The sequence below is a fragment of the Callionymus lyra genome, chromosome 15 (genome assembly GCF_982586985.1).
Source record: "Callionymus lyra chromosome 15, fCalLyr1.hap1.1, whole genome shotgun sequence".
Lineage (NCBI taxonomy): Eukaryota > Metazoa > Chordata > Actinopteri > Syngnathiformes > Callionymidae > Callionymus > Callionymus lyra.
Genome location: NC_141832.1, coordinates 10,978,257 through 11,088,080, shown reverse-complemented (window position 1 = coordinate 11,088,080; position 109,824 = coordinate 10,978,257). Strand labels below are relative to the sequence as shown.

Here is a 109,824-nt window from a genome sequence, read left to right as displayed (position 1 = left end):
AAAAAAGGGACTCTTGCGAGAGATAAATAGTCGGTATGATGTTGTTCTTATTATTGTTTTACACAGACGTCGGTATAGCTTTTATATTTATATTTATATAAAGTAAACTTGAAACGTTTATTTTTTTGGTCAGATTTAAACTTTTTTCTCTTTTATGTAAAAAAGAAAATTATTGAAAAACATGCACTTTTATAATAAAATCGACATGTCAAGATGCAAAAGTTTTAAATAAATAAAATAATTCTTGTTACTATTTATTTCTTCTACATTATTCTCATGATATTTAATCAAGGATGTGTTTTACTAAACGAATGATGGGCTGGAAAAAATATGTCTATTTCTTGTAACTACCAGTTTGTCTCAACTGTTTACTGTGTTTTCTCTAGACTAATACTTTTTTAAGTTAATAGAATTGAATGCAATATTTTTACGTACACTAGTTCAGGGTAAACAAAAAAAAAGGCTACTTAAACTTGGTTGTTACTTAAAACTAAATTCCTTTTTTTTTAACTTTTTGGTCTCTATAAATTAAAAATGTATTGAGAAAATTACAGACACAAATTGTGAATTGAGGTGCTTGTATATCCCAATTGCAATAGTCCTTTATTACTTATATCCAAATAAAATACGTGAGGAAATCCGATTTAAACTTATTTTTTAATGATCAAAGTTTCCTGAATTTAATCTCTGAATTTCATTCACGGTCTGGAGCTTTTAATCCATGCATTTGTGTCTTCTCCTTCAGTTTATTTTGGTGTCTATTCAAAAAGGATCTGTCTCGCCTGCAGTTAATACAAAACTCTGCAGCGAGAATTCTGACCTGCTCTAGTAGAAGAACTCACATTTCTCCGATCCTTAAAACTCTTCACTGGCCGCCAGTTTCTTTCAGAATCAATTTTAAGTTCTAACTTTCAGATCTATTCATGGTCAGGCTCCTCCTTACATCACTGATCTGATCCAGCCTTACACCCCAGCTCGGGCTCTGAGGTCTGTGGATCAGAATCTACTGATGGTTCCTGAACACGGTTCAGAACCAGAGGAGAGAAATCTTTTCAGGCTGTTGCTCCTAAACTTTGGAACGATCTTCCTCTCTTTGCGCTTGATGGATCTACTGACTCCTTTAAGAAACATCTTAAGACGTTTTAATTTGTGCTTTTTCTTAATCTTCTGAGACTCCTGTGTTTGTTTTATGTTGTCTTGGCCTTTTAGAGTTTTTACATTTGTAGGTATTTTTTAACTGTGTATTGCTTTTGATTGTTCAAGCGTTTTTTTTTTACCCTGGTCTAGAAAGGGGCTTTACAAATAATTATTACTTACTTAAATATATCCAAATAAAATATATGAGGAAATAACATTTAAACTTACATTTAATGATCAAAATTGTTCTTATTATTATCTTTTTTTTCCATTTCACCCTTGAGTTTAGTAACAGAACAAACCATTTTGTATGTATCACTTGTTTCAGCTAACCCTGCTATCGACTAGCTAGGCTAGCAAGGTAAACATTTATTTAAAAATGACCGCTTGTAAAAATGTTCCAAAACTCAAATAAAATACCTAGATTAAACTAGCAGCAGATCAAGTCTTGAGATATTTTTGTAAATATCAATACAAAAACAAGCAGAAAAGACAAGTTTAGGTTTGATTTAAAATGCTACATGTAACCCCGGAAGGACTGCTATCCACTAGCTAGCAAGAGTAGCATTCATTTTAAAATTACCTTTAAAACCCCCCACTATTAACTGTTTATCAATCTATTACATTGCTTTTAGCCCTTTTATCATCCTAAAACTAAAATAAATAAACAAAATACCTCGATAAAACTTGCAGCAGAGACAGTCTTGAGGTATTTTTGTAAATATCAATACAAAAACAGGCAAAAAAGACAAGTTAAGGCCTTTTTTTAAAATATTTTTCCATCATATTAAAGCCAATTTTCCCATTCTTTATTTTGGCTTTTTTAGCCTCACGTATCATTAAAAATGCTAAAAATGCTAGTGATATTTTTGAATTAAATCTTCACCACCGTAAGTTATTATGAGTATCAACTGACGGATGTTTCTCATCCGTTCAAGCGTTGACCCTCTAATGATAACTGGAAATAAAATGCCAAAAATGACGTCTCAAAAAAAGGCAGAAAACAATCTACTGTACCATCCCTTTGTGTCACGCTGTAGCTGAGTGGGAGCTCGGGGGCTGCCAGGGTGAGTAAAAGTGATGTTGAGTCATCGCATTGTGTGGTGGGGAGGGAGTCGTAGGTGGTGGTGGGGGGGGCGGGGGGGGCATGTTTAATGGTCAGACTGAGGAAAGACCCCCGTATCAACTGTTCTGGTTCCGTCCATCCATCTCGCCGCCGCTGAGACGCTCGGGTGAAGAGAGTGTTTTTGAGGTAAACACAAACAAAGCGTGACCCATTTGTCATACGTTGCAGGATTTATCTGCTTCCATCCCCGAGTGGGTCCAGAAAAAGGCCAGGAGGAAAAAAAAAAAGAAAAAAAAAGGAGGAAATACAGCTCCGGGGGCTGCTGCGTGTCCTTTCAAGCATTATTAGTTCTCACTTGCTGTCCGCAGACATATATTCTTGAAGTTAGCTCGCTACTCTATTTCCCTCCTCTGTGTCACATGTCCTCCACGTCTCTCGCCCTCCATCCTCAATTATTCATCCTCCTATTGTTTGATTCCCCCCCTCGCTTGATCAGGATGGCGCTTTTTTTTTAAAAGAAAGGCCCGCGGACCTACCAGCAGCATAACAACAACAACAACAACAACAACCTACCGGTCTCTCTTCAGCGCCCCCGGGGGGTCCATGATGGGACCATTTGTATTGAACCAGGACTATCATTAAATGGATTCACAATTTCCAGGGAACGATTTGTTTCACATAACGTGCGAGCGTGAGGAACGTAAGCACAGCGAGAATAACAGGAAGGCGGAGAAAGATGATATTACGTCTTCAGATTCAGGGGGTAAGGGGTTGAGGGGGGTGTGGGGGGGGGGGGGGGGGGTATGAGATGGGCAAGTCTGTGATTGGATCTCATCACACGGAAGGTTGTTCAATTAGATCCAGAGCACTTGGAGTCGCTCCATCCCTCCAGAAGAGGGCCTATAAAAAAAGCTCCGGGTTGTTATTGATCACTGCCTTTACCGTAAAGTATAATGCTTGAGGACTATACGGCCTCCCAGAAATGATTAAGAGTAAAAAAAAAAAAAAAACGCTCTTTAAGTTACTCCTCCGAGAGGACATGAGGAGGACAGACGATCAAACATCATCATGATTTCATCAGGATTTTTTTTCTGCTTCTGGGGCTTTGATCTTGATTAAAACGCGAGTTTTGCAGGATTTTATTCATCGATTCACAACCTCCTCATTGACGGAGGAAGATGTTTCCACTCTAGAGTCCCGGTCGCTCCATGTGGTCCTGCTTACGTTTCTCCCACATTTACATTTGGAAATATTCACTTCTGCGTTCCAGCAATTGTCGAGTTGTATAAAACACATGAATAATTGATCCCGGGAATACAGATCAGAAGGAAGGTTTGAATCCAGGGTTTTATTTAGTTCATTTTAATCTTATTTACATTATTATCATGATGTGCAACATTTCATCGCGAGATGATCGTAAATGATTCTCTTTTTTTTTAATGAAATACTTTTCCTCCCTCAAATGATGATTCGTTTGCTCATGATTGATTTTATTTCTACTGATGGTTCCTGAACTCGCTTCCAGACCAGAGGAGAGAAATCCTTCCAGACTGTTGCTCCTAAGCTTTGGAACAATCTTCCTCTCACTTTGCGCTTGATGGATCTACTGACTCCTTTAAGAAACATCTTAAGACATTCTTATGTGTGCAGGATTTCCCCTGATTTTCTGGAACTCCTGCATTTGTCTTATGTGTCTTGATCTTTTAAAGTATATATTTTAACTGTGTATTGCTTTTGATTGTTTAAGCGCTTTGTGACCCTGGTCTAGAAAGGCTCTTTACAAATAACTATTACTTACTTACAAACATATATCATTTAAATTTAACTAGCAGATGTACGTTGTCAGGAATTTTTTTATAAAATACAAAACCCAGAATATATATTTTTTATTTTTCAATGCAAAGGCCATTTAATTTAGTCTGAAATACTCTATTGTCCCTTTAACGTTCTTACACCGACCTTAAAGGTGGCTAGCTTCATTTTTTTAAGGCTGATCGTGACGGATTCTGAAAAATGACGTGGAAGCTGCAAAGGACTAAAGAAGGACAGGAATGTTGAAGGAATTGGGACATTTAAAAGGCAATAACTTGTTTAATATTTGAGCATCAGAGCGATAATTTAGTTTAAAACTGTCCTTGGAATGAGACGAACTTAACGATGCTATTGTATCACTATTAATAAGTGGGAAAGTTAAAACAGTCGTTTTCTGCCTTTTTTGCCTTTGCAAACGAATTTGGCCAAAAAAAAAGGGAGACTTGGTCCAGACACAGCAGTTGAAGGTGGTTATTTTGATGAAAGTGTCCTTTATAGATATAGGTACAAACAATTTCGGTCCAAGTACTGAGCCTTGAAGAACTCCTCTGTTAAGTACTCTTTGTATGTTATATCGTCCTAGGTTATTTATTTTATGTTACACCTTATACAAAAGCTTTATATACAAAAGAGGTTTGGGATTAATTGTGTCAAATGCTGTAAAAAACATTTATTTATATACTGAATATCACACACTAAACCTTTGATGTCACCCTTTGGGACCTGAATTTAAAAGTGATTATTTAAATTAAACTACCTACTGTTACTTTTTTCGAGCACTTTTGAGTTAAGATTGCATACATTGAATACATATCTGAAGTAATCCGGAAGTGACTCTTGGGTACTGATGGAAAATATTTGATACCGGTACCAATACTGACACCTTTCACTTCGTTGAATGATGCTTTTTTTTCCATTACTAATTTATTAAGATCAATTCTAACAAAAAGAAAATAAGATTAATATATCTCCAGTTAAAATTTTTCAGCCACACACGGAACAATTAAATAATGAAATATCCAGTTCAATGAAAAACTTGATTAACACGTTAAAAATGTATCCGATGTTCACTGACTTTGTCAGTTTTTCTCACTTTATCAAGTTTTTACCACGTGGGGTACCGAACATTGCACTAAAAAAATGAATTATGATACCGCTGCCACAAAGGAACTGAAACTGGATACCCAGCCCTAGTCCTTCCTCTCTCGACTCTTTCGTGGGTTCTTGTGGGCACTTCTGGACAAGTTGTCAGACCCTCATATGGCAGATATGGACCGACAACCAACTCCCTTTAACCCACCGATTTAATAATTAAGAGTCATAAGCTCATCTCTGTAGGTTTGTTATTCAAGCCCAGCGCTGCCCTACTTTATGAACATTTATTAAAAAATGAACAAACGTCTTCTTAAGGCATGTATGTCAGCAACAGTACATGTGTTTTAATCATCTTCTCTGTCAGGTCTTATTAAAGGTCAGCTTCACCTACATGACCATGATGTAGACACATTTCAAACTGCAGCTTCAGTGCCGAGAATCAGGACGAAACGACTTTTAATGCTCCGTCATTTTAGCATCAACGAAAAACCAGGCTTTAAATATTTCACTTGTTTCATGCGTTTACGAAGAGACGCATCGTGGGAACATGTTGGAAGTCGACAGTCGTGATAAAAGATCTGACGTCAGTTTTATGAACTCATGAGCTTCTATAGTTGAGCGACTATTCTCAGCATGTCAGGATGGGTCTTTGAAGATGATCTGTTGTTATTAGACGATCGTGACTGAAGTGACGCCGCGACAAACGATAAGAAACATGTGTGAATGAGGTTTGCTTTTCTTCTACACAGACTAACAATGCCTAATTTGATTTTCAATATCAAAGCAGGATCTAAAGATTAAGAACAAAAGAGATGGATTTTTTTGGGAATATTATGAGTAATAAAAACACAATTTCTGGGGATTTTTGTGATTTGTGATTGTATATTTATCAGTTTATACACCCATACTTTTGTAGTTTAATTTAGTTTGTTTGAGTGCTTACTTGCTTTTAGAAATCACTCATAAAAGACACAACTTAAAATACTATAACGATCATAGACTATTGAATAAATGAGTCAACAGGTGTTTCAAATTCATGTTTAATGTCAATTACTTCTCCACAAACAAAGAACAAACCAACAGTGGTAAATAGTTTTTGTCGACAGGGTTTTTTTTTTGCGTTCTTTTAAGGGTGGAGTCCAGGCGCAGCGATGTTGGTTTGATCGTTGGATTAATGAATGGCTGGATGGTTGGTTGGGTTGTTGGATAGATGGTTGAATGGATGATAGATGGATGAAGGGATGATGGCTGATTCATGTATGTTGGATGGAGGGATGATGGATGGCTGGATGGTTGAGTGGATGGAGAATTGATGGAGAATGAATGGTTGGTTGTAAAGATGATTGTTGGAAGTTGGTTGGTTGATAGGATGATCGATGGAGGATTATTGGTTTGTTGAATGGATGGAGGGATGATAATTGGTTGGTTGTTTGGATTGATGATTGATAGAGGATGGTTGGTTGGATGGATGATCGATAGAGGATGGTATGTTGGTTGGTTGGATGGATGATTGATGGAGAATAGTTGGTTTGTTGGATGGATGGGGGGGGATGATAATTGGTTGGTTGGTTGTTTGGATTGATGATTGATGGTTCGCTGGATCGATGGATAATTGATAGAGAATAGTTGGTTTGTTGAATGGATGGCGGGATGATAATTGGTTGTTTGGATGGATGATCGATGGAGGATGGTTGGTTGGTTGGTTCTATGATTTATGGAGATGGTTGGTTGGATGGATGATCGATGGAGGATGGCTGTTTTGTTGGATGGATGGATGGTTGGATAGAATGATGATGGTTGGATGGATGATTGATGGATGGGTGGTTGTATGGAGAATAGTTGGTTGTTTGGATGGATGATTGATGGAGTGGGATGGTTGGTTGGATCTATGATTTATGGAGATGGTTGGTTGGATGGATGATCGATGGAGGATGGCTGTTTTGTTGGATGGATGGATGGATGGATGGATGGATGGATGGATGGATGGATGGATGGATAGACTGATGATGGTTGGATGGATGATTGATGGACGGGTGGTTGTATGGAGAATAGTTGGTTGTTTGGATGGATGATTGATGGAGTGGGATGGTTGGTTGGATCTATGATTTATGGAGATGGTTGGTTGGATGGATGATCGATGGAGGATGGCTGTTTTGTTGGATGGATGGTTGGATAGAATGATGATGGTTGGATGGATGATTGATGGATGGGTGGTTGTATGGAGAATAGTTGGTTGTTTGGATGGATGATTGATGGAGTGCGATGGTTGGTTGGATCTATGATTTATGGAGGATGGTTGGTTGGATGGATGATTGATGCAGGATGGCTGGTTTGTTGGATGGATGGAAGGATGATGGATGGATAGGCAGTTGTATGGAGGGATTGATGAATGGACGTTTGATTGGTTGGATAGATCGATGGACAGATGGATGGAAAATGAACATGGAGATAAAAAGGCAAATTGAAAGATTAATTTAAAAAAGTAGGTAAAAAACAAATCAAAATATTGGAAATAACATAAAAATACAATACTTTATATATTTATACGTCAATCAATACACTTCCAGGTTCATGAGGGCCGGATACAAGAGCCTGTGAGTCAAATAGGGGCCACACATGAACCAGAAAGGAGGTCAAGATGCGCCAAGAAGAAAATACAATTCCACGAAGGGTGGTCATGTATGAACAAATATGATACGAGAACATGTTGTTTCTTCTCAAGACCAACTTGCTACAAAATTCTTTTGACTTCAACTTTGAGAGAATTATTCACTTGAGCATCACAACACAACATCTGCTTCTACTCGCTCGCACAAGCGCCGGGAAAGTTCTCCACTTTTTTTAAAGTGAAAGTTAAAAAATAAAATCCGGAAATCGCATCTGGCGTTCACCTTGAACCACTCCTCCTCTTCTCCTTGCATGTCTCACTCCATTTCTCTCCTCCTGGGCTCCTGGAGTTGTACTCCGTCATCCGTGGTTGTGTTTAATTGGATGAAAAGATGATGCATAATGCGGGAGTGGAGCAACACAAGGGATCTAAAGTCCATGTCGCCCGCGGCAACACAAACCAGCAGCTATTTGTTGCTGACTTTTTTTTTTCTGCTCCGTTGAAACAGTGGCAGCTTCTTTTTTTTTTGCATATTTAAACATCTGTGATTGTTTTTTTTCTTCCATTTCCAATGGTAGATTGATCGGGCTTCACCTTATTTGTCAACATGATGGACACGAGCGCTGCTGGTCTTAAACTAGTGGTTTTTGAAGTATATCCGTCCATGGATGGATGGATGGATTGATGCTGGATGGAACATTGGTGTATGGATGGCTGGGTGGATGGATGGATGGATGGATGAATGGATTGATGTTTTTGGATGGATGGATGGGTGGTAGATTGGAAAGGATGGATGATTGATGGAGAATGGATGGTTGGATGCAATAGATGGTAGATTGGTAGGATGAATGATTGATAAAGAATAGATGGATGGATGGGTGGTAGATAGGTAGGATGGATGATTGATGGAGAATGGATGGTTGGATGGATGGGTGGTAGATTGGAAGGATGGATGATTGATGGAGAATGGATGGATGGATTGATGGTTGGATTGATGGATGGGTGGTAGATTGGTAGGATGGATGATTGATGGAGAATGGATGGTTGGATGGATGGATGCAATAGATGGTAGATTGGTAGGATGAATGATTGATAAAGAATAGATGGATGGATGGATGGGTGGTAGGTGGTAGGATGGATGATTGATGGAGAATGGATGGTTGGATGGATGGATGCAATAGATGGTAGATTGGTAGGATGAATAATTGATGAAGAATAGATGGTTGGATGGATGGATGGATGGGTGGTAGATTGAAAGGGTGGATGATTGATAGAGAATGGATGGTTGGATGGATGGATGCAATAGATGGTAGATTGGTAGGATGAATAATTGATGAAGAATAGATGGTTGGATGGATGGGTGGTAGATTGAAAGGGTGGATGATTGATAGAGAATGGATGGTTGGATGGATAGAAGTATTCAAGGTTGATGTTGGAGATTTAAAAAAAAGGCTAACTCATGTAAATCATTAAATACTAAGAAGAAAGAATGGAAGAATGAAAGAATGGATGGCTGGTTGATGGATGGATGATTGATGAAGAAAGGATGGTAAGTTTGTTGTATGGATGATGGAAGGAGGGATGATGGATGGAAGTTAAATATGGGGATAAAAGGCAAATACATGTTAATCATTCATACAAAATAGAAGAATGGAATAATGGATGGATCGATAGATGAATGGAGGGGTGGTGGGTGGTTGGTTAGATGGATAGATGATTGATGGAGAATGGATGGTTGGATGGATACATGGATGGAAATATGGAGATAAAAGGCATATTTGTGTAAATCATTGATACAAAAAAGAAAGATGGATGGATGGAGGGATGCTGGTTGGTTGGATGGTTTGTTGGTTGGTTGGTTGGTTTGATGGATGATCGATGGAGAACGGATAGATGGATAAATTGATGGATGATTGATGGAGAATGGATGGTTGGATAGATGAATGGATGGAGGGATGATGAATCGAAATTAAATATGGAAATAAATGGCAAATATGTGTAAATCATTGATACAAAAAATGAAAAACGGAAGAATGGATGGAGGGCTGATGGTGGTTGTCTGTTTGGATGGATGGATGATTGATGGAGAACGGATAGATGGATGAATGGATGGATGATTGATGGAAAATGGATAGTTGGTTGGTTGGATGGATGATTGATGGAGAACAGATGGTTGGATAGATAAATGGATAAAGGGATGTTGAATCGAAATTAAATATGTGTAAATAATTGATACAAAAAAAGAAAGATGGATGGTTGGATGGAGGGATGATGGATGGTTGGGTGGTTGGTTGGTTGGTTGGTTAGTTGGTTGGATGGATGATTGATGGATAATGGATGGATGATTGATGGAAAATAGATGGATGAATGGATGATTGATGGAGAACAGATGGTTGAATGGATACATGGATGGAGGGATGATGAATCGAAATTAAATATGGAGATAAAAGGCAAATTTGTGTAAATCATTGATACAAAAAAGAGAAAAATGGAAGAATGGATGGATGGATGGATGATAGATGAAGAACGGATGGATTGATGGCTGAATAAAGGATGGATGGAGAGATGATGAATGGAAAATAAATATGGAGATAAAACGCAAATTTGTGTAAATCACTGATAAAAAAAAGAGAAAAATGGAAGGATGGATGGATGGATGATGGATGAAGAACGGATGGATTGATGGCTGAATGATGGAAAATGGATGGATGTAAGGATAGATGGAGAGATGATGAATGGAAATGAAATATGGAGATAAAAGGCAAATTCATCTCAGTCATTCATTATTTTCATTAAAGGAAAAAATGTTTTGGCAGCTTTTCTTCTTTTGTATCTTCAAACATTTGTAAGTAAGACATGATTTTTCTTTTTTTCTTTCCTTCCATCCGTTGATTCTCTCCATCTTCACCGTATTCGCCGACACTTCTGCTCTTTAACCAGCGATTCCTTAAGTGCAGCAAATGAAAGCTTTGAAGTACGTCCGTCCAAAAAAGCCGCGACCATTAGTGAAGTGAAGAGACGACAACACTCTCTCATTGAAACTTTTCTTTTTTTTCTTTCCCTCCTTCCCTCCTTCCCTCCGCTTTGTGCAGCGATAACAAAAAACAACCCCGGCTTCACGATTCAAGAAGTATGTCTGAGTTGTGATCTGAAACTTCCTCAGAAGCCGCCGTCCCTTCACCGACTTCACCGAGAAGAACGTCATGAAAAAAAAAAAAAGCTCATCATACTTCTATCAGTCTTTTAAAAGCACCTCGTCCTCCCTCCATCTCTCAGCGGCGCCTTTTTTTTTTTTCCGAACGAGCCATTGTTGCAGACAATTCCTATTATTCCAGGTTTTTTCCCTCAGTCCTGCTCCGCTATCATAGTGTCGGGCGGAAGTACAACGGGGCGACCATGACGGGCGAGGAGGGGATTAAGTGTGCGACACCGATGGGATTTAACCAAAAAAAAAAAAGGAAAAAAAGAAGAGGTTTTGCATAATGAAGCAGATATAAGTGATTACAAGAGCTTATCTGTGGAGCTCACACGACACACACTCGCCTCATTATCAAGTTAAAGACTCCAAACACGCTCTGATTGTTTAATTACAAGCTTTTTAAAACCTTTTCTGCTGAAAACTGGAACAGAGACGTCGGACGCCATGTTGGGACACCTTGGATATATGTATGTGCTCAGGTTTCCTCCCACGGTCGCATGAAGAGGTTTCGTCATAAGTTGTCTGTAGGTGTTCGTGTTTCTCTTCACTCCTTTGAAGGAACATTTGAATAGTTTATTATTATTTTTTCAGAAAACTTTTATTTGCAGTTTTGTAAACACAACATGTGATTTTTTTGTGAAATCACGTATAGATTATGTAAAAATAAATATGTATATAAATATTTACCCATTTAATTTAGATTTTTATACTTTATAAATAAGTAGTTGATTGTTTATGTGTATAGTTACAGCAATTACATTTAAATGAAATTGTGTTTATTTATTTTTAATTTCTTGTCAATTTTGGAAGATTCAACGAACCTTATACTTTATTTTAACTAAAAAAGCTACATTTTAAAAAGTGTTTTCTTTTCTTCTTTTTCAACATCTTAGAAGTAAGTTCTCTGTGATACGTTTCTATTTCTATCTGGGATTTATTTCTATTTCTATCTGTGATTTAATTTCTATCTATTCTATTTCTATCTGTGATTTAATTTCTATCTATTCTATTTCTATCTGTGATTTAATTTCTATCTATTCTATTTCTATCTGTGATTTAATTTCTATATATTCTATTTCTATCTGTGATTTTATTTATATCTATTCTATTTCTATCTGTGATTTAATTTCTATCTATTTAATTTCTATCTGTGATTTAATTTATATTTATTCTATTTCTATCTGTGATTTAATTTATATCTATTCTATTTCTATCAGTGACTTAATTTCTATCTATTCTATTTCTATCTATTCTATTTCTATCTATTCTATTTCTATCTATTCTATTTCTATCTATTCTATTTCTATCTGTGATTTTATTTCTATCTATTCTATTTCTATCTGTGATTTAATTTCTATCTATTCTATTTCTATCTGTGATTTAATTTCTATCTATTCTATTTCTATCTATTCTATTTCTATCTGTGATTTTATTTCTATCTATTATATTTCTATCTGTGATTTTATTTCTACCTATTCTATTTATATCTGTGATTTAATTTCTATCTATTTTATTTCTATCTGTGATTTAATTTCTATCTATTCTATTTCTATCTGTGATTTAATTTCTATCTATTCTATTTCTATCTGTGATTTAATTTCTATCTATTCTATTTCTATCTATTCTATTTCTATCTGTGATTTTATTTATATCTATTCTATTTCTATCTATTCTATTTCTGTCTGTGATTTTATTTATATCTATTCTATTTCTATCTGTGATTTAATTTCTATCTATTCTATTTCTATCTGTGATTTAATTTCTATCTATTCTATTTCTATCTGTGATTTATTTCTATCTATTCTATTTCTATCTGTGATTTAATTTCTATCTATTATATTTCTATCTGTGATTTAATTTCTATCTATTCTATTTATATCTGTGATTTTATTTCTATCTATTATATTTCTATCTGTGATTTAATTTCTATCTATTCTATTTATATCTGTGATTTTATTTCTATCTATTCTATTTATATCGGTGATTTAATTTCTATCTATTCTATTTATATCTGTGATTTATTTCTATCTATTCTATTTCTATCTGTGATTTAATTTATATCTATTATATTTCTATCTGTGATTTAATTTCTATCTATTCTATTTCTATCTGTGATTTATTTCTATCTATTCTATTTCTATCTGTGATTTAATTTCTATCTATTATATTTCTATCTGTGATTTAATTTCTATCTATTCTATTTATATCTGTGATTTTATTTCTATCTATTATATTTCTATCTGTGATTTAATTTCTATCTATTCTATTTATATCTGTGATTTTATTTCTATCTATTCTATTTATATCTGTGATTTTATTTCTATCTATTCTATTTCTATCTGTGATTTATTTCTATCTATTCTATTTCTATCTGTGATTTAATTTCTATCTATTCTATTTCTATCTGTGATTTAATTTCTATCTATTCTATTTCTATCTGTGATTTAATTTCTATCTATTCTATTTCTATCTGTGATTTATTTCTATCTATTCTATTTCTATCTGTGATTTAATTTCTATCTATTCTATTTATATCTGTGATTTTATTTCTATCTATTATATTTCTATCTGTGATTTAATTTCTATCTATTCTATTTCTATCTGTGATTTTATTTCTATCTATTCTATTTATATCTGTGATTTTATTTCTATCTATTCTATTTCTATCTGTGATTTATTTCTATCTATTCTATTTCTATCTGTGATTTAATTTCTATCTATTCTATTTCTATCTGTGATTTAATTTCTATCTATTCTATTTCTATCTGTGATTTAATTTCTATCTATTCTATTTCTATCTGTGATTTATTTCTATCTATTCTATTTCTATCTGTGATTTAATTTCTATCTATTCTATTTATATCTGTGATTTTATTTCTATCTATTATATTTCTATCTGTGATTTAATTTCTATCTATTCTATTTCTATCTGTGATTTTATTTCTATCTATTCTATTTATATCTGTGATTTAATTTCTATCTATTCTATTTCTATCTGTGATTTGTTTCTATCTATTCTATTTCTATCTGTGATTTAATTTCTATCTATTATATTTCTATCTGTGATTTAATTTCTATCTATTCTATTTATATCTGTGATTTTATTTCTATCTATTCTATTTATATCTGTGATTTAATTTCTATCTATTCTATTTATATCTGTGATTTTATTTCTATCTATTCTATTTATATCTGTGATTTTATTTCTATCTATTCTATTTATATCTGTGATTTAATTTCTATCTATTCTATTTCTATCTGTGATTTATTTCTATCTATTCTATTTCTATCTGTGATTTATTTCTATCTATTCTATTTCTATCTGTGATTTAATTTCTACCCTCAATGAAAACCTGAGTCAAATCTTAATCTTTATTTCTTCTTCATGTCTTATGGTTATTCCACCTTGGCTGCACTCTCCTCTTCGTGGGAAGTTAAACCTTCCGAAGAAGCAACTTATACTTTCATATATATTTTATTTTTTGCTACGTAAATTTTAAAAAATGCCACTAAAAAAAAAATCATAATATGGTGTTTTGATTATTTTGTTCTTCCTGTTGTTGTATAATATATTTTGTTGGACTATTAAATATTTGTATCTGTTTATCTATCGACCGAAATTTTCGGACTCTGAGTAATTTTACATTTTTCTTCACGATAAACTTCGCCCTTGTCTATATGGCCTGGGTGTCCCGGGCGTCTCGCCCTATGTAGCTGGGACAGTAACTGCGACACATCACAGATCCCTTCAAACATAGAAGTCCATTCATTCATTTTAAGCTACTTTTCAGGAAGACAACAAAAATCAATGAAAATCAATTATAAAGAATTTCTATTAAAAAATATACATTTTTGAATGAATCCACATCACAAAACATACCCTAACAGTTTTTGCCTGGTAGAAGAAGAAGAAATGTACATTATAAAAAGATTATTAGACTTTTTTTTTGGCCTTAATAAAAGTGATTGTGAATTCTCAATTATTATTATTATTATAATATAATAATATTATTTTCCAACCAAAATATGTTTATGCCACACCGTATGTAAATAAAACTAATCACTGTACGTCTTTACACATCTTTTATGATCGATACATGGTTTGTTGCATTCCTTGACGGCACCAGTTCTAACATAAATGGTAGTAAACGTAGTATTTTCAAGTTTTATTCAAGAACACACATTACCAGAATAATTGATTAGAGAACTCACTATTTCACCGTAACTTAACTACCTGGCAGAAATCCTCAAGCACACTTTAGAAATACACAATTTAGTACATAAATAACATTAATTAAATGCTAAATTGGAAACAATGAACAAAAAAACGACATTTTCATTACGGAGAAAAAAAAAAGGTTTTGAACAAAGTTTACAGTATTTATCATTTAAAACAAATAATTTCTGTGATGTTAGTTCTTCTGGCTGATATTTGAAGAAATAGAAGAAACAAAATAATAAACTTGAATATATTCTTTCATTCCAAGATCTGAGATGCAGAGAAACTCCATCAGTGCAGCGTCAGCACATCACAGTAGCTAGTGTCTACAGACAGAACTATGTCCTGTCTGTGATATTGAATGAAGCACCAGGATGTTTGATAAATCACTGTAATACACATGCATATATAGATATATTGATATATATATATACATCTAGATTCTCCTCCAAAAGAAAAACACGCATGTGGTCCTTGATTAGATAAGAGTAGTTCGGCTCTGCAGTGCAATTATTCAGTGAAGTCAAGCATGTCTATGTGTGACAAAGCAAATTGCTTTTTCGGTTTGCTGTTCCGGATATAGATAGAGCTTTCAAAATCTGAGGGGAGGCCGCGCACCACTGCCCGCACCCCTGAAACAGACACCACTTATTTACCTTGTTGTGTACGTGTGCGTTCACACACACACACACTTCTTCTGTGTGCGACGATACATCACTTTTATTTCTTATTCCTTTCTTGATGGTGCGTTCAGTGACGGTTCTCTCTGTCTGACTAATCAGAAGTTAAGTCTTTGTCAAATCCTTCAAATCTCAAATATGTTTTGTTTTTTTCAGTGTGGTTTTTGGCAGCAGCAGCTTTTTTTTTTTGTCTCTGGTCTCCGGTCTCTGGCACAACACACTTCCTACTGCAGGAGACACCAGTTGCAACACATCCACGACTGGCTTCGGGTTCTCAATAATTCAGGAAAAAGAAACAATGGGAAAAATATTTCCGAAAAAAAGGAATTTTTCTGCCGGAAAAATACAAACCAGTTATTACGTATGTTGTAACTGAAATAATTACCTTTAGACAATCTAAACCAACAAATAAATGACTTAAAAAAAACAGATAGAATTGTCACAGGTAAAAAAAACAACAATAGCTATATGAATCACAATTGAAAAATAAAATAATGCGAATAAATGACTCAGAAAATCAGAAGCAATAATATATAATTATAACATGATAAATAGGTAAATGGAAATAATTTTTAACAAAAATGATAAATAAATGACTTAAAAAACAGAAGCGATGACCATTTAAGGTAAGGTAAGGTAAGGTAAAACTTTATTGATCCCTCAGGGGGTCTCCTTCGGGAAATTGTTTTTTACCAATAGCCAGCAATTTTTCATAAACAATAAAAAATAATACATAAAAAATAAAATAAGAAGAAGAACATAAAGAGGAAGAACAAGATGATACAATCTAAGTCTAAAGATAAAGACAAAGAACATAGATCAAAGAAAGAATTTGTAAATTATTTATAAATGTATATAATATATAAATGAAGTTGTTTGTATTCAAGTGATTTCTTCTAAACCATTAAGCTAATATGATGGAACTAAATATATATTTTAAAATTGTTATGAAGTTATTTTCGATTCATTCATATGAACTCTATATAACGATTTTTTAACAATATATAATTTGATAACAGAGATAAATAAAAAGGCGAAGAAGAGAGTGTAGGCAGGATGGACACCTCCACGTTTTTGATATTATTTATAGTATATTATATCCTTTGGGAAATTTTTTTTTTTTTTATCACCAGTCAATTGGAAACACAAATTAAAAATGTCAAGGGAGTGAAAAAAAAAGGCGAAGAAGAGAATGCAGGCAGGATGGACACCTCCACGTTTTTGATATTATTTATAGTATATTATATCCTTTGGGAGATATTTTTTCGTCACCAGCCAATTGGAAACACAAATTAAAAATGTCAAGGGAGTGAAAAAAAAAGGCGAAGAAGAGAGTGCAGACAGGATGGACATCTATACGTTTTTTGTATACTATATTATTTACAGTATATTATATCCTTTGGGAGATATTTTTTCCATCACACAAATTAAAAATTTCCAGGAAGTGATGTGCGTGAGTTTACTTTCGGCTCAAAAATGAAAATAAAATAAAATTCCTGGTTGATCTCGGAACATTTTTGACATTCCTGCTCACTTGAAACAAACTATTAAAGGTTATATTCTAATTTTTTTAAGCTTTTAAACTCTAAATGAGGACGTCCTGATTTCAAAATAAACTGATGCAAAAGACTTCCTTTCTGCCTTCAAGACAGTCAAATGCATTTTTTTGGACACAACCAAATCGATTTAGTAGCATTTTGAGGATTTCTTAATCTTAACCGAAGGAGTCACCGCTTGAAAAAAAACCACTCAATTTGAGATTCATCTTTCAGAGAAAAACATGAATCTGTGAAGATGTTTATTTCTTCTAGTGCCTCAGGGTTTTCGGTAACGATAATCATTTCCGATCAGTTCGAGAACGTCGGTGGTTTGTTGACCCGCAGAACCTGCATCCTGGTCTCGACCCGCTCCGACTTCTAAGTGAGTCGCGGCAAACACTTCAATCAACGGAGTAAAAAAACACGTGAGGTCACTCGCTGGAGGGTGACAACAGCCATATTTTCTCGGCCCCGTCAGGTCATTATCCGTTCCTTCATGTTCGCCGGAGTGAAAGAGCTGCTCACGGCCGCCGACTCCCTATTTATCTTCTCGCCGCCTCGTCCGGCGAGGTACGAATCAATATCCAGAGACTGCCAGACGTCCGGAGCCAAAGAAAGCACAAGGACGGGGGGGAAGATTTATAAGTTGCGGACGGTTTGGATTTGTGACCCCAACACGAGCTGGATCTCATCTCTGGTTCTGGTGCCTTTACTTTATATTTATTTTGGTGCTGATTTGATGAACTAATGTTTTCCTTATTGACATTTATTCTGAGATCATTTCCTGATGTCTTGACTATTATTTAACAGCTGCACAGAATATTTCAAGATAAATGCTGTGTCTCAAATCGCATACTAGCGTACTAAAAGTTAGTATTTTTAGTGCGTTAGTGCGTCTCAATTCTTAGTATGCGAAATTTAGTGCGCCATGCACACTAAATTGGCGTACTAACACGCCCACAAAACTGAGTATGGTTCGATGGACACTAAACACACTAAACAGCCGCCATCTTAGTGACGTTTTAAAGGGAAGTTACGTCATATATAAATGCATATATATTCATATACTTACAGGTGCATTTTCGTGCGTCTTCGCTGCTGATACCAGCTTAAATATCTCGCAAATATTTCGATTCTCATATTTTTTCTTTATTTCTTGTTCCAAAGTTGCAAAACGTGCTGCCAGCAGGTGGCGATAGCGTTCAAACAGCTGGTTGAAACATCGTTAAATAGTAGTAGAAGAAGAAGCTGTCATGTGATTTCCGATTACTGTGTAGCAGCAGAGTTTGATTTCAGACATACTATCTGTGGAGAATTTGCGTACTAGTTAGTACGTACACTAAACTGATGCATACTAACTTCTAGTATACTAAGAGTAGTATGCGATTTGAGACACAGCCTATGTTTTAGGATCGATTTTATAAATCATTTTTGTTTCCGTAATGAAGTGACTTTCAACCATTGAGGCTCATATATGTATAGACCGTTGCAGTGCATCTTGGGAGATTTAGTTTGATTGCTCGCACGTTTGCTTTTGACAGTAGTCCATTCAAAAGAGACATTTTTAAATGGCGTCGTGAGTGAAATGCATAGATTTAACGATAAACTAGTCACTGACTCATGTCAGGGTTGAGTCAGTACTTGGGTGACTTAGGTCAGTCTGTCAAACTGAGCCTGAGAAACCTGGGTGTTGTATTTGATAAAGACATGTCTCTTGTTCGACACTGAAGAAAACTGACCAGAAACTGTTTCCTTCAACTGAGAAAAATCTCTAAACTTAGGAAAATGTTTTCGGAACATGATCTGGAGCTTGTAATCCATGCGTTTGTTTCTTCTCGTCTGGACTATTGTAACAGTTTGTTTTCATGTCTTAACAAGAAGGATCTGTCTCGTCTGCAGTTGATTCAAAACTCTGCAGAGAGAATTCTGACCCGCTCTAGTAGAAGAACTCACATTTCCCCCGATCCTTAAAAACTCTTCACTGGCTTCCAGTTTCTTTCAGGATCAACTGTAAAATTCTGGTTCTTACTTTCAGATCTATTCATGGTCAGGCTCCTCCTTACATCACTGATCTGATCCAGCCTTACACCCCAGCTCGGTCTCTGAGGTCTGTGGATCAGAATCTACTTATGGTTCCACGCACACGGTTCAGGACCAGAGGAGAGAAATCTTTTCAGGCTGTTGCTCCTAAGCTTTGGAACGATCTTCCTCTCTCTTTGCACTTGATGATCTACTGACTCCTTTAAGAAACATCTTAAGACGTTTTTATTTGTTTTTTGTTCTTTTCCTTGATTTTCTGGAACTCCTGTGTTGTTCTCAGTATTATCTTGATCTTTAAAGTATATACTTTATTGAGTATTGTTTTGATTGTTTAAGCGCTTTGTGACCCTGGTCTGGAAAAGCGCTATATAAATAAATATTACTTACTTACTTACTCCATAGTTTCAAAACGTATCAATAGAAATTAGGTTTTTAATGCTCAATACTTGGCCGTAATATAAATCATTAAGTCTGTTGAAAAAAAAAATGACATTAAAAGTAAACTTATAATTTACACAAGTAACAACAAGTTATTTTATAAAAAAAAAAGTACTTGAAAAGGAATGAAAGATAAATAGTTAATTTTTTTTTAAATGTTAATGTAGTGATGTTTTTATATGTATTATTATGTAGCCTAATGACTTATATATGTATTAATAGCATATGTAGTAGAAGAAAGATGAAGACGGTTAAGTAGTAAACTAACAAATAATAATATAAAAAACATTGGATTTGAAAATATTTAAATATAGCAAAACTGTCAAACCTGGTATAACAAGGCGCCCAAGAAAATGTTTACTTACTAAAGATGGTGTGTGTTGAGTTTGTTATCAAATCTACTCAAGCAAACATATTAACATGTTGATCATCGCTTGTGTTTTAAAGCATTTCTTGGTTTAGGTTGGGAATGAAAGACCAGGTTATCTCAGATTAGATATCAGGGAAAACATTCGCCTTTATATGCTTCATTGAAAATTTAATTTATTTTAGTCCGTGTTTTTTCGGGTTGTGGACTTTTTCCTGGTCTCCAGGACAATCAATAACTTACGATGGAGTATAAAGATGCAACCAGAAACAGATCTTGCTTCAGAGTGACATCAGACATTCAATGAGATGGTTCTGTATGAATCTCTCCTTGTACAAGTAAAAAAGTTGTGACTTTAATCCAATTTTGATCTTTTAAATTTGTTCTCTGAGTTTTAGTTCTAAGTCAGATTCCTAACCTGACAACTTGTAATGGGAAGTATACGTTTTTATTCCTACTTTAATACACATTCTCGTTTTCCGTTGGTCTTTTAGACTTTTAGATAATGACTGACGGATCCACATTAGCAGTTGATGTCAGAGTAAATCTGGAAATGATTTTTCAAGACGTTATTTTCTTAACTGCGTCACACTGGGTTTTATTTAACAGTGGATTTACGACTCAAAGCACACATCGGTTGAGCTCCTCACAGATCACACGTTAAAGTCTGAGGTCGCATGACGGGGATTCGATAAAAGGCTGCAAAGACATTAAAGAAAAAAAAAGCGTCGCCCGGAACTCACCACTCAACAATTACAGGGAGAGTTAGAAAACTGCCACGCTCTGCACTTTTTTCCTTTTATGAAGGTTTAATGTCTCATTTTTTACCGGGTTTAAAAGCCACTGATACCTGACAGGCGGCTCCGGGATTACACTTTAAAATCACGAATAAAATCAGACATTTATAATAAGCCCTCGTATCAATTAATGAGCCTATAATCTGACAGTTACATCTTAAGTATCCAATAAAAAAAGGGTAAATTGGAGGGTACAGCACTGGCTTTTTTCTCCTTTTTTTTTAAAATCATCTATTCTCGTGTTGCAGGAAGAGCTTTTAACCCTTTCAGCGAGAAATATTGATTCTCATCGGCTGTCCCGTCACCGAGGGACCTGGGAAGAGCTACAAGTAACAAACGCCAGGCTGCCAGTGAGTCCGTTGCCATGGAGACGTGTTGTCATGCCGACAAGCCAGTCAATATGTAAAGTGAAAAAAACAACAAAAAAAAGCCCATCAGGGATGAGATATAGGTTCGTGACGTCGGTAGAGGGACTGTAAATAACACTTCTTTTAATATAATTATTTAAGTTTGCATGTTCAGGTTTGATAGACAATCACAGGTTTGTTTATATAAAATGATTCAAATCTATTTATTTACCTGAAACACCAGTGATTACTTTCAATTTATCAATGAACCTAATGAAGAGCTGGACTATCCTCCTCTTCGCTTCTTGTCTTCATGATCCAGACGCTCAAATCTTTAATTACGATTGACCTTTAAAGTCTTGCGTCGAGGGAAAACATGCTGGTTCTGTGAGGAGAGTCCTGAGTGAAAAAAATCCTGCGCTTGAATGAAAATGGAATGAAAATCAAGTTGAGCGACAAAGTTATCGGTCTCCAAATTAAAGCACTTGAAAATAAAGCCTCGGTAAATCATATTTGTTGATCATTTTTGATTTGTTGCAGGATTTAAACATCATTTTCGGTTGAAATATTAACAGTTTACAAAGAATAATTGAATTAATTTTCATTAGCGCCACGTTAGCATTTGATCATGTTCCAAAGGATTAATGAATTTACAGACTTACAATCGACTACCCTTTTTTCTAAACACACGTTTTACACACTATAAATAAAAAGTTTTTAAAAATAAATCTACATTTCGGTCCCTCATTTCCGTGCAATCACTAATAGTCTCAACATTAGCTAGCTAGCTGGAAGCTAAAGCTAATGAAAATGATGTTATGTGAGTTAGCATTAGCTGTTAAGAACTTTATTTTTTTGTCAATATGTGTCCTGGAATTGACTAGTGACCTTTCCAGGTTGTCCCCTTTCTCTCACCCAAGCTAGCTGGGACACACTACACATATGCCTTTACATACTTGCCGAGAAGAATAACTGGATTTTTTTGTTTGTTTCGCTCTTTGTCGACAAAAATAACTTGTGCAAAGTTATGACAGTAATTTACCATCTGAATCCATGAATCTTTGTGTCACTCTCTGTGGCGCAGAAGAAGCTGCTCAAGGGAGCTCGCGATCTTACTCACCGCTACTGTGTGAGTTCATCCATGCTACTGCCCCCTGCTGTCCAATTTAGCTCATCGCTATCATCAATATTTGAGTTAAAGGCACCGTAGATCGGATAAATGTCGGCATTATACTTTCTGACCAACCTTCAGATAGAAGTAGAAGTACAAATAAATAAAATAGAGTTTGTTTTTTCACTCATTTTCTCTAGTTTACAGGTTTATTTGTTTTAGTTTACACTTGTTTCAGTCAAGAGTCACAGACTAATGATACTTCAGAAAAAATACAATCGTACTTCAAAACAAAATAAATTTCAAATGGTAATAATCAATAGAAAATTAATTGTACAATTTTTTTCTTTCTTTCTTTCTTTATGTGCGTCCCGGAAACAAGTGCCTCAAGGATCGATACTGGTCCCCGGGCCAGAGATTAGGGGACCACTGTTTGTACTGCTTCATTCAATAACGGCTTGGATTTCTTCTAGCCTGTCTACACCTATGGAGTATAAAGATGCAACCGAAACAGTCATTGGTTTAAAGTACATACTAAAACAATGAAATATTTAAGGTAAGGTAAGGTAAGGTAAAACTTTATTGATCCCTCAGGAGGTCTCCTTTGGGAAATTGTTTCTATTTAACTAGAATACAAGAAGCAAAACAGTTTTGCATGAATAAAAACATCGAAATATTGACATAAACATGTGCTCTCCAAGTACTTTTCTAGGACATATATTGCTTTAAGAAACTACTTCTACTTTTGTAAAAATAATCTCATAATAAAAATATTTGTCTATATTTACGTACTTTTCATTTATACAATTTATCTACAGATTATCCTGAGTAAGTCTGTTATCTTGCTGCTTTGTTATAGCATTATTTTTTTCGCTCTCATCGAATATTTTTCTTGTCGTTTACTTCGTCTTTGAAACAGTTGTTGGTCTGCGACGGGGAGACATGGAGCAGCTTGTTTTCACTCTCATTAATCTGCTTGTTTTATAGCACTTGAGTCGCAATTTGTTAAAGATTTATCGATTCAATGATCTGCGTATTTTATCCGTGATTTTTTTTTTTTTTTCCCTGGGAATCCATGTTGCTCACAGACTCTTGGATGCTGCTGCTGCTGCTGCTCCCAACAAGCTGGTTTAAGAACCCTGCACGGGCACTTTGAAATACTAATGATTTATGCCCGCCAGGGGTGTCCAGATGTGCCTGGAATATGTGATCAGTGCCACTGATGTGCCTGCAAACAGCAGGAATGGCGGCGGGTTTTTTCATTTATATGAAAGAAAAGTGGCGCAGGGGGAGCAAATGGGAAGGCAATGAAAGGATAAAAAGAGAACACGGGATAAAGAGATAAGAGGAGAGAGTGTGGACGGCATGTGAGTTTTTAAAAAAAAAAAAAAATAAAAGGGATAAATAAATGGGACAGGCGAAGAAAAAAAAAAACGCTGACCACTCCAATTATGCTCCATTTTATTCAAACAAAAACCGCGGCCAGGAGTCGCCCCGATACACAACTTGTTCGTCATTTTCTCCCCGATTCAATTCCACTCCATCATCCTCTCCGCTGCGTAAAAAACACTTCTTCAATTATCCCTCCAGCGTTCATATCTGCATTATTTGAAGGCTCGGCCCATTCAGAGTGACTGCTCATTTCGCCTCACTCTGGTGTGACTAGAATCAATCCCGGGCTCATTCCAGGATCGGCGTAGAGGTGTGTGTGTGTGAGTGTGTGTGTGTGTGTGTGTGTATAGTTTGTTGAGTGTGATTGAAGAGATGACGCAGGGAGACATTGGGAGGCTACAGACCTGTCAGAGGGAGTGAAGAGATTTCTTTTAAAAAAATCTGAAATCTGTATGGAAAGGCGTGGCGTTAAAGCAGGAAGATTTGGTGAGAAAAAAAAGTGTGTTTTTTTTCTTGAGGCTCCTGCTCTCTGATCTCACTCCTGACGGCTTATTTGAGCTCAAATGAGGCCACAATTACACAGTAGTTGCTTCTCTCGCTCTCTCGCTCTATCGATTACAAACAACAACAAAAAAAAGAAGATTCCAGAACTGCCTTTTTTTTTCTTTTTTTCTTTACTGGCCGTGCACCTACGTCCATCACCAGCTGGTGGATTGTGGGTGAATTTTGGATTTTGGAGACCGAATAGTGACTTGTATGAAGTGAATTTGCAGGATTTAAACTCTTTTCTTGAGCAAATACTTCTGAGAGCAGAGATGTTTTGAGCTGAGACATCCTGATTAAATTACTTCTCTCTATGCAGAGCATTAGCTCTACTCTGAGTCTCTCATGGATGATCGCTCTCCTCACTTTATCTGCGAAGAAATGCTCCAGAGAAAACAAATTTCAGCCGCAATATTGTCTTTCTACTTTCTAGGGATGTAAATCAATTCAATTTCATTTTTGCCTCTTGGCTTAGCTCTTTTTTTTTAGCAGCATATATCGGTGCATCGTCTGCATAACAGTCAATGTCGACCTAATCCGCCTGTCGATAAGGACATCTTCCCTTCTTCCCTCACTTGTGAACAAGACCCCATCATACTTAAAACTCTAAATAAATAAAACTTTCTAAATCAGAAAACATGGACTCTGAATCAAACTGGAAAACTCTATCATTCTCGGGAACAGATTCCTTTTGATTGCCATTCAATTTTTGCTTTTTGTATAAATAAAAATGTATTATTATTCTCATTTTATAACAGAGCATGGACAGTTTCTCCATGTAGAGAAAGTTCCCTCATAGACTGAGGAACAGAATCAGATGTGTTATAAAAACACCACAAAAATGTGTTGTGAGGACATTAAAGAATACAATAATGAAAGGATATTATGAAATAAAATGTATGTATTCCCTTGATAGTATAATTAATACTATATTCTATTCAACTTTTGGTTGTCCTGCATTTAAAGACCGGCTACAAATGTTCTCCCTTACTTTCTAAAGTATACAAAACACTCTGTATTTTTAAATTTTGAAGATTTTGTTTCAGATTTCAAAAACTTTATTTCAAAGATGTTTATGACAGGAAAACATTGTTGTATTATTATTGTTTTCTTTATATATATATATATATATATATATATACAATGCTAATTGAAAGAAAAAAAAGTTACATTTTTTATTTAAAAATCACGATTAACGCTTGTCTTGGCATTTAAATTCCACCTCAACACAACAAAACTGTTTGTATTTTGTATATTTTGTAGATATTCTGTCAAATTAAATATCAAACCAAAAATTCCCAAAACTTTATTTCCATAAAAATATATAGTTTTAAACTAATTGAATCTCGTTTGTGCTCTTATACAAGTTTTAAATCATCAGAGTCATCTAAATAGGGAGATATGTCTGAGGTAAGAATATATTTAAGGGAAAAACTTCAACTCATTTTCATTAGTTTACCGACAAAAATGATGTTAACCAAAAAATGTAAAAAGAAAGCTAGGATGCTGCTAATGTTGCTAATGCTACGTGCCGTGATCGGTTCTTTGGCTCAAATCCCTGATGTTCTTTCATTTTTTTTGCCCCTTGCCTTCACTGGTGGTCTAAAATGGAGCCCAAACACATTTTCCACACCATATTTGTATTTCACACATGGAGCGTCAGCTCAGTGGAGCATTAGACGTCGGCCTTGTATCAGTAATATGTGGGCAGCTTCTGACGCGAGTAAACAAAAACCGCACGGATACAACCGAGCGAGAAAATCTGCTCTTTCGCTACAAAACAGTTGTTTTTTTTCACGATCTCCATCAAAGGCGACGCCGTCACTTTGACGAGGTGTTTGTTAAAAGCATGTTTTAACGTAAGAGAGGATGAGACGTGTGTCTGTTGTTGTTGTTGTTGTTGTTTATCATTCAGCGAAGACGAACACTCGCGTGTAAATACTTGAGGTTCAGACGATGACAAATAAAGAAATATACGTATCGTAACAAGACGATAACTCTGACAAAAGTAAAGGACCTAATAGGGGCTCTTGTGGAACCCCGGTTGAAAGAGTAACTTGTGCAAATACAGATCCATCTGGATTATATTTTTTTGTGTATTTAACTCAATCAGACAATGTATGGGTATTTTAAATCTGTTTTAATGTTTATTTCAATGTTTATTTGTTTTTTCACTTTTATTATGAAATTATATTTGATTGTTAAATAAATATAAACAATAATTCAAATAATGAATGGATGTTTATTAAATACATTTTATATAAATATATATATATATATATATATATATATATATATATATATTAGTTATCAGTTATATATATATATATATATATATATATATATATATATATATATAAAGTAAAGATATCAGTTTAATCATTCATGAAATTAAAAACAAAATATAGGAGATTTTAATTTTATGTAATTTTAATTGAGATGTTTCTTTTTTTAGTGGTACAACAACAACAATGATGTCACTGATGCTCAATGTATGACAAAAATAAAAATAAAAAAGTGAAATGTGAGTAACAAAATTAAAAAAACAAGTCATCAGTTTAATAATTATATAATTTTATATGATTTTTATATATAAATATATATATATATACAGTAGTATGAAAAAGTTTGGGCACCCCTGTACATTTTCATGATTTTCCTTTTTAAATCATTGGTTGTTTGAATTAGAAAAAATCCAGTTCATATATTTTATAGGAGACAAACACAGTGATATTGGAGAAGTGAAATAAAGTTTATATGATTTACAGAAGGTTTAAAAGAATTATTTAAACAAAATTAGGCATGTGCATAAATTTACCCTTATATCTTGTTGATTTTAATACCTTGTTGATTTTAATACCTTTAGCACTAATTATTGGAACTCAAAATTGGTTTGGTCACCTCAGTGACCCTTGACCTCCATACACAGGTGAGTCCAATCATGAGAAAGGGTATTTAAGGAGGCCGATTGAAAGCGTTTCTCCTCTTTGCATCTTTTCTGAAGAGTGGCATGAAAACAATGATTGTTCAACATCATGGTTTAGAGCAGGGGTCGGGAACCTTTTTGACTCAGAGAGCAATGAAAGCAAAATATTTGGAAATTTATTTCAGTGAGAGCCATATAAATAATATTCAGATGTAAGAATCTGTGCTTGACACGAATTCAAGCCCTTTTCCTTTGTTCATCAAAATCAACAAAGAATTCCGACGGGTTCATCCCTTTCCATGCCTCCATTTCAATATGTCAATCATATTTAAATGAAGCACAAGACTAACATTTCTCCATTTCTGTGATCATGAAAAAACAAATGAAAACATGAATTCAAACTAACAATTTATATTTGTTAATTTTAAACATGTCTGATATGAATCACACAAGTGGATTAATTAAATTTCAGATGAAGTTTAACGAGAATAAAACTGTTCATCAGTAACTTCACATCATCATCGCTTTGTCTGATCGTCTCTGACGTCATTAGAATGTGTGTCTCACCTGCACCTGTTTAATGTGTTTGGGTTTGAGCGTATTCTTATTACATTCGTGAGATAAAGGTAATTTACAAATAGTCATCATGTGATGTTGTATTAATGCAAGTGTGTTTTAAGGACGCGATCACAAAAGGAAAACCAGCATTTGTTGCTTTCATTGAAACCTGCAGCTTAACTTTGATGGACCTGACGTCATGTTTCTGTGACTCTCGTAGAGAAGAACCTGAAGCGATCAAACGCGCATTTTTTTGTTCGATATATTATTTTTAAAAAACAAGCTTATAATTCTATATCGTTTTTCTGAATTGCGTAAAATGACTGTCGCACGTTTTGCTCTTTTTATTCTCGATTTATATGATCTTTTCTGTGCGTTCCGTGGAAGAGGCGGGAGCTCTGATTGGCTGCTGTGCATGTCAATCAAATTGTCAACCAATCGGCGCAATAACCATTTGATTAATATGCACAGCAGCCAATCAGAGCTCTCTTTACTATTTTCTTATATCATATTTTATTAAATCACGCGATCTACTCGCAACAGCTTCTGTTCGATCGCGATCGACCGGTCGACTGGCAGACCAAGGAAAATCTCTGATAAACAGACAGACAGAGAACAGTCACAGTCGACCCACAGACCAGCGTCAAAGACCTGCAACATCAACTTGCTGCAGATGGTGTCACTGTGAAAAAGCCTTTTCTCTGCACACGCCACAAACGGGGTCGCTTGAGGTATATATCATTTTCAATTAAAGATTTCCTTTTTTAAGGCGTCAATTTCATGGTAAACTAATAACAACAACATTTAGTCACTGATGCTCAATGGCTGACAAAATTCACAATAAAAAAAGTGAAGATACCAGATTAATAATTCATAAAATTAGAAAATATATATATAGGAGATTTTAATTTTTATTTTATGTATTTTAATTTAGATGTTTCTTTTTTAGTAGTACAACAACAAAAATGTTGTCACTGATGCTCAATGGCTGAAAAAAGTCACAATAAAAAAGTAAAGATACCAGTTTAATAATTCATGAAATTAAAAAGAGTTTTTATTTTTTTTATTTAAAGATTATATTTCTTTAAGGTGGTAAATATCTTGTTTATCAACTAACAAAATAAGTTCAATCAATATTTTTGCTTAAAGAAGATGAATAATTCAAACTAACATCTCAGTTTGAGAGTAAATGGTCGTAACAAGTCATAACAAGTTATTACGTTGTAATACCGCGGCCTCACGTTGCCCTCAAAATGTTTTCCTCTCCACAGCTTTGCTGCACCAGCGGAGACATTTTTTAAAAAAAAACAGTGAAATCATTTGGATTCTCTTCCTATTCGGTGAACAAAGTCATGCGGTGCCGATTTAATTAATGTTTGCTTTGGAACGACACAGACTTCCTGTTCTGTCCACACCGCCGCCCGAGTAAACACAGATTTTCTCAGCAGCTAAAGCCTCGTCTTAAGTTTCTACTTACACGTAATTCCCACAACTTTTTTTTTTCTTCCTTTCGTCTTTTTTCCCCCCCCCTCACAAAGTCGCTTTATATTTAAATTAAACTTTCCCGTCAAGGTTGTTGGAGGCGGTGGAGTCACTTCAGAGTTTGTGTGAGTTTGATTCAAATTTCTCATCTGATGTGGCAGGTGTTTTTTTTTCTTTTTTTATATTCAGCTCAGGTCTCGGCCCGGTGGGAGTGAAGTTAGCACACAGGTAATCGCTGCGCCGCCGTGGATGCTGTCGAGAGAGAAGGGGGGGTTTTGAAGGGGGGATTGAATATGGATGTGTTTTGGGTACATCTGCGTGGGCTCATACTTTCAGTATCGGTGCATGTTTACGCGCTCGCTCTGGGGGCCGGGCTTCCGTCTCAGTCTGCCGGCTGACGGACAGGTTTTTGGTTAATGAGCAGCTGTCGTCCATCACTATGCATGAGGCCTGTCACTCACCTTCTGTCTCCCTACCTGGAACCCCGGAGTCCCTCATTAGCCCCTCGTAGCGTGTTTCGTCCCCGACAGAACCGGAACACGTGCAGGAATCTTAGGCTTTTTAAACAGCAGCCCTTTGTAGTTTAAACAGAGCTGATGCTGGTTTATTCAAGCAGCAAAGCGTTCAATCAGAACCGGGCTTTTTTTCATCCGGCGCTGAAAGAGCTCGACTAGAAACGATGTTTTTTGATGCGTCTCCTGCAAGGAGGAGAGAGAGCCGACTGGGTTTTTTTTTTTTTTACCATCGAAGACCTCGTTCAGTGCAGGATGAGAGACACGTTTTTTGGGGGTTTTTTTTAAATGTGAAGATTTTTTAATGATGGAGACTTTAAAATTTGCAAGTGGGAGCTTTTCTCCATAATAACATAATGTGATAATGCTGTTGCTAATGAAGGCTCACGCGTGTTTTTTGATTATTGTTGCGACTCGCACGAGGGTTTGGATGCAGACAAACTGTGTTTGTGACGTTTTAAAAGAAAGTAGGGTTTTCACGATACTTACGTTTTCAACTCGATATCGATAAATCATTTTGATACCCCAAAAATGCAAAAAAGACCCCCAAATTTTAAGAAAAACGCAAAATTAACAGTTATAAATTATAAAATTATAATAAAAACTGCAACTATAACACGTTTCAAGCCTGAGGAAGTAATGTAAGGTAAGGTAAGGTAAAAACTTTATTGATCTTGATCTTGAAATGGTTTTTTACCAATAGCCAGCAATTTTTCATAAACAATAAAAAATAATACATAAAAAATAAAATAAGAAGAAGAACATAAAGAGGAAGAACAAGATGACACAATCTAAGTCTAAAGACAAAGACAAAGAACAGAAGTGCAAAGAAATTAAAAATTAAATAGCATTTGTTATTGATACTATATTTTAATGTCGATACTTTTGACAACCCTATAAGAAAATGATCAAATTCAATTATTTTTTTTAAATACAAAAGAAAAGGAAATGTTTTAAAGCCGCAATAGGTACAACATCTTTAAGATACATTTTTATTTCTTTATATTTTCTGTAATGATTTCATTTTGAACAGCTGTGACTCATGTGTTGACTCATACTCTCCAGTTATTACTATTATCCATCAATCATGTGTCTGTTTCTTGGAGATTTATCGCCCCAGCTCTCCGGGGTTAAAGATAGCTAAACCTCCAGCATGAAAGGGAAAAACAGAATGAAAGCATTCCAGCTGTTGCACTTCAGTACTAGTCAGGAACACCAGCCACAATTTTCCATCTCACTTGAACACAATAACTGAGAAAGAAAGACAGACCCTTGAAACGTAGAACAATAAAAATTTCAATCATTTTAATTGTTGTGTATTTTCAATAGGATCTATATAAATTGTCAGTGAGAAAGTCAGTGAGAATAAATGAAGGAAAAATCTATATATACAATGAAAGATATGAAAAAGAAATGCAGGATAGTAAGTATAATAATTAAAATGATGAGAAAATAAGAGAATTTTGTTTAAATAAAAAGAGGAACAGAAACAGTTTTGTTAAATAAACCATTCTTTCAAAATAAAAATCAAATTTTTCAATTAAATGAGGGTTGAATAAGTACCGTTACAAAACCAAATAATTGTGAAAGCTCAAAAGAAAAGGAAAATTACAATGCATTTAAAAAATAATAGTTTTAAAGTAAAGTAATTAATTATTTGCCTTTAAAAACAACAACAAAAATGAAACACAAATGTCACAGGAACAAGGTTTGAGGTAATATATACATAACTTTATGGCTACATTATATAAAGGAATTGATGATTGAAAAGGAAAGAAGGATTATTAATTTAAACACACATTAATGAACGAATAGTAAAAGAACAAAACAAATTTTGAGCGATAATAAATACTACTGAAGACAAAGTGACATTTTGAAGAGAATCATATCTAAGATGTTTGATTTAAATCCTTGTTTTTCTCATTTTTTTAATCTTACTGATTTCATGGACGCACAAAATCTCAAGTGCACTGCACTGCAACTCCGCTTCGATGCAGTCGTTTCTCCACTAATATGTTTTCCCTGAATACAGAAATGTTGACAATCTAGCCGAGGGTCTCGCGCCGAATCATCAAAACGTCCCTTAAATGGTCATTCTCTCCATCAGTCACTGTCCCGGCGTCCACATCCATTAAAATCCTTCCTGAGATCCGTGCTTTCCACTTGTTTCCCCCATTTTCAGGCAGCGCTTTCCAGGTCATCGCTCCACGATTCTGAAAGAAGCTTCCCTCCACTTTACAATCCTCTGTAGACGTTTTCAAGAAACATTTACAGAGTTTGCTATTTCTGGCTGTTTCGGTGGCAGCTATTTATTTTATTTATGTTGACTTCATTGTTTGCTTTAATGCTCCGTTTCATTGAATGATGAGGGTTAGCTCGCCGGGTTAGCAGCTCATTAGCTCTGGAGCACTTCTTAAAAATCTATTTCAAAGGAATTTGAAAAATACATCCCTTAGTCTGGGTCGAGGGGGCAGCAGAGGAAGTCAAGATAATATAAGCCTCCTCTGGTTCCTATAGACACATTTATATCATTATTTATTTATAACATTATTTATTATTTCTCCGATCCTTAAAACTCTTCACTGGCTGCCAGTTTCTTTCAGGATCAACTTTAAAATTCTGGTTCTTACTTTCAGATCTATTCATGGTCAGACTCCTCCTTCCATCACTGATCTGATCCAGCCTTACACCCCAGCTCGGGCTCTGAGGTCTGTGGATCAGAATCTACTTATGGTTCCACGCACACGGTTCAGGACCAGAGGAGAGAAATCTTTTCAGACTGTTGCTCCTAAGCTTTGGAACGATCTTCCTCTCTCTTTGCACTTGATGGATCTACTGACTCCTTTAAGAAACATCTTAAGACGTTTCTATTTGTTCAGGCTTTTCCTTGATTTTCTGGAACTCCTGTGTTGTTCCCAGTATTATCTTGATCTTTATAGTATATACTTTTTTGAGTATTGTTTTGATTGTTAAAGCGCTTTGTGACCCTGGTCTGGAAAAGCGCTATATAAATAAATATTACTTACTTACTTACTTACTTACTTATCATTATAAGGCTTGTGGTCTGAGAAGTTGTGGGTTCAATCCCAGCTCCGAGAATGTGCCGTTATGACCCCCCGGGCAAGACACTTGGCCCCGATTGCTCTTGATGCTTGAGCTGGCGCGCCGCGTCGCAGCCTACTGCCATTTTAAATGTCTGTATAAAATGAGCCAAATTGACTTTACAAGGGTTTGTTTGTGACCCAGATGTCTCCCTATTGTTGTGCTTCCAGGTATATATGTTTGTGTCATATTGTGATGTGAGGTTAACGTTCACAATTTTTTCAGAAACGTGGGAAAAAAAAAAGTTTAACCGCGGTTTAACTGGTTACATGACTGAGATTTATGATCTCCGATACCTTTTTTTGCAGTTCCGCTACATAATCACTAGAGCAGACCTGGGCAAAGTGCGGCCCAGGGGCCACATGCGGCCCTTTGACTGTATTTATGTGGCCCTTGTAATGTCAAAGTATGATCATGTATAAATGGTTCTAATTCATTATAAAGAGATTTTTGTATTTATTATTCATTTACAACACTTATTTATCTTTTCCCTCCTTTTTGTGTATACTTTTTTGAGTATATATTAATCCCTCAAAATATTTAAAGTTAGTTGAAGATTGATGTTTTGAAAAAAAATTAAAAACAAGAATAAAATTGCAGCTTATTAAGCTTAATAAATGTAACAGCCTAATGACGCTTGTCCTTTTAGTCTTAGGGATTTTCTCGTCTTTCTTTTTCTGGACGGCCCCTAACAACATACACAGAATTTAATGTGGCCCTTGAAGACATTTAATTGCCAACCCCTGCACTAGAGGGTCAAGTCTAAATTCAAAGATCTCCAACAATAAATTCCATTACAGCAAAGCCCTCCTAGTAGTTACAAGCAATTTTGTAACCGCTGGTTAATTCTTGTAGACCCACTTCCAACAGGTACTAAATCGAGAGAACAGATAAATCCCAGAAATTTTTCGGACTATAAGGAGCAATTAAAATCGTTGTGAGACTGGCTATTTTATCCCTACTAATGATGTGTTGTTGCAAAAACAAATCCTGGCTAACTGTCGACTTTATGTAGTAATCTTAGTTGTACTTACTGACCTTGAACCAATTTTACATGGTACAAGGCGCTCAAAAAATCTGTCAAAAAGATTGTTAAACTACGAAGCTGAGCCACAAAACACTGTAGTATTACCTTGCGATTCTAGTAGTATTACTCTGTGAGTACTCTACTATCGTCCTTTACGCAGGCATGCGAAGCCATTCATAAGTATTTTAAACCTTTTTAAACAATTAACATTTTTCTATAAATTAATGTGTTGTACTTGCCGTATCTTATAACTAACAATCATTAAAATTTGTAAATCGTTGCAGGAAAATTAAAACTTTATTGAAAGCACAATCCAGAGTCTGAGTGACACATCACATGACCAACACACACACGCCTCATTGGTCGATCTACTCTGTGTCACTTAGAGGCGTGTTTGTAATTGTGATTGATTTTTCTACACGGTTATTGATATCCATGTTACCGTTTACACCTGTAGATGTTGACACTCCTAGTATGTACGTATGTTTATATCAGGCATTTACACAAAGCGTCAAACATGAGCGAAATAAGAATATGATGAAAAGAAACTAGAATTTCTCGATCCTGATCTTAAGGAAACGGAAAAATACCATTTTTATATACAAGAGGTCAAGGTCATTTCTTCACCTTGTTACCAACTGTTGTCACCGCCCACGTCCCTGTTCCCTGAAACAAACAGTGGCATCATACCCAGAGTCATCTTATTCAGGAGTTTAAGGTCTAAAGCATCTAAATCTTCATCCAGTTCAACAAAAAAAAGGTGAACTTTTCCATTTTGTCTTTAAAACAGTTGTTGTTCAATTGTGAATATTGAAAATTCATGTATTTTACATTCCCTGGATGAAAATTGCAGTTAAAAACGGAGACAGCGGTCGGAATTAAATTAGATCGAGGGCCTCAAATGGCCCCATAGGGCCTCTATTTGGAACTACCCAACGTGAACCTTCCTTTACCATTTGATGGAAACTATTCATCTGTCTAAGGGAAGATCTGGTCAATTTTGAGTTTGTGTTTTGTGTGTCGGTGTCTTTTTGTCCGATTATATTTTTGTCAGTCCGTCCATCGTGGCAGAATGTGCCGCTCTGGTTCGCCCCAACAACCTTGCGCTCCTCAATAACCCCTTGAACCAGGTGCTTCCATAATCCTAGGAATCGCTCCTGAACCCTGGATACAAATGTTTAAGCGGGAACCATGGTGTCAGACTTTGAGGTGCTTATCTTTCTATCTACGCTACGACTCGTACCAGTAAGATGTTGAATATTTCTATGGCTCTTTGGCAAGATCAAGTTCACATTCATGCTACATGCTACATGCTACATGCTACATGCTACATGCTACATGCTACATGCTACATGCTACATGCTACATGCTACATGCTACATGCTACCTTTTTATTAACATAGAAATGAATGTGATCTGGTTTGGACTTTCAAATGATTCTTTAATTCATTAGATCAAGCCAGTTACAGCGTTTTCCCTGAACTAAAAAAGGTCAACTTTTATCTAAGAAAAGAAAAATAGTTTGAATTATTGACGCCGGCGGATTGAACCATGGTGTCAGACTTTGAGGTCCTTATCTTTCTATCTACGCTGCGAGTCGTACCAGTAAGATGTTGAATATTTCTATGGCTCTTTGGCAAGATCAAGTTCACGATCATGCTACATGCTACATGCTACATGCTACATGCTAGTTGCTACATGCTACATGCTACATGCTACATGCTACATGCTACATGCTACATGCTACATGCTACCTTTTTATTAACATCGCGAAATGAATGTGATCTGGCTTTGACTTTCAAATGATTCTTTAATTCATTAGATCAACCCAGTTACAGCGTTTTCCCTGAACTAAAAAAGGTCAACTTTTATCTAAGAAAAGAAAAATCTTATCGTTTGAATTATTGACGCCGGCCGACGTCAGACCTGATTCTAATCAGAGCTGCCGAAAACATACAATTTTAATCTCAGTTTCTCCGCCTAAAAGACGATTTGGTGGTATTTTTTTCAACTATTTTTCTGTGGGATACTCCCTGCGTGTGATGGTAGAAAACAACTCTTAAAAAAAAAAACGGGTGAATCATGTCCGTCCTTCACTATACTTGCCACACACTTAACCCGTCTGCCTCTGCAGTTCACCTGCACCTTTAAAGATTCATGAAGTGCCGGCGATAAGCTTCCACCTCTGCATCTACATTATAGAATAACAGCCGTGTCAGCTCCCCCTGCGACAGAGTGGGCCGGGGATCGTCTTCTCGAAAAAAAGGCGGAACATTCACTTTCGCTTTACGTTCCGGACTTGAGCGCCAGACTGCTGGAAGGGGAAAAAAAAGTGTCGGACGCCCGATCGTACTCGCTCGGAGTCGATCTCGTCGCTTCTCTTCTTCGCCGCCTTCCCCCGTGATTTATGGGCGCAGAGGATCTCTATTGAGCGATGGGGTCAAGAAGCATCCGCTGACTAATAGACACACACTGATGTCACTTCTGAGGAGGTTTCCTCACATTCACTCCAGTCTCAGAGCATAAGCACAGTTTCTGCTACATATCCTTTTTCTGGATCCTGTGATCTCCACTTGTTTCTTAACATAACAATAACAACAACTTGAGAGCAGGATATAGGTTATCTCCCGTCGAAAATCTCAGCGAACAAGAGGTTATGAGAGCAGACTCCATTATGTTGAATTATGGCTTCACTCCTCCTTCAGCCAGCTGTAATCATGCCCTGCTTTGTTTATACAGAAGAGTCCTTTGAAAAAACAACAATTAAATAAACATATCAAAGAAAGAATATCGAAGAGTGATTTATTTTTTGCTTAAGTTTCAGTAGAATGTTGCCACCAAATTTCAAAATGGTTTCCTCACCTGTGATTGGCCAGTTTCTTTGATATGGTTAAATGTGATTGGCTCTTTTAACGATACGTTTTTCCTCTTCATATTTTCTGAAAAACATAAAACATATATATATTTTTTTCATTTTTGAATTTCATTTTCATTTTTTATGGTTTATAATTTAATAAAGTGTGTTTCAAAATGTACAATTAACATTCAAATATTTCTGTCTCAGAGCATAAGCACAGTTTCTGCTACATATCCTTTTTCTGGATCCTGTGATCTCCACTTATTTCTTACTGAAAAGTCCATTTTTACACTCGGATAGAAACTTTAGAAATGACCCAGTGAATACATTCTCAAATAATAATCCAAGTTCTTTTTCAAATGCTGATGGCTGGTCATTTCTAATCTGTTCGGTAGCTTGTCGCTAGCACCCCCGTAACACTTTTAAGGTTAGAATTGATTTCCTGTTAATCTCCTTTGAATTTATTCATATTTTTTGGACCCTAATTGATTCTGTTAATACTGTCTTTAAGATGTTTTGTTTTCTAAAAAGATAGTATTTTTTGTTAAGTAACAATAGCCTGTGACTCTTGACACATAGACGTTTGTTTGAGGCTAATTTACTCACAAAATAAACTCGTAAACACGTGAAAAATAATAAATGTATTTTTAAAGTTTAAATAGGAAGTTTGGTCTGAGAATATAATTCTGACATTTAACTGTATGACAAAGGTTTGTGATCACTGAGTTACAAGGTAGTAAAGATCATTCGGTATTTTTTTATTGAGTATTGTTTTGATTGTTTAAGCGCTTTGTGACCCTGGTCTGGAAAAGCGCTTTACAAATATAAATGACTTACTTACTTACTTACTTGTTGAGAAATGACACCTGGGTCACAATAAACATACAATAATATGTTTTCATGTGACATGCTGTATGTATTTGTCAGTATAATCAAATAATGTGTATGACTTGTCAAGTCTAGGTTTTTAAATGACAAACTACTATATTTATCCTATATGTCCACACTGATTATGTCTTTGATTGTAGTTTTGCTATGAATTAATGAAACAATGTTTTAAAAAATAACAACAACTTGAGAGCAGGATTCAATACTATTGAAAATATGTAAAGTTAAACGATAGTATTAAAGTTATCTCCAGTCGAAAATCTCAGCGAACAAGAGGTTATGAGAGCAGACTCCATTATGTTGAATTATGGCTTCACTCCTCCTTCAGCCAGCTGTAATCATGCCCTGCTTTGTTTATACAACAAGTCCTTTGGAGGTGGAGTGTACTGTATTATTACATCATAATGGACTCTGCTCTCGTAACCTCTTGTTCGCCGAGATTTTAGAGGATTGATGAGAAACCTCGATGTTTGACCAATCACAGCAGAGTGTGTGTGGTTATGGTAAACAAGATTTAATCTCCAGAAAAACAAAGTTTTTCAGTGGGCGGGATTTAAGATTATTCTTATGTAAATATTTAAAGTAAAAGAGAGTTTAGTACTAACAGACACACACTAATGACACAATAGTCAAATGTATTTAAGACACACTTAAATCAACACATTAGTTGAACTTTAAATCAACCTAAAGGGAAATTAAACAAACATTTAAAGATACAAATGTAAACTCTTCCTACTTGTAACACCAATTGTGGCGTACAGTAAAGATGTTGATGTATGTGCAACATATGGAAAATGTTACGTAAAGTTAAAAAAAAAAATGCTTCGATACGGCAGAAGTGACCTGGAAAGTGAGCTAACAAATTAGCCACATTAGCGTCTGCATCATTGTCGTCGATACCAGTAAATCCACACTTTCGAATCTCGTCTCTAAATCCGACAAAAGAATCAGGTTCGATTCCCATGACGTGTTTGTTTGTTGACTTCCCTCATTAACGGCGAAGGAAGAAAGCGATCATTCAACACCATCAAATCTCATTAGCACTTACAAGCCACGGCTATAGAGCCATTTAGCCAGAAGTCGCCACGATGGAGCAGATTACACAGATTACACAGATTAATGCGGACTTTAATCCAAACCACACTGCAGGATATAAATATATATAGATCCACTGTCCCTCCCGTTTCCCCCAAGTTTGTTCATTAACTCCAGTCAGATTTATGAGGCGCTGACTTTGTTTAAATGACTGTAGTATAGCTCAACACAAGGCTTCCCTTAATAGCCTTGGAGGATTTGTAGCCGTCTCACAATCAATCAATCAGCTTCATTGATAAAGCTATTGGATGCAGATGAGAGCGCTAGTGTGCCCGAATAAATTAACACGGACAAAGAGGGAAATAAATGGTGAACTTCTCGCCCAGTAATGTGATTATGGAGAAGATTTAAAGGAACAAACTCAACATGTGATCTGAGAGTTTTTACTAGCATGTAGCTCATCTTAAAATATCTTTACGAGACGCTACATATACAGACTTTTTCAGTGTCCACTGGTTTTATAGATGTATAAACAGTAACTTCAATTTAATTTGGTTATATTCTTGATCATACAAAGGGTATTTTTAAAGAAAATGATTCGCCCTCAGGTACCAACATTTCAGCTAACAACAAAGCTAACCCTGCTAACTGATTAGCATTTTTGCTAAAGCTACATCCTGCGTATACAAGATGAATAAATGCACTTTTTATATACATTGTTGGCATATTTTGAAGGTGGATTTCGAAGGTTGATTAGTAAGAGATAGTATTATCCTTAAGGTTTCAAAAATAGGGTCGTCAAAAACTTGCTTTGCCAATAAAAAAAACTTGTTTTGAAAATTAAAATAACAATAATTAAATAAACATATCAAATATATTTTGCGAAGAGTGATTTATTTTTTGCTGAAGTAGAATGTTGCCACCAAATTTCAAAATGGTTTCCTCACCTGTGATTGGCCAGTTTCTTTGACTTGGTTAAATTGATTGGCTCTTTTAACGATACGTTTTTCCTCTTCATATTTGCTGATATTTTTTTCTTTTTTTTGGGAAACTGAGAAGTAATACGAACATGAATATTTGAGAGTTTACATTTTGGTCACCATCTAGATACAGGATCCTTTTTTTTCACTGACTTGTATGGATTTTAACCGCCGTAGCCCTAAAAAATGAACCTTCACTTGCATCTTGTGTTTTGGTTTAAAATGGAAATGTCGATATGGTGAAATACATAGATATTTTCCACAGTACTGCATCGATATTTAAATGAATCAATAAAAAACATATATATATTTTTTCATTTTTTAAATTTCATTTTCATGTTTTATGGTATATAATTTAATAAAGTGTGTTTAAAAATGTACAATTAACATTCAAATATTTACGCCATTTTTGTGTCGCAATTACACTCCCGGCCGCTAGATGGCAGCAGTCGTTACGTCCTCCGCAGCTTAGGAAACATTAAAATCCCTGAGATGACTGAGAAATACTAAGGACGAGAGGATACAGTCGACTCCAGTACCTTTTTAAAAGCTCATATTTGGACATATTTTCGATTCAAACCAAATGAAAACGGTTACGACTTCGCATCCAGCTCTGACTCGTCCGGACACCATCGCAATAACAATGACCCATAAGAAAGAAAACATTTAATCACTTCGTAAAACGTTAAAATCCTTAAACGCTTTGAACTGACTGTCTTTGTTTTGTTTTTTTGCAAGTCATCCTTGCATCTGTTCTTACTGTTGTAACTACTTTTGTCTTTTGTCATTATCCCGTTTTCCGTGTTTGCAGTCAGTGTATCGATTAATAATTGCGACAGAGTTTTAAAAAAATCCATCCAAGATGGCGTCTCTGAGAATCCGAGAAGAAGCTAGGAATGCTATCCAGGGTTCGCATGCTAGCAACATTGCGGTTGTCTCGAGGCAGGTAAATACTAAAACAGGAAGTAAATATTAAAAACAGAAAATTATATTAATGTATTTAAATACTAGTGGCTTTATATTTATATTTATTTTTTGAAACAGTTGAGCTCAAGAAAGATTATGACCGACTTCTGTGGCTCGTAACGAAGAACCGGATTGAACCGGCCTCATTATTCTGCTGTGTTTAACAGCTGCGATCTGTGGGCTTAGTCGTGTTCCTCTGTTGAAATACTAAGGACGAGAGGATACAGTCGCGACTCCAGTACCTATTAAAAAGCTAAACTTTGGACATATTTTCAATTCGAAACAAATGAAAACGGTTACAACTTCTTGAAGAGTCATGTGGTCTGTAAATTCTATGAGTCAAGTACTTGACCATACTATTAATATACCCTTGTTACTACAGTATCGCAACATATTGTATCGTGATACTCTTGTCAATACATAGCCCTATTGTTCTCTCGATTTGATTCATAGTTTTCATCAAGTGAAATGAACTCCTCGGCTGAGGTAGCAGGAACTTTGCTCAACTGGTGAATGACGAGGTGCGTCATTTTCAACTTCCGCAATGTAGCTCACGCTTCAGGATCCAATGGCAGGTTCAGGGTCCCACATGTGGTTTTTTTTTTTTGCTGTCTGGGCCGCTGCGCATCCAGCGCTGACTCGTCCAGACACCGTCGCTTTCCGTGTCACCGGTTTCGTTCTTTTATCTCGCGTCTCGCTGAATAAAACAAAGTGTCCTCCAGAGGCTGTGTCTTGGGATAAGAACGAGCGGTTGGTTGAGTGTATTTCGCCGGAGCAAGAATGTACTGCGTTTTGAAGGATGGATGGATGGAGTCGAGGAAAAAAGTACGTGTGGTCACTCAAGCTTTCAACTCCTACCACCTATTCCGCCGTCTCTCTCTCTCTCTATAACCTCCCCCTCTTGTCCCTCAAGTCATTCTTCCCCAAACTGATTTACAAATGTTGGTTTTTCACCGATAAGTGCTTTTGATGGAAAAGGCACCTCCTGGAACCGAGACCCCCCAGACCCGTCAGCGCCGGAGATAAAGGAGCTGTGGCTGGGACCTGACAGCGGAGGCGCCGGCCTGCACGCTAATAAGAGTCTGGAAACGTTCTCGCAAAAAGGCATCAAAAGACGTGCTCGGGGAACGCCGAGATAACTCGCAGTCGTTAGCCTACGACGGACGCTACGATGGGCGCCGACCATCGTGTGACGGCGACGTCCGGGCCGAAGGGAACGCTGCAGCAGATCCTCTTCGTCGCTAATCTGTTTGATTTGTTTCGTCTCTCGCCGGCACTTTTTCCGACTGGAGATGGTCGAGCGAGGAGGCGACGAAAGAAGGGGGGAGACGAAGGAGGGAAGGAAGGGAGAAGAGAGGGAGACTCTGACAGTCCAGAACAACAAAGGAAGACAATTGCCACACCGTTAAAAGGCGCGAGGGGAGAGTTGAGCTCATAAAACGACAAATAAAAAAGGGAAGGAGATGGAGGAGAAATGTTCGTGGAATGAACCCCCGACTGTCGACTGTGTGCGTGTGATGGATTGACTTCCTGTCCAGGGTGTCCCTCGACTCCATCCCTATGAAGCTTAACAACAGAAGACATAAGCTAAAGTTATGACAAAATGGATTCATAAATAGATACAATATTCAAGTCTCAATATCCAAAAGTCCATAAAAAAGCCATATTTAATCTGATTAATCATCGTAATTAATTTGGATAAAAATGTTACATTAAATTTGTTTAAAAAAAAACACAACATATAATATATAAGTTAAAAAAAATTAAATTAACATTAATATAATCCCTTATTAAATAATTTTGTTAATGCAAAAGAATGATTCAAATGAGCGATTAATCGTGATTAATCGACAATAACCGTTTGATTAACCCTGGTTAAGAACTGAATTAGTTTGACAGCATTAGGTTATAAAAGAAACAGGAGAATGTTACGTTATGTTTTCCTGTGTGAGGAGTAAATAAACGAGTGAACTAGGAGAAGTCTGGCTCACTATTCTTTTGAACCTGCGATTAAAAATACAACAAAAACCAAGTCAGCTGATCCTACTACTGATCCAAGATGGCGACTTGAAATAGAATGAAAGGACTACGATACGTACGACTGGAGGCGAAGACGTAGACATGTTGCCCAGAGGAGTTTTTCATGGGGTAGAAAAAGGGAGAGAAAAAAAAAAGATATAAAGTAACTTTTCAATCGAATTATTCATCTGATCAAACACAATTAATCCAACTGGTCATGGTCAGTTTAGAAGCTGGTTTAAAAGTTGTTCTTGAGGTGGATAAAAATGTGGATTTATTTTGTTTTTAAAAGAATAAAGCTCATGAATATACTCCCTACTCAGGTCCTTTTGTTCAACCAAAACAAAGGCGATTAAAATAGATTAAAATGAAAGATAATTAATCCACAACAATCGTTTGATTAATTGTATTTGTTAGACAGCAGACGAAACAATACAAACACTAAATGACTTGAATGCAAAAACATAAACTACTCATCCCAGATGGCGAACTGGAGAAACGAACGAGAAACTAGTAAGATTTGTCCGAAAACGCATGTTAGCAACAGTTGTCCAGAGGTAGAGAGGGAAAAAAGACTAACGCAAATTAATTCACTTGCATGAGGCTTTTAAAAAAATTAATCTGTCAGATTTTAGGATAAAATAAGCTTGGTTGTAACCTAATAAACAATGAAATTAGTTCAGTTAGTTAGTTAGTTAGAAATGTTCATGTTTACATGAAATGTGTAATATACATATATTAAAGTGCATATACAGTATGGATATATTCCTACTCAAGTGCTTTTTTTCATGCAAAAGAATGATCAATGATCAATAATTAATTAATCGCGATTAATCCGCAATAAATGTTAGATTTATTTGTTTAAGAATAGTGTTCTTGTGACCGCGCTAGGTATAACACAAACACAGAACGACTTAAATATTAAGCTAAAATATAAACTACTCATAAGGGGTTGGACAATATGCGTAACTTAAGAAATTTGATACTGTGACGATATTTAAATTTATTATATAATTTATATAATGATGATATCAGGAGAGACAGACACAGCACACTTGCATGAAGTTCTTCTGAGCTCGTAGTTTGTTTGTGGCCAGAAAGCGTTTGCCTGTCAGTACTTTTACTTACTTACTTACTTGTATTTTCAAAAATTTGCTGTGTAAAGAATGTTAGGTTTATTTTCAGCAAAAGTTTAAAGCGAACTAAAGAAGCCAGAACGGTTATCATTGCAATGCGATCCGCAATTGACATTAGCATCGAGCTAGCTGACTTTTTTCTTTAATATTATACATTTAATGACACATATCTGTATGTTTGGCTGCAACTTGTCACACACAACAGCAGGGGTAGAATAATGTGACTGAAAAAGAAAATTTACCTTTCAAAAGGAAAACTAAATATCACTTTTTACGACTTTAAAATCCATATCCGTGGAGCGAATGTCTTTGATTTGTTTTTCATATCTTCCGTCAAACATGCATTTTTTTTTAAACTTTTGTTACTACTTTTGTATTTTGTTGTTATCCCGTTTTCCGTATTTGCGGTCAGTGTATCGATGAATCATTGCGACACAGAGCACAACACGTTTTTAAAATTAGATTTTTCTACTACTCATCCAAGATGGCGGCTCTGAGAATCCAAGAAGAAGCTAGGAATGCTATCCAGGGTTCGCATGCTAACAACATCGTGGTTGTCATTAGGTAGTAAAAAATTAAAACAGGAAGTAAGTATTAAAAACAGAAGCTTCTTAAATGTATTCAAATATAAGTGGCTTTACATTTAGATTTATTTTTGACACAGTTGAGATCAATAAGATTATGACCGACTTAAGAGGAGCTTCGACTTCTGTCGCTCGTAACGAGGAACCGGATTGAACCGGCCTCATTATTCTGCTGTATTTAACAGCTGCGATCTGAGGGCTTAGTCGTGTTCCTCTGTTTATCTACGACGGAGATTTCCAGCTCTTCGACAAGAGACAAGAGCTAGTAATGGCGCCGCTCTGATGCTATCGGACCTGGCGTGGGGGAAATATACACGAGTTCGGAAAAAAATATACCGCGATGTTCACGGCCGGAATGAAAGGGCAGAGTCCCGTGGAAATATCATATTAACAGTCGCGCAAACGTCTTTTTTTTCTGATCATTATTCCGGGCTTGTGGGAAAAAAAATATGACCTTTTCCTGGTCTTAGTGTGGTTAAAATTCAATTGACTGAAGGAGGGCAGGAAAGAGAGGAGGATAACGGGGTAACCTTTATTCCGGCGTTTTCACTAACCTTGAACAATGAGCCCCGAAGGGGATCAGTGTCGTGCTTTTTGTGTGTGTGTGTGTGTGTGTCGGAGAGAAAGTGTGTGTTTTGTCTGAGCAAATGAATCTGCATCAACAAAAACGAAAGAGCAACTATTAGGAGGTACAATCTCCAAAGTCACGGTGCTCACAGACAACGTTGTTGAAAATATTGACTAAAAAAAAACAGAATAATTGATGGAAATATAATGGTAAAGACCATAAACATGTGCAGTGAAAGTACTACTACAGATTTATATCAGCCTGTGAATGTGTCGTAATATAGATGGAAAAATAACAGCATTTTCATTTTTGTAAGTTTCCCCCTTTTCAATTATTGACCAGCTTCTGCACCTGAGGAGTTCCCAGAACAAGCCGGTCAGAAACGGTCGAAAGATTTTCCTCTGGTCAAACAAAACATTAAAAATCTTTAGGGCCTTGAGTGGCGGAATTCCTGATTTAACTCGAAAGGCTAGCTAGCAAGCATTTTTCGTGCTAGCTAGCATCCCGTTGAGAGCAAAACGATTCTCACCTACTTTTGGATCAATCCAGGGAGTGATCCGGCCCCGAAGAATGACTAAGGACAGACCGAGATTTCATTTATACATTCTATTATTAATAGCATTTCCAATAGATAATTCCCGCCATTAATTTTGTCACCATGATGTTATATGTATTGTCTCTTAATGTACTGCAACAATTCAAGTTTGAATAATCTCACTAGGTTTATTCGCGACCTTACGTCTTCTAACCAACTTCTTTTTTTTTATATATAACTTTTGACACAATTGTTTTGGTCAAGTTTACTAAAAAGAAACCATTAAAAAACATTTTAAAAAACACATTATCTTCTACGTTAACATTACGCAAGACATGTGGGAGTCAGAGATATATTTTCGTACCTACTGTGACTCGGACTTGAAATGTTGCACCCCGTAACAGAAAAGAAAACGCTCTACACAAGGAGGGGCACAAATAATTGTATTTAATTAAAAATAAATGTGATCTTGTCATTAAAATGTCCTTGATTTGATGTAATGGAATTGTAGATTCCCTGAATTGGGATGGTTTAAAGAAACAAATCCACAAAGAGTTACAGGCTTGTAAATGTGATTTAAGTAAAAAGTATATAATTCCTTCACTTTACATTTGAAAATTATGTTTAAACTTAATTGTTATTTATTATGTGTCAGAGGCAATGTTAAACTCAAAGAACTTACTTATGAACTTAGCAAATAAAGCATCAAACTTTGTGAGATCTTGCTTGAAACCTTGGCTCCTGCAAAGGTTTTAGTTATAATTAACTGGAGTCTATGATGTCGCTTAAAGAAACAATATCTTTGAAAAAGCTGGAACATGTTGACCTTTTATTAATAAAATAACATTTACTTTCTTATATAAGGAAAAGTATTTGATAAAGAAATGGTAACGAAGATAAGATGCGAATATAAAATATTTTTTAAATACTCTAGAACATCTTTGGATGTGATGCTGCACAGCAAGATTTATTTCAGCGCCTGAGGACGTTTTCCTCACTGCTGAGATTTATTTGTTTTCTGCGACCAAAACAGATGAATTAACTCCCGTTTAAAGGTGTCGACCTCCGTGAGACTCCGGCGATCAGTGAGTTCAGGTGAAGAAATACAAAAACAAGAAGAATCTCCTGAAAGAAACAACCTTTGCTGCGACGATGTCGAACCTAAAACGGTTAAAACTGGAGTCCGTTTCTGTCGCTCCAACACGACGTCACGTCCGGGTCTTATACTTTGCTTTATGGAGAGAAAAGGTCAATGCAGAGTGTAACGGGTCGTTTATTCACCGCTTCAAGTCAAACAAAGATACAAGCTTTTACGATCGATCGGAACCGCTCTTTGCCGGCAGCTTTCAGGTCGATAGCTCCGGGAAAGACGGTCCCGAACGATAGAAAGATCTCTATATTTAAGGCAAATTTCCAGGCCGGGAGGTCCTCCCTCTATCGCCCTATTGGTTCCTTCAAACTCCCTGTGTCACGATATCCTTTGGAGAGTTCTTCCTGCTTTGTTTCCTTTTCTAATCATTCAAATGTTCTTGGGTGGGAGTTCCTGTCTCCTAGCCCCCCCCTCATGGGTGTGTCCCTGTTTCGTTCTTTTGATCCACGACCCAAGGTGTGAAAAGAGCAAACAAACACGTTTAAATAACCGTTGTCGCGACTCTACGTCTGTTCCAAGCTTGCCTTGAAAACAGTGTAAATCAGTCTGAGGGAAATGTTGATTGTGAATGAGTATTCAAACGTTTAAGCTCTTAGTTTAAGCTAGTAATTTATACTCTATATTTTGATTACCTTTTTAGCATTCATTTAAGTATGGCGTATACGTATAGTGTATAATCATTTTTAATCTAACAAACCACTAACTGCAACTTTTGTTTTTTCCTTAGTGTTAAAAAAAGAGCTCGACAAATTGCGCTTCATGTGGCTCTCGTACGGTGAGAAAAACTTCTTGTACTTTTTAAAATGGTTTATTATCCGGTAACTCAAACTCTTCTTTTAAATATGTAAAAAAAAAATGCTCATTATTCTCTAGTTTGTTTTTTAAGCCACTTAAGAGATGTAAGTTCCTGCCCCTGGTTTAAAGCAAGAAGGTATAATAGAAACAAACGAACCAGGAAGTGAATCGGACTCACTTGGGAGATAAAAGTAGTCGCGTCGTTTTTTTCATTTTTATTCGCACACAAATCCCACCAGACGAAACATCAATAACTGCTGGTGAAATAACTGTACACAGATATAAAACAATTTACACGTGACGGGCAGTGTGGGATGCGACAGGAAGAAGTTAATTACCAGAACGTTTTAAACGCCCCAAAAAAAAGAAAAAACCAACAAAAACACAGCAGGAGGAGAGAGTCAAAACCACACACGCTGCATACACAGTCATTTTCGAGTGTTCACAGTTTTCGTCGGCGAAAGGAAAATCAAGCGTTAAATGGAATTTACATACAGGTTTTTTTTTTTTGTATTTCACGCTGCCACGCGGTAATTGGAAAAGAACAGCTCAATCCGACACGCGGGGACAGATTGTGTTACCAAAATAATCCGAGACCAATATTAGCGTCGCCTGGTGATGAAATCATTTGCTGGTTATTGAACGTTGAAATGTGTTGTAATAAGGATGTGAAAATAACGTGTATTTTATTTATGTAGCACCTTCTGAGCTATTAGAACTAGCTGGTCAGAGACGGTAGAAAGTTTTTCGGGCCAAAGAAAACGTAAACATGTTGAGCACCTTTGAATGGAATGTGAGTCCAAGATATGATCGAAGCTTCCTGAGTGTTTTCCTTCTGATTCTACCCTTAGCACCGAAAAAGACGCTAGCAAGCTAGCTAGGTGCTAGCTAGCTAGCTAGCATCCCGTTAAGCGACGACGACATATTCTCAACTACTTCTCGACGCCAATTTACAGACTAATCCAGGCAGTGATACGGGTCGATAAAATGAAGGTGTACATGTCAATATCATGGCCTGTGGGCCACATTTGGTCTACGGCATAATCATCAACGGCCACGAGATAAAATTGCAATATTTCTATTAATACTATTCTTACAATAAATAACTTGCGTCATTTATTTTTTAGCACCACGATGTGATTCCCCCATAACGTACTGCCACAATTAAAGTGTTGATAATTAAAAAAACGTGTATTTCTGTTCAAACAAAAACTAAAAGTAGGTTAATTCGTGACCTTACGTCGCCAGGAACCACTAACATCTTGTAATCTCGGCATTAATGCAATATTACGATGGTACAACATGACATCATCTGCATAAAAAAACAACACTTTATAATAGAATGAGTTGTGTACAAAAAAAAAAAACACAATCAATTTCAATCATGGACTTTTTCTTTGGTACATAAAAACATTGAATTATTGCTATATTTTGAGCTTGAATAACATTTTCTAATCTTTAAAAATCTGATGTAAAAACAACTCTATCTTCAACTCATATCTTTTTTTTTTAGGGGCAATAAATACTCACACAAATGTCAAAAGCGCAGGAGAACAGTCATAAAATAAAACCCCGACAGTCAATATTTAGCGACACGTAACGAATGATAGAAATAAATAGGATATAAATTTGCCGTTAAGAGACAAACAGAATCATATATTATCGTAGCAGTTCCTCAACGTTCTACCGAGACGAGCGGTAGGCGTCGGTCCGTCCGTGAAAACGCACCTGACGCCCGCGGAAGAAAAAAAAATCATTTTCTAAACGCACTCATTATTTCCCGCATCCTCCGAAAAAAAAAAGCATGATGTCATATTTCAGCGCCACTAAATCCATTCGACACGCCGCGCTGTTAATTAAGAGCTCCGTCTCGGCCATTAAGTTGAAGCGCACAAATCTTCCCGTCACATCCCACAATCCTTCCCCTGCACAAACACACACACAAAAAAAAATGTGTAGCACCTTTGGTTCAGTCCATCCAGTGAAAAAAAAAACAAAAAAACGCTGAGGTCCGTGAGTAAAAAACAAGTGGTTGAAAAAAAGCATGTTAATGAAGATCAATCCTGAAGGAGAAAAAGGACAATTTATCTCACAAATTGATGGAATTAATATGCAGAGCCGGTGGTTGTTAATGGAGGGGAAATGGGAGCATGCAAATGAGACGTTTGATTTATTCAGTTCTTCTCGGGGAAAGGTAGACAACTCTTCCTTCCCCCGTGGTGTGAAAAGTCTCACTCGATAGACTGTCCTCCATCCGTCTCACTTAGCGTCCTCGGTGGGTGGGGGGGGGGGGGATGACGACGGAGATAAAAACAAAAAAAAGAATTGAAATACATCTGATTGTGAAAATTTCCCTTTTGTCCTCTGGTGAGCTTTTTTTTTCTTCTCTGGCGAAGAGTCCGTGATGGTTCCACCACAGAGAGACGTGCTGTTGCATAATAAATATAAGCCGGTGGTCTCGGTCCAGTTGGCGCCAGTTTTTTTTTGTTTTTTTCTTCTTCGGATGCTAACCACTGAAGCAAACGTGTCCCACTTCAAATCCGAACTTCTGGTTGCTGCCGCCGAAGTCCACCGGAGCGAAGTCGACGACGGGGAGGAGCTCGGCGGAAGGCGAGTCCAGCACCAGGACTGTCTTCTCCTGACCTCGCCGGTGCTGACGGAAAGAACAAAAAAAAAAAGATTAACATCACCCAGGTCTCGTGGGACCGGGTCCCGCGTCGACTCCGCTGACCTGGCAGCCGTCGTGCTCCGAGTGGATGAAGGGACTCTTGGCTTGCGTCAGCTCCTCGTCGTTGCCGGCCCGGAAGCGGATCGCGTGCCGGTAGGACTGGGACGAGCTGTCGAACCAGCCGGCCGAGTTCTGGCAGGTGTAGGTGAAGCTCTGCTTGGCCGTCGCGCTCAGGAGCTTCAGGAAGGTGAGCTGCACCACGTGGACCGGGTTCCCCTCGACGTCTATGTAGGAGAGCTGAGACCAACATAGAGGTGCAAATAATACTGCGTTAGTTCATTTTTGTGTCGCATTAAACTTCTGGCCACTAGATGGGAGTAATCATTACGTCCTCCGCAGCTAAAGGGACAATAAAATGACGGCTGGGGACAAGAGGATACAGTCGACTCCAGCAGCTTTTAAAGCTGATGTTTGGACATATTTTGGTTTCAAAACAAAGGAAATTAGTTACGACTTCGTCAAGAGTCATGTGGTCTGTAAATTCTGCAACACCAGAGTAATGTACTCCACAATACTACAAATCTAAACTTGTTACTACAGTATCACAATACATTGTGTTGTTGCCCTTGTATCGTTATACATATCGTATTGACGGATTCTTGCTGTTACTTAAGTCAAGTCAAGTACTCGACAATACTGCAGATATATACTACAGTGTCGCAATATAGCATATTGTTGCACCGGTATTGTGATACATATCGTATCGACGGATTCTTGCCGTTACTCAAGTCAAGTAAAATACTCGACAATATCCTACAGTGTCGCAGTGTATTGTATCGTTGCACTGGTATCGTGATACATATTGTATCGAATTCTTGCTTATACACAAGTCAAGTCAAATACTCGACTATACTACCAATATATCCTTGTCTCTATAGTATCACAAGTTATCGTATCGTTGCCCTTGTATTGTGATACGTAATACTAGCCGATACACACTCTACGTGTTTCTATGTAAGTAAGTAAGTAATTTTTATTTGTATTGCGCTTTTCCAGACCAGGGTCACAAATCGCTTAAACAATCAGAACAATACTCAATAAAGTATATACTTTAAAGATCAAGATAAAACTGAGAACAACACAGGAGTTCCAGAAAATCAAGGAAAAGAAAAATGTCTTAAGATGTTTCGTAAAAGAGTCAGTAGACCCCATCAAGCTCAAAGAGAAAATGTAGTATATACAGTAGTACCGTGTGATATCACAATTTACCTTCGATGGTGTCTGGGATTGTTTATTTTGCACACGGTACTGCATATTTAAATATATTGTAGAACTCTAAAGTCACAAGGAAAGAACCTGAAAGGAGGAACTCATTAAGGCACCCACCTTACTCATGGTGCCAACACATTTTACGCCTATGCTGACGTAGCTGGGCGGCAAAGCATTATGGGAGCCAATCAGGTAACTGTCAGAGGGTTGTTAAGAGTGATGGCAACTCATTTGCAATGTTTAGTTTAAAAGTTCAAATAAATGTTGTTACTTCGAACATTCACTTTCCGAACATAATCCCCACAATAAACGAGGGACCATTGAACTAGATTTTGTGTAATATGTGGCATTAATGGATTCATTTTGATTCGGTATGTGTCACGGTCTTGGTGGTTTGGACGAGAAAATCCGAGGACATGGTTCAGTATCAAGGTCGCTGATTGGCTCTTAACATAACTCTTTGATAAGAGAAAAGAATTTTAACTATAACGAAAAAATAGAATTCAAAATGAAATTAAAAAAACTCTAAAACGAAATGTCTCTTTATTTATGTTGACCAACATAATTTACCAGGAAGTGAGGAAACATACAGGAATGGACAGGTGACAAATAATATGTTTTTTACCGTCTAGTCACAAAGAAAATTAAGTTTTTAAAATAATTGATTTTGCATTAAACGTTGTTTATACTCCTCACTTTCAGATGAATTTATCAACTCAAGTAATACTCCAACACGGTTTCCTTTACATCTGGCCCCCTCCCAGTGAACTCATTTATACATCTATTTGACAAATATTTTTTGAATAGCTCTTGTTATTCCATTTTCTACCACATGTTTAAGAGAGTAGGGGCCAGAGAGGTTGTACTCTGGGCACTCCGGTTTCCTCCCACGGTTAAAAAAAACATACATAGGTCAATTGGGCACTTGTAGATGTGAGTGGTTGTTTGTGTGTGACAGGTTGTCCTCTGCCTCTCATCCTGAGCAGCTGGGATACTGTCCAGCAACCTAAATAATTGAAATAAATATATATATAAGTATATTTTGGAGCCTATCCCAGCTACGGTGAGTGTTCTCTCAGGTGGGGGACACCCTGGAGAGGAGGCCAGGCTCGTTTCATTCTTTACCTACAAAACTGATCATTGAAACCAACAGCCTTCCTGACAAGGTTAAGGTAAATATTGAGTTATTTTCGACAAAAGCTCTTTGTATTCAGACTCATGTTTACGCTGAGGTACAAATACCACTTGTTCAGGCAGTTCGGTCTGATCTTCATCAGTCGACGCGCCTCTATAGGGAGAACGAGGAGGCAGCGAACACGACTATAGACATAAAAAGAAAACGCTGCACTTTTGTTATTGTTGCAGTTTCTGTTGAGTCAATACGGCTCCGTGCGCTTCATTGTCTCGCCAATACAAACAAAAGTTTGCTGGCTCGCTTGTTGTGTATCCATTAGTGAGATTGTGAAGATCATTGTCAGGGAAGTTGAGCAGTAATAAATGTCTATAGGGGGGGCGACGCCTGTAGCAGAGCAATAAAGTGTAACAGGAAGACTGTTTTTTTTTTTTTTTCTTTCAGGCGACAGCTCTGTGATTATCTGGGAGTGTTGCGAGCTCGAGCTCAGGTGCTCAGGTTGGCGTCTGCGGACCCGGAGTGCCAGTCAAACGACAACCGGAGCTGCCAACAGCTCGGCGTGAGTCACGCTGACTGCCAGAATCAAGCGCTGCCAACTGTTCCCTCACATGGTCCAGGAGGTTAATACCCGAATAATACACAGAGCAGAGCTCGGAATACACAAGAAGGTACATGATCTTGAAGCAGGAGGGAGGAGGTGGTGACGCTTCAGTGTGGAAGTATATCAGGCAGAGTAAGAATGGTTTAGAGTCTAGTTTAGAGTCTTTTTTTTAAGTTGAAATGTTGAATTTGTTTCTAATAATTGCATATTGCATAGTTTGATATTATTATTCAAAGTATTGCAAAATTTCAAATTCACTATAAAAAAGTTGGTGTTATGGCGCCACCAGACGATACCAAGAGTACCAGGATCGTCGACCGAACTTTCGGCCAATCATGCGACGGCCCGGCGATCATGTGACAATATCAGTACACCAACATTTTTAGATTGAATTCAAAAGGCTGCGAATGAAAAAATATTGATTTAAGTAAACATAATTTGTAATTATTGGTATTAGAATATCAAACTCTATGTGTAAAAATAAATGTATTTATTTTAAAAAACCTTTTTTATTAGATTATATCAAAATAAAACCCAGATTTCACGTTTCAACATAGAAAAGAATGATTTTGATTATTAAAATATATATATTAAATGCATAATTTTTTAAACAACCACTAAATATTCAAAGGCACTTCTATACTACGTATATAACAAGACGAGGTCGGTCTCTACCTGTTTGCCTTTCTTGAACTGACTGAACCAGCTTCCTGGTTTCTCCTTGTTCCACGCCGCTAGTTTCACCTGGACGAACAAGATGAGGGAGAAATTAAAAGTTGTTGTTTTTTTTTCCCTCTCTCTCTTAAAACTAGCCGGTCAGTCCCGCCTACCGTCTCAATCCTCTTATCAGGGAACAGGCAGGTGTCCCCGCTGGCGGTGAAGTTACAGTAGACCTTCAGGGAGTCTTTGTTCGAGCCCTGGTTCGGATCGATCCAGTAGTCGCCTGTGAAGGGGGAAAGTGCGTGAGATCGGATTCCAACACACAAATAATAATGTCGTTAAAAGAACGAAAACTGTTGAATGAAGTAAGACGACGACGAATAATTTGCATTAATAATGTGAAGTCATTAGTAAAAAGGTTCATATTATTGAATATAACTGAAAGACTTTCAAAATAAATCATAAAGAAAAACACAATTTCCCAAAGGGGACCTCCTGAGGGATCAATAAAGTTTTACCTTACCTTACCTTACAAATAAATGGAAAGTTTTCTAGGTATTAATACAAGATGAAGTCCTTTAAAGTACACGTTTATTAAGGGTTCAACTCGTATTTAATAATAAAAAGTATAATTAAAAATGTTAGTCAGTTAGTTATACTTTTATTTCATGGGGGCCCCCAATCATATTTGGCCCTGACCACACTTTTCCACCATGTATGAATTAACACTTGAGATATTTATTAAGAATTATATTATTTAAAACAAAAATTTGCACATTTTCTCAACATCTTAGTATAGTTTCTGGATAACAAAAATCAGATAATTTACATCACACTAGCGTAGGGGCCTCAATAGACTCTGTAAGAACCGAATTTCCCCTCGCGGGACTAATAAAGGTTTTCTGATTCTGATAAAGGTTTTCTGAAGATGATTTATCAGCTGTATTAGGCGTGTATATTTTGTAGTATTGCAATATACTAGTAAACACTTGTTTTATTACAGTTTGAGTGACACTAGGGAGTAAAACAGTCAATAGTTTTGAGTCAGAATTTTGGCTGAAACAACAAAAGCTTTCTTGTTGTCTTGATTTATAGTTTATTTTACTGTTTTATATCCAATAAAATGGACAAAATAAAACCAACCATGAAAAAGACCATCACAATATTTTGGAAATAGCAAATGTATTGTAAATAGACTATTTCTATCAAATTTTAACTTTTAATCTTGATCACTTTTTTTTTTACCACCACCTTACCATCTTTGTAGTCCGGCTGGACCATCATGAGCTCCTTGCAGGTCCTGGCCGGGCTCTGGAAGGTCCCGAGGGGTCTCCTCATCAGTTCCACCTCATTTTTCATTGAAGACAGGGTTGCGAAAACCTCCTCCATTCCTTCGGCGTCTTCCAGGGGCTGGTCTGCCTGGAGGTAGTCATCCGAGTCGAACTCCTCCTCGAACGACGGCGCCGCTCCGCCGGAGTTCCTTCTCTTCTTTCTCCTGCCCTCTCTTTCCCTGATGGGCAGCGGTTGCACCATTGTGGCCGGGGGTCCCTGGAGGCGGCACGGAGCAGTGAGCACATGAAAGGGAGAATAGAGGGGAAGACGGGTCTCTTTAAGAGAACACTCACAGGCGGTCCTGCGGGGCCGGCCCGGCCTGCATCACCTCTTGGACCGACACCACCCTGGACAATACAGAGAGAAAGAAAAAAACTTCTGTCAATCATCTTCACCTGGAGCCACTGTCGCACTATGTCGGCCAAATCCTGGATTTTTTTTTTTTTTTCTCCGTGGAAGAACCAGCTGCAGCTCTACAGGATTATCCAGCTGTGTGGATCAGAGCTCTGTGGTCAGGAGCTTCGCCTCTCCACACACATGCGAACTCATAACGACAATCAGCAGAAACAAATCCTGTTAGAAAAGCTCCATTGATAAATATTCTAGATGCAGAGACACGGCGTTACAGGGGCAGTAAAGCAACACTACTTAGCAACATATGTTCACAACATCTGCTCGACCAGCTCAGGTGTTTCTGGGGATTTAGAAAGAGTTTTTTTTTTTTGATGGACTCACCGACTCTCCCTTTGATCCCTTTTCTCCCTGTGTACCCTGGAAGTGAAGGAAGACAATCAATATAACATTTACAGGCTTTTTTATTTTATTTTACACACTCAAAAATGTGCAAAAACTTAACAAAACTATAACATAAAATAAAAAACCACTCATTAAACAATCGACTTAAAATCTTCTTTCTATTCATCTCATACCCTCTCAGTGAACTCATCCTTGTAGCTGTGCTTTTCATTGTTTCCACCCATCGCATCATCATACACGCTTTCGGAAATTGTTCCCATTTTTTTTTAATCTATTTTCACAGGCATGTGCAAAGTCAGGCCTGAGGGCCATTTTCGACCCTGTGAGCGGATCTTAGGCGGCTCGCAAGGTACATAAAAAAATGTATTATTCAACTAGACATCTTAATCGTGGTGTGCACGATACAGGGGCAAGGATACAAAAAATGACAACATATTGTGATGCTGTACTAACAAGGATATATTTGTAGTATTGTCGAGTACTTGACTCTGGTGTTGTGGAATGTACAGACCACATGACTCTCGATTAAGTACGACTGCTTTCATTTGTTTTTAAAACCAAAATATTTGCAAACATCATATTTAAAAGCTGCTGGTGTCGATTGTATCCTCTTGTCCCCAGTCGTAATTTTATTGTTCCTTTAGCTGCGGATGACGTAAACTTGCTTCCATCTAGTGGCCAGAAGTTTAATGCAACACAAAAATGAACTAACGCAGTATTATTTGCATGTTATTATTAGATAAGAAATATTGATACTGTATCATAAAAAATAAGTTTCATTAGTGTTGTTCACAGTCTGACACTCACTTTAAAGGAGTTGACTATATCCTCTCGTCCTCAGTCATCGATGGGATCTTACGCGATTTAGTTATTCCTTTAGCTACGGACAGCATGACTGCTGCCATCTAGCATCCAGAAGTTGAATTGCATCAATACTACAAAAAAATCCTTGTTCCTACAGTGTCGCAAAAAATCGTATAGTTGCACCTGTATCGTGATATGTATCGTATCGCCAGTACACACCCCTACTGGTCACTATGATTTTCATCAACTAAAAAACAACCTTAAGGTGTCATCACTTACAGCCAGTCCAGGAGGTCCAGGTGGGCCGGTGGGTCCAGGTATTCCCGAGGTACCCTATAATTGAGAGACAAACCTTTTCAGCACACCTTGTGTCCGTCAGTTTCGACTCTCTCGGAGCCACGGCAATCTCGTAATCACCTCATCTCCTTTGGGTCCGGGTGCTCCATCTATACCAGGAAGACCTCTGTCACCCTTCTCCCCGGGTTCACCGGTAGGACCGATCAGACCGAGGATGCCGCCGTGACCCTGCAGAAACACCCTTGTCAGTTATTACTTTCATAACCCAGCCGATCTATGTGGCCGATCCATCACTCACTTTATCGCCTGTGATTCCAGGGTCTCCTTTCAATCCTGGGAGTCCTGGTGGGCCCTGGTCATAAACATGGACATCTTAAGTATCTTTCTTTTGGGTATGACGAACAAAGGGACTCACCATTGGTCCTGTCGGTCCACTTTGTCCCGGAGGTCCATTCAAGCCTTGCTCTCCCTGTGACATCCAAACATTGATCTCTACCGCTTTGACTCCAAACACAAGTGTCTTGACTTACTGAAGATCCTGGGATGCCTCGAAGTCCTTCGTGACCGGGCCTTCCCGTCTGACCTTGGGGTCCCACTGGGCCGGTCTTTCCGACAGCACCCAGGATACCCATAGCACCCTAAAAATATCGGATTAATTTCCAATAAAACATCATTGGACGATCAAAAAACGCAAAATTGGCTTAGACTATGATTCAATCTCCTACCTTGGCTCCCTTCATTCCTTGTTTCCCTTCTGTCCCGACAAGACCGACGTGACCCTGGAAATTTGAGTGGTTTCAGTGAAGTTGTTTAAACTATATTTATATGGTTGAATTATTTATCATAATATTAATATTGAACATACTCTCCGTCCGGGTGGTCCTGGAGGACCTGGCTCTCCAGAGGCTCCCAGGGGTCCCTGAACATAAAAGATGTATTCAACATAAAAGCCTCTGGTGTTGAAGGTTTGTCTTCATGGAATTAATATTGTACGACTATTAACGCTTTGTTAACACAACTTCAAGTGTGAGCTAACAATGCTAACTACGGTTGTGTCCATTCAATCAAGTTACAAAACATTAAAGTAACTTTTAACTTTCTATTAAAAGAAAACAATGCTCACAGCTTTGCCCGTGTCTCCGATGTCCCCCTTAGGTCCAGGTCCACCATCCACTCCCTAGTTTTAAAGAGATACATTGAGATAAGAGTAATTTAACATGAAATGTCAAATCAATCTCTTACATTCACACCGGCTTCACCACGAGCGCCTGTTTCTCCCGGGAATCCGATCGGACCCTTGAAGAAAATTAAGAACAATAAGACATTATATCCTTTAAAAAAAACAAAAAAACACCAACCATTATGCCTTTGGGTCCGTCCTCTCCCGGTATTCCTCTGGCTCCAGGAGGTCCAGCCGCCCCGGAAGGACCAGAGTCACCTTTCTCCCCGACTTCACCATGAACCCCCTGTCAATGGTTGCTAATAGTGATCACACTGAACTAGAAAATCATTTCTGGTGATGAATATATTTGAAAAAGAAAAGTTCTAAACCTAGCATTAGCGACAATACAAGTCGATGATGATTAAAATAGGACCAGAAATAGTACCACTAGCACGGAACTAAAAAATGAAGTAAAGGGTCTTACAGCGCTACCGGTCTCTCCAGGTGAACCAGGGCTCCCAGCTTCACCGTCTTCACCCTATTAAAAAAAAAAGAAGACATTCATCATCGCACAACAACCCAAGGACACATTTTACTGTCCAACTGTCCGTTGCGCCCATGGGTCACACTGACCTTCTCTCCGACGACTCCGGGCTGACCGACTCCGCCCGCCATCCCAGCCGGACCCTGGCAAAAACATAAAGTAAGATACCAATTAAAATATTCCTTTTTTTTTCTGACTTAATTTGTTCTATTTTTGGGGGGAACATCATCCCAGAACGCTGACTCAGCATCAGGGATCTTAAGAGTGTGTTTTTTGCTGGTTAGAAGTCGAAATGATGAAGTGAATTCCCATCTATCGAGGGTTGTTCTTGTAAAACATCCTTGTAGATGAAGTCCATCCTTGGTAGGGAACCAAGTGTATTTCTGGTGGACCTCATGCAAGGCCCAGTGACACTAATGAACCCCCGCTGTGTGACGCTCGACTCACATGGCATCCCATCCCGGCGTTCTCCCTTTTTTTTCCACCGTTCCCGCCTCTGTCCATATATGGATCACAACATCCCCGCACCACTGTAACTTGTGCGAGATCACAAAGCTTTTCTGCTTCTGAATAATTGACCCGTGCGAGAAGTGGCCACAACTGGAGGTAAATATAAACCGGCTCTCAGGGATGATAGTCTAATACCTCTTAATGATTCATAGAGCTGCAAATATAACTCGCGCCAAAGGGATGTATCTCAACGCTGGTTAATAATTCATTTTTTTAAAAGAAGAAGAAGATCTTTGACTGGAAAGTGTTCAAAAAGGACGAGGCTTCGTTCGAGGAGGTAGAGGTGGACTTGAACTTTAGCTGTGTAGTAAATACAAATATGGCAATGTATCTTTTATTAAAGTTTTTGAGGAAACTTTGAGTAAGAAAGAGCTCTTGATTCACTGCTTGATCCTTGTTCCCACCCTCACTGATGCATGGGTAGTGATGACCAGAAATAGGTTTCTCCACAAAGGTTCATTAACACATGAAGAACAAGCTGAGAAGATACAAGTAATGAACAAGAAGGATCTGTCTCGCCTGCAGTTAATAAAAAAAACCTCTGCAGCAAGAAATCTGACCCGCTCTAGTAGAAGAACTCACATTTCTCCGATCCTGAAAACTCTTCACTGGCTTCCAGTTTCTTTCAGGATCAACTTTAAAATTCTTGTACTTTCAGATCTATTCATGGTCAGGCTCCTCCTTACATCACTGATCTGATCCAGCCTTACACCCCAGCTCGGGCTCTGAGGTCTGTGGATCAGAATCTACTGATGGTTCCTGAACACGGTTCAGGACCAGAGGAGAGAAATCCTTCCAGACTGTTGCTCCTAAGCTTTGGAACGATCTTCCTCTCTCTTTGCGCTTGATGGATCTACTGACTCCTTCAAGAAACATCTTAAGGCGTTTTTAATTGTGCAGGATTTTCCCTGGTTTTCTGGGACTCTTATGTTTGTTGTCTTGGCCTTTTAGAGTTATTACATTTGTAGGCTTTTTTAACTGTATTCCTTTTGATTGTTCAAGTGCTTTGTGACCCTGGTCTAAAAAGGCGCTTTAGAAATGACTTGCTTACCTAATAGGGAAAGTTCTCTGATTTTAAGTATGTTATTTTTGATGTATATCATGGGTGTCTAATTCAGTGCAAGGCTTAGCAAAAGCTATTAATTATGAGTCATGGCGGTTCAAAATTATACCAACTATTGTAAAAAACGAAATAAAGTAAAATATGTATGTTTATCATAATGTTACATATTGTTGCTTTAATCTTTAGTTTCATTTCCTACAGCATTGCTCGAGGTTCAGCACCCTTCAACCCCGGGCAGCTGGGAGTTTACAGTACATAGAAAGATGCATTGAGAAGGATTTTAAGTTTTTTAATTATGGAATTTGGCTTGAAACGGACCAAGAAACGAAGGTGTAAATGGACGTACCTCTGCTCCGATGGCCCCCTGAGGTCCTCTTGGTCCATGCTGTCCCGGAGGACCCTGTTAGAAGACAATTGAAAGAGTTTAAACATTACACATTAGAAGGATCTCACTCATTTAAGTGATTTAAAAAAAGATGTCTGCTGGTGCCCGGACACCCCTGATCATTATCGCGTGGACGTGATCCAGATGTCCACACAGGCCATTATCTTCAATATGACACAAACTCTCGTGTCTCCTCACAGGGAAAGCGTGTTGTCGGCGAGCGTGTTCTCGCAGACGGCAATTAATCCGAGCTGTGCTTCAGCCGAGTAGACGTCGACCTCTGAGGCGAGCACCGTAAGGTCGGTCCTGAGAGACATTGTTGGACTTGTTTAAACGTCCCTCAGTCGAGTCCTCGCTCTTATATCTCCTTTTTTTTTTTATATATTCTGGTTCCGTTTTAACGCGCTCCTTCACTAATCTGCGGCTGCAGACGGGAGGCTGTAAAGAATCTTGTTGAGAGAGCATTCATGGTTGATGGCGCTCCGAGATGACTGTCACAATAGAGGATGCTCATTAGACAGCCGAGGCTGAGGCTAATCTGATTAGCAGCTGTCACAGCGTCTTCCTGCTCACAATCGGAGTCCCGCCTCTTCCTTCCACTCCATCGCTCGGCTGCCTTATCCTCGCCACGCGCCTCTCGGTTTTTATGAGTTTCTCACTTTCGCATACAGGCCTTTTTTTCTGGGAATTATGAGGGCAGTGGAAAAACTGCTGTGGGCCTGGAGGAGCGAGCTTTTCATCTCCGTCAATTACCACATATTTGTTTTGTCTTTTGTCCCAAAATGCTGATGAATCAAAGGCCAGGGGGAAATGTTGGGCAAACTATGACCAATTTGATTGTGTTTTTTTTTTTTTTGTATATTATTTGTTCACAAAAGAGCAATTTACATTCAAAGAATGAAAGTAAAACATCACAGCGAAACATTACGGGGAATTACAATGTAAACTAACCAGAATATTTGATTTAAAAGTCACTAAAATGAGAAATTAATTGTTTTTTTATGTTTATTATTCTGCCATAATGAGTAACATACATGTGACATTTCTTTTTTCTTTGTGTTTTGTTTTTTTTAATTATGATTCAAAAATATAAAATAATATAAAATATAAAAAGTTTTAAAAAAAGACGCACAAAATTGTTTTTAAATATATAAAGATCTGCAGTATTCATAATAAATAAATATGAAAATGATTTAGATAGAAACAGCAAAATCTGTTATAATTAAATATCAATATAAACTCATAAAAGGCTAAAAGCCAATGATGTGATTGGAATTGAAATTGTGAAAAGTACATACTATACATTTTTTTTAATATATGCATTTTATGATTTGTGAATATTTGAAAGGAACGCTGTGAAATAAAAAGTGTCTTATTTTGAACTGAACTGGGCAAACTGTAATCTGAGGGACACATGTGGCCATTTGACTATATTTGAGGCTCTTTATATAATAATAAATTAGTGTTAGTGACAGTTTAGTAATTTTACTTTTTTCCCCCCACCAAATTTGCAAAGATGTCCCACCATTATGGGATGAGAATTAAATGTGGCTGCTTAGGAAATTGGATTCATAATAAATAATAATTATTGGATCAATTATTAATCATGAAAATCACAAAATAGGGAACATGAAAACTAAATTATAACTGTTTGAACAAAACCAAAACCTATTATAAATAGTTGCAGACTGAGCTCAGGTGTGCTGGATAAATACAGCCAATGGGGGGGTTGAGTAAAAAACTACAACGACGAGGACCATTGTCTGCTGTTAGAAGTTTATGAGCAGTTAAAAATGAACAGCGATTAGATGGAGAACGTTGCACAGAAGAAAGGACCAGGTAGAAGTAATTAAAGTTTAACAGGCTGTGCTGGTTATCGGTTCAGCATCTACACCTCCATCCCTCAAACAATGCAAATCTAAATCAGTCAGCCGAACCTTCAGCAAGACCTCACGTCCTCATCGTGTTTCTTTTCAAGTACGACTCGATATTTATTCACACCGGTGCCTGCAGTCGCTCCGCGACAGAAGGATCAACTGTTGCTTCTGGGAAAAGTCGCCTCATGTATGATGCATTAATCAAACAGACTTAAAGCACCACAGGCTGGCACGTCGAGATAATTACAAGTGTATTAACACACCATTGATTACAATCCACTCGAGGTACTGTAGAGCCAAATGATTCAAACGGATATCTAGCAGCTTTGTGGTTTGAGATATTGGTGGGCCGGTTTGAACTAATGCAATATTCAGCACAAAATGAAGCCGAGAGTCAAACAGGCTAAAGATAACGTGTCAGCAGATTAGAACTGCAGAGAGACTTTCTAAATACTAAATAACACGACTGAAATGAACAGTTTCTGGACTCTGGGACAGCAGTGCTCTGGGTACGTCCAACTGGGAGGAGACCCCAGGTCAAGCCCAGATTCCAATGGACTATATCTCCTGCTTGAAACGGAATTTATCTGTATTCTCCTAGAAGTGGAAAGAAAAGTCTGGGCATCTACCCATGTGACCCGATCATGGATGGATCAATTGATTGATGCATGGATGAAAACATGGATGGACAGATGGATTGATAGTTGGATGGGTGGAAGGATTGATTGATATATGGATGAATGGATGACAGATGGATTGGTAGATGGATGGATGAAACATGGTTAGACAGATAGATGATAGAATAGATAGATAAATTAATGGGTAAAGGGTAGATTGATGGATTCATAGATGGATGGACGGATGAATGGTCTTTGGATGCATAGTAGGAGAAATGCATGGATGCATAGATACATAGACAGATAGATGGATGGTTTGAAAGAGGGACAGATAGATGGATGAATAAATTACCAGATGGATGGATAAAACATGGTCAAACAGATAGATGATAAATGGATGGACAGATAAATGAATGGGTAATGGATAGATGGATGGATGGATGGACAGATGAATGGTTGGATGGATGGATTGATGGATGAGCAGATGGATCAGTTAATTGATGAATGGATGGAATGGAGGGATGATGGATGGATGGATGGCCAGATACATGAATAAATAGATAAATGGACAGATACATGGATGGGATGGTGGATCAATGGAGGGAGGGATGGAAGTAAGGAGTGCATGGAATAACAGATGGATAGATGGATGGATTAACCAAAGATGGATGGATGAGCAGATGGATGGCTGGATGTTGTGACAGATAGACGACAGATAGACGACAGATAGACGACAGATAGACGACTGATAGACGACTGATAGACGACTGATAGACGACTGATAGACGACTGATAGACGACAGATAGACGACAGATAGACGACAGATAGACGACAGATAGACGACAGATAGACGAAAGATAGACGACAGATAGACGACGGATTGACGACGGATAGACGACAGATAGACGACGGATAGACGACTGATAGACGACAGATAGACGACAGATAGACGACAGATAGACGAAAGATAGACGACAGATGGACGACGGATTTACGACGGATAGACAACAGATAGACGACTGATAGACGACTGATAGACGACAGATAGACGACGGATTGACGACGGATAGACGACAGATAGACGACGGATAGACGACTGATAGACGACTGATAGACGACTGATAGACGACGGATAGACGACGGATTGACGACGGATAGACGACAGATAGACGACGGATAGACGACGGATAGACGACAGATAGACGACTGATAGACGACTGATAGACGACAGATAGACGACAGATAGACGACTGATAGACGACAGATTTACGACGGATAGACGACAGATAGACGACAGATAGATGACAGATTTACGACGGATAGACGACGGATAGACGACAGATAGACGACATATAGACGACAGATAGACGACAGATTTACGACGGATAGACGACAGATAGACGACGGATAGACGACTGATAGACGACAGATAGACGACAGATAGATGACAGATTTACGACGGATAGACGACGGATAGACGACAGATAGACGACATATAGACGACAGATAGACGACAGATAGACGAAAGATAGACGACAGATAGACAACAGATAGACGAAAGATGGACGACAGATTTACGACGGATAGACGACAGATTTACGACGGATAGACGACAGATAGACAAAGGTAGACGAAAGATGGACGACAGATAGACGAAAGATAGACGAAAGATAGACGACAGATAGACGAAAGATGGACGACAGATTTACGACGGATAGACGACAGATTTACGACGGATAGACGACAGATAGACAAAGGTAGACGAAAGATAGACGACAGATAGACGAAAGATAGACGAAAGATAGACGACAGATTTACGACGGATAGACGACAGATTTACGACGGATAGACGACAGATAGACAAAGGTAGACGAAAGATGGACGACAGATGGAGGACAGATAGACGACAGATAGACGACAGATAGACGAAAGATAGACGAAAGATGGACGACAGATTTACGACGGATAGACGACAGATTTACGACGGATAGACGACAGATAGACAAAGGTAGACGAAAGATGGACGACAGATGGAGGACAGATAGACGACAGATAGACGACAGATAGACGAAAGATAGACGAAAGATAGACGAAAGATAGACGACAGATAGACGACATATAGACAAAGATAGACGAAAGATAGACGAAAGATAGACGACAGATGGACGACAGATTTACGACAGATAGACGACAGATAGACGACAGATAGACGAAAGATAGACGACAGATAGACGACAGATAGACGACAGATAGACGAAAGATAGACGACAGATAGACGACAGATAGGCGAAAGATAGACGACATATAGACGACAGATAGACGAAAGAAAGACCAAAGATAGACCAAAGATAGACGACAGATAGACGACAGATAGACGACGGATAGACGAAAGATAGACGACAGATAGACGAAAGATAGACGACAGATAGACGCCAGATAGACGAAAGATAGACGAAAGATAGACGAAAGATAGACAAGAGATAGACCAAAGATAGACGACAGATAGACCAAAGATAGACAACGGATAGACGAAAGATAGACGACAGATAGACGACAGATAGACGAAAGATAGACGACAGATAGACGACAGATAGACGACAGATACACGACAGATAGGCGAAAGATAGACGACAGATAGACGACAGATAGACGAAAGATAGACGAAAGATAGACGAAAGATAGACAAGAGATAGACCAAAGATAGACCAAAGATAGACGACAGATAGACAACAGATAGACGGCAGACAGACAAAAGATAGACAAAAGATAGACGACAGATAGACAACAGATTTACGACGGATAGACGACAGATAGACAAAGATAGACGACAGATAGACGACAGATAGACGACAGATAGACGAAAGATAGACGAAAGATAGACAAGAGATAGACCAAAGATAGACAACAGATAGACGACAGATAGACGACAGATAGACGGCAGACAGACAAAAGATAGACAAAAGATAGACGACAGATAGACGACAGATTTACGGCGGATAGACGACAGATAGACGAAAGATAGACGACAGATAGAAGACAGATAGACGACAGATAGACGAAAGATAGATGACAGATAGACGGAAGATAGACGACAGATGGACGACAGACAGACGACAGACAGACGACAGATAGACGACAGATAGACGACAGATAGACGACAGATAGACGACAGATAGACGACAGATAGACGACGGATAGACGACGGATAGACGACGTATAGACGACAGATAGACGACAGATAGACGACAGATAGACGACAGATAGACGAAAGATAGACGACAGATAGACGACAGATAGACGACAGATAGACAAAAGATAGATGACAGATAGACGAAAGATAGACGACGGATGGACGACGGATAGACGACGGATAGACGACGGATAGACGACAGATAGACGACAGACAGACGACAGATAGACGACAGATAGACGACAGATAGACGACAGATAGACGACAGATAGACGACAGATAGACGACAGATAGACGACAGATAGACGACGGATAGACGACGTATAGACGACAGATAGACGACGCTAAACTACTTTCTTTGTGCGCCACACTGAGCCCCTGACATCATCTATTATGGAGAGGAACACAACTGTCGAATGTAGCTTCCTCTTCAAAGGCAGAGATGATCTGCCGAGGATCAATTACCGCTCTTTCCTCACGTGAATATTGCATGTCCAGTAACGCGCCGCGCAGAATTCAATATCTGACAAGGCCGAGCAAAGTCATTGCCGGCGTCTGAGAGCAGTCTTGATGGCGCTAGCCGCCTGCAGATGAGTTTTTAACTGTGCGGAGATTACTGAGCAGTACTCACCGACGAGCCCACGTGACCGTTCTCTCCCTTTTCACCCGGTGGTCCCGGCATACCCTGTGAACGCACACATGCTCAGCTGATGCTGCTAATTGGAGTCAAATGTACGAAAAAAAACTCTTAAGGACAAAACCTTGAGATGAGTTGAGCTTGTCCATTACCTGCAGTCCTGAAGGACCATCCGCTCCCTTGAAGCCTCTTTGTCCTTCATCTCCTTTTGCCCCGATCATGCCTTGCTGCCCGCGCACACCCGGCTCTCCATCTGCACCCTGGAACCGACAGCTGGATCAGTACTTCTGACACTCTGATGAGATGATGTAATGATGGGAAAAAAACTTTCAAGATGTCCTCACATGACGCGTCTAATCGTCTCTTTAAGCGATTTATTTGACAAGATTATTAGTTTTCATGAAGAGCAGCAGATGAAATGGAAGACATTCAAAAGCTATTGAAACTTACTTTAGTCAAAAAAAATAATATATATATATATATATATATTATTTCATAATAAATCTTTAAAATGCTCACTTCTTTCTCCACATAATCCCATTTAAAGAGATTATTCAAGACATATTGAATAGGGTTGAGGAAGGGAAAATGCTGTATTCTAGCAAATGTTATAGTAAAGATTTTCTTCTCCTTTCAAGACAAGAATATTAATAAAACAAGAACTTTTTTTAATTTTTCACTTTAAGAATTGACTCAACCGCAAGGAATGAAAATCGAAGCAAGCGTTTTCATCTAAATTAAATTTTTTAATTCCTTATTTGACTTATCGATGAGCTACATTCACTAGACAAGTCCAGAACTGCGTCTTATTTTAAGATATTAAATAACAAAAATACTTTTTTTTCTTCTAAGGTTTCTAAAACAGGAATAATCGCTTAATAAAATAAACTTCCTCACCCTATTTGCAGATTTATTAGAATCTTTTCAGGTCATTTTCAACTTTTAATATAAAAAAAAAAATACATTTATGCTGCATTAAGTGTGTATATCTTGAGTGTTTGCAGTTTGTAAATAAATTATTGGCTTCAAGTTTTGGTTCATGCGGGTGAGTGGGTCCGTCCAAATATTGGGAGGGTTGTTGGCTCCAATCCAGCTCTATCCTAGATGTTCTCTCCGCTGGCATGAATGAATAATGGTTTCTATAACGTGCTCATAAATAAAACCCATTATTAAAATGATTGTGTAAAAAAATTAAGACAGAAAATACATGTTAGATGGTTGTGTTCTTCTACAGTTTTTATCTAAATAATTGTAATTTAAACATGTTTCATGTTGTTATTCACAGAATTGTGTTTATTGTGGTTTCTTGATGTTTCCCCTCGTATTTAAAGAAGTTTTGAAGTTATTACTTCATTACGTTCTCTCCCGTCTGAAATCTCGACGAACAAGAGGTTACGAGAGCGGAGTGCATTATGACGTAATAATGGCTTCACACCACCTCCAGCCAGCTGTAATTACGGCCGCTTTGTTTATACAACGAGTCCCTGTGAGGTGGAGACTTCTTAAATTGATGACGTGCGGTGACAAACCTTCAGATTCCAATCACCACAGATTATATTTCTTTAAATTCCCATTTAGACAAAGTAAGTAAGTAAGTAAGTAAGTCAATTATATTTAAAGAGCGCTTTTCCCAGACCAGGGTCACAAAGCGCTTAAACAATAAAAACAATATTCAATAAAATATATACTTTAAAGATCAAGATAACACCGAGAACAACACAGGAGTTCTAGGATATCAAGGAAAATCCTGCACAAATAAAAATGTCTTAAGATCACAAAGCTCTTAAATGCTATGAAAAAAATAAAACCTAGTTGATTTGAAGCCAATTTTGGGCTTTTTCTTATTTCTCTTAATTTCTTCTTATCCTCACGCTAGTAAATACTTGAGTTTGCCACCTATTTTTGAGTATAATGAGTCATATTTATAACTGTCTATTTTTTAATAGCTATTTAACAATCTAAATATGAATATATATTTAGCTAGATAGATCCTAATACTCGATTCAAGTGTGAGTAGTTGGTTGTTGACATTGATGATGACGTGTTCAGTGGTTTGAAACAACAACGGGGCTCCTGATAACGTACATGTGGTCCGAGCTGGCCTACAGGTCCTTGAACTCCAACCAGACCGGGAGGGCCCTACAAACACAGGAGTGACAGTTCAATACATCAGCACCACAGGGGGAACCATGATTAAAACCATCTGCTCATTAAAGCAAAGGATGGATCTTCAACACACACACACACACACACACTTATTATCTCCTCAAACCAATTACACTCTGCTGTTATAAGTCAAACCAATTACAAGTCAGGTTGTGTTGGAGCTCCTGGTGATACAAAGCAATCATGGGATGTGTGGACTGTTGAAACCTACTGCTTCTCCTTTGTCTCCTTTGCTGCCTTTCTGACCCGGTCCGCCTATTTCACCCTGAGAAAAAAAGCAAATGAACATTTAGCTTTTTCACATGCAAATACGCAGCTTTCATCTCATACCTTGTCTCCGTCCTCTCCTGGAGGGCCCAGAGCTCCTGCTGGCCCGGGTAGGCCGACCGGTCCTTGCTCTCCATCTTGGCCGACGGGCCCCACAGCACCTTTCTCGCCCTGTTACCAAGATAAAGCAGCGTGACAGTTGATCGAGGCCCAACGTTTCCGTGAGTAATCAAGTCTTACCGGTTCTCCCTTCTCGCCCATGGGTCCGGCAGGACCGACGCCGCCCGGCCGTCCGGGCTGACCAATCCCACCAGCTGGCCCGTTGGGCCCCCTCTCTCCTGTGGCGCCCTGGAAATCAGAGGATATAGAGGAGCGTGGTGAGCCACTCAAGTGATTCACTCTCTGGTTTAGCATTGTGGTCACGGCCACTGGTCACCATGGAAACAGCCTCCTGCTTCACATGTCCAGGCAATCTATCTGTTATAGATATAGATGTACGGAGACGCCGAGGATGTCAACCAGACTCACCAAGATCCCTGCAAGTCCAGGAAGACCCTCTGCTCCTTTCAAGCCAGCAGGACCCTGGAGAGACATGTCATAACCATCAGCGTTTCATAGATTGCATCATATTGCCGTGGAAACGACCTGAAGTTTTTATAAAATGTAACTGGATTGAAAACCGTAATGGTGGCTTAGAGATGCTCTTTGCAGGGTTACTGCAGCCGGCAGCACTTTTGATGGTGGCTCAATAGTTGCACAGGCTTCTGGGTAAAATAGTAAAAGCAGCACTATGTAATATTTGAAATTATTTTATTTTTATATAATTCTATTCATATTTCATTGGGAAAACTCACATGAAAAGGGTCAAAATTGAGGGTTTTTTTTAACCAATATTGCGATTCAGTATTTTATTCTCTTGTGGTAATACTACACGAGTCATTGTATACACGGCATTTGACAGAATCAACATATAACACTCTAGGCCAGGTCTACATATTATGATACAAATACATTAATTGATTGATACATACATTGATTTCAATACAAAATCTTTATTGAATCAATGACTCACCATTTTAAAATGTAAACATGTAGATGTCCAGTCATTAACAAGTCACAGAAAATAAATAAATGCAGTATTCTGGCTAATGAAATATGTTAAGAAACTTTTTTCAAAATGTTTTGACATTTTAATACTAGCTAAATTAAAAAAAAAGATTAAAAAGCGATTTGTCTTACCAAATTTCTTTTTGACGCCACCTACTGAGTTTATTATTTTTTTAAATTGCAGCCTCTGTGATTTAGAAATGTAATTAAATTAATTTGTAATCTCGATTTGAATACAAAAACTAAATTATTCAGCCTTTCAAGATTGTAAAGCATCAGCAAAATAAAAGCCTAAATGCTGGACTGTGCGAGTAAGAATGAAACCAAAAAGTCCTCTTCAAAAAGTACAGTTTTTAAATGACCTTAAATGTAAAATAAGGAACAATTCTAATCCTATTTTTTTTTTCAACAAATGCACTAAATACAAATAAAAGAGAATCAAGAAAGCCATTGCAAAATATTTTCAATCTTACATATTGGGGCTTTAATAATTGCTTGAATTGAAACAAGAAGAAAGTTCTCCACTGATGGAAAAAAAATAGCTAGATGGATGAGTTCAATGAGAGGGAATGAGAAAAAGAAAGAGCCTTGTCGGGGTAAATATCAAGTCAGAAAACCAAAAAAGAATTACCGTTGTACCAGGGGTGCCTCGGCTCCCTCTGAAGCCTTGGATACCGACAGGTCCGCTCTTCCCAGTCGCTCCTTGAGGTCCTGGATCTCCCTGGAAACCATGCAAACATGTGACCATGTATAAAACATCCAGAAGACAGCAGCCTCTTAAGCCCACATAAATTACCCCCAACCGGCAAGTCGCACCAAGAAGGAACATTTATCTTTTATGAGGCATAATACACTCGACGCTGTGAGGCTTCCTCGGTTATTTATTAGCAAATCATGGGAAGGGGTGCGACGCGGGTGATAAGATATTCAAGCGGCGCTGAAAGTCCTTGAGCTTTATCTAAGGAAACAGTAATAAGGAGCCGGAGCCGCTAAGTTATCATGATCCTAATATGACTGTGTGAACCTCTCACCTTGGATCCTTCTTTCCCGGCAGAGCCTGGTAAGCCGTTCTCTCCCGGTGGTCCCGGTGAACCAGGATGACCTCGGTCTCCATTCGGACCCGTCTCACCCGATTTTCCCTGAAAACACAAAAAAAGACCTCGTGCTACTTTCGGAAATAAACAGCAGGGATTGAGAAGAGTATGACTGCTGCCTTATACCTGGGGTCCGACGACTCCCGGGGGGCCGGGGGATCCGTTCTTGCCTTGGAATCCCTGGCAAAGAAGACGCATTAGATGCTCCATTCGCATTAGGAAGCAGGGATACAGATATCAGCCGTGAGAGGAAGGACATTTTTACTAAATTAAGTGGCCTCTCTTCCTCCCGCTCTGCGTCTAGAACTTCACTAATTCAATGAAGTCATAAGTTCCGACTCGTTTGCCGCGCTCACTGTAGATCATGTCCACTCCATTATTGCCGGAGTCTGCACGCAGATAAACGGCCGCCGGGCAATTACAAGATGTGGTTTTATTGCAAAATGAAGGTGACTCACTGGTTCACCTCTCTGGCCCGGGTGACCGGGTAATCCGTCCTTTCCTGGAGGCCCCTGGAAAGAAAGTTTCATTTTAATAAAGGGGAAACTAGATGAGATGAAAAAACAAGCGGGGATGAATCAGGACTCACCGTCGGCCCCTTTGGTCCGGTTTCACCGTTTCTACCCTGTGGTCCTTGGGGTCCCTGGGAAACATTGAGCGTGTGTTAAAGAGTGACACACATGTATATATAGAACATTTAAACTGCTTTTAAAAGGAACTATTTTGATTTTTAGGTTAAAAAATGCTTCTAAAAGCTTAATATATGTTTGTCATCTGCTTACATATTAACAGTAAAAGCGGCTCCTAATAGTAACAGGTGTACTGATGCGTTCACTGAGAGGGAGTGAGACAAACGGAGAGCCCTGGAATGCAGTACAATTTCGAGTCTTCACACTTAAATCTGACTTACTTCTTAACTATCGAAGAACTATTGTCGTTTTAAAATGTCGACAAATGTAAATAAGTGATGAACCAGATTCCGACATGTATTGGAAACCAAACATTCTGTTGGTTACCATGACTAAATGTTCTCTAATTTAACTGTATTCAACTTTTTATGAAACCCAGTGCGACAGTCTAAGTGCGGCCCGGGGGCCATATGTGGCCCCACTGACTGCATTTATGTGGCCCCCACAAGGTCATGAGTAGAATTGAAAACGGATTAAGTAGAAACTTTTCTTTTTATTGATTAGTCTTCTTAACTACTTGTAAACGTTTTGTTCATTTTCAGGACTTTGTTTTTTCATCTTTAAATAAAAATGAAATAAAATAACAAATATTAATAATAATAACAACATGTATGTACATATTTTATCCAAAGATATTTTTTGACTTTCATTTAATGTTCATGTCCCGAATTCATTACACTTTATTATATCCTTGCCTTCGACAATTGGATTTATTCTTTTAATTCAAGTCTTTTTTGATTAGATTCCCATTAATTTGAAAGCATTGTTTTATATCATATCCGCTCCTGTGGCTCGACATAACAGTATGTAATAGGAAATGCAATTGCCCGCCTCCTATCGTCTGTATTGCTGTTGGTATTCAATATTCTAGCTCCTGGATTTTAATGTGGACTCGGAGACATTTAAAACTGACTTCTCAGCAACATAAAAGGGAGAATATATTGTTGCAGTCAGCAAACACTTGCCACAGACCATTACCTCAAATCTGTCTTAATAATAATGTGTATTCGTAACACACCTGTTCCCCGGAAGATCCTGGGGGTCCTTCTTGTCCAGCTGTGCCCTGCAATAGGAACACGAAGAAGGTAAAATAAAAATCAAATTCACTGTAGAGACATAAATATGAGCCACGTTGACATTTTCGGTTTTCTGCCCGCCAGCAGAATCTTTCCCGAGATGCTCTTTGAGAGTGAGACTGTAAACTGCAGCATCAGACAGACGCTCCTCACTGCAGCAGATGGCCTGTCGTCTTGAATCCAACACCAAAGACGAGCTCAAACTTTGTTTACCGCTCACGGTTTGTGTGATGCGAGTAGGCTACGATCCGCGTGGCGACGAGCTCACCTTTTCTCCAGGCTTCCCGGTCGGGCCCCGCGCTCCTCTTCCTCCGCGGACCCCCTATGAAGTAGAAGCCATCTGTGAGTATTCGGACCTTCCATGTATGTAAAAAAAACAAACAAGAATTGATAAAGCTTGTACTGACGTTAGCGCCTCGCTGTCCTCCTGGTCCCACCTGACCCGCTGGACCCTGCGTTCCGAAGGTTCACAATGATTATAAAGCAATTGCTTTTTCCCCCCAGGATTCAACATCCACCGTTTCTCACCCTTCGTCCTTTCTCGCCCAGTGCACCTGCCACACCCACGAAGCCCAGCGATCCCTGGACAGAGGCGCATGTTCGCCAGTTTTCACTCATTTATCAAACCTCAAAGTGTCGTTAAAACCTCATTAAGTGCCGAATCAAATTAAAGTTAGTCTAATTCAGGAAGCGAACACAGTCTTAAACACATCGTTTATCAACATGTTGCAAGATAATAGCACTGATGAACTCTTAATAAAATAGGGTCTATTTCTTTAAGAAGCCATCTATCATCCTTTATTTTTAATCCACCCGCCTGAGTGAGGCAAATTAACGGATGGTTACTTCCCATTATGGGTAAAAATACCTTGGGTCCTTGTCTTCCTGGGTACCCCGGCAACCCCGGCACGCCAAGTGCGCCCTGCAGGGAGAGCAGCACTCGATGAGACGACAGGCAGACAAGACGCGGCGGAAAAAGCCATGAAATTGAAAATTTGTACGACAAAGCTTTGAGCCAACACAGAAAGAGCATCCCTAAGCGATTGTTCCGAGTCAGAAAAAAGATACATTCAATTCCATTTAAAACGCACTTAAAGCAAAACGGCTGCTTTCAATGTAAATGTACCTTTTCTCCCGCGGTCCCTAGAGGTCCTGTTTCTCCCAAAGTCCCCGGTTGACCCTTCGGCCCCTCTGTCCCGTCTTCACCACGGGAACCGGCGACACCATTATCCCCCTAAGAAGCGTATTTTTTATCACATTAACGACATTGAAACAACTCTTTTTTTCTTTTTTTATATCCAAGAATAAACCTCACCCTATCTCCGTTGACGCCCATGTCACCTTTGAACCCGTGGAAGCCGTCTTCTCCCTGGTGATTGACGACGAAGACCGACTGTGAAGTCTGAAGAGCAATTTGAAGGAATTAAATTTAACTCACCTTTTCTCCTTTGCCGCCCTTCAGTCCCCTCAATCCATCTGCTCCCTATGGAGAGAGGAATCGTTTCTCATGATTACTTGAATAAAATCTAATAAAACTCCCGGACGTACGGCGAACAGGATGTCGTGTGTGAGCCCGCGTTGGATTTTCCCTTGACCTAACATTCTCTTTATTGAGTAGATATTGACCTAACATTCATTTCGTGCTAACGATTGTCAGCGAGGGGCAGGTCTGCGCTCAAGGACGTCTGGTTTTGACCGGCAGCTTGATGGACGAGTGTCAAAGGGCAACACAAATCATGACGGCAAATGATCGACGGGCTGTCTGTCAGAGGGTCCAGCAGGTTTTTGAGAGTACTTCATCTTCCCTCTGGGAATTTCATCAATTCACGTCTGAGATATTTTATTCACCCTTTGGTTATTTTGATCGTTTTTAAAGATGTTTACATTAAAATAATACCATTTTTTGTGACGTTTTTGTCATTTTGTAGATGCGTGTATTGGCAAGTATCAACAATACGATATATTGTGATACTGTAGAAAGGATATTTTGAGTTTATTTTCAAGAATTTAATTGAAAACTTAAGCATAATAAAAACACTGTTACATGCTTAACATCAGATTACCGAGAAAAAAAAAGAAGGACCTGTATTTTTATTTCACAAGACAATAAGTACAAGTGAATATTAGCAAGTTAATTGTTAAATGTCGTGAAAGAAAATGGTTTGCAATATTCAGGGGTATCAATATTTTCTTACACTGCTACACTTGAGATATGATGGACGCCCTTTTTTCAGACAGTTAATGAAAACATCGTAAATCTCACATTACACATTTTAGGGTGATTATTAAACTGGCGATTTCATCATTCAGATTTTAATATTTAAAATCAAAAGTGTTACAGGGTGGTACATTTAACCCTAAAGTGACTGAAGCTAACATTGCTAGCAACAAGCTAACAAGCTAAAATATTTTTTTAATTTGTTTTACAGTTTACTATGTCTTTGCCAAAACAAATTTTGTCGGAACTTGCTAGCTTGAGGCCTTGGCTCCTGCAAGGGTTTGGGTAATCTGCTATCTATAATGTCACTTAAAAAGAGAGTATCTTTGTAAAAGTAAAAAAGGATTATGGGGTTGAATGTATAACATAAATTATGACTTTATATATGTATTTAAAATATATATATATATATATTATTTTTTAAATATTGTACTGAGATGTGCAGCAAGTAAAAAAATTGCCACAAGAATGTAGTTTAAATAAATTAAATAAAAATCCCCCACTACAGAAGAAAGGATAGGGATAGTTCACGATATCTACAGGATGGAGAAATAGTCCTTTGTGTACTTTGTTTTAAATGTCATGCTGTTTTCTTTACTTAATGTTTAAAAAGGAAACACCAAATATTAATTCATAATGTTTTGCACAGTATCAATTTTGGATGATTATGCAAGCTGCTTATTCCTTGGGTGTCTTTCCAGAAATGGAGAAATTGTCCTTATTCTTGATAAATATGACTAAAAAGTGAAAGGATTGATATTCACAGTGAAATGTAAACCTGCCTGTTGTAATTCAGACAACTTCATGAACCGTTCCTATCCTTCAAAATGCAATTTTACTCTTACCTTTTTTGACAGCTCATTAAGAGACTGAACAACACAGTAGTAGTTGTTGTTTTAAATGCATCAGACGGCCATGTGTTTAGGCTCACCTTGACTCCACGGGGTCCTGGATACCCGATTGGTCCCTGAGCTCCAAGTAAACCCTGCGTGAAAACAACAGAATATTTAACAACGAAATGCAAGAACGGTTCATCTTGGTTGTAATCAGCATGTGGCTTCTGTAGTTCTGTGGATGTGGAACGAAGCAGCTCAGATCTAATGAGCAGAAGCTGCACAGATGACGACACAGCACGGACATAGTGGGGAGACTTTTCTTTTTTTTTTTTTAAAGTTGCCTTGTAGGGCATAATTACGGGAGATGAATCGAAGTTAGAGCAAGATCGTTTAAATATTACGCCATTTATCTCGAGTACACAAGACATGGAATAACCTACTTGGATGCCTTTTTCTCCCGTCGGGCCTTCTCTTCCTGGGTGTCCCTGCAGCACAAAAAACAAAACTCAGACTTCACTGGCACTGCAGCAGAGGACGTGTCGTTACATCAGTCCTCGGAAAAAAATAGTCAGATAATCAGTGAAGAAAATCACAGCAGGTGTCACTTTCCTGGACACTTCACCACATCCGACTATTCGTCGAAATGTCTAAAGGATTAACATTTCAATTATGGATCACCGGATTAGATTCTGCCTCAGTTCTATTCCCATCACTGCAACGTGTTAGTTAAAAGGATCCTTGTCTTTATGATTCAATTCTGGTGGTGTTCTGCAATACCATCTGGATTCAGGGATCTTTTGAAGAATTTGTCACTCCCTGCTCAAGGCAGCGCTTTCTTCTTCGCTCCTGCTAAGCGTGTTGTGAGCGGGATATCCAGAACGCTACTGCCACCTGCTGTCCTACTGACCTCCTGGCTATTACCGTATTTTCCGGACTATAAGGCGCACATGATTGTCCTTTTAATCTAAACAAAAATCAACAGTGTGCCTTGTGTATTACATCTTGTTGTGCTAGCTAACGCCTTAAACGCCGCTCAAAAATATGTCAAAACGTTTTTGGTACGACTTAGGTAATACTATGATGCGGCACCGTGCTTAGTTGGCCTTATGACTCAGTGTACTTTATTTATACAGTACAAATTTTTTTTATCACATTTAATGAATAAAATGATTGAATCTTTTTAAATAAAATTAGATAGATGGATGGATGGATGGATAAAACTGTATTGATCATATATAGTATATATAAAGTTTCTATCTATCCATATATACAGTATATATATATAAGTGTAAATGTAAAAGTACTTAATTTATACAACCCTTTACAATTTTACAAAAGTTGATAAATAATGAGGAACCAAATAAGAGTAATTAAAAACAGTAAAGCAATAAAATGTTGAACAAATAAATAAATAAGATAAGAAAGAAAAGATAAAATAGTGGGTTGGTTTAGGCCTAAATGCTTTTCTAGATAAGTAGAATATAGAAGTATCCTCAAACATAAAGTGTAAATGAAGCATCTTGAACCATCATTTGTGCCCTATTTCTAAGATTCCTTCGTACACAAATCTCTAACTTACACACATACGTTAGTAACTGATTCATCATTACAGACAATCATTGAATTCATTGATTCACTCTATATCTGAGTGATGTGTGATCTTCCACTGATCCTCCTCTCCTACGGATGGATGTCACAATGCAAGCGAAAGCCAGGGCAGCTCAATAATTCAACCGTTGCGATGTAAACATGCAGACTTACAGTAGGGCCATCAATTCCTGGAAGTCCCTGCATCCCCTGCTTCCCCTGGGGACCCTTTAAAGAACAGACATGACAGACGGATGCTGAAAACAGTGAAGCTTCAAAAACAAGAAATGTTGTTTTTCACTTGGATGCATCAGACATTCAGTATTTATGACTAAACCCACATATTTGTTGTGTTATCGGTGAGACTCTATGATGTACCCGGGCAAAACTGCTCCCACTGTGTGCACTGTCTGTGTGTGTTTCTTTACTATCGATTTCCTGTCTAGATGTGTCGTGTCTGAATAGAAGCTTGAAGTGGCCGGTTAGTTCCGTCCTGCTCAGCCTGCCTCCCCTGGGCATGTGATGACAGGGGTCAAGAGATCACGGCTTTAATTCTGAAACCAAAGAGGAGGCATTCTACTTACCTTTTCTCCGGGAGGTCCGATAGCACCCTGAGGACCCGGCAAGCCCTGGACATGAACAAAGCGTCAATCAGGTTAAGTGTCGTAAGAGCAGAAGGAAGCTGGATTGACTTGGGCGAGCACTTATAGAGGTCTTATGAGGAATGAGTTCTGTTAAGAATGGGGGTTGGTTTGGATCAATACAGTGTGGGGCAATATCACTCCCACAAACAAGCTTCATAGTGACCTCCTATATATATATATATATATATATATATATATGTATATAAACAGTCACCGCCATATCATTGTGTCAGCCATTTTATTTCTTATTACGGAGAAAGCTGAATATTTCTTTCATGATAAATGTTGGATTTATAGATGTCCTTCCAATATTTAAATAATTAAATATAAAAACCTACATACATTTACACATTTATTATTATAAACACTGTATATACACACAGTGCTCACTCATGTATTGCAGGGGTTGCCTTCTGAAACGGCATCAAACTAAATCTGTGAAATAGTGATTGATTTAACAACATTTGATTGTACAAAACTTAACTTTATTTATGATTTTAACAACCCCATCAGTAACTGACCAGAAGAGCTGACATGCTTTGCCGCCCAGTCAACCACTCCACTCAAGTTGTTGATTAATTTGGACACACTTGCTTACATAGGAACATAGACATATCATTTAAATGCGGCATCTAAGCAACCAATAAAACCATCACATCTTTTTTGATACATACATTTAAAAATGTTATTATTAATGACATATGTAATTATTTATAAATATATACACACATTGGCACCCGTAATTATTGCAGGGGTAACATTCTAAAACTTTAAAATAAATATAAATATATATAATAAAAAATAGCATAACAACTCCCATACTGCTTTGCCGCCCAGCCAACCGGTCCCTGCTGACCATTATTTTTGACATTACAACTTAGATGATGAATTTGAATATAGTATTTTAGCAACTGATAGACCATTGATAAAGAGAGCAGTGCGTAGAAAGGTATGATGGGAATTTACTGTAGGGTGCGGTAATACGTGCCTCCCAAGTTACCAGCAAGATAAAGCAAGATTAACAAAAGAAGCTTGTTGTTTTGTAAACTTGCTTTGCAGTTACACCTTTCCGACACTTGAGGGACCAGAAACAATATTTTGGATCTCACGTATTGTCCCTTTAACATCGTGCACACAAGTAAGTAAGTAAGTAATTTGTATTTATATAGCGCTTTTCGTCTGTTTCTCTACCATTAAATGGTCTGTCCCTTGGACTTGTTTGGTTGATGATATCTACCTGAACACCTGGATTTCCCTGCTGACCTGGAGGTCCGATTTCACCAGGTAGACCCTGCAAACAACAAGGAAAAGGGTGAACGCCACATTTCGCACGACAAATGTGAGTATATATGCTCTATTTCCTCAGTGAATCAATACAGAAATCATTGTCCATGTTCTGATGGATGGTGTTTATGAAACCTAGTGGACCCACCATGTTGCCTTTTGACCCCTGCACTCCATCAGTTCCAGTGATGCCCTGACAGAAGAATCAGATTGAAGAGGGAGTTTTAACACGGAGAGAAAGACACACTTCAATAGTTTTCCATTTGTCTTTGTTTGCACGTTGTTCTCATGGAATTGAAAGCACTCGTGGTCAAGAATGTGTCGTCATACCTGAGTGCCCGGTGGTCCGGCCGGACCCCTTGGCCCGATGAGGCCTCTTGAACCCTACCGACGACACAGATATGGTTAGCGATATAGACAAAGTCAAAAGTTTTGTGAGTCTATTCTAGCCAGTTTGTGTACATGTTTGTTTGTGCGCTTATTTTGTCAGCCTCCCGCTTTGTAGGCTGGCCAAGCCACCTGTTCCAGAGCCACATCTGTGATCTCCTGGGATGTGATTGATATGGAAATATAATCATTCAGGCCAGGATTTTATCTCTTCCCTTCTCCCGTATCTTCCACTTTCTCTGCAATGTTCCGAAGCCAAACGTATTTCGGTCTCGCATTTGTCTCTCGCCGCCTCAATTTTCTCTTCGCCGTGTCTTTGCAGTTTAACAGACTTTTCCTAACGTGTCTTATGACACGCTATTTCTTCCTGCGATGGTTGATCCATTTGGAGGGACAGAACCATGCTGAGTCCAAAACTCACCCACTGGGAGAAAGATGGGAGTGTGAGTCATAAGCAATCAACCAGTTTCCAGAGCAGAAAGACTCCAAAAAAAAACAAGTCGCTAAGGTTTCTAAAAATCGTACAATGACGAGACAGAGCTGTTTATAAGCTTAAAATTTCATATCTTTCCATTTTAAAGCCTCATAATGAGACACAATGCTGCTATTGCAATATGTAGGCCAGAAATGCGGCTTTGAAAAGATGTGCTTCGGCTTATCATTTTCTTTCAAGCACTTTATTGTGACACTTGATAACGATCTGTAATCCCTGCCGGAGAAGAGAATCCCAGGTATATAAAATCAGATAAAAAATAATAATCTAAGCAAAACAAATGAGCAAAAACCAGAGTTCTTCACCAGAGTCACAAATGTGTTTTATTAACATTAAGCATTTGACTTGAGTGCTTGTTTGGAGGTGCCAGGATGGGAACGGTGAATTATTTGTTATTCCTATTTATCCTTGTTTGTTTGTATGTTGGTGGTTCATCTGCCAAGGAGGTTAAATAATTCAAAGCAACATAACTTAAAAATGAACAGAAATAATTCTATTGAATTTTCCTGAATTGTTATTAATGGGACGATGAACAGATGATGAATTTGCACGGTGTTCCCGATGAACATTTGGATCCACAAATTATTTTAAAAATGTGTTACAAACTGCTGCACGAGCTCCCTTTTCTTCCTCTATCCTACCGTGTGTGTGCTGTGCAAGCAAGTTCTGGAACCCTTACTCACTCCAGAACTATCAAAGGTATAAAGAAAAAACTACTAATAAGTAATATTACAAATAATAACAAAACTGAAGTTAGCTAATTGGAGAAGTTCTACACTTGATAATATTTATTTCTTTGGTTGTTGTTTTTTGTCCAAAAGCTTGATAAAGGATTTACTTAAAGTACTACTTCCTTCTATTTAAAATAAATGCCTTATATAAATTTAAAAAAATAGTTTTCTTCTACAAATCCACAATTTGTAAAACATATTTTAACTTATCCACTCAAACTAAACTAGCTTCGTGTTCCTATTCGTTTTTTCTTTTTAATGAATTTTGTCTCCGCAATAACTAAACAAATTTTTAGGATGATTATTGTGTCACTCTAAAAAAAAAAAAAAAAATGTTTGATTGAATGAACTTAACTTAAAATATATGTATAAGGTGTTACATTCAAACTGATTTCTTATTAACCTTTTCTTTTCCTGGTTGAAAGAGGAAGTAGAACACCAATGGGAGTTTCCTGACGTCACCAGCAGAGGTCGCATTATTATTCTCAACGAAGGTACTGTGTTTTTTTTTCTAAGTTATTCATTACAATGTTTGAGTATAATGATCTGAAATTATTGACAGCTAGTCAGTGAACAGCGTGGACTGGACGCCGGTCAATCGAGGTTCACACACAGACACGTTCTTCGTCCACAAACGTGAGGCAAAATCTATTAATTGGCTCGTGCCGAGGACAGGGGAGTGAAAAGCTACTCACAGCTTCGCCGGGCTGACCTCTTGGCCCGACAGGTCCATCGGATCCCTGCGAAGAACAAGAAGAAGAAGAGCCTCAGTCTTCAACGAGCTGTTGCCGTGTCAACCTCAGGTGTGGGAACATCAATATCGCCTCAGACATAATCTGTGAAATGAGCTCATTAAATAAATTCACCGGCTGACGGATAAGACGCGACAACCCCCCCTGCCCCCCCCCCCACGAGAAGATGAACAAGCGCGCTCGGCTAAACTTTCCACCTTCATGAATCGAAAACATCCTGACTAGAGTAATACTTTTCATTTGTATGTCTGCAATAGACGGAATAGCTTTGATGTCCTTGATGATCAAAGCGTTCAGCCTGGCGAAAGGGTTTGGAAATATGGGAATTTTAAAGCAAGATAGTTTGATCTCCGGTGCGTTTCCATCGAAATCGGTCGGTGGAATTGAGTTCACTGATCTGGAAAAGACTTTCCTTTTAACCTTGTGTGAGGGGGGAAAAATGGGGGGGAATCTCTGCATCGTGCATCTCTGGGGGCGACATATTAGCACTCACCTTCTCTCCCGACTCTCCTGCAGGACCGTGAGGACCCGGTTTTCCTCTGTCTCCCTGCATGAGAAACAGTTTTGCCGTCGTTAATTGCCAAGACAGCACTGACACACTGTGATCACACAAATCCGGGTGATAAAATGCTAATAAACATCTGGTGTGTGACGTGTTGCTAATTATGCTCAACACTGCCTTGGATGACTAAATACCGGGAACATGTCAGGTTTACCGAATCTTACTCACTTTGTGTCCCTTGTCTCCTAGGAGACCTGGCAGCCCGTCAAAGCCCCTGTCGCCCTGAGAAATTAATGGAGAAACAAGACCATTAAGTGCGGAAACACAGACACGTATGGTAATGTGTAAACATTAGCAGCGTTGTTCCAGAGGTGTCCCGGCGCCGAGCCGTGCATCTGCTCTGATCTGGGAGCAGTCGCTGTGGGTGAGACTCAAACGCTGCTTTGACTGATAAAGACCGGGCTGTTCCGTCAGCGTCGACATCACGGGGGCTTGATTTATTTGCTAAGCTGATCCCGCAGCTATCGCAAGAGTTGCCTTCTTGTCGATACATATAATAAGAGAGTGGATACCTGAAGGCCTCTGTTTGAACTGTTATCTTCCAGATTCTCCCCTCAACACTTTGTTCTTAATGTCATGTCCAATCAGGGCAAAGTGACACTTTTTCATGACGGTGTTTACAAACTTTTTTTTGGGGGGGAAAGAAAAAAAAAAAAAGGTAGATTCTTGCTGAACCTGCAAATGATTGATCTTATTATAGACGTGAGTAGAAGCCCTGAGTGTGAACTTTCATAACAGAAATGCAACTTGGATTATTACACCCCAGCTCTGTGGATCAGAATCTACTGATGGTTCCTGAACACGGTTCAGGACCAGAGGAGAGAAATCCTTCCAGACTGTTGCTCCTCTCTTTGCACTTGATGGATCTACTGACTCCTTTAAGAAACATCTTAAGACGTTTTTATTTGTTCAGGCTTTTCCTTGATTTTCTGGAACTCCTGTTGTTTTATCAGTTTTATCTTGATCTTTAAAGTATATACTTTATTGAATATTGTTTTGATTGTTTAAGCGCTTTGTGACCCTGGTCTGGAAAAGCGCTATACAAATAAAAATTATTTACTTACTTACTTACTAATAAATATTAATAATAATATATAACAGTTCCGTTTCAAATAGAAAAAATATATATATATTTTCACATTTTAATTATGTCATAAAAATGGGTTATCACAAGGAGTTTGTTATAATAATTATAAAAATAATCATAATAAATGATTATTTTTGCATTTGAAGACATCTGAAGAATGTAGAAATATTGAAAAGATATTTCAGTTATTATATTTTGATTATTATGTCGACTTTTTGGTCCTGGACAAATTATAGAAAATGAAAGATTCTTCTACACATGTATCTTGAACTATTGGTGAGATTGAATTCAGAAGCTTTTTTCTCAGATTAAAAGCATGATGCAGTGATGAGTTTACTGAGAGGGAGTGAGACATCAGACGGCAGTGTTTAGGGTTTTTTTAGTGGGGGAAGAAAATGAGTTTAAAAATGTTGTGTGTCTTTATTTTAGATAGAAAGCTGATGTTTTATTCAGTAAATGTTTCAAGTTTTACTTCACCTGCTGAAAACACTTATTTTACACTGATGATCTGGCAGAAAAACTGAATAATAATAACAAGACTATTATCTAAACGAGTAGATAGTTTAATTTTTTTTACCCTTTTCGTCATTAAGATTACACAGACACAAACTAACAGTGTGTTAAATAAATAACAGGATATTGACAATGGACTCTCTTATCACATTTTATACATTTCTACAGCCATTAAATCCAAATAAACCCAGAAAACAAGTACTGTAAATAAGATAATATAAAAATGTGAATCCTTTATTTCATCAGATCCTAATCCTAATGTTTATTTTTTTACTTTCTCACCTTAGGTCCGGTATCACCCGGAACTCCACGCCCCCCATCAGTTCCTGAACGACCCTACCACACAAAGTTACATAAGTTAAGACCCGTACATCTCAATATGTATTTTTTAGTTTGAAATAATAATGCCAATTTATTTTCTCACGTTCTTTCCTGGCCTTCCGTTAGCTCCGAGGGGTCCTGGCATGCCACGAAATCCCTTCAAAGATGAAAAACAAATACATTATTCATAATCCAAAAGATGAGCTTGATATGAAGAAGGTGAGATCTTACGGTAGGACCAGTGATTCCGATGTCTCCCTTCAGTCCGGGGGAGCCCGGGATACCCTGTAAAACAGCAAACAGACAAATCTCTTACAGTGTTTGTCAACGGGGTAAATATCAAATCAGATTTTTGATAATTAATATTAAACAGGATAATGGTAAGATCAAGATTTGGGACAAATATATGGTTCTTACCAAGGGGCCTGGACGTCCAGACATACCCAATGGACCGGGGGGTCCCTTCCTTGAGAGCTGGAGCAACAAATAGCAACAGTTTTTTATTTATTTAGGTTGTCGGTTTAAACATAAAATAAAACTTTGTGGATGTTCGCAGTTTTCACCTGGGCCTGCTGGATTATAGCCTGAGCTTGCGCCTCCTGTGGGGATATGACGGGTCCTTTCTGGGAATCTCCTCCATACTGGAACTGGGTGCAAGAAGAAACGGATCAGGACGCCTGCTCTGAGGTAAGCTTGAGCACACAGCTCCCCCTTGTGGTCATGCCGCTCTACTGGTATTATGGGAGGCTGCACATGAGCTTACTGGGAGCATCAGCAAAGTTCCGGCAGGACCTGGGATCCCATCAGCGCCCGGGAGACCAGAACGTCCTTGTGGACCCTGTGAAGCAAAGTAAATAAATGTTTATGACAGTCTGAATTCCCGACAGTACAAGTGAAAGAACATTTTTTAGGGTAAAAAGTTCTTATTCCCAGGCGAAACACAAATCTTGTAAACACTTAAGTGCTACACTAAGTAAATCTAAACAAACACAACAGCTAGATAAATAAACCAACACCCAAGTAAGTCCAAGAAAATCCAATGTTTTGACAATTTCCTCTTCGTAATAACTCACTGCATTAATAGGTTTAAAAAAAATAATAATAATAATATTTGTTTTACTGGTATACATATTTGAGAGTCACCATGGACACAAAAATTAGGTCAAACATGTGCATCCGCCGAATGCTTCGGGCAAACCACAGCACACCAGGTCTGGGTGATCCCTGTGACACATTTTTATATGAGGTCATGGATACATTTGCAACCACATCCTCCGAATGACGAAGGGATGAGACAGATGCGCTGAGCAACGCCGGTCATTTCTTGCCAATAACAAATGCCTGACTCACCCGCTCACCAGGATCTCCTCTCGGTCCCGGAGGGCCCGTTGGTCCAGCTGGACCGAGAAGTCCCTGTAATCAAAACAACACATGTTTTTTTTTTGCGAAGATTGCGTTCTGGAAAAAATAACACATTAAACTAAATCTGACAAGTTTTGACCATTTAATTTGTAACTTTTTTTAATTGACTTGCAAACTCAACATTGCGTATAAGATTGTGATTCCTTTCAACAACTTTCTAAGTAACGGAGACCTGAAACGGATCCCTCAATGCTTTGCCGCCCAGCATATCAATCAGGGCTTGTCACTTTTGACAGCAACAGACAGACAGAACAAGTACAGTATCGTAGCGACCCATTAGCCGTCACTAATAAGAGCAGTGTGTAGGAAGGCATCATGGAACTGCTTTGTTGGCACCATAAGTAAGATGGGTGCGGTAATAGGGGCCATATTGTTGTAGCCAAAAATTTGTCAAAATGACAAAATTATTGTCTCAGACTATATGCTCTGATAAAATGCGGGACACTATAAAACTAAAGTAGGGATACAGGCTAGGGCGATACACTAATTTCGTGATATAATACACTAATCTCATGAATACAACTTGATATATAATACACTAAACTGACGTACAATTTCATATAATACACTAATCTCATGATACAATTTGATATAATACACTAATCTCACGATACAATTTGATACTATACACTAATCTCACAATACAATTTGATATGATACACTAATCTCATGATACAATTTGATATGATACACTAATCACAGGATACAATTTGATATGATACACTAATCTCATGATACAATTTGATGATACACTAATCTCATGATACAATTTGATATAATACACTAATCTCACGATACAATTCGATATGATACACTAATCTCATGATACAATTTGATATGATAGACTAATCTCATGATACAACTTGATATAATACACCAATCTCATGATACAATTTGATATGATACACTAATCTCATGATACAATTTGATATGATACACTAATCTCATGATACAACTTGATATGATACACTAATCTCATGATACAATTTGATATGATACACTAATCTCACGTACAGTTTGATATGATTCACTAATCTCATGATACAATTTGATATTATACACTAATCTCACAATACAATTTGATATAATACACTAATCTCACAATACAATTTGATATAATACACTAATCTCACAATACAATTTGATATGATACACTTGAATTGATAGAATTGAAAGTCAAACTATGTCCAGACATCAGCTTTAAAAGCAGCTGGAACTGACTGTAAACTATCCTCTCGTCCTTAGTCATCTTTGGGATCTCGCCAGATTTGATTGTTCCATTGGCTACGGAGAATGTAATGAAGGTTAAAACAAAAAAATCGTTATCATGTTTGAATATCGATATAGTAAAATGAAAAAAAATATCTATGTATGCTGTTATATTGATTTTTTTTTCTTCTCGCACACATTATACAACATTTATTTATTGTCCAATCATTCTTGTCATCAATCTCACCTGTGGCCCTGGAACACCTGGAGGTCCTTCCACTAGAGTTCCCTTCGAAACATTAAGAAGCAAAGATAAGTGCTTAATATCATCACCATGGCACGCCTCATTAAATGTGTCTCACCGGTTCATAAATGGCCGGCTCTCCTTTCTGGCCCTTCTCTTCTCTGGCGCCAGCCTGCAGATAGATTTGACATCCACGGGGCGTTTGAGAATCACTCGACAGGAGAGTTCACCGTGACCACTCAGCCCATGTTTGAGCACACTTTACCTCTCCTTCCCACGTTTCTGCTCCTTCACGCCTCGCAAAGTCATAGCTGTCATCGTATAGTTCGTACTCTTCATATTCAGTGGCGTTCCGGCGATCCTCGTAGTCCAGAAACTGCGGCACATTTTTTTTGTTTTTGTTTAAATCACTGTCTGACGTCTGACATAAGTACTTATCTCACCTCATAACTGGTTATATTAGGTCCCACGGTTACCGTGGAGACAGCGAGAGCATCATCCTTATAAGGGCTGTCGTCATCCTCCTCCCCCACTGGCGTCTCCACTAATAAATGCTCCTGCGGGTCAACGAGAGGAGAGAAGGATCTTGTAAAAACTGATGTTTTGAAAAGTCGAGCAGGTAGAATTGTGGTTTAGAAAATGATGATTGAAGCTTAATTACAGTTATTAGCTTAAGGATTAGATCGACATGGATTTAATAAGAGCACGACGATCAAAGTCAACAATTTAACATTCTTGTCAGTGAGTTTATAGCGTGGTTGTTAAAGGTCGTCGGATTAGATCTAATTCCAGGCTCTGATCAAACATTTTGCAACTCAGGCACATCATGTTTCTTCAACTTAAATCAATACATTTCACTGAGATCTATTTGGATTTCTGAAATATTATTAATATTATCAATGATTGGCAGTAAGCAAAGCACATTCTTAGGCTTTTCCTTGAATTTTTTCGAACTCCTGTGTTGTTCTCAGTATTATCTTGATCTTTAAAGTATGTACTTTTTTGAGTATTGTTTTGATTGTTTAAGCGCTTTGTGACCCTGGTCTCGAAAAGCGCTATATAAATAAATATTACTTACTTACTTACTTACTTACTTCTGTCTATTTTTCCATTATAATTGTATTCATTAAACATGAACATTTTACCTTTAATGACATAACACTTTGTTCATTTTCAGTGAAGAAGTCTCTTTTTTTCTACAATACTACAGTTTTATTCCTTAAATACATATTCTAAAAAAAAAATGTATACATCTATATAACTAACTCTAGCTTAAGATATTTTATCATATATATCATATGATCATATCATATACTGTATATATAAATCCTAGAAAGTCTCTGAAATAAGTTTAAATCTAATGCAGACTACATGTCTAATGGGTTTTTTTTAAAGATATACATCCTAACTTTAATGCTTTTTGTCTATTTAGTCAAAAAAAAACTCCCTTACCAGCTCAGAGAAATACTCTTTTTGTCAACCCCGGGTTTCCTTCATATTTTTTTTTAAATGATAAAGACCTATTGCTGTCCTGGTCAAAGAAAAATTAGCTCCTTTACTTAAAGCCCCACTGTTTTCCACACAGGTATATGTTGTAATGCTGGTTAAAACAGACATTAAAACAACATAATTTCCATGCATTGATGGTAGAACGCGAGCAAGCATATGGTGCATGACTTAAGCTGCATGACAGCATATTTAAGATGTTTATTAAGCTCTGTAGGTTAGGCATGTTAACCAGCACTGACAATGACAACATTATTGCTACAATATGAACAAAGCCTTGGCAAAAGAGGATTAGTAGTTTGGTTAAGGGAGTGATAAGTTGAGGCTGGAAGCGTGGGGTGAGAGGAAGTGGCAGCATCTACCTCTCGAGCATCCTCTGGTTCAGGGAATTCACTTGGTGGCGCGGTGGACACTTCTGGAGTGGTGTCTGGTGCGTGAGTGGGCATCTGGAGGAAACTCTTCCCTTCAGCGGGTGTGACAGTCGTCACCTCCTCGCCGATATCTGTTGGCCGGCTCGTCTGAAACGGTTCTTGAGAAAGATACTCCGGCAGTTTGGTGGACACTTGAAGGAAGCCGTCCTCGAGGCTCTCTTCTTGGTGTTTCTTCTTCCTGGAGCCCTTCTTCCCTTTGCCTTTGCCCTTGCCTTTGCCCTTGGAGCCCCTGTCCCGCTTCTTTTTGTTCTTTCGGCCTTTCTTTTGTCCTCTGGGCTTCTCTGTCGCTGTGGCAGGATGACCACCCTGCATCAAGGCATCAACATGTGATTTCATGAAAGATTTAAGAAAAAGAAAAGCAAATTTACTTCAAAACGATGTCCAATCATTGTTTATCCATAGTTGTGTTTCAACCGAACTCCCTTTTAATAATCATAATAGTTAATTTTCCCATGAGAAAATGTTTTGAAGTGCACCTACCGTACCTTTAACCCACAAATACATTTGAAATATGCTCATGACTTCTGTAATGTTCATTTTCTTCTCGTGTTCTTTCTCCTAATTTCTCTTGTTCTTGTTCTTATTTTTATTTTTATGAATAATTGCTGTATTGCTGTGTCTAATTGGAAAAAAACAATCAATAAAGTTCTACCTAACCTAACCTAACCTAATGACTTAAAGGGATAGTTCAACCATTTTCTACTCACCGACATGTTGACAAATGGTTGGGATTATTTTCTTATTAAAGGCAAAAATGTTTATGCATTTTAACGTAGCAAGCTTAGGTTGATCTTCGTCCAAAAAGACAGACTTAAAAATATCCAAAATACCTCAGTGGTACTCACTGTAAGATCTATCTTGTATTGAAGCCTTGACATGAGGAATTGTTCCCGAAAAACTTAAGCAAGTCCATATATCTATGATCGTTTGTAGCAGTAGTTTAAACAATAACATGCAACACAAACAGGAAGTAGAATATCGGAAGCCCTTCAATACAAAATGGATATTACAGACGAGCAGAATGTAGGTATTTGGATGTTTTTAAGTGTCTTTTTGGAGGTTGATAAACCTCAAGCATCCAGTCACAACATTAAAATGAACATACCTTTTAGCCTATAACTGTAAAAAGATTACAATTTTAGGTGAACTATCCCTTTAAACATCCTTGTATATACTGCAGAGGGGAAAATATGGCTAGCATTACTGTCTAAATGAAGTCACAAAAATGAACACGCCTAGCGTGACGGAGACGCTGAGGGCCCACTCTGTGAAAAGTCCTCGGTGATCTGAGCTAACAGGACATGGGGAACAAGGTCAGTGTGTAACAGAGAATGATGGGAAGTAGGTCAGTGGGGTGACAGATGTTGACATCTACTGGACTGCTCAGCTCTCAGCTGTGCTAGTCCCGCTGCCAAATGGGATGCGAATCAAGAAAGATCTTTCCGCTCCTGAAGCACAAGCACAAATAATACACTTGAACAAAAAAGTCTATAATCAAGTCAACACTGGTCAGTGTGTGGCTTGAATTAAATATATGAGCTTATAAAGTGAAGCTACAAGATGGTAAAAAAACGATTTTCATAGTGCCTTTAATTTCCCTTTAAAATACCCTCATTATGATTTATCCTTAAATCTCGATTAATCTTGTAAATTCTTCTCATGAACCAACAGAACACTCACAGATATAGGCACACACCTCAGGCTACCACCTTCTAATTATCATCCTCACACCACAAAAAGACTAATGCTGTGATTTATATTCACTATTGATTGTGTGCTTCTATTCCAGACGATCAGCAGCCAGTTTTCTTTTTAACACATCTTTGGCTCAGTTTTAACAAGCGCCTTCTGCCAATGGAACACCCAAACCTATTATGGTTGGCTTCACTGAAACAGAATCATGTCATGACTTAAGTCATAGTATCTTCAAATCTCTTCCTCGCATGCAGCTTTGTTTGGATTTCAAAAAAGAAAAAAAACGGCATGTGCCTCTGATTTGGTAAGACCAAGATATTCTAGTTCAAGTGTCTTGTTCCAGAACAAAATAACAAATAAATGAAGGTATAAACACGGTTAATAATGCCATGGAAACTCATTGCTCACAACTCAAGGGGCTTTCACAGCGAGGGAACTGTATTATGATGGGGTTATTTTCTGACCTCCTGTATGTCACGGATGCTGTAGGGCAGAGGAAGGTCACAGTCCGGGATGTAATTCTCGCAGTAGCTGGCGGCCGCCTCGGGGTCCTCATCAATTAGTAGTTGCTGGATATCACCCTGTTACAAACCAGAAATACATTTAAATAGATTAGATCCAATATTAACTGAATTTAGTTTCAGCTTATGTTTCTTGCATTTTCCTGCAAAGGATTTTGCTCGTTATAACTCATGTAGGATAGCTCGGATTGTGTACACACAACATTGAATCGGTTCTTTCTTGTGGCCCTGTCAGGACTTTTCACTTCCTAACCTCCCCTGCAGGCCTGGCCACTGTTTACGTACAAACAGCCACACAGAGAGGGAAGGAGGGAGGGAGCGAGAGTGGTGGGAGCTGGTGGAAAGATTCTTTTGTGGACACTCAATCCTTGAGTCACTCTGACAATGATGCTTTGACCAAGTAAACCGCATTTTTGCAGTATTTCAACCACTCAAACGTTTTGAACACATCACATTTATGAAATATACTTTTTCATTATGGTTTGAAGGCTTAATACATCTATATTTACATACTTACACTACTTTAACTATCAGGATAATACATAATGTATCATTTGAGTTTCTTATAACTCTCCTGTCTAACTCACATGTTTCAAATGTTAAAGTATTCCTCTCTAAATGCAGTAAGTCCCTCGTGTTTTTTAGTTTTTACTTCTCTCCCGTCTGAAATCTCAGCGAACAAGAGGTTACGAGAGCGGAGTCCACTATGACGTAATAATGGCTTCACTCCTCCTCCAGCCAGCTGTAATCACGCCTCGCTTTGTTTATACAACGAGCCCCTTGGAGGTGGAGACTTCCTGGTTTGATGATGTGCGGTGACAAACCTTGATGCTCGACCAATCACAGAAGAGTGGGCGTGGTTATGTGAAACGGTTATGGTAAAATAAGTTGTTTTTAGTGAGCGGGGCTAAAGCGGGTTTAAGAATATATTTAATTAAAGAGATTTTTGTACAAAAAGACACATACTGATGAGTACAATAGAAGTCCATGATCAATTAAGACACATTAGTTGCTGCCAAAGATTTTTCTTGTTGTTGTTCTTTTGCACGGTAAAGAGAGAGCTTAGAAGTTATTAAGATGTTTACACCATCCAAAACATCACCTTCTACCCAGCCTGTTTAAATGATTAAAAAAAAGATTTCAACTGACGCAAAAACCCTGAGACTTGTAAGCTGTCCAATAATGATTCATGTCGAATTGGCCGTAAACCAAAGTCACAAAGGCAAAATAGTAGCTCCTCTTGGAAGTGTGACACGAAAGAGAGGTAACAAGGAGCTAATCCAAACTAATCCAATCTCAATTAAAGATCAAAGGCTTTCACTGAGAAGTTTTCCTGTTTTTCTAGCCTCGCAGGGTCCCTTTCCTGCAGGAACACAGCGATTGAAGTTTTTTTTTTGTGTGTTTCGATTAACATCTAGGGCAGAAGACGTGTAAGGACGTCGGCGGAGTAAAGCATCTCAACACACTTAGAGGGTCGTATTCTTTTTTTAAAGTATCTCTACATGTATTATCATATTCAAAGTATTACAGTATTTCCAGTTTTAATAATGTTAATGAAAGCTTGAATTGATTTTAAGTAAAACTTCTATAAAATCATATACTATTACTAACATTTCTGATATTTGTGTTTACTTTAGTTGATTGTGATGTATTATGCTGATGTTTTATATTGAATTCAAGTAGCTACCACAAAAAAAACAAGCAGATTTTTTTAATTTATTTCTAAATGTGAAGTCACGACCAATTAACTTAGTCATAGAGCAAGAACACATGTTCTTACTTAAATCTGAGACAGAAGACGCGTTTTTAACCAGTCAGGCTAACTTAGTCACTCACGAAAAAGGGGGGGGGGGCAGCCAAGGCAACGCAACTACTTAAGGTCAATGTTTACGTGACAAAACCGGACCAACTTCTTCGATCATTTCAACACCGTCTGGAAACAATACGGACATTAGTGGCTGACCACAGCCTCAATGCTCCCACGCTGGGGGAACTGGGCCGGAACACTGGCCTCCTCCCACAGAACCAGGGCCTGGGAACAGGAGACCTGGAGGTCATCCTTCTTAAGCTGCCTTTCCCTTGAACCAGCCACAGGGATACAAGTAACACCAATGCAGGACCACGAGTTGCAACAGCTAGTAAGTTTGGGGAAGATTTAGAGGAAAAATATCTGAAAAAGACGCCGGCCAACAGAGTTCTGATTAAACCTGACATCCAATTCCATATGAATGAGTGTTTTTTGGAGTTTAGCCACCTGATAATGAAGGTTCTTTATGGCCTCTGAAAAGGGTAATATAATGTGCCCACAAGGAGACACACTCCACTGCTTAAGTGGGATATAAAGTAATTTAAAAAGCTGAAATGACTGTCAGTCTCAGCGGAAAGGACGGCTCTGAGATACTTACAGCGTAGGAGGAGCAGATGAAGTTAAGGCACGGGGACAGTGGAGTGAGTCTGTGGCATTTTAAGAGAGGGAGGTTTTTTTTCGACAGCATTCGCAAAGCCCAAAGGCAAGAAGAGGATGTGGATTGCCGTGGCCTTAGACATCTGGTTTCTGGTCTTGTCAGCGAAGAGGTTGCGGTTTCTATCTATTAGGTACGGGGAGAGTCCAAACTTCCCTTCTCGTGTACTTTCTTCAGAGTTGAACTATGTCACCTTTTACTGACTCGGGGCAGTGGTGAAGAGCAATATTGTTCTGAACTTTTGAAACTTTATTTTTTAAGTGAACCAACTCCAAAGCCCATTGTCCTGAAATGAATTCATGATATTCGGCACCAGTTACAAGAGCTCAACAACAATCAAGTCCCACAATGCACAGTATCATTAAAAACCTCTATGATAGTAAACTATAGACACATTTGTACATTTAGTTGTATTGAATCTGATGGTTTTATTAAGTCATATGATCTCAAGTCATTCAGAAAATCAAATAAAGGGTATCCTGTTACGGCCTTATTACACATAAATCGGTATTGTGTTGCATATCTGATTGTAACCGTCGGCTACTTATCTGAGCAAAGATGACAGAATCTGGAGATCAAGTGAGGTTTATCCTAATCATTGTGATGGTTTTATTATGAAAGAGAAATTAGAGCTTTTATTTCCCAACTGAGCTCTAACAGCTGTCCTGCTTGTCCTGCGGTTAACTGAAATTATGCTCTTGCTAAAACAGAGAAATAAACTGCAGAGAGCTGAATTGAACCACAGCAAGAAGATGATGTAAATTGCAACATTGATTAGAATCCTTTAGTATTTGCTTTGGCAACATAATGCAATTTCAATAGCTTCTCTTCAGCTGCATTTATTTGAGATTTTACAACAAAGGATGATATCGACTATTTTAGTCAATATATTCAAATATTTTTCTGCCTCTTGACCTGTTCAAATTCAAAATATGAATTTTATTTTCTCGCTCAAGACTTTTGTAGGTTCAGAGAAATCCAGTGGTGTTCCCTCGCATTGATCCAATCCGTCCATCTGGTCCGGGGTTTTCCTCTGTAGTTTACTCCCACTAGGAAGTGGAAATAAACTGTTATGGATTCAGCAAAATATTTTTTTATCTCACCACAACCGATTCTCTAGAGGAGTGCCTGCTGGATGACAAAGCTTCTCTATCTACTAGATGATGTGGAAAACCACCGGTGTAGGAAAGTGTCTGCTTGTTCCCGTGACTCAGCATCCACATCATCAACCAACTTCTTCCACCTAAAAATAGACGTCGTTACTTAAGCCATGGAGCTTGTTACTACCTACTCTTTGGCTAAACTCTCAAATAAATTGATTTATTGGCACTTTATTAAATCTGACACCAAAAAATAAAGGGCGGCGAAATGAAACGTCCAAAGCAGGGCAAGTCCGAACAGCTCGTCCACTCCTCTTAACACACCTCAACCTTACTTTGCCCTGGCAGCACTGAACTGAACTGAAATTGTCTTGATATGCACTTAACATCTAACAACAGATTCAGCATTGTGATCCTTACATCACATCTTGCAGCGCAACAGGGTTGACTTCATAAATATATGAGGTTAAGAGGATTGTTTTATTCGAGAATTCTTATTGAAATTGTGAAAATGTGTTTCTTAAAAGAAAATTAGAATTGGACATTTCCATTAGGAGGATTTTTACAAGTAAGTAAGTAATATTTATTTATATAGCGCTTTTCCAGACCAGGGTCACAAAGCGCTTTAACAATCAAAACAATACTCAAAAAAGTATATACTTTAAAGATCAAGATAATACTGAGAACAACACAGGAGTTCCAGAAAATCAAGGAAAAGCCTGAACAAATAGAAACGTCTTAAGATGTTTCTTAAAGGAGTCAGTAGATCCATCAAGCACAAAGAGAGAGGAAGATCGTTCCAAAGCTTAGGAGCAACAGCCTGAAAAGATTTCTCTCCTCTGGTCCTGAGCCGTGTGGAGGAACCATAAGTAGATTCTGATCCACAGACCTCAGAGCCTGAGCTGGGGTGTAAGGCTGGATCAGATCAGTGATGTAAGGAGGAGTCTGACCATGAATAGATCTGAAAGTAAGAACCAGAATTGTAAAGTTGATCCTGAAAGAAACTGGAAGCCAGTGAAGAGTTTTAAGGATCGGAGAAATGTGAGTTCTTCTACTTGAGCGGGTCAGAATTCTCGCTGCAGAGTTCTGTATCAACTGCAGTCGAGACACATCCTTCTTGTTAAGATATGAAAACAAACTGTTACAATAGTCCAGACGAGAAGAAACAAACGCATGGATTACAAGCTCCAGATCATGTTCCGACATTTTCAACAAGTTTGGAGATTTTTCTCAGTTGAAGGAAACAGTTTCTGGTCAGTTTTAAAGTATTACAGTATTTTCAGTTTTAATATTGTTAATGGGGTGATGCTATAAAGTTTACATAAAAGCATAAATTGATTTTAAGTAAAACTGCTATAAAATCATATCCTATTACTAACATTTCTGATATTTGTATTTTCGTTTAGTTGATTGTGATATATTATGCTGATGTTTTATATTAAAATCAAGTAGCTTCTACAAAACTCTAAAAAAATAAAGCAGATTTTTTTAATTTATTTCTAAATGCGAAGTCATGACCAATGAACTTAGTCATAGAACAAGAACACATGTTCTTACTTGCATCTGAGACAGAAGATCCGAGTCATGCTGACTTAGTCACTCACAAAAAAAGGGGGGGCAGCCAGGGCAACGCAACTACTTGACGTCAATGTTTACGTGACCTCAAGTAGATCCTTACATCCCATCTTGCATCGCAACAGGGTTTGACTCCATAAATATATGAGGTTAAGAGGATTGTTTTATTACAGAATTCTTATTGAAATTGTGAAAATGTGTTCCTAAAAACCGGTAAGTTTACTATATAAAAAGCAATGATGCTGTAGGATGATTTTGTCAAAAGCTTACCTCGAATACGGATTCGTCAAGAAGACGAGCGCCAAACATTGTAATGCCTTCCGTGCTGACCACGGCGTCTCCGCCGCGAAGCAGATCAAGGGTTTCCACCTTCCGGCAGTCCAGGTAGAGAGTCACAGTTTGGCCCTGGACACTGTAAGCTACTCGGTGCCACCTATTTGAAGGAAAGGATACTGGCTTTAGGATCATCTGATTATAAAGACAAGTGATTCTTACCTAGTAGGTTGGGTAACGGTAAAGACAAAAAAAATACAATTTGTTTTCGATCATGAAATGGTTTTATTGATTCCACTTATTCCCTTATGATGGTCACAAGGGAATGCCTTTCCAATCGGCTTAGGTCAAGAGGCCAAGATCAACACCCACTTTTACAAAACACAATTTAATGCTTTGCTTTTGGGTCGTTGGAAGAAACTGGATCGAGGTTGGCTGGAATTAAACCAACAAGCTTCTTCGTGTGAGGCATAGTAATAACTAGTACCACGCCTGATTAAACCGTTATAGTGCTTTTGATATGTTGAATTTAGGTTGATCAGTCTAAGGTTGATGGTGGACCCCAAAGCCACACCAGTTAGAAACCACTAATCTAGAGAATGTTGAAGTTTTCGATGTGATCTTTAAAAAAAATAATAAAACTCATGTTGACTCACTTTCCATCAGCCAGGTTTATATTCTTGAAGACTGGGTACATGTCCGGTCCGGGCATTCCATTCTGGTCCTCATAGAGGAAAACTGGTGATCGGTCCACTTCGAGCCCCAGCTGCTGCACCCCTTGGGTGTCGTACAATGATAGCAGAAAAAACCTGGAGCCAGTTTTGGCTCGAAAGGTCGTCATCATGGAGAAATTCTGTGGGAACGTTGAATCTGTTGGCGTAAAGGGGAAGAAAGCGTTTTTTAACCAACGGTCGGGAAGATCCCCGAAAAGAAGCAGCTATCGCCCTCCGCCAGACCCGGGTATGGATACTTTAAACACCCGGAGTTAAGTCAATGGACTTTGAAGTCAAATTGTTCAAATAAATGCTCGATAAGTTTTCAAGTATTTATACGGGATTGGAGAATACCTGGGAAAAGCTGCTTGGTGGGAGCGCTGAATTGGATCCTCTTGTCTATTTTGAAGGCGAAGTCGGCCTCGTTCGTCCCCATCCTGCTGCTGCAGAGCCCGGCCTGCAGGGAAACCCCCTCCCTGTCTTCCGACAGCTCCAACACCCGGAGAACATCGATAGGGTTCGCTATCGATTCAAGAGGATGAAAAAAGGACAATTAGACATAGTTCTTACGGATCAATGGGAGGTTCATTTCTTTCCGAGTGTGCTTTACATTGTGTTTTTTTTTTTCCTTTTAGATATAAACCCCTCCTGATGAAATGTAGTTTGTGTGTCTGCACTTTGTTGTCTGGATACTTAAGTGCCGGTTGTTAGCGGGCAGAAGAGTGGGGTTTAGTGCAGCTCTTAAAAGTCCAGAGGCTTCCTGCTTCCTAGGAGTCGGAAGAGCCTGGCTCCTATGAGATGTGGTGGCAGGTGGCTTCTGTGGCTGTTATTATGGGATAGGGGTGGTACAGTGTCTACGCCATAATCCCACTGAGGCACACCTGACAGCTGCGGGGAAAAAAAAAAGAAAAAAAAAGCCCACTTTGCATCAGCAACTGGATGTCCGCTTCACATCCATCACAGTCACTTAGCTAGCCAAGAAGATGTGCGCATCTTCTCTCATCAGGAGGTTGCTTTCAAAAGCAATGACATTTCCTGTCACACATTTAAAAACCAACCGCTGAAAAGATATTACAGCTCACGACATTAGACTCCGGGAGATTAACATTAAATTACGATATTTTTTCGCCGATCTGATTTGAACCGCACTAACCCCAATTATTAAGCTGCTTCGGAAATAATTAGAGTTCTAAGACCGTACCTGAGACACGGAGCTCATATGACTTTATAAAACAAGCAGATTAGTGGAAAAAAATGAACATCCTATTCCCCCTGACCGCCAGTACGAGACCGTAAATGCTTCACCACTAGAGTGGCATAGCTTGAATTCTGGGCCTTGTCAAATCTATGCAAAGTCTTGCATAGCAATGAACAGTAGCGATACATTTTGTCATATGAAAGTTGACTTATTTTTAAGATGCATGCTATGTTACCTTGATTTAATAGTTCTAAACAGAGCTCTTAACATGACCTATATCCCTAAAAGCCTTTTTTTATTTAAGGCGTTTCTTGAATCCAGACCAAAATTCTATATTCCTGTCTCATCATCAAGGTTTCCAATTAATAACAAGTTATATTTAATCCAACAGACAGTAGATTAAGATTACGAATTGGCTAATAAATATTCAAAATATTGAATATATTCTGATGTGAATATGCAGATGAGTGCAGTCGTTAGAGGACACAAACTAACTTTTATATTTTATGATACTCAGAGGGCAGCAAGAAGTGATTCACACACAAAGGAACGCAAAGTATTTTCCTGTCTTGCCCTCATTTCAACATGTTGAAAAATGTTTTCATCAGCAGCATCCAGCTGTGGCCAATCAGAAGGAAACTGATACGACTGAATTACCCGAAGATTTGTGGTCCTAAAGCTTTGGATAGACGGACAACTTAAAGGATGTGTTGACTGTATCCGATGGTATTATAAGCAGAATATTTTGTATGTTTTTATGATTCTCTTCATAATGTTGGCCTCTGTTGAACTGCCCTTTACAGTTATTTAAAAAAAAAAAAACTTTTTCATTCTGAATGCTCAAATCTCTCTAGAAAAAATGTATTGTATAGCTTGATTTATTTATTAGTATAGAACGCAGAGGCAGCTTTACAAGCTTCCAACGTCAGTTCCCCATCGCCATGCAGTGTTGCTCTAAGTAGGTTAAGCTGTAACTTAAAGTTGAGCTCCAACACTGGACATTACTAGCAAACATTCAGCTATTACAAACAAGTACACACATGGCATTGCAAATACGATGGTATGCAATTTAAATGCATCGATGTGACCCGATAGTTCGTGACTTAAGGCCCCAAATTATACTTCAGGAAGGGTCAAGATACCAGTTAGCAAGTGCTTCGTCAAAAGGCTCCCTCAGGGGCCCACGGTGTGGACTTTCCTTTCTCTTTCCGCAACAAAACACAGAGCTGCATCGGGTCATGTGCTCACATGACTTTTAAACTCACTGTAAGATAGCCATCTTGAGCTGTCAATCACACCAGATAACCTCGGAGTCCTTACTTGGCCTGTCTTCACAGGCATGATGGAGCTACTCTTTCAACCCAAGCTCTCCGACATAACACTCAGTCATATAGGTGTGTCCACTTCCTAAGGTCAGGAAGAAAATCCAGGTAAAAAGTTTTCTTAAATATTAATAATATAATGGGATCTTTACATTATTGACAGCATGACAATGTCTCTGTAATTTAACCATATAAAAGTGTATTGTGTTTATTTTATTGACTCATTATTTCTGTTTATTTATAATAGAAGTGATTAAGTGAATGACTAAACGCAATAAAGTTAAAATGAAAATTAAAAAAAAAGGAAATTGCTTAATAAACAGACTAAAGAAGCTAAGCCATGTTTCCCAAAAGTTATTGTTATTTATTTATTATATAGCATTAGTATTGGTATTTTATTGATATTTATTATGTTGCCTTTTTTAGCGTTTGAAATATTTTAGGACAGCAGTTGGCGTAGTTTACCAGAACTTGGTGGCAAAACACACGTAGAACTCGCAACTGCATCTGCACTACAGAGAGTAATAAAATGTCAAATGATCATTGATAATTTGGAAGAGCACCAAAAATGTAGCAATCTGCTTTTGAAGGTTTTTGGCTAACATAAAGACATGCGGTTAAACACTGAAGATCTGTCAACCTGTTTTGTGGAATTTGCAATTGAGATAATTCAATTTCTCATGGCTAGGTTGGATAGCATTGACCAATTATTTAGCTTAAACTCCCGAAATAAGATACATGTACACTGACGTTTGTTTTCCATAATCACAAGAAGTACCATAACCTCAATCGAGAGGCAGAGGTATGTAGCAGATCCCAGCTATTTGGGACCTGATGCAGGAAACACCCAAGACCACTCAAAATTAAGTTGAATTTAATGTAAGTAAGTAAGTAATAATCATTTGTAAAGCACTTTTCTAGATTAGGGTCACAAAGTGCTTAAACAATCAAAAACAATACACAGTTAAAATATATACTTTAAAAGGCCAAGACACATAAGACTAAAAAACAGGAGTCCAAAAAAATGTGAGTTCTTCTAGTAAAGCGGATCAGAAAGAGTCTTGTATTAACTGCAAATTAATTGTATTAAAGATATCAATTAATCACGTTTTAAGAGTGAAACTATCGATAGGGAATTATTTTTCAAAGCTTCTAATTTATTCTTGTTTTCTTACTACTAGTTAAAACTATGATATGATCCATTCACAAAATCCAATAGTGTAAATTTGATTTACGTATTTCGTTCAAAGGTATTTCAAAAACATGTTTTACCGAAGTGTACCTCAACATTTTTTGATTAAAAACCCTTCAGAGTCTGAGTAAACTATTTCTTGTTCCCATATCATCTCGTGTAGATCCTTCTCCAGATAAAACTCCTACATATGCTTGGACAGTGAAGCTCAGGAAATAATGGGCATTCCACGCCCGACTGTGAAAATAAACTCTAGTTTGACAAGCTGGAAATGGACGTGAGTTAAAGCAGTATTGGACTCAGCTGTATGATCCCTGAAGGACTGTTGGAGCAACACCAGGAGAACGTTGGATCACAACTTGACCCATATAAAATATAAGTGTTTTCTTGCGGAATATCCCCAATTTTACCATATAAATAACTCGCAGCGTGACTCAGGAGCAAATCCTCCGGCTACAAAGAGCTGCCAGATCAATTTTTAAAAGTAATCTCTAAGATCCTTGGGAAAATGTGTCTGCTTGTGTGCACACCCGTCATTCGTGTTACTCATTTTCTATTGCCGAACAGTTACCGGGTTTATAGAACACATTTTAATCTGCATAGATTGACGGTAATCCAATTAGCAATGCTATGACTGAGCTCCGATCTTGCTCTATGAAGGAATTCTGGCTTCTGGCTTCTTGGAAAGTGGATCTTTTTTAACCACCTTCAGAACAGATTCTTCGATTACACTCGCTCATCAACCCGTTGTTGCTTCAATTACGTGGCCCTGGGAAAACTTTTTGGGCTGATCATTCTCTCCCCAAGCAATACATGTTTACTAATAAAAATCCAATGTTTATGGGTTACCATGGGCACCACGAGGAGCTTCATTTAAAACAAACATGCATTCTTAGCCACGGCTCTTGAAAAAGTCAGGGTTCATGGGAAGAATTAGACAATTCCAACAATTTAACAGCCCCCAGTTTTGGAGAGCACGAGAAACAGTGGGCGCATTCTTTGACTGGGTTATTATCTTCTTGTTCTTCTGATTGTTTTATGGGTCGACCATTTTTTTTTCTTTTGCCCCACAGCTGTATGCGGTCATCCACGAACCACAGATGTGGCTCTGTCCCTCCATTAAGCCATCAAAGTTGCCGTCACTCGCTGTGTGGCACTCATTTTCCTAAAAGGTCTTCAAACATGCATAATATGTTCTCTGTGCTGTTATGGAGAACATGCCTCAGAATGTGAATGACTCACACCACCTACACTCTCTACTTTGTCAAGAACCATCATATCGGGGGATTTTGAACATAAAGTGGAGCCAAAATACTGGAGTGTATTGGACCACACCCTGGGAAGAAAACAGGCCCTGGATGTACTATATAACGGTAGACAGATCCATGCTTAACATCTGCTTGTGATCACAGAAAAAGGTATTGAAGAAAAACGAGGCCAGTGTTATAAACGTGAGGCTGTTGAGAAAGAGAATACACACAGTTCAATGCAGCATGAAGAACAGCTTAAGAGAATTAGACGGGTTTGTGCCTTTTGTTGTCAACGATGTATGCAAGTACCGTAGAACCAGGTCGGACCCCTTTTCATAATTCACATTCTTAAAAAAGTACCGTCTGGATATAGATCTTTTTTTTTTTTTTGTCTCTCGCTCTGGTCCTCTTTTCAAAACGCACCATCTTATCGGCCATATCTGGGTGCTAATTTTAACATTGAGATAATTGAGGCCTGGAAGAATGCTAAGTTGAGAGATAATTATCAGACTGAATGAGCTTTGTGTCTGCGTCTGCTTTCAGATATCACTTAGCGGTTCAGGAACGAGTCTGGTCGGTGCTCGTGCAACTGCTGGAAATGATCATTAATTTATTCAGAGTGCTGTTTCGAACGCGTGAATACCATTAGGACGCTATGAAAGAAAAGATGAAAGCGCTCTCAAAGTGCCCAACGTTCAGCCTTTGATCAGCATTACCGAATAATTCATTGAAATGAAGAGGACATGAGAAAAGGCTTGATTTAAGTTTAAGCAGCAAATATTTAATAACAGTAAGAGCCTAAAGAATAAAAGAGCTGTGGTTCTGAGGTTGCATTATTGTGGTGATCTGGACTTTAAACTAAAATATGTTGATCGTAACCCCAACATCTTATTCTTGATAGGGTCGCCATACCAACTCGATACCGATATTCAGAAAGAATGTGAAATACTCTACTATTTCTGATATTACAAGGATAAAAAAAGGCCCAAATTTAAAGGAAATGCTAAAGAATTATCTATATTACAGAATCACAAATAATATATTTGTAATAAAAACAGTTTTTTTGAAAATTAGTATCATAACCAAACCTGGCTACACCATGGAAACCATATCCAAATCATTAGTATCCTATAGTCTCTTGTCCTAAACACTGTATTTAGATCAGGGTTGGGCAACTAAATTACCCAAGGGGCTGCATTTTATATATAATAAGAATGGAGATCTTACCTTTTAAAAATGTTTCTAAAAGTACAAAACTAATCTGAAAGATTCTGTTTTCATTTAAAGGGCAACTATTGTGTAGATTTGTAGTGGCTCTTAACATAATCTTGGACCTCTTTTGTGCACATCAGCATATGTCTGTTGGTACAGAACTTTCAGTTTTTAAGGAGACCATAACCACACCCACTTTTCTGTGGTTGGTCAAGCATCGAGGCGTGTCACCTCGTGCCATCGATCCCTGAAGTCTCCACCTCTAAGGGACTCGTTGTATAAACAAAGCAGGTGGTGATTAAAGCTGGCTAGAGGAGGAGTTAAACCATTATTACACAACAAGGGACTCTCATTCGCTGAGATGTGAGTGAGTCAAGAGAGTTGGGTTTTCACATTAGTGGTACTTAAAACCAAGAGACAAAACAAGGGTTAATCATTTGTTTCTTGCCCACTATCAAAATTCCCTTAAATCCGCCCAAAAATGTAAAAGTCAATTTGCTAGGAGACAGAAAAGCCAGCGGTCACATAACCATCTTGGCGGACACGACTAAAACGATGTTCCGACGAAACACTGATGAGTTCCAAACATCATTGTCCCTTTATTATGACCTCGGGGGAACTCGTTTTTCACTCAAGTAGAATCGAGGAAATAACTAGACAGGGCTTTTTGTCTTGATGAGTCTTTGGCTTGTAGCTGTGAATTCAAATTCGACTCTTGAAGTCATTACCAAATGATCCACACATACAACTTGCTTTTAGCAGACATTAGCAGAATCCATCACTAAACACTAAAGGAAAAGTTACATCTTTTCTAAATATAAAACATATACTATGATTGAATGGATACTTTCTGTTTCACCATCAGATTTTCTTTTGGTTTAGTTTTTTTTACATCAAGATGTTTTTTATGTTGTTTTTAGTTATCTTTAATGGTATCAACACTCATCATCCTTACATCCTCACACACAGATACTATCAATGACATATGAAATCATAAATCTACACCACATTGGATGGGAAAAAAGATAACGCCTCATAAGTTACCACGTTCAAAGTGATAAAGTCCTCCTTTTTTGTTGCAATTTACTTGATTTATCAAAAACAAACAGTAAAATGCAGCGGTTGTATCCATTCATTATACGTTGTTCAGTCGTTGTTGCTGATAAAATCGCTGTATCAAAGTTTCCATACTCTTTGTGATGACATATTTATCAGTAGTTCCTGCAAGACGTCATGCGGCTTCAGGGAAACGAGAGAATCACTTTATTCTTTCTCGCTAAAGTAAATCAGGTCAAAGTTTGAATGGTAATGTTGTTTTCTGTTGAAATCATATCTGCTATTTATATTTCAACATCATGACTTCGATACACACTTTTGATTAGCAGTTTGAACGAATATATAAAGCTAAACTGAAAACACATTTTTTATATCTACATTCCTCCAGCAGCTTTTCTGCTTTGGTATTATAAAAACAATCTAAAACAAGCCATTTCATTTTATGGAGAAACAGATTATGACTTGAAAAACTTTCCTACGTTTATTGTGGCTCAAGATTAATTTAATAGACCAATACATCTGAACCACCCCATAAAAGATTTAAGTTTATTTAACAAAAATGTGTGTTTTCAAGCCATAAATGTCCTAAATCTAACAAGTTAAAGTAGATTAGAACGACCTATGTACAGTTAGAAGTACAGAAATGGATCACACCGATGGTTTTAATATAACATTCAAATTGGTCTTATTATATTTCCCTAAACCCCGGGTTGAAAAAAATAGTCAAATTGGACTCTTTATTTACACACATGAATGTGTTTTTGCTCAAAATTATGAGCGATACTTCTGGAATTTATCCGAGCGTTTCAGCAACTCATTTTTCAATCGCTGTTTGTCACAGAATGAAAGTCCTGCCAAACATGGCCGGGGTCTCGGGAGGAAACACCTGACTCCAGAACTCTCTGCTTATCAGCACAACGCACATAAATCATACGAGTACGCCTTGACTAATGAAGAATTTGATCCACGATGTCACTTCTATACGTGATATATATACTGTGTAAACAAGAGGCTTGAATTGCAAATAGTAACAGTGATTATTGTGTTTATTCCACTGTTTATATACTTTGTGTTTGTATCATAATAACACCTGTATTTAATCAACTATTTTTCCCATTTATTGTTGGAAAGTAGACACTGAAAAGAGAAGAGAAAAAAACTGCTCTTGTATATTTTAAAGTGAGTAGAAGTCAGCTGCCACTCTCTGATGTTTGCTCATTACCATTCCACTGGAAGCTTCTCCAACTGGTCCCTGGGAAGACTTGCTGGAAGCTTCCAGTGATCACACACACTGAAGCCAGAGGGGATGAAGGACTGCGAAATCTCTGCAAGCCAGATGTGTGTTGAATAATATAGATTGCCTGGGAGTGCTGTGCCAAGTGTTTAGGGATAATTTCTATGTGAGGAAGGGGGGTCCGGGGGGGGCGGGGGGTCCCCAGACGTCTGCCTTATCCAGAGTCAGAGTTTAAAAGGACACACATACAACATGCATAAGAGAGGGCGTGATGATCTATTGAAGGGAATGACGTTAACCACCGACAGCATTTTCCTCAACCGTCCTACCCAGTCACACATGCTTGCCTTTCGCATTAGTCTTCATTTCCCCGCTCATCAAAGAGCCTGTCCTCCTGTGGGGGTCTGTAACCCGTGAGCTGGATCAAACAAGTATAGTTAGGGGGCTCCACGCACAATTTCCTTTCGAGCCACACATCCAGTGGAGTATGATGTAAATACAGTGATAAGCCAAAATAAAATAAACAACCGCCATGTGTCTCGTAGTGACGCGAGAACAGAGGGTTTTTTTCGACGAGAAAAGTTTCACTTCCTGTGTGCACCCATGAAGCCTCTGCTGTAAACCCATTGCTCTTCTATTCACAGGGATAAAGAAAACGTATGCACATATCAAAGCCCGTGATATCAGCACCAGCACATGCCCATGCAAGCTGAATTCATCTCACTTCACGGGCCTTTAGATCTGCAGACGGCTCAGCTGGTTGGATCATATCACCACAGTAAATATAACCTACTCTTCTTTAACATGTAATGCAGCAACCGTTTTTGTACCGAGGACCAGTTTAATGTCGGCATTATTTATTTTCAAATTGCAGGAAAATACGTCTAACCATAACGCTGACTCAGCAGGAGCCTTGGGCCGGTTACTCCTTTTCCCCACTCATTTTGTTTCCGAACCTTTCAGACAGTTATAATCAATAAAATGTAAGTATTTATCTAACCAGTCAGTGCGGACCAGTAGGAAAAGCCTTGCGGGTCGGTACCAGTCCCCGGACCAGTGGTTGTGAACCACTGAGGTATAGTATGCATCTAGGGTTTTATTGTTAATTTATTATACATTTTACATTAAAAAAAAAACAATAGGTTTTTGTATATCCTGTACAGCTTTCCTAGATCGTAGCGACTGTTGAGTTCAATACTTGTTTTATTTTTTATATGAAAGAATGAAAACAGCTTTGTCCAAATCACATAAAAGTGATGTTTTTACTTCGATATATGAAGAAACATGAAGAAGCATGAAGATGAAGAATAGACGGATGTTTATTTGTCGATACTAGCTAAACATTGTAGTTTTTGTTTGCCACAGTCACCATGATCAATGTGAATATGACTTGTATAGATTTAAAAAAAAAAAGGTAAATAAATAAACTTAAAACTAAACTATAACTAAATAACTAAAGTCACCAAAGAAAAAGAGTAAAATATCTGCAAAATAATGAAAAGAATGCAACTCTACTATATGATCCTGTACTTGAATTAATAGAAGAAAGCAATGGAAAAGTGTTAAAACGCCTTCACTTCAAGCTTACGTGCGCAGAAGGTACATTAAACAGATCCATGACAGGAATGTTAATCTACTCGGTTAAGTCAGTATTTCAACCGTTTCGCCTCCTTCTCGAGCCAACGTTAAACCTCTTTCACGGTAAACCGACGCTGGTCACAAGCAAACATGACATCACGCTCCACCTGACGCCGGGAGGACGCGTTCAAACGCAACCTGCGCTCGTTACACGCACAGTTGAAACGTGTCATGTTTAATAGGAATTCAACCTGCAAGCTTTTTATTAACTTTAATAACTGACTTTTTCGTTTCTTGTTATTAATACAAACCTAAAAATGCCACTTTTGAGATTGATTTATGACCATAAATCATCGAGACGTCAACTTTCTCAGAGGGTAAGTGAAGGCATCAGTAGGTGCTACTTGTTGATTAGCATTATTAGCTAATTGTAGCATTATTATTATTATTATTATTATCGATATAAATGGGACTATACTCTACCAGCTTTTGTGGTCGCTAGGTGAAGGAAGATGAGAGCCAACAGTGGTATCCTCGTCTGCCCTCTGGTCCTTAGTAAATGGTCCATCTTTTCCCCCCTTTTTTTCTTTCCTCTGCTAAAGTTGCGGGAGTCACGCAGCCATGCGGGTGAGGAAAGCAGCAGAAACTCTTAAGACCGTAGTAGTTCCCAACTTGCTCTATAGTTGGAGAAGTTTCACTTGTGTGTGCTGTCTCCTCTCAATTCCTCCCCTCATTCAATCTTCCCTCTCCCCATCACTCCCTCCTTCTTCTCTCCTCCTCCTCCGCCTCCTCCCCTCCCACGGGAGCGCGTTGGTGTTACAGACTAAAGGCTCCGTCCTAAATCACCTTTTTTACAGCCACTGATCATTTGTTACTTCTCACTTCTGAGAGATGCTCCTCTCTAACCCCTGGGGGGGAGCTTTTGCAACAAAAAAAAAAGGGAGGATGATCACAAGATGAGACATTAAGGAGTACAAAGTTGCCCTTTTGAAACAAGTTGTTTTTAATGCCGAGAGGTCAAGAGATGGAACCTTAAAAGGGATTTAAACAATGTGCTGAAGGCTACAGACAAAAAAAAAAGTGATTTTAACTTGAGAAGTTGAAGGTCGTCAACGAGTTGATGCAAGATATGTTCATTACTCTTCAACTGTGACACTACTGTTAACCAGCAATACGTTCTTTTTGTTATGAATTAATGTTGGTATTCAGTAGATATCTGCACATTTATTTATTCAATCTAAACATGGTGTCGGCCAGAGAGCGGAATAGGGGCCACATACGGCCCCCGGACAGGTCAGAGTAGAACATGTAGAAAATGTTTTTGACTTTTTTGTGGTCTTTCCGACTTTTTTTCCTTTATTTCTTAGTCCTTTTTGTGAATATTTCTTACCATGCCTCCAAAGTGAGTGAATAGTGAGATCATATTTTTTTTAAAAGTGATTGAAAATATATATTTTTTAATATTTATATAACTTTTTTTTTTTTAATTGTTGTTTTTGTCTCATGGTTTTCACTTGGCGGCCCCTCACCACACTCCCAGTATCGAATGTTGCCTCTGAGAAAATTGAATTGCCAAGCCCTCCTCAATACAAAAAAAACATTGTTTAAAAAAAAACATGCATGTTAAATATCACCCTTTCTTTGTTTTTTATTAGCTGAGATTGGGTCGCAGGGGCAGCACTTGGTGAAAGAATCCCCACAAACTTTCTCCAGCTCTGAGGGAATACCAATGTAATTCCAGGATCTTGTTCTTTAGGTCATGGCCGAGCTAATGGCTACAGATTTGGAACGTAGCTGATCATT

The 109,824-nt window shown here is 38.1% G+C and overlaps 1 protein-coding gene across 1 annotated transcript; it reads right to left on the bottom strand.

The window, feature by feature from the left end:
• Positions 1–47,719: 47,719 nt before the first annotated feature.
• On the bottom strand, positions 47,720–108,707 carry col5a3a (collagen, type V, alpha 3a). Its single transcript, XM_087808564.1, has 67 exons — positions 108,505–108,707; positions 98,334–98,501; positions 97,923–98,136; positions 97,264–97,426; positions 91,800–91,916; positions 89,572–89,946; positions 88,147–88,260; positions 87,969–88,079; positions 87,822–87,875; positions 87,707–87,748; positions 86,179–86,241; positions 85,592–85,666; positions 85,392–85,475; positions 85,246–85,302; positions 85,060–85,113; positions 84,932–84,985; positions 84,790–84,843; positions 83,076–83,129; positions 82,839–82,892; positions 82,289–82,333; positions 80,313–80,366; positions 80,131–80,175; positions 79,936–79,989; positions 78,639–78,683; positions 78,229–78,282; positions 76,908–76,952; positions 76,563–76,616; positions 74,852–74,896; positions 74,729–74,782; positions 74,540–74,647; positions 74,282–74,335; positions 73,942–73,995; positions 73,821–73,865; positions 73,682–73,735; positions 73,356–73,400; positions 72,238–72,291; positions 72,107–72,160; positions 71,775–71,828; positions 71,586–71,693; positions 71,186–71,275; positions 69,976–70,029; positions 69,688–69,795; positions 69,511–69,618; positions 69,392–69,445; positions 69,100–69,153; positions 67,167–67,274; positions 67,009–67,062; positions 60,654–60,707; positions 58,824–58,877; positions 58,675–58,728; positions 58,387–58,494; positions 58,271–58,324; positions 58,152–58,205; positions 57,894–57,947; positions 57,754–57,807; positions 57,559–57,666; positions 57,444–57,497; positions 57,327–57,380; positions 57,149–57,256; positions 57,011–57,064; positions 55,907–55,942; positions 55,465–55,518; positions 55,096–55,387; positions 54,010–54,122; positions 53,855–53,923; positions 50,241–50,474; positions 47,720–50,162 (listed from the first exon to the last, which is right to left on the bottom strand). The coding sequence occupies exons 1-67, from the start codon at positions 108,587–108,589 to the stop codon at positions 50,016–50,018; spliced, it is 5,556 nt and encodes a 1,851-aa protein (XP_087664690.1). The 5' UTR covers positions 108,590–108,707; the 3' UTR covers positions 47,720–50,015.
• Between the last annotated feature and the right edge of the window lie 1,117 nt (positions 108,708–109,824).

Coding starts and splice junctions, on each gene's coding strand:
- col5a3a (XM_087808564.1), bottom strand. CDS start 108,589: ATGGACCATTTACTAAGGACCAGAGGGCAGACGAGGATACCACTGTTG. Junction 58,325..58,386: donor ACGGACCCAAAGGCATAATG/GTTGGTGTTTTT, acceptor ATTTTCTTCAAG/GGTCCGATCGGATTCCCGGG. Junction 50,475..53,854: donor AGTTCAAGAAAGGCAAACAG/GTAGAGACCGAC, acceptor TGTTGGTCTCAG/CTCTCCTACATAGACGTCGA.